A 144,179-nucleotide genomic window follows, 5' to 3' on the forward strand; every position below is an offset into this window, starting at 1 on the left:
TTTCTACTCCTTTCCCAGTCCAAATTTCTTACTTTTTCCATCACACTGGATGTCTGTCCTGAATAGGGTAACATTCTTTTTTCTACAGTCAAGTAGATATGTTCTAAAAGTTTTGAAATAAGGGTTACCCAAAATATAGGAAGAACAGTTCAGTCTGAACACTTCTGCAGATGGTGCACTGCTGGCAATCAAACTTACCAGACACAACAGACATATCTTAAAAGTGTTTTAAAGATTGCTCAAAGAACAAGAGGAAGATTCAGCCATGTAAAAAAAATGCAGTGAGGGAAGGCAGACAAAAGTTATCCTTGATAGTGTCTCAGCTGTGAGGTTATGTGTCTTTAGGTGCTTAGCAGACTTTCTGACGGAACCCATACTGTTTCTGTTTCAGTGCTATGCCCCATACACTCTTTGTCTGGTAAGCTCTTAAATTCCAGTTCGATGATGCTTTGTTTGTGTTCTGGCAGAACCTTCATTAATCCAATTATCTACATTATCTATATATGAAATACTGTACAGCATGTGGGTGCTGCAGTGAGTAAGTCCAACATTATTTTTGATACGCTTGTTAAATGTGGCGTGGGACAGGTGAACTGTTTGATGACGAGAGCAAGCATGTCTCCTATAAAGTGAAATGTATTTGCCTTGAAAGCTCTTTTTGAAGAGTAATTTAGCAGGAATTGACTAAGGCCCTTTGCAGCAGAGGGAAAGTAGTTTGTCTGCAGGTTTTTAGCATTGACTGCACTGGGAGGTAGAGAGGGAAGAAGATACTTTTTCTGGCTTTAGCGCTTATAGGATGCTGTCACATCTCCAGCTTCTCTTACTTAAAAGCTCAGCCTCGTTTCTTGGAACCACACGATATAATGGCCCCAGTACTGCCAATGCCAGTACTCCTATCAGACAGGATTTCTTCTCAGAAAGCCTCTTGTTTGTGTGATGGCCTCAACACAGTTTCCATTCCAATGTGCTGTTTCACTAAATTGACTGTTAACTCCCCATGTATCATTGCTCACTATCTTGTAGACTCTCGTCTAGTATGTCTGCTCCAAAGAGCGTGCTGCCCTCTGAGTAGACTACTTAAACACGGTTTGCAGGTACGTTTTGGTTGCTTTCAACTGCATTCAGTTTGGTCCTGCTACAGCTTCCTGAACAAGGATCTGATTTTTGAAAGAAGCAGACAGACTGCTTACTGGCTTTTTCAGGTCCTTCCTGGGTCAGATTTATGATTTTATTAAAAAAAAATCCTGCCTCAGCTGAACAGTACCCCAACTTTCCCTCTTTTCTTCCTCAGCTATTACCTAACGAGGTAACAGAATGGAGAACAAACAGCAAAGCAATGGTGAGATGAAAGAAAATAAGGCGGTGAAGAAAAAAGTGGTGAGTGAATTCCCCAAATCTTCTGTCAACACATTTGTTTGCTCTTTGGTGACTGGAGGCAGAAAATAACTATTTGGAACTTGTATGAATACTTGCAGGCACAGGCTCAGTGTCCTAAACAGAGGAACGCTGCTGTTTCCTTTCTGCCTTTGGTACCTGGATTGCTAATGGGCTTACTGCAAGACTGCACCACAGGCCTCTAATTTTTTTCCTGTGTTTGTCTTTATATGTATGTCTGGTTTTGAACCAGCCAAAAAAATAGTTTAGGGAAACCATTCTGGGATTACTTGACTTTAGGATAAGTTAAAGCCTCCCTTTTACGGGAGGGACTCTCATTGAGGACAGTGGTAACATTTTAGAGGAGAGTTTCTGGGACTTCAAAAGGAAATTTTAGAAAGATGTATTCTGTGGAAAAAAGCTTTGATTTTGTCTCTGACACCTTACACAAGAACCCACAAAGCTGTGTATCCTTTCCCTTTTTCCCCTTTCACTCTAACATGTAAGACAAGAGTAAAATGATCCTTCTTTCCATGGGAACACGGAGATTTGAGTAAGGGGAAGCCGCCAGGATCAAAATTTGGGGGGCACAGAGGGCAGCATGTGTTTAGGTTTTGTAACTTACGATGATTGTAAAAGGTCACAAAATGTGTGTTAATGAGAGAAATTATGTAGGTATTAATCACATGCAGGCATATTATTTGTATCTGACTACGAACTGAACTACTTGCATTATACTATTCAAAATGAAATGAAATAAAACACAGGTGTCTGATTCACCTCAAATACACTCTGTATTTTAGAGACTCAGTTCTCCTAACTTGACTCTCTTACTGCTTACGACCATTCAAAGAGATTGTACATGATGTCCAGGTCATCTACCTATGCTGACATTTCTCGAGATGCAGGATAACTTTACATATTACCAAGTAGCATCTGGCTTTTCTGTTCAAACACTGCTCAGCTTGATCTGAGCCAACAACACTTCAAAGTCACTGCATCATAAACTGCTTCCAAACCTGCAGTGCTTTATGGCATTACTTAGAGTGTCTTTGAGAGCTCTGAGCTAGCTGTGAGGTACACAGCATGTTAGAGGTGGAAACAGCACAGATCTACACCAATATCACCTGCAGTCAGCTGGGAATAGTTCCTAGATGCACTTAGTACTCATCCATTGCCAACTAGAAGGTGTAATTTAACTCTCAGCGGTTCGAAATCCCCGTTTGCAAATAGGTACTTTCAAAAACAACAGCTGAAAGCTGTCATCTTCCCCAGGCAGCGCGTCTAATCACCATCCGTTACGCAGCAGCAGCGTGGCGTGTCTGATCTAAACCTCCCCGGGCTGTGGGAACATCCACACGCCGTGCGGTTAACATCTTAATTGCCCACACGTCTTGCGGTATCCTCACTTCCCAACCTCGGCCGCACGGGAAAGCCCTTCTCCTCCTTACCCTGGCGTCGTGCTTACACCGAGGCAGCCCGGGTTTCCAGAGGGGAGCCGCGGCACCGCCTCCCCCTCCGCCAGCCGCGGGCCCCCGGCCCCTGGGCCACCCGGCGGGGGTCCGTGGCGAACGCCCACCCGTGACACCTCCCTGCTGGGCAAAGCCCTGCGGAGGGACGAGGCCCGCCGGGAAACCACCCGCGTTTCGCTCAAGCTGCCTACTGGCGCGCAGACAAATGAGCTCCTCGGGCTCTTCCACGCTCGGAGCCCTGCCTGCCGCCCCGGGCGGCGTGCGCCGGCCGCCGGCTCCCTCCCTCCCGGCAGCCATGGCCTCCCGTGGCCGCCGCTGCGACACCGGGCCAGCGCCGCCGGCACCGCCGCCGCCCGCGCGGGCACCCCCCGCCCGCCAGGCGCGGCCCCCCGCCCCCCCCCTCCCGCCGCCGCCTCCCGCGGCCGCGCCCCCGCTGCGCCCCGCGCGCTGCCCGGCGGAGATGCGCGGCCGCTGCGCACGTGCGGCAGCGGCATGGACCGTGCGGCGGGGCCCGAGGCGGCCACGCTGGTGGAGCGGGGAGAGGGGCGAGGCCGCCGCCGCGCAGGCGGGAGCGTAAGTAGCGCGGGGCAGCGCGGCGCCTCCCCGAGGGCGGTTTGGGCTGGAAACGCCCGCCGCTGTGGAAGCGGTGGGACACCGGCGGGGCGGGGAGCCCGGCCTGCGCTGCCCGCGCCTCGGGGACGGTTAACCGGAGAGGGGGTTGATTTCAGTCCTTCCCCCGCGCGGTGGGGAGCGAGCGAAAACGAGGGCGGTGGGCGGCGGCCGGGGGAGCCGGAGTGACTCCCCGCTGCTCCCCGCGGAGCGGGGCAGGCTCAGGTTGCGCGGCGGCGGCGCCGAGCCTTTCCCCGCTCGGAAAGTTGTTGGTGCCGGTGCAGGAGAGGCCGGCGGCGGGCAGGCGCGGGGGCAGAGCTAAAAATACCGCGGCCGCCGAGCCGGGACCCAGAGGACGGCCGGAGGGCAGCGCCGGGAGCCGGCGTGCGGCCGCACGGGAAGGGCAGCCCCGCCGCCGCTTCGCCGCCTCTTCCCGAGCCCACCCGTACCGGCAGGTCCTCGGGGCGAGGGCGATCCCGGGGAGAGAGGGCAGGAGGTTTGCCTTCGCCCCAAGGGCCGCCGTGGCAGCGGGAGCACCTGCCGGGAGCGCCCGGCTGGCGGCGGTGCTGAACGGGCACGGCCGCTCCCGGAGCTCGGGGTGCCCGGCGCTTCCTAGAGCTGGATCCCCTTGAGGGTGTCGGGCAAGGTGCCCCGAAATCCAGCTTCCCAATAGCAATAGAAAGCCTTAACAAGAGCCGGTTAAGAATATTAAAACTTACTTATGCACATGTGCACTGTTTACCACTTACAGTTGTGTTTACTTTTCAGCCGAGAGGGGGTTTATAGCTAACTAACCAAAGTACAATATTCTAAACCACCTTTTGAAAACAGAAGTGCAAACTGTCATGCATTCAAAGAAAAAGGCAATTTAAGAGTCATAGTAGCCGACACAGATGTTATGGCGCATACTGAACAAGGACTGGAGTCAGGAAAAGCATCTCCAAGCACAGTGCGCTGCGGCCCGTCACAAGGCCAAAAATGAGGACTTTCACAAGTAAGCAGTTCTCGGGTATCGTGAGGTCCTTCCTGTGAACTGCCATGCAACTTTCCTGAGCGAACACTTAACTGCTGTGGTGACGGTCACACCTACCTGCCCTTGTGCTGACGGCAGCGACGCATGAGCACACGGATGGCGCTGAAGTCAAGGAACACCTATGAGGGGGGCGTGGTCGCCGCCTTGTTTCCCAGTCACTGCAAAACATATTGGTTTGGTTTTGTTTCCTTTCCTTTTGTTAACGTTGCAGCAGGGTTAATATTTTTCTGAGCAACAGTTTGACTTTTTTTTTTTTTTTTTTTTTGCGTGCGTTCTTGCTTCATTGCGCTTTCCTCTTTCATCTGGCGTTGCTGAAGCCTGAGCAAATATTTAAAATGGTGTATGAAGAGGCAGATGATGGAGAAGTTGAAATTCATGTTCCAAGAAATGTAAAACTCTGAATCAATTAAGTCTGAGGTTTTCTGCCACAGGCTGTATACTTTAAAAATTCTTGGTATTGAAGTAGGCTCTGAAGCCAGCTATTTCCAATACTTGCAAATAAAGTGGATGTGGGGTTTTCTAATTTGGCAGCACTTCTGTGATTTGTCCTGCATTATCTTCCATTTAGCCTTGTGCATGTGATTTGCCTGTGAAGAAAGGTTTAAGCATTTGCTGGAGTTTTCAATAAACACTAGGCTATATGATCCAAATAATTTTGTTTGCAGGATTTTTATGGTGAGTCTAGTATCATTGGACTAGAGCCCTTTACCAGTATTGCATCAAGATTGCTGCATGGCTCTTGTGAACTCTCGCTTATCATCTGTGAACCCTTTAGGAGCAGGCTGGTAGACCTCCGGGAATATTCTCCTCAGTGCCATTAGTTCAGAGTGCAAAGCTGTGTGTCTGTGTCTGTGTGTGAGGTTCATTTTATGAAGCTGGCTAATAATAAGAAATTGTGTTTGGCTTAGGTAATGAACTCAATGGGATGTGTTTCTTACAGGAGGCTTTTTTCCCCTTGTATGCTTTCTCCTGACCTGACCGAAAACAGGCTGCTTAATGAACTGTGTAATCTCTGAAAAAATTCCCACATCATGTGGAAGATGTTAAAAACACTCAGCTGTCCCACAGGGTGCATTTTGAGCCCTCAGGAGTGGCAGCTACGGAGCATGGCAGACCCCACGTGTGCTGGGTTGTACGCTGTGATCCCTGTCATGGTGCCTGAGTATCTCATCCCTTCTTCATGGATCATAGGGAGTCTATGATGACAGTGTAGAATGTGAGCTCTGGCACATGTGAACCACCACGGTGTGCTCTCTTGCCCTGCTGTGCCTGTGAGGCTGGTGGAGCTCGTTCCAGTCCATCATCACTGTTGCTATGCTGTGTGCTAGCTACACAAACCTAGTTCACGCTCCAGATCTTCATTTTCCGAAGCGAACATACAGCTCTGTACAGTTGGCAGAATGTATTGACTCGATAACCTGTTGTGTCTGCTGTGGTATAACTGAAGCTGAGTTTATTAGGCCTGCGTAAGCAGGTCTTTCTCCTTTTGAAAGGATTGAGGCTTCAGGGAGTGATGAGGCTGGGCATAAAATGAACAGTAGCTGTGCCTGAAATTCTAGATTCTTAGCAGCATTTTCTTCTTTTTTTTTTTTTTTTTTAAAAAAAAATTCAAAACGCATTAAAAATGTCCACTTTAACATATTCAGAAGTCAAGGAAGGGGGCTTGCCTTGGGAATGGCAATGGTCACTTCTGCCACTGTCTGTAACCCAGCAGGAGAACTGAGTGGCAGAAAGTAATACTGGGGAGGGTGGAAAGGACCCTGAAATGCAGAATCTTTCAAATGAAAGCAGTCCTACCTCTTATTCAGCAGCTGATGTGGAAGTAGTAATTGTGAGCAGAGGTGGGCTAAGGACAGCATGAGGGGGGTGGAGGGAGGAGACCTGAGAAGGAAGAAGTACAGGTGTATGGCAAATGGCATCTCCATCAGAGAGCGTGTGTGTGTGTGTGTGTGTGTGTGTGTCAGCAAATTTCTGTTGGAGACTTGCATTTGGGTTACAAGACCTGCTTTGTAGTCATTGTTTTAATTTTTTTCGTCACGATTTCATTAATCCTTATACTCGTGGGAGTGGGGGCCGCACCATCTCACAGGTTTTCATCTCAAGTCAGGTCTGCCCACAGACCTGTCACATCAAATGTGCTGCTACTTCTTGTTCTGTTGTATTAGTGGTATGTCACCAATGGTTTCCTTTGCTAAGAATATGCTTCTCCAGCATTTTACTTTTTGGTGTGGGGGCTGTTGGGATCCTTACTGCAAAAATCTGTGAGGTTGAAAGAAATTCAAATGTTCAGTTATGCCCCAGTAAATGTTGTCTGAGATGTTGTCACTTCAAATTTGCTGTTCCTCAGATTGCAGCAAGGGGAAATGTTTCAGACCATTATTCTGCAGCAAGGACATCTGCCTGCAGGAGCTATGCAAGATCACGTAAGGAGTGTTTAAAACCTGAGGTACATCAATTTAAAGTGTACTAACAATGGCTGCATCTTTTCTTTGTTTTTCAGAATTGGTCTGGGAGTCTTATTGTAGCCTCTTTAACTGGTGCTTTTGGGTCGTCTTTTCTTTACGGTTACAATCTCTCCGTGGTGAATGCTCCTGCAGTGGTAAGTGACTGACAAAACTGGAATTTAATATCAGCAGAGGGCAGCCTTGTCCAGCTATTGTGCACTTCTCAACATCCTGCTTTTATAATCCTCCTGAGGTAGTAGAATTGGTTAAATCTCATATAGGAACTTCCGTTTGCCTGCAAGCTGCTTTCTGCTGTCTATGAGGTTTTCATATACATTCAGTAGCTGTCAGGAAACTAAACGCTGTTGTTGAGTTGAGTGGGTGCACGTGGTTTGCTTCTCGTTCTCCCTAAGCCGAGATTAATACTAAATCTTCTTGCACACTTTTGCATGATAAGGTATTCTTAATAGTTTGTCTTTCTGACTAGGGACTATTTGGCAGCTCTGTGCACATATTCGGCAGCTTCTGTTCACATCGTTCAGTTCTGGAGGGTTGCGCAACTTTTCATTCCCACAGTACTGATATAAATAATGCCTCTGGCTTCCTCTTAAATAATGGGCCTCCTCTTCTGCATTTTGTGGTGATGCCTTGTTTGGTTCTGAATTCAAAACTGCTGTGTTGACCATCTGTTGGCTGCAACATATGGAATAGATTCAATGAATAGAGCACTGTGAAATCAGTGTACAATATTTGGAGCAGTTTCATTAAAATATCAGTTATCACAAATGGAAATCTGAACATTTTGTTTTTACACTGACTGTCTAGAGATCCTCTTAATTCAGTGAAGCACAGCAATTCAGTGGAGCTGCAAGCAACCCTATTTTGAATAAGTAGCTAGTAAATTTTGGGAACTAGCTGTGGAAATGCAATTTCAAAATAGTTCCTTTCCAAAGCTAAGCTCCTTCTTTTATGGAATCTCTTACTAAAATGCGTAGCTAGGTTTCCACCTAAACAGATTGGTCACATTAAGGATGGATACAATATTTATGCAAATAATGAAAAAAGGAATTTTTTTTGTATATTTCATATGTGTATTTTGTTTGGTAAACTGACAATCCAGAGGACTAGGAAGAGATTCACCCTATAGGAAGTTTTAATTGCCCACTCCCTTCATAATTTCCAGGAATTTTCTTTAAGTTCTTGGTACTTTTTGTACCAGGAACTCAGGGTTGGACAAATTGGATGTTTATTCTAACGTGATGTGTCCAGGCATCACTCCACCTTGCAGTCATCAGAAGATAAACATGGCTTAGAAGAAATCAGCAGGAAGCTGAAATTCTGTGAGCAAAAGTATTGATTGTCCTGATGGTAGATGTCCTTCCTGCACTGCCTCAGTACTGTCAACAGAGCAGTGAGAATGATCCAATTTCTAAAATTTTAAGCACCGTTTAAAAAATGGGCTGTCCTGGCAATCAAAGCTCTCCTGTCACTTTCTGCAGGAGTGAAGGAGAGCAAGGATAATAGGACGTACTCTTTGACAACACTCAGAGGGCTAGGTTTGAACCATGGAATAGATTATAGTGGTGACCAGAGTGCAGGTGGGGAGGTTGAAGGTGCAACCATACCGTGACAAATGCTAACTTCCAGGTGCTGTGGTTAGTGACGCTTCCAGGATTGTCTATTTTTGCTTTACTGTTGCTTTTGGACTGACACTGGGCACCATGCTGATGGCTTTGGTATGCATGAAGTCTCCCTTTTTGCAGCGCGGTGTTTCAGTGATAGAGAATTCCGTGTCTTTCTTTCTCATGTTAAGCCATACATTAGCTAGGGCTAAGGAATAGTCCTACTGAAAAGGAATACATAGCTGTGTAGTTCAAGAATAAAATACCAATGTGGCCTGTGGTCCTCTCTCTAGCCCCAGGATTAATCTGTCATCCGTTTGCCTAAGACAGGTTGCCTTCCTGTCCCTGTTCCTGGAGCTGCAGTGACCAGGTTGAAGGGAAGAGTCTGGGCTCTGCTCATAGCCGGGGGAAGGAAGCAAGCCGTACCAAAGCTGTGCTTCTTGCAGCACAGGAAAAGGCACCTTTGCCCCATCTGTTTTCCCTGTGTCACCAAATCAGTCTGCTGCAAGGTGACCCTTTGGGAATGTTGATGTGAGGTGACTGAGGAAAACCAAAGGGGAGCAGCTGTAGATAACCTTGTAAGAGTTTATATTGGAAGTGCAGTCATTCCTAAAAGTTGTAAGCTGAATTTCATTTATAAACTTGGTAGAACAAATAACGTTCTGGTGACATGCAGCTTACAGCCTGCATTGTATGAGCATCTCTCCGTAGGCTGTTGGGTATCTTCTGCCCCTGTTGACTTTAGTACAATTCCTTTTGATGTCTAAAATCCTCCAACCTTAGAGAAGGACTGTACGATGCTTTGAGAGGTGTTGAAAAAAAATTACTGTTGACTAGAACATGGGATGTTTCTAAGATCCTGGAACTGAACACATCACGATGACTGAGCTGGGCGGGGGGAAGTTTGTTTAAGACTGAAGCGTTGAAGAACTGTTTGTAAATTCTTGTGTACATTTCCCTTCGGTGCTGCAAGCTGTGCCAGCTCATCAAACCCTAGGGGAATACCCCTGCAGCTCTCACTGGTGAACTTTACTGCAAGTCACCTCATAAGGTAGAGTCAGTCCAACTTCATTTTTTTTGCAAGAGGGGCATAAACTGCCCCATGTGTGCTCAGAGCAGAGATCACTTCCTACTCAGTCCCCTACCTTTCTGTGGGAAAGAACAGTGGCCCATCCCAGGTGTGCTTTCTCCCTGCACACAACACTTGACCACATGAGAAACCCAGAATTAGAAGTTTCCATGGGCTTGTTGAAAGAGTTACCAGAATTTATTAAAAACATGTGGGAGCATTTGGCAGTACGAAGACAAATGCTTTAATTGAATACAAGTTGAAGCTGTCTTTTTCTGACCTGAGTTCTACAATTTATTTTGTGGACCGATTCTGGGCCAGGTCTGCAGAACAATGATGTGCTTTGTCGGCGAGCAAAGTCTCTGCTACTTAGTGGGGGGCAGCACTTGCCCCCTCCCTGCGGGCAGTTGCAGCTCTGCATTCCTTTTAGAGCTGATTCCGGGAAAGTGAGACTATTGCAAAAATGTATAGCCTGCTGTGTCAGCCGGTTCAATAGTTGTCACTGTGTGTAAGTGGCCTTTGTAACTATGGGTAAGTTCATTTTTCTTCTCTAAAGACCAGCTCATCTCTTCCCTTGATGTAAGTTGTTTACAGTTAAAGAGACAAGGAAAATATTTCCCTTACTTTTAAAAATCCGTTGTATTTCCCATCCCATATATATATATAAAATTATATATATATATATCCCTTATATTTCCCACCCTATCACTACTGCCTTAATGAACTGAGGCAGCAGAATATGAGTTACTGATATCAGTCAGCAACCATTTCATATAGGCTTTAGTTAGGGCTGAAGTTTTTCTGTGCAGGTTTATGCCATTACCGTTGTTCAGACAGCTGATTAAAATCCCAAAGGAACCTTTCTACAGAATTCAGTGGATTTAAATCCAGTGGATTTGTTGGATCAGATTTGTTTTGTTTCATGTGTAACTCCTCAAAACCTGTATGTGTTTATTAGCTCCCCGTTTATCAGCAACGGGAATCCAGACACAGGTAACGTACATGGCAGCACATTTATCTGTTACTGTTGAGTGATGTAGTTAGTACTTTCTTTTCTTGAATATTTGTCGTTATTTGATATCTCCTGGTAAATAACAAAGCTGTGCTGAGAAAATTAGTCATAACACAAGGGGAGAAATGGCATACTATTTTTAGCCATTATCATTAGCAAGAAATGCTGATAGTGTTCTAAAAATGTTTTTTCTTAGTATTGATTACTATCAGAAATGCACTTCAAATAAACAAGAACATAACTAATCTAAATATAATCTGAGTATTGATGTTAAAGAGATAAGGTGTATTACTTGATTTAATGGCAAATTCACTTGAAGGTTTACTGTGAGATTCTTCTAAATGGACCAAACACCAAATTGACTTTTTTTTTCTTTTTTATGGTGGGTTTTTTTCTGTCTATATAGAAACATGTAAGATAGGATGAGAAAAGTATTCATTCAGGGCACTAGAAACTTGATAGAAGGAAGACAGTAAGTGGTACATTCTACCTCCACTTTTCTTAGGTAATTTGCAGGTGGAGAGGTGGTGTTTCAAACTAAATAAAGTCCTCAGATAAAGTAGTCCACGTGTCCAAGGCTGGAATACCTCAAGTCTGAAATTCCTAGTACGAACAGGGAAAATGTGGTGTTATACTTATGCTGCTGAGTCCAGTCCAAGGATAATTTAGTACCTATGACATGCTGGAGGAAGTCTGAGAATAAACAGGGGAAAAGTGCGAAGATTGAAGTTTGTGATACTGTAGAGCTTGTCGGGGAGCGGTGACACGGAATGGGTGAGAGCGTCCTGTGCCCTTCTGCAGTAGTGACCGCCTGGTACTGTATCTTCACCAGAGCATCAGACACCACAGGGGAATTGGAGCTTTGCTTGGCTTCGAAATGGGAACAGCATAAAAATGAGGAAGCTTGACTAAAAAGAGAGTAAATAGATGATATCTCTGCAGGTGATACAGAGACTATGTAAAAATATCATACTGGAGCTATGACATCTTTATCTTTTAGAAAGATAAAGAAACTTCAGTGTGATTAAACATCAAGGAAGGGAAGTTGTTAGAATGCGTCCTTCAAAAATCTGCAGTTGTGCTCATATGAGGAAAGCAGAAAAATAACATAAACTGGCACAATGAAGGCTAAAAAAGGGAGCTGGTCCTGGAGCTTGGGTGCTTTCAGCAGGCACAAAAGATGTCCAGGCAGAGGGCTTGGGGATAAGGCTGATAGATGAAGGTGGAAAAGGGTGTTCAGAAATGACAGAACAGAACAAGAAACCTGAATTAATGTTTTGAATTGGAAAAGTCTGGGAGGTCCCACACTGGAACCTTCTTTATAGGAGTTGTAATAGAGAAGCTGAAATGTTAGTAGACGTATGGAATAAAATTAGTGATAATTTTGTGTCACGTTGCCAAATTAACATTTGTTCAAGACTGAAAAAATAACTCAAAATACAGGCTTCGTATCACAATTCAGCTTCTTTTTAAATAGCCTCAGTAACAGAGAGACTGAGAGGGTTAATGTGAAAAAAGTGGGGTTTAGGGACAAAACTTGGAACATACATGCTAAGAATTAGTTATTTGTACCTCACAGACTAGCAGAAACTGTAGTAGAAAAGTGAGAATTTGGGGAAGAGCTGGCATTTTTTTTGCAAAGCAGAACCATGACTCAGGCATCTGTCAGAGTTCTCCAGAGATTCAAGAGGTGCTTGGACTTTCAAAAGATACCCTGGAAAGGCCGTTATGGGAGGCTTTTAAGAAAATTAAGCTGTCATGGGAGAAAAGTGTAGGTCTCGGGATAGCTGAAGAGTTAGAAGATAGGTCTCAGATTTTAATTTCTTAAGAGAACCAGTTTGTCTGGCAGATAGATTCGTATCAGGATCATAGGGGTCTGATTTCATGGTTGATACATCTTTCATTACTGAAAAGAAATTACCTTGTTTAGCAACCTGAAGTTCATTCAAAAAGCAGCTTATGTAAATTTGAAGGGGAGAACATACTTATAAAAGTGATTTGAGATTCTTAATTTTAACAATGTCAGACAACTAGCTCTTTTTAACTGATAATGTGGGCTTTTTTTCTCCCCGTTAGTATCAAACCAACATCTGTCAACTCTTGCCTTCCTCCTCTAACAGTTATTTGTCTTGGCTGTAAATTCTTTGGGAGAAAAATGTTATCTTCATTGCTTGGCTTAGTTGGTCCTTGATTTTGTATGGCTGCCAGATGTGGCAGTGTCATAAATACAATGCAAAAGTGGACACAGCCTCCCTTCTTCCATTAGTCCATGAATGCTAATTGTTTTCAGTTCACTCGTATCTTTTTTTTTTTTCTAGTGTTATGCTAAAGAATTTGTAGAATCACTCACTTTTACAATACTGGCCCTTTGGAAAAAATAGACTACTGAAAGGCTCTTAATTTTGAGCTAACGCGACATCTGCCTTCTGGGACTGAAATACGAAATAGAGATTCTAAATGTTGTTTTGTGGTGAGCACAGTGTGGGTTTTGCCAAAAGGATTCCTACTTCTGTAACTTTTAAAGTATCTTTAAAAATTTTGAAGGGAACTTCCTAAGTCACGTGTGAACCCACCCCCACCCCAAATCTATCAACATACGGCTTTTGGTGCTGTGTCCTGTAAGACCAGCCAAACTCTTCTCTTGATGTCAGTCGTGTTACCGTCTGGCAGGAATTGGTTGCAGCTCCCTTCTTTTCATTACCTTTGCATTTCTGCCAGTTCACCAACTTCTTCCAGACATTTTTGCCTCTACCTGCTATTAGAGCCTCCTTCCCCTTTCCCTTCCCCTTTCCCTTCCCCTTTCCCTTCCCCTTTCCCTTCCCCTTTCCCTTCCCCTTTCCCTTCCCCTTTCCCTTCCCCTTTCCCTTCCCCTTTCCCTTCCCCTTTCCCTTCCCCTTTCCCTTCCCCTTTCCCTTCCCCTTTCCCTTCCCCTTTCCCTTCCCCTTTCCCTTCCCCTTTCCCTTCCCCTTTCCCTTCCCCTTTCTCCCTTTCTCCCTTTCCCCCTTTCCCCCTTTCCCCCTTTCCCATTCCTTTTCCCTTTTCCTCTTTCCCTTTTCTTCTTTCGCTTTTCCCCTTTCCCTTTTCCTCTTTCCCTCTTTCCCTTTCCCTCTCTTTCCCCCAGTTATTGACGCTATAGATCCATGAAAAAGCAGCAAAACTATTCGCTCTTAACGTAAGACTGATTAATGATCATTGACTAACGGTAGTTGGCATTTAAGAATTTGTGCATGTTCTTTCTTTAAAAGTCATGGCAAATGCTAGACAGTGCAGTTTTCTTTGGCTTGTCCAAAAAACTGTTACGCTAGGATGTGATATGTCACCTGCCTGAGGTTAAGAGTATGTAGGTGAGCAGTGAGCGGAGCTCAGCTGATGTGCAGTACCTTGTCAAGTGCTGGTGGTGTGATTTTGTGGAGCCTCCCTCCTTGGAGATAGTAAAAAACCTCCAGGCGTCGTCCTGGGCAAATGGCTCTAGGTGGCCCTGCTTGAGCAGGGGGGTGGACAAGATGGCCTCCAGAGGCCCTTCCAGCTGCAACCATGCTGTGATTCTGTGTCTGAGTGAGCCCTTCGCCCCAGGTCAGGCTGAAATGTCTATATATGTGCACTCAGTAAGGCTACAAACTGTTGTTAATGCTGTACCAACAACCTAAATGGTAGCATCCTTGCTTTGTAGGAGTTTCTCTTTTATAAGCCTCTTCTACATTCATGTCTACCTGTGGGTTTTTTCCCCACCTTGTTTATGACCAGCATGCAGTTAAACATAGGTATGCTTTGACTGGTTCTGTTAGTCTGTATTGCAATTGCATCTATAAGTGAGGCCCCATTTTTTGGATGAGGGAGATAGAAGAGCAAGGGTGATACCTGCGAGTAAGCTATGGGTGTTTTTTATTCTGTTTCTCTTGGCTGTGTTCTTAAAGTGTGATTTTTTACATGTATTGTTATTATTATGTTTTCTTTCAGTATATCAAGAAGTTTTACAATGAAACTTGGGAAAGAAGATATGGCTTCTCAGTGGATGAAGGCACACTGACTCTCCTCTGGTCCATAACTGTTTCTATTTTTGCCATTGGTGGCCTTGTGGGTGCCATTATTGTTACCCCAATTGTGAAGTTCTTCGGACGGTAAGTGTAGTGGAAAACTTGTATTTTCTAAAGTAGTTTCTCACTTAGTCTCTCTAGAAGGCTTTACTTGTGGTTTTTTTTAAACCCCTCGTCCCCAGAATGCAAACTCAAATATCTTACAAAAGCTCATTCCTAAGATTTCTGAATTTCCAAGAGTAAAATTAGTACCTTTTTCTCTGGCCTTACTGTGCATCATTTGAGTCACAGAAGCCATTTGCTCTGAAAGGACAGTAAGTTGAGATGTTAAGGAGGCTGAATTGTTAAGAATGCAAAAAGAAAATACCGTAAAATAAGAAAGATTTCACAAAGGGTTGTCAGATTAGTGTTTTCACAAGTCTGCTGAGTATCTTACTGTACACAAATAAAGCTATCGACACATCTCCTTTGCTTCTCAACAAAATTTGTTGTCATGTGGTAATAAAAATTTACTCTGTGTTTTTTTTTCTTTCTTGTGTTGACTTAAAATACAGTTTGAAGAACTAAACTAGGATGAAGTTCGTGTTTGGTCTTCCTCAAGCTTGGGGAACACCTTCCCTGTTCTATACGATGCTGTATTTGATCAATTCTTGACCATAAGGGAATATGAATATTTTAGGAATGTTTGTGCTGCTGTGTGTTTGCATTTTTGCTGCAGGTACTAACTAGATAGTTCTGTCAAATTTTTGTTTCATACAGTCTTCCAAAGAGAATTTTAAAAGTAATTTGTAATTCACTTATATTTAGAAGGGTGTGCAAAAAAAAGGCATTATAGCATTCATCTTAACTGCTTACTTAGCTTTTCCTTAATTGTAAATTCTATATAATTTGATAATTTTTGGCTTGTTAAATCACTGGAGAAGGTCATTATGGAGGCTTAAATATAAGTATCCACCTCCACTATTCTTACTTTTCTGTTCTACATTTTGGCTATTTCCATCACTTTAGATTGTACTCTCATAGACTTGTTTGTCATTCCCCCAACTCTTCTACATCCCATTTCTCACCTCAAAGAGTACATTTTCAGGTTCTTCCATTTCATGCTTAGAGCAAGTCAGTATTCTCTGCTCTGTAAATCTGTTATTCATTCTTCCTTAATGTATTCTGTCCCTTCACATCACTGTTTGATTTTCAATTCTTAAATATTTTTCATAGTCACATTGGTTTTTTTAGGTTTGCAATTTCTTCTGCCAAATCATCAATTTGGCTTTACACCCTTCTTAAATATATGAAACTGTGCCTGACTCACACTGCATAGTTCCCAGAATTGTGACTGAGTCTTCTTTATTTTATTAAGAAACGAAGTAAAGAATGGGTTCATAGAAGGCCTGAATTTTTGGTAAAGAGTAGAACAGCTTTGTGTGCAGGTTTGTTAAAGTGATGGCTGATCTCAGTCATGTATATACCACTTTGATAGGAGCAGATCATCTTTTCATGGCAGAGCTTTAAATCTTGCAGACTATGCCCCTGGTTATTATGTTTATCCCTGTTAAACCATGAAAACAGCTCTCTTACAGATATAGTGTACAGGTACTTGATTAGAGATGGGAAGGGGTTGCATCTCTCAGGGACATAGGGTAAAGGCTGCTCATCAGTGTGGTTGTTGTACTTAGGGACAGGGTTTAGTGGGGTTGACAGAGCTAGGGCAAAGGTTGGACTCAATGATCTTGAAGGTCTCTTCCAATTGAAACTGTTCTATGATTCTATGATTGCAGTGTGTTCGTCTGGTCTAGGAAACCAGACTGACATATCGGTATGGTAATTGAGGAGCACATTATGAAACATTAACAGAACAATAAAATACTTCGCTGTTAAATTGTTCAGGTGTATGTTGGAGGGTTATATGTCTGATGAAGCTGAGCTCCATTTGCACTGACACAGAATAATGAACTAAGAGGGATCAAAAGCATTAGTCAGAAATAATGTATGACTTTAAAAAGAGCACTCTTGAGTCATATTGCTGTAAGTTTAATAACATAATTTCCAAATTACCAGACTCTAAGGCCCTGCTTACTTCAAGAGAGATGTAATTTTTTCAAAGAGAGCCTACATCCAGATGAGCGTAAGTCCCGTGTTCACATGTGGCTTTGACACTTCATCATTTAAATTCTTTCCTTCTGCCAAAGAGCAGCTGCTGTTGTGTATCCTGAATACCCAGAGTGTTACGCTCGGTATGTTGCTTAGGCCACTGCTAGGGAGGCATTTGCAGGAGAGGGACAAGGTCTTCCCTCAAAGCACAGTGAACAGTTTTGAGTATGAAGCAATTAAGGGAATTTGTCTGGTTATCTTAGTAATGCTATCACTTCGTTATTCTGAAGTCATCTACTGTAGTTGAAATGGTGATCCAGTATTCAGTCTGTTACTGGCTTTTGTTGAAACACCTAGTTTAAAGAACATGCATCTTGTTATTTAAACGCCTAGTTTCCTTATTATACGTTTTGTATAAGGTATCATATCTGCTCCTGAGTGGAGCTTGTGGAGTCTTTCTTATTACTGAATTTTGAAACAACAATACACTCTTGAGACAGAACTTTAATTCTACCATTTTCCTAGTTGTGAGTTTTAGCTAAAAAGATTATTAACTTTAATTAGGGATTTCAGTTATCACAGCCATGGAGGGCACATAGTCTCTAGGATTCTCTTCTGGCCTCTGGACCTATCAAATATCATGAGAGCAAATGACAACATTGAAATCACAAGAGGTTAATCTTATGTGATTTTGGAAAAAGCCAAGGACAGTTCTGAGGAAGAGATTCTCAAGTGTTTCCAATATCCAAAATACTGAAAATAAAAAAGGCAGAAAAAAATCTGTGAAGCTTAGCTCTCTTTGTGTCTAGCTGATGGGTGAACTGTCTGTCTTGGCTGGGATGCTTATAGAAACTGATTTGTACTGAGCAAATGGCTCTTCTCTTAGGACTACTTCAGATTGAGTACAGGAAGTTACATTCCTGCAGCAGTAGATAGTCAGTCTTAGAAACAGTTTTGGCACTAAGTTACAAAACTTACTGTTAGGCTTAGGATGTAGCTGCTTGTGACAAATACTCCGCTCAATCAGAAGTTTTTGAAAGCATCTTTCTTTTGGAATGTATAAATGCTTTATTTCTTCTGTCTGGAGAGAGTTATGAATTATTTGAATAGAAGGAACAAAAATCTTTGTATCTAAATGAATGCTAGCGTAGTATTTTAGTGCAGTAGCTGCAGCAGAGCCGTGTGAGGCTCTGGACTGGAACTTGAGTCCAGATTCCCTTTCACACTGTTTTGCATGTTAGCTTTAGGTTGAGTCCACTTAGCTATCTATTCCTCCGTTTACCCAGTTACAGAAATAGGGATAAGTGTGGTGAGCACAGTTATCTGACAAGATTGGTTGGACTTTCTGAAAGGAAAGTGTCTGCTGTGGTGCTCTATGAGGTGTGGTATCTTTATATCACTTAGATTAGAGCTGTACAAGCAGTGGATTTTGATTTGTTTCTTTTTCTTGTGTCTTGTTGCTAAGGTGATATACTTTTGGCCTGTGTGACCAGGAAAGCATAGGTGTTTTTTATGATTGTAGTAATTTTGAATATAATATGACCTGACTGGAGGTAAACTCAGACAGCATGGGAAGTTCGGAGGGGTTTGCTGATCTTTTTTCTTACGAGCTATGATGAGAAATTGTTCCTGTTGTATATGTTTCTGGTGGCTTGCCCCAGCTGGCAGCCAGGCACCCACCCAGCTGATCCTCACTCCCCACCCCCCCGGTGGGATGGAGGAGAAATAGGAGGAACAGGAGCGAGAAAACTCATGTGTTAAACTAAAGAAAGGAAAACACCAGTTACTGTCATGGGCAAAACAGACTCAACTTGGGGAATTTAACTTAATTTATTGCCAGCTAGCATAAATATTTTATTATTTATCCGGTATTGAGAAACTAGACAGACTTCAGGACACCTTTCATCCTGCTTTCCCTCCCAGGCTGAACATGACTCCAGGCTCCTCTCCTCGCTCTTGGAACCACGGCAGGTCATACTCAGTCCCTTCAGTGAGAGAATGGGCAGCACAGTGGGTCAGGGTCAGTGAGCAGTGACACTTCTCTCTGCTGCTCCTTGCATCTCTCTCTTTGGTGCTCCAGCCTGGATCCTCCATGTCCCTCTGAGGAAGTACCTGCTCAGCCCTGGAGCACCTTCTCCTCCACTGACCTTGTTCCTCCCTCATTCCGTCTCCTCACAGTCACACCTATAGCCCCTTCACTTTCAACACCTTGCCACAGACACCCAGCATAGTGTTCGCAGTACCAAAAATTTACATGCTTTTTAGAGTAACACTCTAAACAGCATGTTACTTTCTTGTTTTTATTTTTTTTTTCAATCTGGCAAAGACAAAATCCTTTGTTTTTATCTTGGTTAGTTAGGTTGCACCTTTCTGTTCTTTGCTGCATAGCATAAGGGGTTGCTGGCCAACTTTTTTCTAAAATGATATGTATTTTGTAGGTTTTATTTAAATTAAAGAAGAGGAAATTAATATCTTCAGATGAATGTATAGCACTTGTTTGATCTGAATGAACATTTTGTTTCCGTTTTTGGCATCACTGCAGCCCTCTCAAATTATATCCATTTGAAAAATCTGTTTCAGTTGGTAAAATCATCACTCTTTACAGCTATGTTACATGCTTTAAATGAGCTATGTCTCAGTTTTTGATCTTCAAACCATGTTATTCATTCAGTGTTTAAAAACCATTAGAAAGGAGGAAGTAATTAAAAATACAAGTATTAAAAATACAAGTATTAAAAATATTTCCTATCAAAAACATATTGATCTGTTGTAAGAAGTTGGATGACTTATTCAATGGGTGGGAGATTTCCAGTTGGTACCACCTATGTGTTGAACTTGAGAAGAATGAGGACTGCTGGGTCATTTGTTACCTGCTTTGAAAAAGGGTAGACAGCCTTTCTGGTCATTCCTCTTTTGCACAGAAATTTCAATATAGAGAGATTGAAAATCCATTGAGAATACTTAAAAATTTAATACCACTTCATTTTAAAATTAAAATCGATGTATTCTCAGCCCATGTCATTTACTGTCAAAGTTAATGGATTCCTCATCGTTTATATCATCAGTGATGTTTATCTCCAGGTAAATTTAATTTCAAATCAGTTGTTTCCTTCATATGTTGTAAGTAGGATTGAAGGCTTCAGTATTGAGTTGTACCTCTAGAGCCAAAACAAGACTATGCTTAATGATGTGACTGAAAAACCTGGTAAAGACAAAGCTCCATGGCTTTACCATATATAGCTAAGTGAGGTGACTCACAGATGGAGAACATGGGGATCATTCTCTTGCCACGTACTTGGCAAAATTGTGGTGGTTTGTCTTGTGTTAGATCATAAGCAATGCAAAGGAGCTGTCTTGTTGTGATGTGCTGTAAAGAGGCCACCACATCTCCAGCAGATGTCCCTGGGACTCTGCCTGGGAATCGTAAGAAACTTTTCAGTTACTTGCAAGGCTGAACCTGATGATAATGGCTTCTTCAGCCATTCACCTGCAGGCTGTAATTTAGCAAAAAGCTGCTTAAATCCACATTTGTGGAGAGGTGTTTATAAGGCAGCAGTGATTCTCTGAGATCTGGACGGGTTTGCTACTTCATCTTTCAATAGAGAATCGTTGCAGCACAGGTATTGATCTTATATCTTTAACCTCTCTTCTTCCATGTGTTCAGAAAATGAGACCTCGGATGTAAGTGTTTGAATCTGACTGTCAAAGGCCTCTGAAGTCCTGTGTATCATTTCTTGCAAAGTATTTCCTTCTTCAGAAGTTATGAGACTTACAAGTCACTTTTGAATTAATGAGTCCCTCAAACTTGAGCAGAAAGTTCTGAAAGAGGAAAACTGTAAGAAATACAGCTGTTGGTATAGTGTGAATGAGAAATTGAGATGTTTTGAAATTTCTAAAATATATTTTTTGTGATTTTGTTTATATTTTTTTAACAAAATAACATTTTTTCATAAAGAATATTTCTTTTCTTTGAAAGAAATATTTTTTTCCGTGTTTTATTTGACTACTATAGAAGGAAATAATTTAAAATTTGGGAGAAAAAGATATGTAAATCTGTATTTTGGTGAATTTCAGCAATTTTTGGAAAAGGCTTCATTTGTATCGCTCGTGTGAGCCCAAGTGTTTTTTCTAACTCTACAAGTAGTAAGTAGTTTTCCTCAGTGCAGTTTTTTAATATCGTGGATTTAAGGATGAATTATAATGATGTAAATATGTCAGTATTGGGAAGTTCTCAAAATGGCATGTAGCATAAAAATGCCTGTAGTTATATCAGCTTATTGCTATTTGAAGTATTTTCTCTGGTTCCTACATACATACATTTACCCAGAGTATGCTTGTTTATATTCATATACAGAGTCTTGGGCATGGCATTTGGGTTCTTAGGATGGGTAGGGTGGCTAATTGCCATGCCTTTCAAGTACAACTCTTTAGTTGACTATGATATGTTTTATTTTAAAGCTGTGGTATAGGTTTGGAGCTGTATCTATTTGTGTATAGTATTGTAATTTGGAACTCTACACAACATCTAAGAGGCAGTGTTTGTTAGGCACTTTTTGTTTTTATTTATGGATATTTCAGAATAATAGCCTAGTGTGCTTTGAGTATAACTAGATTTAACTGTCGTGATACCGGTATCTACATAAAATATCTTTTCCTTTTAGGAAGTGTACGTTGCTGCTCAATAATGTGTTTGCAGTGACAGCTGCATTGTTGATGTCCCTCTCCTTGTTGGCGGGGTCATTTGAAATGCTCATACTGGGCCGCATTATAATGGGTGTTGATGCAGGTAAGCTTTTATCGCACTGTACATATCTGAAATATTTGTGTGATGAATAGTCTTTCTCCTCTTACCCAGTTAGATCTTTCTTTACATTAAAGAAGCATTTCAGGGACTAGTCACACTGGTTTCACTGGGACAAGACAGCAGACTAAGGGTTGGAGGATCTGATGTTTGGAGAAGACACTGGAATGGATGCTAAGCAATGCTGTCCACCCTCGTTGTTCCTCCCCCTTTCCTCCTCCAGCCCTGTAGAGCATATCTGTCTTCATGCCATGAAGATCCTTTGGCTAGGAGGGTGTAGTCTCTTTATTAAAGCTGCTTAGAAGTTGTTGGGTCCCATGGTAATACCAGTAGGATTAAGTGGAATGCATGTACATCCTCATTTGCTCCTACCAACGTGGTCTTCCCGGTTTAAAAGTAAATCATGGAGGCACTGCTGCACTGGAATAATCTTGCAGCTAGCAGTGAGGGTCTCAGCAACTTCATAGATCACTGGATGGTGAGGAATATTTACCTCATGTGGAGACAGACTTGATGAATTAAGATGGTTTTACACTCTCAATGTAATTACATGATTAAACAAAGTGCTTTGAGTTTTGCATCACTAAGCCCTCTTTCTGGCAAACTGTGCCTCTGTTGTTAGTAAGAGCAAGCTATGGTTGAGAATGGATGTGTCTGTCACTTGCAATGTGAAGTTCATGAGTAATTTTGGTGCTGACTGTTAATTTTTGTCTCAGACTACATCAAACGACCAAACTTCTGGAGCTATGTAAATATCGTCAGTGTACTAACCAGGGTCATGCATTTGTTTTCTCCCGGCTTTGGGCGGCATTCTTGCCTTTTTTTTATGCCTCCCGTTAAGAGTTCATTGCAGCTATAAGCTTATATTGAGAGGAACATCTGCTAATACCATTTACAGTAAAAATATTTCATCTGACAGCGTCTGCTCTGTCTGCCAGACGCATTGGGGTTTTTTTCCTTACCTGCACCACTGCTAACATGATTTTGCTTGCTTTGCGATGAGCAAATTTAGAACATAAAATCCATTCTCCTGGTGATTCTCATCTCTGAGTAACCTTTGGTGCTTCTCATCTAATAGCAGCCTACACACATCACTCTAGATCTGTAGCAGATAATCAATCCCATGGTTATTAAATGGTGCAAGAGTAATTAGATATGCAGAGAAGATCATTCATATTATCTGTGGATAGAATTCTCTGTGGAATTCTCTGCATGTTTTTATGTCACTCTTGTGAACAGGTTAGCACTCAGACTCCTTTCAATAGATGTTTATTTCGTACCTGGCATGATGAAGAGGTGATTTGACTTAATATAGGGTTTTTCCTTCCTTTGTAGGCATTTCTCTGAGTGCTCTTCCCATGTATTTGAGTGAAATATCTCCTAAGGAAATCCGTGGTTCATTGGGTCAGGTCACAGCAATTTTCATCTGTATTGGTGTGTTCACTGGTCAAGTTTTGGGGCTGCCAGAAATATTTGGGCAAGTAAGTATTTAACAGGTGTTGTCTGTGGAAGAACACAAGCATGCTTGAAGTGTTATATTTCAGTATTTTGACTGAGTTCCTTACAAAAGCGGAAAACTGAAACATTGGGTTTTTGTTTTGAAGCATTTTGAAAAGTGGTTTCTTCCATGTCTTTTAAAAGCATGTATGTGTGACTAAGTTTGGTAGATGTGGCAAGCAGTTTTAACAGCTTGAGCGGCTTGTATGTGTGCGTATGCAGGTGTCCCAGCTCCCTTTCTTGATTTACTTTTATTTTTGCTGCTTTCCAGTTTCTTCCATGACTACCATGTAAGTGTTTAAGAGTTTTTGTGGTTTTCATTTGTAATTTTTCAATGTGAGGTAGAACTGAAAAAGGCTAGGTTAGAGTTTGTATGAGGACCTGAATAGGAAGACTCTCGCTAAATAATTACAGTACTCCTTGCAATGCACTCCTGCTTTTAGACTGCGAGGTGGAAGAGTGGAGTTAATACATACCTTTATGGAAAGAGATTATCTATTCTGATAGAAGAGGTTATCTTGCTGTAGTAGGCTGAGATTAACTTGGTGGCCACTGGATGTCGTCATTACTCTGAATAAATGAAGTCGAGGTTTATTCAGGTTGGCACTTGGAAATACTTAACATCCAGAGATGAATCTTCAAGGCGGTGTGGAGGAATTGTCTGCAGCAATTGTCTCGCAATGAAACCTGAACGAAGAATCCCTTCTGACGGGCAGCAAAAGTAGTAAACAGTTGAAAAGTGAGGAGAGCTTGTCCTCCTGTGTCCACCCAAATTCATCTCCTTTGTAAATACATGATACCATCCTCCCTGACACTTTTATTTTTGTCTGACTGGCTCTCCTATTCTGTCCCTTTATCCTTGGGCTCACTTATCCTGTTCAGATCTCCTGAAGGCAAATGGTTTGATTCAATTTACCCTTTATTGAAGGACAGGTTACTCCCCCTTCTGCTAAAGCAACAGATTTTAGGAAAAAGCTTAAAATGGCTTTCACTGACCTTCGTTGTGTGCCTTCTCCTTTCTCTTGCTTTGAAAGCTAGTCTGCCACGCACGAGTGTATTAAATGTCAAGAGGTCGATTCAACTAGTTAGAATATATGTCAGCCCTTATGTAGTAGGGTTTTTTTGGTTTTTTTATTTTTTTTTAAACATGTATACACTTTTAAAGGTGAGATGTCATGCAAATTCTTATTTCTCTGTTAGGTTTTTGGGATATTTTGAATAGGAAATACTTTCAGCTCACTCTTGCTGTTTTCATTTCTCTTCTCTCCTTCCCTTCCTCCCAGTTGTTGTTACTACCAAATTATGGATGTTGTGTTTTTGCTTCTACAACCTGCTTTAGTATGCAGTTAATTAATATTACACATTAAAGATAGCCATTAATTTATGTAAGAAGAAAGACACTTTATCTGTAGAATTAGTTCTTTTCAAGATGGGTAACATCAGCATGTAAAAGGAACAAAGTTTTGGCTGATGTGAATTAGCATATTTGCAGTGAGATTATTTGAGCCAGCTTGAATTTTCCAGTTGGGTATGTGGGTGTATTTTCCTTTTAATGTATTAATAAAATTTAGCACTGAGCGGAAACCTCAGGCTGATTGAAATACAATTCCTTAGTGCAAGGCTTTATCAAAATTTCTTTTGGTTTCAGTCAAGCCAGGATTTTCTTCCCTAGCTTTGTGTGGTTCCCATTGAAGTCAGTGGGAGGTTTGCACCAGGAACAGCAGTCATTGGCAGAGGATGTTCCTGCAGAGGGTGTGTGTGATGAGTTCACTTCTGTTGAAGCTAGGAGGTGGCAAACATGGTGTCCTTCTCCTGAGTTCTTCAGTCCTTGCAACACTTTCCCCTCTCCCCTCCTGAGCAAACACCTTGCTCAAATTTCTTTCACTTTGTTTGATCAAGTTCAAAAGTAGGTTTAGGCTTCTCTCTGATTAATGTCATGACTTATGTTCACTAATGATGTAAAAGCCTCATATCAAATAATTCCTTTTTTTTTTCCGCTCCCTTTTCTTCTGTTGGAAAAATCTTTGTTGCATTTGAAGCAAGGCCAGTATTCCAGATCCACAGCCACCATATTTTGGAGACAACTGTGCATTCGTGATGTCTTACTGATTTCAGCTATACCTGGAAAGCAAACTCTGCTTTCCTCAGAAACCTGAGGTCATTTGCCTTATACTTAAGCCATTCTGTAGTATGCCAATCTGTGGTATAATTCTACCTTTGTAAAAATTTGTGAATTGTTTAGAGCAAATAGACAGGAAAGTTGTGATCAGTAGGAGCTTGTTGCCAGTGATCACCGGTCTGTGCGACTGCTTGGACTAGTGTGTAGAAAAACACCTTTCTGAAGTCTTTCTAACAATGTCCAGCATTTTAATGACCATGGTGTAAAACCTCACAGGAGTATTTTTTTGTTGCTCTGTGGTTGGTTGGTTGCTTGTTTCTATCAGAGTTTGTTGTAAATAATGCTAGTTACAAATGCTAGTTACAAATGCTTGTCTTCTGTCATGGTTTCATAACAATTTTCTCCTGAGTTCTGTCATGTATCTATTACTTGTAATTTGAGCAAATATCTAAGAGGTTGTTAACCATAGTATCGAAGCAGTGATGGTTTTGAAGAAAGGAGGGACAAAGACCGAGTTGGGCTTCTTGCTGATAGAGACTCTGTGGAACAGGAATGCCAAGGTCCTGTCTTGTAAGAAGAGGTGACAGCAACATTGCTTGGCAAAGTAAATAGAGGGAAAGCAGAGGAACTGACTGCACCATGTTAACACAATGTCACGGTTTGAGGCTGGGTTGGCCACTAACGAATGACAGACGCTCTCTACTAACCCCTCTCCCCTCCCAAAAGGGAAAAGGAGAGAGAACAAGGGAGAGAGACTTTACGGTTTGGAAAAGAAAACTAAAACAGCTTTAATGGAACAATAACAATAAAAGAAAAGATAATAATAAGAATAAGGAAAAAATGAAATATATACAATATGTACAAATATATATACAAAACCAATACCAAACCCAACTCCCCCCACCCTGATGACAATACGTCACCACCACACCGCAGGGCTGGCACTGGGGCAGTCCCAGGCTGGACTCGGCAGCAGACAGGGATGGGATACAGGAGCTGGACTCAGGCACTGGATTCAGGGATGCACGGATCAGTCCTCCTCAGATGTCGGCCATCGAAGAAGAGAGGAAGAGACGAAGAGGCGAAGAGAGCGAGACCCTCGTGATCTCTCAGCTTTATACTGAATATGACGTCTATGGGATGGAATACTCTGTTGGTCAGGTTTGGGTCACCTGTCCAGTTCGCTCCTCCCTGTAGGTGCGACCCTTTTCACTCCTGGCACCCCAACATGGAGCAGAAGATTTAGCAGTGACCTTGGTCGCCATAAGAACAAGTATAAGCAAGGGCCTCTCTGCCTACCGTTCCTTGGTACGAACTATAAACACCAGGCCTTATCACTGCTAGGAGCAATCACTGTCTGGAAAAACAGGCTGCTGTTTCAGAAAGTGCTGGTAGTTAGAGGAGACTTAACTGAAAAGTTAAAGCACTAAAACAGAATTAGTTCTGATTTAGCCCAAACCAGGACATTCCACCCCTTATTCCATACCATTTACGTTATACTCATTACTAGCTTATAATTTGTCTTTTTACATGAAAGTTCATTAGGTTTGTTTAGTTCATGATTATGGGTTTCCATTCTTCCGTAGCAGTCTCTCAGGGCAGGAAAGATGTCATGAAGTTCGTTGTGGTTCGTGCCCAGGGTTTGCAAGTCCATCTCGAAGAAGTTGTTGGACGTCACTCGATGAGGCTAGCTCCGGTTATCCTGAAAGACACTTATTGAACACTGTTAGTATTATGTAGCAATTAACACTGTACAGGTCAGAATTAAGTGTTCTCACCCAGACTTAAATTCCCTTGAGGTACACATTGGACTTCACCATCCTTCATCATTACCCACCAAGTATGACCAGGTCCTTGAGCGAAAGCAACCCCATGAATGGGTTTGCCTTTGGCCGAAGCAGGAAATACCCACACAGTTTTTCCCAACAAATTCCTTTCACACACCACAGGGACTTTTTCCCCTTCAACTGTATGTAAAAGGTCAGATTGGGCAGGACCGGCTCGATTGATAGATCCTCTGGTGTTAACTAACCAGGTGGCTTGTGCTAAATGCTTGTCCCAGTTTTTGAAAGTTCCACCACCCATTGCTTTCAGAGTAGCTTTTAATAGTCCATTGTACCGTTCAATTTTCTCAGAGGCTGGAGCATGGTAGGGAATATGATATACCCACTCAATACCATGTTCCTTAGCCCAGTTGTCTATAAGACTGTTTTTGAAATGAGTCCCATTATCCGACTCAATTCTTTCTGGAGTACCATGTCGCCACAAAATTTGCTTTTCAAGGCCCAGGATGGTATTCCGGGCAGTGGCATGAGGTACTGGATATGTTTCCAGCCATCCGGTGGTCGCTTCCACCATTGTAAGCACGTAATGCTTACCCTGGCGGGTTTGAGGCAATGTGATATAATCAATCTGCCAGGTCTCTCCATACTTATATTTCAACCATCGTCCCCCATACCACAAAGGTTTTAACCGTTTAGCTTGCTTGATTGCGGCACATGTTTCACAGTCGTGGATAACCTGTGCAATAGCGTCCATAGTTAAATCCACCCCTCGGTCACGAGCCCACTTGTACGTTGCATCTCTTCCCTGATGTCCTGAAGTGTCATGGGCCCACCGAGCTAGAAACAGTTCACCTTTATGTTCCCAGTCTAGGTCTGTTTGGAACACTTTCGCAGCCTGATCCACTTGCTGATTGTTTCGATGTTCCTCAGTGGCCCGACTTTTAGGTACATGAGCGTCTACGTGACGTACCTTGACAATTAGTTTCTCCATCCGGGCAGCAATGTCTTGCCACAATGCAGCAGCCCAAATTGGTTTACCTCTGCGCTGCCAGTTATTCTGCTTCCACTGTTTCAGCCAACCCCACAAGGCATTAGCTACCATCCATGAGTCAGTGTAAAGATAGAGTACTGGCCACTTTTCCCGTTCAGCAATGTCCAAGGCCAACTGGATGGCTTTTACCTCAGCAAACTGACTCGATTCACCTTCTCCCTCAGCCGCTTCTGCGACTCGTCGTGTGGGACTCCACACAGCAGCTTTCCACTTCCGACGATTCCCTACAAGGCGGCAGGATCCATCAGTGAACAGAGCATATTGCTTTTCATTATCTGGCAACTGATTATATGGTGGGGCTTCTACAACACGTGTTACCCCTTCTTCTGGTGTCATTATAAAGTCTTTACCTTCTGGCCAATCAGTAATGACTTCTAAAATTCCTGGACGATTGGGGTTTCCTATCCGGGCCCTCTGTGTGATTAAGGCAACCCACTTACTCCAGGTAGCATCAGTGGCATGATGAGTAGAAGGAACCTCACCCTTGAACATCCAGCCTAGTACTGGCAACCGTGGTGCCAGGAGGAGCTGTACTTCAGTACCAATCACCTCCGAAGCAGCTCTGACTCCTTCATATGCTGCCAGTATTTCTTTTTCAGTCGGGGTGTAGTTGGCCTCAGAGCCTTTGTATCCTCAGCTCCAAAATCCTAGGGGTCGACCTCGAGTCTCCCCTGGTGCTCTCTGCCACAAACTCCAGGTTGGACCATTATCCTCGGCTGCAGTATAGAGTATATTTTTAATGTCCTGTCCCGTTCGGACTGGCCCAAGAGATACTGCATGTACAATCTCATGTTTGATTTGTTCAAAGGCTTGTTGCTGTTCAGGGCCCCAGTTGAAACTGTTTTTCTTTCAAGTCACTACATAGAGAGGTTTCACAATCTGACTGTAACCAGGAATATGCATTCGCCAGAAACCCACAACGCCTAAGAAGACTTGTGTTTCCTTTTTGTTAGTTGGTGGGGACATAGCAGAGATTTTATTAACCACGTCCATTGGGATCTGGCGGCGCCCATCTTGCCACTTGATTCCCAGAAGCTGGATCTCTTGTGCAGGTCCTTTGACCTTGCTCCTTTTTATGGCAAAACCGGCGTCTAAGAGAATTTCAATGATCTTCTTACCTTTCTCGAAGACTTATTCTGCTGAATTACCCCATATAATGATGTCATCAATATATTGCAGGTGTTCTGGAGCTCCACCCTTCTTCAGTGCAGAATGGATCAGTCCATGGCAGATGGTAGGGCTATGTTTCCACCCCTGGGGCAGTCGAGTCCAGGTGTACTGGATACCCCTCCAGGTGAAAGCAAACTGTGGCCTGCATTCCGGTGCTAGAGGAATAGAAAAGAATGCATTAGCAATGTCAATTGTAGCATACCACTTAGCTGCCTTTGACTCCAGTTCATACTGAAGTTCTAATATGTCCGGCACAGCAGCACTAAGCAGTGGTGTAACTTCATTCAGGCCATGATAGTCCACTGTTAATCTCCATTCTCCATTAGACTTCCGCACTGGCCATACAGGGCTGTTAAAGGGTGAATGAGTCTTGTAAATCACCTTTTTATGCTCAAGTTCATGAATGAGCTTAGAAATGGGAATCAGTGAGTCTTGGCTGGTACGATATTGTTGTCTATGCACTGTTTTGGTAGCAATTGGCACCTGTTGATCTTCAACCTTCATCTGTCCCACAGCAGTGGGCTCCTCTGAAAGTTTAGGCAATGAAGCTAATAGTTCTTTAGCCTCTATAGGTGCTATACCAAAAACCCACCGACGACCTTTTGGGTCTTTATAGTACCCTCTCTTTAAAAAGTCTATGCCAAGGATGCATGGAGCATCAGGACCAGTCACTATAGGGTGCTTCTCCCATTTGTCCCCAGTTAGGCTCACTTCGGCCTCCACAACAGTCAGTTCTTGAGATCCTCCCGTCACTCCAGCAATAGTAACAGTTTGTGTTCCTTTACGATTTGATGGCACTAGGGTGCATTGTGCACCAGTATCTACAAGGGCCTTATACTTCTGTGGTTTTAACGTGCCAGGCCATCGGATCCACACAGTCCAATAAATTCGGTTGTCCCTCTCCTCCACCTGGCTGGAGGCAGGGCTCCTCTAATTTTTAGCGCAATACCCATCAAGAAATGGGTTTGTATTTACTGGAGCAATCTCTCTGGTAGAAGAACTTTCTCTTTTGTTTGTTCTACCTTGTAACCTACGTACTTGAGCCCGCAAGACAAAAGTAGGTTTAACATCCCACTTACTCATGTCCTCTCCATGCTCACGCAGGAAAGACCACATGGAACCTCGGGACATGTACTGTTCCCTTCGGGCTGGCCTTGCAGGATAGCGTCTTCTCCTAATGGCTTCAACACGAGTCCATTTAGGGGAAGAATAGGATTTATCCTCTTTCTTAGACAATTTCTCATACATTTTTTCCATTTTCTTAGATATTTCATCAGCCATTTCCTTAGCTACAGCTGAGACACAGGCCTTCATGGGATCAGCAAGACTGTCCTCATATTGTCGCACTTTGTTAGCCACCTCATTCACAGTTGGTGTCTCGGCATCTCCTCCCCAGACCATTGTTGACAATGTATGGGAATACATTGATGGTGCACTCTGTACAAACTTCCTCAATATGGGTCGCTGACATGGCATTTCATCGGGATCTATAATTGCTTGCCAGTCACTATAGATCACCTCTCTCACAGCTAATTCCCTCAGGTACTTAATACCTTTTTCCATAGTGTTCCATTTGCTTGGGTGGCATTCAATATCTTCCTTAAAGGGATACCTGTACTTTACAGCTGCTAAGAGTCATTTCCAGAGGCTGGCATTGCCTTTCTTTCTTGCAAGTGCCTTGTCAATGCCTCCATTCTTAGCCAGGGATCCCAATTGCCTAGCTTCTTTGCCGTCCAGTTCTATGGTTTCAGACCCATTATCCGAGCATCGGAGCAACCAGCTGGTAATAGACTCTCCTTCATGATGACTAAAGTCCTTTCTTACATTACGCAGCTCTTTCCTAGAGAAGGGTGTACTTTCCTCTCTCTCTGACTCCCCCTCTGATGCTTTTGTTTTAGAAGGACCCTCGTCTGAATCTTCATCATCTGTAACTGGGTGATCTGTCTTTTTAAGGTGTTTTTTCCCAGTCACAGGGGCCTTATCCTCCTCTTCTGACACTGACTCCTCTACATGTGCTGGTGGGGCTTTAGAAGGACCCTCTCCTGGATCTTCCTCATCCCTCACTGGGCAATCTGATTTCTTTGTCTGTTTCCTTCTGGACACAGGGGCAACTTGTGCTGCTAGAGATTGAGTGGGAGCCTTAGTACTTATCAGTGCAGCTGCAGTGCTCGCCAGAGTTGGAGTAGTGCCAGTGCTCACTGTCGGAGCTGGAGCAGCGGCAGCGCTTGCTTTGGTAGCTGGAGCAGCAGCAGCGCTTAGCAGGGGGGCCTGCTGGGACTGAGTGGCTGTGGTGCATGTTACCCTAACTCGCTGTTTCCTTCGCGGGGTCTGAGTAGCTGCAGTGACTGTAGCTGAACAAGACCTATACCTACACCGAAATTTAACATACCACCACACCCCCTGAAACACATGTAAGAGAATTGATAGTAAAAGGACGATATATAAAATCATGATATTCGGATGGTGATGCTCACATCCAGGAGCCACATAATCTGATAGATTCCACTTGTTATAGAAGGGAGCAGTATAGTTTCCCCAGGTGTGACTGAAAGTGTAACTAATAAGAGAATCCACTATGTAACGCAAGATGTACCCGGGTAAATTTGCTAACCAATTTATCCCAGCACAAACCAGTGATAAGCACCATAGCATAGTGGTAAATTTCGCCCAGAGCCTATAAGGGATAATCCACAAGATAAGGCTAACAAAGAGTAAGCAATAATTCAATGCATACGGCAGATGAGGCGATATCATGGCACTTAATTTCAAACAAAACATTAGAAGAGAACCCCGTGGTATTAAACTTAAGAGGCTTATCATCTTGTGAGCTGTTTGTTTTAATTTCCAACCGTTCAAGAATCTCGGAAAAAAAAATTCCGCTCTTTTAAAAACAAGCGGGAGTTGTGCTATTCAGGTGATTTATCGGAGCTCTGGTCGTGCCCCACGTTGGGCGCCAATTGTATCTGTCACGGTTTGAGGCTTGGCCGGCCACTAACGAATGACAGACGCTCTCTACTAACCCCTCTCCCCTCCCAAAAGGGAAAAGGAGAGAGAACAAGGGAGAAAGACTTTACGGTTTGGAAAAGAAAACTAAAACAGCTTTAATGGAACAATAACAATAAAAGAAAAGATAATAATAAGAATAAGGAAAAAATGAAATATATACAATATGTACAAATAGATACAAAACCAATACCGAACCCAACTCCCCCCACCCTGATGACAATACGTCACCACCACACCACAGGGCTGGCACTGGGGCAGTCCCAGGCTGGACTCGGCAGCAGACAGGGATGGGATACAGGAGCTGGACTCAGGCACTGGATTCAGGGATGCACGGATCAGTCCTCCTCAGATGTCGGCCATCGAAGAAGAGAGGAAGAGACGAAGAGGCGAAGAGAGCGAGACCCTCGTGATCTCTCAGCTTTATACTGAATATGACATCTATGGGATGGAATACTCTGTTGGTCAGGTTTGGGTCACCTGTCCAGTTCGCTCCTCCCTGTAGGTGCGACCCTTTTCACTCCTGGCACCCCAACATGGAGTACAAGATTTAGCAGTGACCTTGGTCGCCGTAAGAACAAGTATAAGCAAGGGCCTCTCTACCTACCGTTCCTTGGTACGAACTATAAACACCAGGCCTTATCACTGCTAGGAGCAATCACTGTCTGGAAAAACAGGCTGCTGTTTCAGAAAGTGCTGGTAGTTAGAGGAGACTTAACTGAAAAGTTAAAAGCACTAAAACAGAATTAGTTCTGATTTAGCCCAAACCAGGACACACAAGAAAGAACTGCAGAAGGAATAGAGTGGCTTAATCTCAAGGACAGTATTGCTACAAGAATAACTTTTAATATATGTTCTGCAAGTAATTGCATGGTGAAATTCAGCAGAGTGATGTTTGGAACAGATTCCTGACTGAAGCAGCTTGAGCAGAAAATTTAACTTTTAAATTGGACCTTGATGCACTTATCTGGCTTATACAAGGTTGTAGCCTTCAATGGTCTGTTGAAGTCTTTCCACAGAAAAGGAAAGCAGTTACGTAGGCTGTGGGGCATAGCCTGACAAGCATTTATTAACAACGTAATTGATAACTTCCTCTGTTATTGAATGTAACAGTGTTCCTTTAAATGTGGAAGTGTGATAAAAATAGCTCTGAAGCACTGGGTATTACTTGAGGCAATTCAGAAAGTCCTTTACTGCTTTTTGTGTGAAGTAGGTTAAGCAGCCCCAAAGTGATTTTTTAGCAATCGCTTATTTATGAAACCAGCCCAGGTGAAGCAGGAGCCTGGAGGTCAATGGTCAGCTTTGGCTGTGTTACCGTCTTAAGGCTGGTTGGCTGTTTCCTATTCCTTCAGCCTTCCCAAACTTTCCTTCTAATACCTTCTTCATGCCAGTACTGTCAAATGACTCTCAGTATTCTTTTGATCAATTGTTATTTATCCCTTAATATCTTTTTTTTTTTTTCCTCAGCGGTGTGCTTCCTTTCTCCTCCCCCCATAACTTGTGAACTTTGCATTTTGGGTTAGCCTTCATATCTTCTAGTAAAACAGGCTCTTTAATCTCTTTCTCATCCTACGTGACTTTCTCTGTAATAATTCTGGTTTAAAATTTGAACCCAGGAGAATCAAATTATACAGATAACACAGATGAAATGATACTTTTAAAAACAGGATTATATTAAATACTTCCTTATTTCCTAGTTCTTCTAGAAATGTTTTGGCTGAAATATTACAGAAATGTATTTACTGTTTTTTTTTTTGTGTCATGCCATGTTGACACAAACTTGCCGAACACTACTACATCCAATTTTAAAATCACTGTATAAAAGAGCAGATGCAAAAGAAAAGAATTAATAGATTGTAAAACTTAAATATACAGGCATTCTTCTGGATTCTGAATATATAGTCTTTTATTCTATTTGTCTCCAAAGGTACTAATTTTAGAGTATTGAGTCTGAAGAAGGTGTTGCTTTTGTGTGCAATGCTTACCGAAGGACAAAAAGCTGCAGTCGTGATGACGGTCCTCTGCTGCTGTGGTTTGATATTCTTACTTTCATTCCTCTGTCTTAATTCCCTCCCATCCAACAAATCCAAGCATCACTTTTTATTCAAGATTCTGACTGTTGCAGGTCATAACCTATGGGAAAACACATCTACTATGTCTCCTTTGAGGTCTGGGAAGTTACACGATGGTAAAACTGGCTGGTGATCAGACTACAGAGCACAGCAACTTTACATGCTGGTCACTGCTTCTCTCCACCACCCTGACTGCTGGGAGTAGTGTGCTCATTTTCATGTACTAGTGTCTTGCTTTAGGCTTCTGTAAACCAGAGCCCTTAATTCTTCAGGAAGCCATGGCAACCATAGATGACAACTTGGTGCTGGCCCACAGGTGTGCAATCGTGTTATCTGCTGTAATGTGGGCACTGGATTATTGCTGTCGGCTACAAGATTATTTAATTTGGGGCATTTTTGGTTGTATAGCAAGTGCAGCTTTCCATATATCTGACTGAAGGGAAAAACAGATACTAAGATGAGGAGGAACTGTTTCAGACCTGTCACTTGTTCGAACACTGCCCTTCAGGTGTTTCCATTCTCTCTGTTTCTGTGATTCTGCAATTTAATCACCTGGCCCATTTTTCTGACAGATTGCTCCCTGCAAAGCGAAGACCTGTGCATTGTCAACTTCAGTTTTGAAAGTTCAAATTTACACTTACTGTCTTGAGGGAATATTGTCTGGCCTGGTTCTGGCATATACTGTGTATTCTTAGGTATCTCTCTGTAACTAACTCATCTAGTTGCTCCTGCATGTAATGTCCTGCTCCAGAGGTTTTCCTTAGGATGCTAACATCTTTTAAATGTTGTAGACCACCAGGCTGTCTCTTCTACAGCTTCAGCTTGTTTAATGAAGGTGGGCTTTAATCTTTCCTTAAACGATAGAGGCTTTAGTTTCTGAATACATTTGCTGTAGTTACTGTATTAATTTTTTTTTATATACATTGAGCCTCAGTATTTCTTTCATTTGTGAACAGATATGAGAAAGGGGAGAAAGAAGTGTTTCACAGTGTGTGTATGTATTCAGGACAGATAAAACTGGAATTGTTGCCCGTTGCCATGTTTTCCTCAGACTTGTACTTTGAGCCCCATTTCCCATGTGCAGTGTGTAAGGTTTTGCTGAGCTGTAGTTGTTTTTTCCCTGGAGTTGCCCCCACTGGCTGGCTGGCTGGCTCCGGCCACTTCTCTGACCAGAACAGCTGTTTGTCATAGGTAGACCAATGGAAAAACAGATTTTGTTTACTTAGGGAACCCTATTTTATACAATTCAAGTGTTTCTAGGTCATGCACCCACAAGCTTCTCTAACTGTATTGCACTTTTCATAGTGGATGGTATGTCGTCCTACAAACCTTGCTTTGCTTGCATCCTAAGACTTACTAGGGCAACACTTTCTGAATAATCCCTATTGCTGCTGTAGGTGTTTCCAGGAAAAAAAAAAAAAAAAAAGTAGAGCAAAGAGAAAAACTGTAACTTTCCTAATGTGTCCATCTCTTGAATGTTGCAGGTAGTTTTGGTCATCCTGCTTTAAAAATAGTTGAGCAATACAAAGTACAGGAGCAGCAGTGATCAGAGATGGGAAGTGGCTTCTGGAGGAGAAAAGGCTGGGTTAAGGCTCAGCAGCTCTTGTGGGTAACCCCATGCTGGGTAAAACCTTAAAGTAATACAAAACAAGGTACGTCAGGGAAGACTTAGAATTTGTCTTCAAGTGACACGCTGTCTTTGTCTAGATTTTCCTCAATCTTTCCTTAAATACATTTGGAATTCGTCACATTGCAAAACTGTTGTGTAAGTGGTTACAGTCACAAACTTTATTAATTGGATGTTGTCTTTGTCGTTGAAACAACATGAATTACAGTTTTACATTCCACTTTTTTGAGGAATTTGAGCGTCTTTAATGCATATCTGGCTAGAGATTACCTATTTTTAAAAAAGGAGTTAGCTGGAAATAAGTCCGTGACACATGGTGATACTGGCCAAACTGCCCTCCCCCCACAACTGATTATTTTAGCAAAGAAATTCTGTTGTTGATATAAATACCAATTTCTACAGCAAAATGAGCTAAATTTGGGAAAGGACTAATGGACTTCATAGACACTGTGCTATATGTCTAGTAAGGAAAGATCTTTGTGATGAGTCCATTTCAAGTTAGTTCTTCTTTATGCAAGTGGACCTTACTAAGGAATAGTTGTGATTTTTTTTTTTCTTTTTTTAAAGTCAAACTAAGAACTTCCATAGATGCCATGTCAAACTCTAATTTTCTTTACCAGTCCTCTTGAAAATGACATATTTGAAGTGACAGATAGTTGTGTGTTTAGGAGCATTTATATAGGATTTTTTCATTTTGCTTTACCCAGTTCTTTTAAAAGTACTCCTTCACTTGCACTAAAATAGACAGTGATGGGAATAGGTAGTTGTACAGCCTGTGCAGTTAAGACTGTTCTGAAAACTAAGCTTTGATTTTACTTGTCAAAGCTTCATTTTTAGTGTGTTTTTTCCCTTGTTTTTCTTTTTTTTCGATGGATCCTTCTTCTTAAGACTCTTGACTCAGATTCAAGGATTCCTTAAAAACTCTGAGTAAATTATGGATGAGAAAAGAAAGCAATTCAGAATTGCTCTGGGGACCTGCAGCCTGCAGGTGGACACCAATGACAAAATGGTCTGTTGGAGATGCTTTTGAAATGAATCTTACACATTAGCATGATAACACAAAGTATGAATCAGCCAGTTTCCTCATAGTTTCTGTGAGCTGTTTTGTTCTATACATTCATCTTCCCCTTGAGCCATGATAGTGACTATAGTAAAAGATATTTATCTTTCAAGAAACAAGTGGGAATTCATTTCAGAACAGATAACCGAGAGCTCTTGTGGCAGTAAGAGACAGGTGAACTGTTGCAACTGTGTGAAGTGTCTTGGAAACATAAGCAGCTTATGCCTCATGGATGCATTCTGTTTACAGATTATGAAAAGGTGTGTGTAGCTTCCATTGGAGTAGGACAAAAGCATCATAGCATTTTCCAGAATCACTTGAATTCCCAAGGTGTCCTACTTGTGATGATTTCAAACATCTGGCTGTGCAGAATAGAAAAACTTAACATCTTCATTCTGCCTAGTTACATTCTAGAAATATAAGAAAGTGAAGCAATGTCTAGTTGGAGGCCAGTAACTAATGGTGTACCCCAGGCGTCAATACTGTGTCCAGTCCTGATCAGTGTCTTCATTAATGACGTGGATGATGGCGCAGAGCGCACCCTCAGCAACTTTTCAGAGGATGCCAAACTAGGAGATGTAGCTGGTACACCAGAGGGTTGTGCTGCCATCCAGAGGGACATTGGCAGCCTGGAGAAGTGAGCTGACAGGAACTTCATGAAGTTCAACAAGAAGTGCAAAGTCCTGCAACTGAGGAGGAACAAGCACGGGCACCAGTATATGCTGGGGGCCACCCAGCTGGAAAGCAGCTTGATAGAAAAGGGCCTGGGGTCTTGGTGGACACCAAGTTGAATGTGAGCCAGTAATGTGCCCTCATGGCAAAGAAGGCAAATGGGTTCCTGGGCTGCATTAGGAGGAGTACTGGCAGCAGGCAGGTGATCCTTCCTGTCTACTTGGCACTGGTGAGGCCCCACCTGGAGTGCTGTGTCAAGTTCTGGTCTCCCCAGTGCAAGGGAGAAATGGACAGACTGGAGAGAGTCCAGAGAGGGACACTAAGATGATGAAGGGACTGGAGCACTGAAGAAAGGCTGAGAGAGCTGGGACTGTTCAACCTGGAGGAGGCTCAGCTCAGGAGGATCTTATCAATGTGTGTAAATACCTGAAGGGAGGGTGTAAAGAAGATGGAGCCAGGCTTTTTCCAGTGGTGGCCAGTGACAGGACCAGAGGCAATAGACACAGACAGATACACAGGACGTTCCCTCTGAATATCAGAAAACACTTTTTTTTTTTTTTTTTTTACTGTGAAGGTTACCAAGCACTGGCACAGGTTGCCCAGAGAATTCATGGAGTATATCCGTGGAGATATTCAAAAGCTGTCTGGACATGGTCCTGGGCAGCCGGCTCTAGGTGACCGTGCTTGAGCAGAGGGCGTTGGACCAGATGGCCTTCAGAGTTCTTTTCCAACCCCAACCGTTCTGTGATTCTGTGAACTACTAAGTGTACACAGAATTGTGTATAACAATTGACAATGCAAAGATCTCAGTGTATTCGTGTTGAACTTTTGAAGAGCGATTTCCTAAGGCTCTTAAACCTGAGCTCAAAGACTTTAACTAAACTGTATGCCCGAATATGTGGGTAGTCCTGTTAATTTCAGTGGGACAGTTTCTATCTTCAGAAACATGCTGCTTTGTGGAGCCTATTCTAATATATAAATTGCTAGTTCTGGGTAAGATCTGAAGAGGAGAAATTAGTGTAGGGCATGGGAAAAATAAACTAGGAATTTGGCTCATCAGTTCTGGTCCCCAATTGTTTTGGGGTTTTTTTTGATCAGGAGTCACCTGAGTTTGGAACAAGAGTTTAAGGAAGTGGTTTCAAATGCTCTGCCATTGAGACTGACTTGCAAAAGGTGACTTGAGGTTACCCTGGTCCCTGCCATTCCTCTAGACTGCTGAGCTTGTACAGTGTTTCTTCAAAGCACAGGAGCAAAGCTTCTTTATAGTCTTGTCTCAGTAAAATGCAAAACTCTGAATTAAAGGCCGGAACCTTCCCAGAAGAGTGTTTTAAAACTTCTGCTAGGGATACGGGAGACACATTGATGCTTGTAAATTGCTGCTCAAATCCATGGTATCTGCTAAGAATAGCTCAGAAAAACACCCTTCCAAAGAAAGGAACTTCTAAATATGATCTGGAAAAAAAAAAAAAAAAGAAAAAGAAAAAGAAAAAACAACTAATACAGAATAAGAAAATGTTTTAGCACTTATTCAGATAATTGCCAATTTCAGCAGGGGTTTGTATACCTTTCTAGCCTTGACTGATTATGTGTATCAGGATGGGAATCTGCCTGTGCTTCCTGCGAACTGGTGCTGGACATGCCACTTAAGAATTGTTTGAGGTAGTGATTTTGAAGGTGGCAATCCTTTTTAAAATATTCTCTGGTTCCTTTTTTTATCTAGCAATGGGAAATTTCCTTCACCTTTTCACAGTAACACCTAAGACACAGACTTTCTTATTGCTGAAGCAATTTCCATGTCGTTTATCAAAGCACTTGCACTTAATTGCAAGCCATGAATTGCTGATCAGGGACTTTGAGGTCAGCTCACCCAATAGTTGATGTAGCCAAGGGAAGCTGCTGAGCAGGCATCAGGCTAGAGATACATAGCCTTGGTGGTGCTCACGAGGGTACAGAAGCACTGCCAGGACCCTCTGGGTTGTTGCATTTTTGTAGTTCAGTAGTACCCAAGGGAAGGAAAGGTCTGCTCTGTTACATCAGCCCTGTTGGAGGGATTGGTGGTGATATTTGTTTATATCTATTGTGGACCAGCTGAGATTATGTATTTACTGGATATTATAAATCAACTTTTATTGGTTCCCCCAGACAGACACGAAGGTATTTATTCATCCCCTTTGCATACAGAACTCATTAAGTAATGCATGGGAAAACAGCTGTGAGTCTTCGTATTTGCAAATGAGTTTCAGTCCATTAAAGTTGTGTTGTGAAACTTAAATTCCTGAAGTACTAGGAACAACACGTGGCTGATTTGCCGTATGTAATATTCAGATGTTGCAGTTTTGCATTTGGGAAGGAGAACATCCTGCAGGAGAGGATTTGTCTGAATGTGGAAGTCTGGTTATAGTAGAAAGAGAACTAAGGAGTACATATATTTGTTTATTTTCAGCCTTACTGCTGAACAACATACTTAAAGGCAGAGCATCTAATGTTTGGATGAAAGTTTGTCAATCAGTAAGGACTACTTTCTCATAGACAGTTGAAACTGTGCCCACCTAACTCGAGAAGATAAAATTTCTGTGCAGCAGTATTCTGTTTAATTAGGTCAGTTGGAAAACCTTTCATGGAAAGATGTCCTTCAACAGGTCTGAAGTAAAGACTTCAAAATACCATGGAAGTTGAGAGCAGTTGCTTATAATTTGTCAGACTGCTTTCTCCTGATCCACTGAAACATAGTTAACACATGTAACTAAACGTAGAGCATTTGTTTATATTGTCTGTATATTTAAGGTGTGACTTTTTGCTTCATCATACTTAAAAAGGTGGGCTTTTTCACTTACTGTAGTTTACCTAATAATGGGCAGTATCCGTCTATGACCCTCATCTTATCCTGTGTTAGTTGGACTCTGCTTCAGAAGTTTATGAGCAAGTGAACGTTTTAGATTTGCCAGTCTCCTAAGTGCTTGAGTAGCTGATAATATTTAAAAATCTGTTATTAAGCAATAAATCTAAAATGATTTCACATGTGACTTCCTTCCCAGTGTGCTTCACACACTGGGGAGAAAATCAGTATGTAAACCTTTTAGAGGGTTCTGGATGATTAACATTTCAGTTTTAATTTCCATTATCCTTTGTAAAATCACCCATTATTGCAAATTCATGTCCTAATATGTAAATTTGTCCTTACAAATTGGATATTAATGCTGTGGTAAATTGGTCAAGCATCACAGGGTCACATGCAGTCATCATGTTGAGTAGTAGCATGTATTTTCTAGACTTGTGTTTCTTATTTTGCTTTTGAACCACTGGCAAAAACAAAAATCAGGAGGCATATTCTTGATTAGTATTTTGAGGGATTTTAAAAATTTAAAGTAAATGTCAAATTAAAATGATATTTTTTAAAAATCTGAAACAAATCTGACACCATTAAAAAAGTGTCAAGATTAAATATTCTGCTGTTTCGGTTGTTTTTAAAACAACGAATATGCTTTGGGGTTTTTTATGGTCTTATTTTTTCTTAATGTTGATATAACTTAGTCTAACCTTTATAACTTCAGTTCAGGAGAATATAATCACACAGAAAAGCAGTTGCATCTAGCGTAATTTCCAGATGCCTTGAAGCGTTTTGCTTCACCTTCTGCTGCAGCCCCAGGAGGATGCAGGTCTCTGGAGTTCTGTGTGTCTCATCTGCAAGTCTCACAGGGACACCTGAGGTACCCTAGGGCATCAAACTGATACTACATGCTTACGTTCAAGCAATTGAATCTTACCCTCTTTAGTAAGACTTCACACAAAAGCTTTGTATCGGAAATATTCTTTCTCACACGAAAAAAATCCCGTCCCTGCTCAGAACAGACTGAGTGGACTTACTTGGGTGTGCAAAGCTGAGAAGACTGCACAAGCCTGGCATTTCTCTGTTAATCTCTTACTGTGCCACATAAAACACACCTAGAGGTAAAGGACAACCTCAGTGGCCTGGGGCCAGGGACTGAAAAAGCGTTGAGATGGAATTAGTTTCTTAGCATTAGAACTGTCTTTTCTTCCTTGAGTTGAAGGTATGACGCAGTGGCGATGATCATGAGGCAGCTGAGAAATGAATAATTCTTCTGTATCTCAGGCTTCAGACCACCTACTCACATAAGGTGCAGGACAGCCACCGTCCTCTTCCCTTTCTTGTGCCGCTCCCAACACTGCGCTACAACCTCCCCTGGCTGCAGGGGGCGCTAATCTCATCATCTACCAGTTGCTTCCACCCTGGATGCCATTTTCTCTTTGCATGACCGTTCCTGTAACCCACTCCAGTCAAAATATGGTTTAATAAAGGCTATAAATTGCTTACCTTCTCGTTTACAACAGAGGCAACCCAGATATTTGTGTGTGTGATTATATTTTGTCAAACTAAAGTTTTAAATGCATTCCTGGTTTTTACAGGAACATGAAAAAGAAGAGACTGCAAAATCACCAGTTCCTGAACATTTTGAGTATCTTGCATTGGATGCAAGAGGCTTTTGTCTCTTTGCTCCTCATATATAAAATGGCTGAAATGTAATTTTACATGAGAAAGGTATTACACAAAAAAATCATTGCTGTTTCTAAAGTATTCAGCACTGTAGTAAACCCATCATAACGCCACCCCCCAAGAAATTGATTACAGTATTAGTATTTAAATAGTGGCTGTTTAATAGTGACTTGGTAAATAGTCCTGCTCACTGAGAAATCAAGTTCATCCTGTGCACTGAATGAGAAAAAGGGAGAGTATTTATTTTGATACAATCTCCTGCATGTTTCAAGCCGTAAAGCTGAACAAGCCCTCTATAGCTCCGTGAGGTGGCGTGACTGTTATACTGGGATGCAAATCAGGGCTGGACTCCTCTGGGCACTGCCCTGTGCTACCCTGTGTGCAGGCTGCTGCCTAGCGGGAGGTGTTTGGGGCTTGCGTTTGGGGTGCAGTAGTTTCCCTGTGGCTCTAGAATGGACAGGAGCCAGGGATGCGGGAAGCATGCCCTGGGGCAGCTGGGGTCAGGGGTGCTCAGCTGGACATGGGGGTCTCTACAGCACAGAAAACCAAAGTCAGGGCAGAGAGCAAACAAGGAGCCTGACTGTGCTGTAGTGGTTGATACTCACTTGGGCATGGGGAGTGGGATGCATGTCCAGGTTCTGGTTTATAAATAAATTATTTAGAGGGGGAGAGAGAGAGGGAGTAGAGCCTGTGGCAGTCATGTATTTCCTTACTCAAGTCTTTATGATCTTGTCATACATCTTGTACTGGATACTTAATTTGCCTCACCAGATCTTTCCAAAAATTAGTGCCCACATACGGTACAGTGCAGCACTTCTTCCCACCCTGTTGTATGACCCTGTCAGCGATTCAGTTCTCCCTTTTAAAATTGTTATATCCATGAATTGAACTCCATATGGATGAATAGTTCAGCTGTCAGCAGTTCCTGTTGACATTTCCCCATGCCAGTTTCTTTTCCACCTTTTAATTGTTACAGTAAGTTCCATTTTCTGCATTTTAGCTGATGATTCTCTGACATGGTGACATTTGCTTTACCGTATTCTGGTATAGTTTGATCTTGTCTCATTTGCAGTTGATAAATCCATGTTGTGCTTTATCCATTCCTCTCCACCTTGTATTTCTGCAGCTTTTCATTTTATTATGTCAACCTTTGAATGAGTCCATGGTTGTCAAACTTGCTCTACTATTTAACTGTCTTTTGTAAATAGATCAAAGCCAGGTTTTTCATGCTCCAGCTTAAGCAAATACCCATAATGTGACAGTTTAAAATTAAAATTTTACCATCTTGACATGTTATTTTTACCAGTTCTGAGCAGGTGATGTGTCAGGTCCCCTGTAATTAAAATATTTAATGCTCTTTTAATTTTTTCCTGAGATAAAATGGGATGTGGTTGTTTTAATTTCTCTCAGCAATGCCTATGTGCTTCTTCTTACTGATGACAACTGAGGCAAAGTGTTAATGTGTCTTCTAAGTCACACCTACGCTGTCTTTTGCCTTTACCTTATTATTGCTTCTGAGCGTTGTCCCTGTTTGTGTCCTGTCCTATTCCTTCTTAAAGAGGTTAGGGAAGCCTCCTTTCCCCTGCTTCTTTTAATCATCTTTATACGGTCCAATTCAGCTTGATTTTCAGCAATTTTTAATGATCTTTTAAGCTTATTTTAGTCCTATTTCTTTTCTGTAGTGGGATGAAGAATTTGAACATGGATAATGTAAATTAAGAGAAAAGCAAGTACAATACATGTTCTATAGCGTGAAATAGTCACCCGAAAACTTTTGAAATGGATGGATAAGTTTCCATTGACTTCAGTGACTTACTGATCAACTCATGCCAGCAATGGCAAGTGGGAGCATATTTATGACTGTTTACCTTAAGGTTTTAAAAATTAGCATAATGAAAAGTAAGACAGAAGTCTTTCATTGAGGAAATACTTGGAAGTATTTCAAGTATATATATATACAAAAGTCTTGTATATAGCTTTTTCAAAATGACACTTTCAGAAGAGTTATGTGAGAGAAAAGTGACCAACTGAAAAGACATTACACTATGGGAGACTTTAAAAGGGGTGGAAAGCTTATTCCAATTAAGTCTCCATACATTGGCAGAATGTTAATAACAATATACAGAGGATACTTTTTTCTTTTTTTTTTCTTTAAGAAGTGGGCTTGACATTGTGGAAGAAACCTACAGAAAATATGATGTGCCTATCAAGAGTAAGATTTTTATCTAGATGTATTCTAAAAAGTTCTAATGCCCTATAAACTTTTTTATATGCTACATAGCAAGCGTGTTTATGTTATAGGAAATAATTCCAGGCAGACACAGAATGAAACTGTTGGGTTATATTGCCTGTTTTCTTAAGTTATTCTTTACAAACAGGTACCTACTTTGTTTATGTGATTATTAACTGTTCTTAAAGTCACAACCTTAGTTTAATTTTCTGGTTTTTAAAATATGATTCAGGCTGATTTGTTCATAAACAGATTGTTAACCATTCTTGATTCTCCTATATTAGGTAAAGTTCTCCAACTGCAGTAAAAAAAAAATTAGGAATGAAGAAATGGTATTTTGAAGTCTTTATGGTAATGGAGTCTTTTAGGAAGACTGATAGCCTCAAGCTTTAAATTGTTTGAAAAAATCGCTTTCTCAAGTTGTTTTCCCATCCCAGGAGATTTAAAAAAAAAACCACAACAACCCACTCTGTCACTTAAAGGGCAAGTGAAAAATTTGATTAGGAGATACCCCACATATTCTGCCTGGGAGTTCTTCAGTTATCTCAGGCCCCAGTTCAGGTTTGGGGCTTGGATTACATCCCACACCATGCCATACATTCAGGCATTGCTGAAGTGGGAGAATATAAAATAAAAGCTATCAACAGAAAATAGTTTGGGGGCTTTTGACTTTTGATTTGACTGTGAAAAATTATATTGAAATAAAATTTATCCAGCTCTGTTTAGGGCTCTGAATAGATAGATTTACTCTGATGGAGGGAAGGGATCCAAACCCCTGGTGCCTCTCAGAGCTCAGTCAGCCAAGATGCAGTGCAATCTGCCTTTGATCTAGCCAAGCTTTTGAAAATGTGCTAGACGTGATGCCTGAACAGTAGGCCCACTGAAGTCTAAGCAGGCTTTTCAATTAAGAACCAAGTCTCAGATTAGAAAGCATTGAATTAAATAGATGAATGCTGAACTTGGAGAAAACGACTAAAAAATTTAATCTTTGCGTTCGATTGGAGCAGAAAGTATCTTAAGGACGTGGGCAGATTGAGGGCCATTTTGCAGGAGAAAATAATACTGCTTGCACTTTTCTTCTTCAGCTACTTGAAAGTATCCTGTCTTGAGAGTAAGCCCAGAGAGCTGGATGAGCTCTCAACTACCTTTGCCAGCCTTTTCCTGAAAGAGCTTTGCTCAGGTCACCCTCTATAGCTGGTTTTAAGTAATTAATGCATTTGAAGATGTTAACTTTGCTTCAGTTGATTTCAAAGAAACTTATCAAAGTCAAGTTGTGTCTGAAATCTGCTAGCAGTTGAGGATATTCATATAAATAGTGGGGGATAGTGCAGCTCCTTGTGCTCTTCACCTGCACCACAGTGGGGCTCTGGCAGGTTAAAACTTCCTCACTTCTGCATGGGAGACTTGCCAGTGAGGGGTCATTGGTGCTTTGCATTGGTGGGGATGCTGCAGATGGCTCTTGTGTTTCGGGTCCTTGCTGGAGACTTCCAGCGGGTCACTTGCAAGGCAATAGAAAAAGTTCTTTCTGTTTCATGGACTAGGGCTGTCAGAGTTCCATTTGAACACCTGAGCTAGGTTAGCTAATTCAGAGTGGGAAACAGTATAATGTGTTATTCTTAGTTGCACTACCATAAAACCAAAGGACTTCTTTAAGGTCCTGTGAGTTTGGGCAGAAATATAAGTGAAACCCATTTCTTATACTTAAATTAGCATGGAAGCCAGTTTAAGAGGTGGAATCATTGGCTGCAGGAGAAAACATTCATGAAGACAGCCTCACATCAGTTAGCCAGATATCTTCTTTTCTTGTTAAATTATATAGCTGTCTTTCACTCTAATTGCATTGAACTGTATATGTCTTCTTTTCTAAGGAAATGAAAACTGCCAAACTATGTGTTAGTTGTACCTGTAAGGCAAATGTGTTCTGCCAAGTAGAAGAGGCTTGTGGTGAGACCTCAGCCTGACTTGGTTCATTCCCAGCAGCTGTGAAATGCTGAACGATCACTGCCTGCATTACATCGAGAACCACAAAACTCTGCTAAACTGCAGTTTAGCTGAAACGTTATCAGGATTTTAGCCATACTATGACAATTAGAGCCAAATATATATATATATATATTTAGATCAATTAGATTAGACTAAGAGACAACACACAGATATATATATATAACTATATGAAAATAGTGTTGTACTGTTTCTTAAAGCTAATGAGTGATACTGCTGTGAGTGGGGATGACTTGTAGAATATATATTTGAGTATATATCGTATTTTTACATGTATAGTTGTTGATGCTGAAGGAAAGAAAAAACATGTTATGTATTGCTGTTTTCCAGCTTCCCTGTGTCTCTCTTCATTTTCAGTTGGTTGATGGCTTGAATTCTGTCTTCCTGGGCCCTTGAGTAAGGTGGTCTGAGGGGGAAGTGTTCAGACTGCTTACTAAGCTCAGGCAGAAGACATCACTCTGCTCACTAACACAGTGTGTTGGATGATGAAAGGTTACAGCGTTTCCCAGTTTTCCTCCTGGTATCACTGTGGGAGAGTGTTACTGACTTATATTTGTATCCATTTGCAGGAATCTTGGTGGCCTTACTTATTTGGAGCAATAATTGTTCCTTCATTGATACAAGTCGTGATTCTGCCTTTTCTTCCCGAAAGTCCTCGTTACCTCCTACTTGAAAAACATAACACAAGCAAAGCAGAAAAAGGTATGATGTGTTACTTTCTTGCAACAAAGGGTGTTTATTGTAGGGAGGCAGGCTGGAAAGTAATTCTGATATCACGGTAAAAGCAGACTATTCCAATAGGAGAGATTCTCCTGGAAATTATTTTCCCTCGCCTTTTTTGTTTGTCTGTGTAAGTATAACTGTTGCTTTGAATTTTTTATAAATTATATTCTCCAACAAGCTAAGCTATATAGCATTATGCATGGCGATACAAAACGAACCAAATCATCCTGCTGTTGAGCATCAGCCGCTATGTGCAGGTTTCATTTGGGAGTGAAAAGTGGTTTCAGTGTTCGTGACTCTCCCTTATCATAGTCTTCTGCAGTTGGCTAACAGCAACACTGATTCTGTTGCTGGGGTTTTGTCAGTAGTCGCTGTGTTTGACCTTGTCCCTCTGTTACTTAGTAACCTTTGTAGGTCTAATAAGAACCTTATACACCTATTTGACTGAAAATTTCCAGTGCTTCCATATAGCTTGCTTCAGTTTCACAGACAAAGACTAGAATATTTTGTTGTTACTTTAGGTTGTATGTATAAAGGAATTTGCTTGTTGTGATCACAGCTGCTGCATACTCTGCCCCAGTAAAATTACTGCAGTCGGTTGTAAGTTCCGATGTATCATCACATTATGGCTGAGAGGATGCTGAAAATTTGGGTTTGCTTATTATAGGGACACATTACAAATAAAAGTGTACAAAGAAGGAAGGAGTCTAATTATAATACCAAAATGTTTGCAGAACATAACTGCATTTTAAAAATTATTCCTAAAAACTTCATTTGAATATAACCCTTAACATTTTCAGCCACTAAGTAGTTGCTTGCAAAATTAGTTGCAAAGTGTGAATCAGACCCTGAAACAAATTTAGTAATCTTTTAGCATGAAATTAATGCAACTCAAAAACTGGCCTTTTTTGTTCTAATGAGCACTCTGAAACAGAACTGGCATGCTAATGAAGAGACTCCCATGTTGGCTCAGTTTGGTGTTGAATGAAGAGTTCTGTGAATGTTGGAGCCTCAGACATTTAGAGATACACTTCACTGTTTAAAAAAAAAAGCCCAAAAGCAACAAGGCTTCGGGGAGAGTCAGCAGAGATTTGGTGAGGCAGTGAACAGCTTTTCCAGGGACTGTGAAGGAGCGGGCTTGCCTGCCAGCTGAGGTCAGAGCACCCAGCAGGGACGCAGTGGTGAGCAGCTTGGGACTGGCTGTTGGGTAGTAACTTCTGCAGCACCACAGCTGGACTGGGAAGGAACGCCTTCGGGTGCCGAGTTTAAACTGGCTCATTTCTACTTGATAAAGCTGTACATGTATTTCCAAAGCTGTGGCTGGCAAAGAGTCCGCATCTGCAATGCTATTGCATAATGTCACACTTGTTATAGGGATCTGTTGGAATTCCTGCCACAGTACCTGGGAACCTCAGCACTGACAGTGAAGCTGGGCCTCTCATAGGTAGAGTTTAAAAATTGTAAAAAATTGGTAGTAAAATAACGCCAACTGCCTTGAAGTTCACACCATTTACTGTTGCTGGTAATGGGCCAGCTGCAGTCTGAGATGTGTTCAACATACATGTTCTGAAAATTATTTGAAAGCTAATCTAGAAGCATTGGAGGTGGATTTTGGAGTAGAAGACATCAGGAGAGCAAAGTTACCCACACCTTAGTTGGTCGTTGAAAGGAAATGAGCTTTAGCAATTGCCTTGCTGATTATGAGAAGGTGACTTTCATGAGCCACCTTAAAGACTATAAATTTAGATACTCTGAGAAAAAAAGAGGAGGCTGATATAAAAAACTTTTCAAAGTAACTGCTTATCAATAGGAGCTTTTGGACCTGATTAATTCTAAAAGAAGAAATTAATAATGGAATATGTCGTAGTACAGAGTGAAACTCATTTTGAGTGTAGTCTACAGAACTTTCAAGACAGCTAGGGACCAACGATTCTAGACAGAGGTTTGCAAAGGTCTGTAGGACAGTGAAGTGTATACATCCCCCTGAATTTCCATCCTGTTCCTTCCCTGTCAAGCAGCTACACTTCCAGAATTGGCCACCTTGTTGCACAGGCAAGGTATTCTGTAGGATATCAGGTGCAAAATAAGTAAGGATGATTCTTAGACATAATTTTGGAATATATATAATAATATGTGCTATATAATAACACAATACAATATAATAATAAAAACATAATATATAATAATAATAAGATATAATACCTGTAAGGCAGCATAGATCATAATCATCTTGTACTTCTTGTTATAAAGTACCTCCACGCCTTATTATGAAGCATGTTAGGAACACAAGCAATTTTCTGACCATTGCACATCCTTTGTAATTGTCTCCATCTTAATGTAGATTGGCAAGTAAGACTATCTTTGGATCTCTGTTCAGCACATGAATAGGTGGGGAAGGAGTTTGGTTGATTCATGGAATGACGGGCAGAGGACCCCTGTGGTGTTAGACCAGCATGGAGGGTTTGGAGCCATCCTCCTCACCTCAGGGCACATGGAGAAATACAGATTAGGCATGATCCAAGTTTTGGGTATCTATCTGGAGTAATGCAGTGGAATAAGGAAAGCGGGTAGGGAGGGCGATTCACAAGATAGGAGGGTGAATAACTGAATCAGAAATCAAGAAAAATCATCTGACTGTCAGCATTATCTGCAGAAATGGGACAGGAAAAGCCTGAGTATTAGGGAGACCAGAGGAGTTTGTGGGTTATTAAAAAAACCCTGCTGCTTGTAAGCCATATAATGCAATGTGGTTTTCTCTGTTTTGATGATGGCTACAGTAATTATTTGCCTCTTAGGTTAAATCTGTGTATTAATATCACAAATGTGCAAGTCTTTCTTCTGACTAAATCCTTTTTCTTTCCCCTAATGGATCAAGGTTATTCATGCAAATATGCGTTTCACTGTGGATTATATCTTGTTGGAGAAATATAAAACTGTTAGTTGTGAAAGGTCTGCTATATTTAAGGCAGATGACTACATTAGTCTTTATAAAATACTCTAAAATGTACGTGTATGTCAAAGCTTCTAAAATGGAGACAACAACATTAATCTTCCTAATTGTTTTAAAGCAATAAAAATCCAGTGGGATAATGTAGGTCATTGAGTTTCCACAAAGTTCTGCTCCTGCTTTCGTCCCCTCCTTTTCTTCTGTCCTCAGGAGATAACCAGACTATAACTACCAAAATACAAGTGGCCTCATTCTCTTTTTTGGCAGAGATCTAAAAGAGCATCATGTCTCTAAGTGGCAAATAAGAGACTGAAAGAGGGAGAAGGACCAAAATGTGTTGTGTAAGTGATGAAAAAAGAGAAGGGATGAGGTTAGAGCTGGCAGACATCATGTGCAAACATAAACCGCATGACCATGAGAGAAGCTACTCCATGAGCCCAGGAGTAGGAAGGCCTCAGATGAACAGTGTCTCCTGAGCTCCATTAATGGGAATCTACTCGGTTCCCTGCTTTCCCCTTTCTAGCAGTACGAATGGTGTGTGCTGTGGGTGGCTGAGCTGATGTCTGGCTATCAGCCGTATGGACACCGTGGCTGACTTGCAGTTGTCTGCTGCCAAAAGCAGTGCTAAGAGCTGAGCTCTGCTTCTCTTCCTGGAGGTCACCATGCCATATCTGAAGCCATGAGACCAACAGGAGCTGAACCATTTCCCGTATTCCTGTCTCGCTGCTGAAGTTGGGAGAGCTCATTTATGTGTTGAGGGGGAAAGAATGGTTAACTGGACCAGCAGTGCAATAAACCTGCTTTGCTCAAGAAGCTAAAAGTCTGGGGGAGAGGGTAGAACCACCCTGGCTCCCCTCCCCAGTCCCATAACTAGCATTCCCCTTTCTTGACAAGAACAGAAGAGAGAAAAATGCCTAGCATTTAACTGATGTGATCTTTCTTCATAATGCTTACCAGACAGTGGAGGAGAAATGCATGTTCAAATGGTTGAGGAGAAGGACTTCGGAAGGAGATTGTTCAGTTGCTAGAGAGCAGTGGGAATGAAGAGTAACAGGGACAGAAGCAGGAAGAAGAAGAAAAACCTGCTGCTATACTTACAACAGGCAGTTTACTGTCCAAGCTCTAGGACAGTAAGACAGGAATTTTACATTGTCTATTAGTTGCATGCCAGGTGGACCCCTGATCTGTGACTGTGGCAATGATGCAGTATAAATAAAACCAGTAGTAGTTGTGTGATAAAAGGTAGCACTTTTATAACTAACAACATTGGTTATAAACACTTTCAGTTGGAGAGTTGATATGTCTCTTTTGAGGAATACTGTTACAAGGAGGAAATGTGCGTTTTCGATACAGCTACAGTACCAGGCCATGTAAGTCAATGATGGAATTCAGATGGCACCCCAGCTTGCCAGAGAGCAAGAATATTGTTGTTAAGGGTCAAATAACTTAGATAAAATGTCACAGTAACATCTGTTGGTGACGTACAAAATCTGCGCATCTAGCATGTTCAGTCATACATTAAAACTCCCATGGTTATGAAAGAAGCATTACAACAGGTGTAAGGACAAGTGTAGATTTAAATTCTTAGAAAGATGTATTAGAGTTGATACCTTTTGATGTGATAAAAGAGGGAGGCCATTCCTGATTTTGAAAAAGTAGGTAGCTAATTTTTTTCAAACCCACTCATGGGGCACACATGGATAGGAGAGATGTTAAAACCAAAGTTACAGCAGGAACAGATTGCTGCAAATCCAGTCATTCAAATGAAGTTGTTATGACTGACAACAAGGACATGTATGATTTTTTTTTTCTTATATGTGTTTTTTGTATGTCTCTAAGCATTATAGGCTGTGCTTATTGGAGCAGAAGAGACAGCCATGACTACTACACTTGCTAGCTTATGGTCGAGGCTCCATCTCAGCAGATGGTTGCTGGCTGCCAAAAGCCAGAGTGCTCGTGGTGTGGCTATTTTGGTTTTAGGCTTTTCTTAAACCTCATGTCTTTTACAAAGGATATTTGGTTAACTGGACCTTTGATACAACTTGGTTTACCAATTCTTATGTTATTTTACGGTGCCATGTGGATGTTTTGTTTTACCTGTACATCTTGGCTAGTTTCAAGTGAGCTTGAACAGGCCTGTTTTGTATTGATGGTCTGTGAAACCAGACATAAGAACAGGTAAAGGTGTAATCTCAAGCTGTATGATAACTCACAGAAGATCTGTGTGTTCCTTTACCTAGAAGGAGAAGGAGGTGACACATGGGAAAAGCCTAAAGCCTTTTGCTTGAAGTTACAGTTACTGAATTGGAATAGCAAATTTGAGATTAATTCTTAAACTTCAATATTCTATGTGCTAGTAGTTAATTAATATTTTGCTAGGTTTAAATAGGTATTTAAATCTCTTCTGGCAAGGTACATCTAAATTACTTTTCTGACTGTTCAGTACTCTAATAAAATTGGTGGTATGTGAAAATAACTGTTTTCTCATTTTGGCAAATATTTTTATGTTGACATGAAGTTACTACAGGAAAATTACTACAATGTCCAATTGAAAAGCATTGAAGTTGGCTGAACTTTTTGCAAGCACGGAGGCAAACAGTGAGGTATCCCACATGTCTACTGCCACTCAGAACAGCAGCCAGCAGATGCCTGACTGAGTCCATCCAGCCCATTATTCTGTCTCCCACAGAGGCCAAAGAAGATGCTGTTTAAGCAGAGCTTAGACAAAGCTTTGTGTTAAAGACACTGGGTTTGATATTCATCAGTGAAGTGAAAGTGAACATGTCGCTGGTAAACAGATGACAACAATACTCATGCAGCTTCTTTTTTTTTTTTTTGAGTTTTTAAAGGCATAAGCACGAACTACTGCCTGTGACCACTCCTCTCTTTTTCTGCCTCCTTTTGCCTGGGGCTAGCTCTATTCTGTAAAACAAAACAGCATTTTGATCCTTTTAAATGTCTTCTCAAAGTTTACATGGTGGTTGGTCTGGAAGTCTATATGGTTACATGGTACTGGAAGTACTACAGTGGAAAAAGAGTAATTCCCCATGTAGTTGAGTTCTTCAGTGTCCATCTTCAGTTAATTTAAAGGCCTGATTGGTTTTAAAGACAGTACCGACTGATTTTGTTCAAACCTTTGAACAACTTTCAAATGTTTCACCTTCACTTAGCTGAGACAAATAAAAACTGGTGGTGTAAATGGAAGAATTTCCTAGCTCCTGTCCCCTTGACTGGAACCATCCACTTCTTTTGCTGTTTATAAAGGCAGTGTCCCAACATTTGAATGCTGAGCATTTAGGACCTTCTTATCCAAGGGAATTAAAAAGAAATCTGGGAAAGGTCTAAAAGTTGCCAGGGCTGTAACTTCTTAGGTCGTTTTGAGCGTGACATGAAAATAAGACCTCTCTATAGAGAGAAGCAGCCAGTCATGGAGGGAAGTGAGTCATTGCAGCAGGGAGAGGAACGACTGCTGTGCTTCTCAGTGCCAATAATGCAGGGGTTTGAAATGTAAAATGAATAGAACTGAACATCACACGTTTGAGTGTGATGAGACCTTTGAGCTTTCCCATTTCCCTGCTAATGCAGGATTTATTTCCACATTAATTACGTATAAAATTGTGGTTCTTACTGTACTGAAAAACTGTTAATGGAAGAAAATTGAAGATGTATTGAGTAGCAGGAAAATGTGTTTTTCCAGGAAGACTGAGTGTTGTCTACTTAAAACTATGCATGTATAGCATAGCATTTTCTTAATATTTCTTGACTTGTTGGTAATTTTAAGTATCCATCAAAGCTTCCTGGTGGCATTTACATCTCTGGTCCTAATACCAGGGAGGGAAGAAAAAGAAGGCAGGTGTCTATATTTTCCTTGCCTCATACTTGATAATTTTGGTAATTGCAGTTTTTCACTTCCTGGTCCCTCTAGAAATATAGCAAGCTCCCTTGTGCAGAAAAGACAGATTGCTTTCTTTTTACTTGACTGCATCTGTATTTTTGACTTGTGTGCCCTACAGTAATGCCAAGGATTGTAAGGACAGGAAAAATAAAGAAAATTGTGCGCTGACCTAATTTACACTGATAAACCAGATGCTTAAAAATCTGAGAGAATCTTTTGAAAGAAGAGTATGGTGAGATATGTCTGGTTGTTCTCATCTTTGTCTGACTTTTCTTTTAATCAGTGCTCCAATTTACTCTTTCCTCAGTATTTAATAACACTGAGGAAAGAGTAATTTAAGCGTGAAACGTTGACTTGAACATACCATAGGCACACAGTGTTCTAATTTTACTTCATTATCAGTGTCATTAAATACATTTCTTATCAGTGTCGTTAAATACATCACACTCATTTTAATGAGCATTTAGCATGTAATTTAATAATAAAGGCCAAAACTCAGCAGCTTAAATTCCAGGTTCTGAGGTCCAAATTTGTTAACACATTTCTGACTGTAAGACCTGTGTGAAAAGATACATCTCATGCTTTTCTGAGGGATTTAAAAATTCTGGCCTCTCCTTTCCCAAGAGAGAAACTGGATATCAGAATAAATGAGTACTGTGAATTGACTCAACACCCAGAGGTGGTCAATGTCCATCCCTTAAAAAAAATCATTCTCCTTGTTAAGCAGAGTGACATAGGGCCCATTAAAAGCAACAGAAGTGCTAACTGCCTCTGAAAATCTTGGCCTAGAGCTCTCATTAGTTCCCTGCACTGCAAGACTGGGAGCCAGGCAGAGTGTGCAGTGTTGCACATTTGCCAAAGGGATGGAGAGAAGTGCTCCAGGGAGGCCACTGGTTCATTTGTGTGACTTATCCCTCCCAACACTGAAATGCCACTGCTTGGCCTTTTCACCTACTGGGTAAAGTTAAAATTTTGTAAGTTCAAAACCTAAGTGGAGTCTGGACATTTTAACTATGCCTAGTCAGTGTCTCTGGCTTTCTTGACCATCCAAGTCCTTTCTGTGATCCAAAAGAATGTATACTTACTGAAAAATGTGAAGGTCATTTATTTATAGGCAGTACTATGCAAAGCTGTGGATAAGAAAAAAATTCGTTTGGCTCTTAGGAGAACTAAATCAACTTATTCATTTAATAAAAATAACAATTTTAAGTGACCTGCTGGGTAAAAGATTGCTTTTAGAGATAACATCCTACTGCTTCACAAAGCCTTGTTACAGGGGTATGTGTAGTGTAATTGTTTCTCTGCAATCACTCCAAGACGATGAGCATTTGAAACATCTCTTAAAAAGCCAACCCCTGGGGTATGTTCAAAAGATGGTGACAAAAGTATCATCAGTATATACAGCATCTGTAAAACAAGGTTAGTTGGAGATACACCACCTCCATTAGGAGGTATCTGTTTGTAGTACCTCTTGAAGAAGGTGTGAGGTGGAAAGCTTGTATTATTCACAGTGGAAGGATATCTCAGTAAGTCATTGATGTGCAATAATGTAATACTAAATGATATGTTGTTCTGGGGAGATGTGATTGTTTTCCTACATTTGCCAGGTAAATTCACTCCTGTGTCTCCAGTGTTGACTAACAGAAAGTCTTTAACAGCTCTGGGTAATTATTTCTAATATTAATCATCTTGACAAAGTGAATTCTTGTCTATATGCTAGTAAAAACAGGAAGTCATATGACGAGTAATTGCTATTCCTTTCAAATGTCTGTCTTTTCTTGGTTTACCAGACTTACATACTTTTTTACATCTTACTATTTCTCTATCCAGTCTATCTCCAGCAACAAAGTCTGCTATATCGTTAGGCTGCAAAAGTACCTAAGTCAAATAATGTTTGGAACTGCTTTGCTCTTAAACCCTTTTTTCAGATTACACAGGGGTTTGCCTCTGCACTGGACTGGCTATATTATACACAAAATAATATAAGGAGAGATATGGTAGGGTGCCAGATAGTTTATATTCTTGTTGCAGTTTCCAAGACCAGTTGCAGGGATGAGCCAGATCATACCCAGAGCAGAATGATATTGTTGGCAGAAGAATAATTAAGTTGTTGCCCATGTTTGTCTCCCATTTCTGTCACACATTACCATTTCTATGAAACGAGTCTATTATAAATACACATAGTGCCAAATGTCTGGCCTAAAGTACATGTCTTCTCTTTGTAGCATTTCAGACCTTCCTTGGGAAAGACGATGTGTCTCATGAAGTAGAAGAAGTTTTGGCAGAGTCTCGAGTCCAAAGAAACACCAAGTTAGTGTCAGTACTTCAGCTCCTGAGAACCAGCGCTGTGCGATGGCAGGTCATTACTGTGGTTGTCACCATGGGCTGCTACCAGCTTTGTGGCCTAAATGCTGTAAGTGTCCTTCTTCGGGATGTGCATCTCCTCCTGGGGTGCTTCTTTCTTTCTTTTTAGTACAAGGTTTGTGCTGTATCATTCGGCAGCCTCTGTGACTTTCATTTTTGGCTGTTTCTTATTAATGTAATGATTTGATTACACCAGCATGTGGGAAGGTCCATGGAGAGCTGTATTGTTTGGTGGTTGTTTTTTTTCCAAACAAAAAAAAAGGGAAAGAAGCCATGTTGTGTTAACTTTGAAGCAATATGTGAAAATGTAGAACAGATCAGCAAAGCAAGATTGTGTAGCTCCTGTTTCTGATACTCAGATTCTCTCTTTCTGGTCAGTTAAGATCTGGTCTTATATGCCCCATGTTTGTTCATGTTAGGTAAACTTGGTCTTTTCAGTAGCCATTTCTGCTTGGATTAATTCAGTTCTGTACTTATGGAAGTCAACAGAAGTTCCTATAAGTGATTTTAAGACATTGCACTGGATGCTTGATTTTTGTTGTTGTTTCATACAATTTGAAGAATAAGCTGTGCTTCAATGTGCCTTTCTTGGAAAGTGGAGCAAAAGAGGAAAAAAACACACAAAAGAGTCAATAGCGAGAAGTCCTGTTGACCATTAATGTGTCTGAGGCTAATGGATATCAAAGTCTCCTCTTCCATCTGTCTGAGCCTAATACATCAGCTAGGAGGGGATCATGGGACAATTTAGATTGGAAGGGATCTTTGGAGGTCATCTGGTCCAAGCCCCTGCCCAGAGCAGGACTGGCTTCAGGGTTGGCTTAGGCTACCGAGGGCTTTGTGCAGTTGAATAGTATGTTCGACTTTGAAGAGTCCACAGCCTCCCTGAGCGACCTCTGCCAGTTGTTTTCACCTCTTACACTGTGAAAAGTGTTTTCTGTATATCCAGCCACAACTTACCTTGCTGCAGCGTGTCGCATCTGTCTTAGATACTTTACGTTGCACAACACAAATGTTCTCATGAAGTACCTCAGAGTGAAAGGGGTTTTCGGCATAGCTCAAAGGTATTAATTGCTTATGTATATGAAAGGCAATATTACCGCTGCTGAAAGGAGCTCTCACTGTGGCTTTGTGCATTAGAGCATACTTCGGCTATTTTTTTTCCCCTAGGGCTAATCAGTGATAAGAAGTGTAAATGCTTCTGATACCCAAGACAACTAGTTCAGGCTTATTTCAGGTATCTCTACAGCTTTAAAACTCCTAATACAAAGTAATTCTTCGGAGAACGTTTGAAAGATTAATGCAATTACAACTCTGGTGTTTAAAAGCTTTTCACAAAATGCTGGGAGGAATTTTGTTCATATTGTGGCGTGAACTATAAAAATGTTTAGGTGATGTTTTCTTCTAACTGTAGGATTTCAGTGCTAATGACAGGCTATTTTGTTCCTCATTGTGGATAGTCTTTTAAGAAAAGAAATGGGATTATCTTGTCATCCAGTCTTTCTAAAATTTATCAGCCCCTAAGTGAAATAAAATGACATTTATAGTAAGAAACAGACTGTTCAAATAATGATGCACATTGCCTAAAAAAAAAAAAAAAAAAAAAAAAAAAAAAAAGAATGCCACAGCTAAATTTTCAGGGGAAATAGAAGAGTTTTGTGGCTTTGAGTGTATTTAATAGATGACAGAAATTGTCCAGTATTCTGTGGCAGAACAAAACCACACTCTCTCATAGCTTGAGTGGGGACATGGGGGGGATAGTGAGACATGGCTAGTCCAAAATGGATGCCAGAGTTCCTTTAAAGTGCCATTGACTGGCCACTTTCTGAAAATATGCTTCAGAAAAACGATCTTTGTCAGGAAACCAGTGTGTCGAATTGACTGTTTCAAGCCTTACTTTTTCTTGTTATTACTTTGTTGCTCCTCCCATGCAATACCACTAAACATGAAAAAAAAGTGTTCACAGAAAATTTACATTCTGAAATTGATTATTTAAATAGTTAATAGTAATAGTTAATAGTAAACCCAAGGAAATTATAAGAGAGCTCAAGAGAAATAGCTGGACCAGTTGATTAAGAGACCAGGTTTCAATTTCTTGTCTCTTTTGCATGGTTTTGCTGGCTGATCTTGCTCAAAAGAAGCTCAGAGATTAGAGGACAGGTACTGGTCTGACAGATTTTCCTGAGCCTGGGTCTTGATTTGCCTGACTGCATCTGAACCAACCTGCTGGGTGTGAGCCAGCGCTAGCAAGGTTTAACTGTCTGTGTTTGCTTTGTCTGTAGTGCCCTGTTAGTCAGTCTGGTCTTTTCCACAGCTACCATCTGGGCAGGGCATATGGGAAAGTTGGACTTCTTTCAGGCGAGAGTCTCAGGTCACTCTTTGGGGAATTTACCAACTGGCAGACTTCTGTAATCATCCTGCTGGTATCTGAGAACTCTTGCTTCCTTTTAAGGCTTTTATTTCACAATGGAAATGTGGTTTCCTTAAAAAATAGTAATTTGTTCATCTCCATGTGGAACAGAAATCATGGTGAAGCCCTGATCATATTAGTGTATCAAATTAGAGTGAAATACCAGACAGTCTGACCTAAATTGACATAAAGAAATTAATCTGTGTTAGTCTCTTCTCATCTGATAAAATTTATCCGTGATACATATCATCCATAATAAATTTATTTATCTTCCACCATTGTATCTTGTTTCTAAAGAAGACACAGAACTACAGTGAAGTTTTCATTGGTGAACTTTATCCTTTTTCATATCAAGAAATAAACTATACTGCATATTGCTTTAAGACTGTCATTTCCAAAGTGGGATCTCTAGGTTCTGTGGGGTCTGTCCTTAAGGCAGAGGGCTGTATTTCAAATGCCAAGAAATCATGCTGCGGATGGGGGCCTGTGGAGCAATGCATGTTTTCAGTATGCAAAAGATCTACCATGGTGTGCTCTTAACACTTGGTATGGAGAAGACCTGGCGTCAGGTAGTATAGGAAGGGGGGCATATGCAGTGTGCGACACAGTGTATGTCTGTGTTGTTGCCTGTCTTTTTCTTGTTGCCTTTTTTTTCCCTGTTGAAGAGTTGAATTTCTTAGGAAGAAGTGTATGTAGGGAGCTGGGTGAGAAACAAAAGGACTGGAAAACTGAGTCAGTGCTTGAGGGGTAAATGGTGTGAGACACTTTGGGAACACCACTGATAACATATACTGAATGCCACCCTAAGCTAAGAACTTATAGGAGTAAAAGCTTATGATAAGCAAAGAAAGTAACTTTCCTGCAGCTAACTGTAATCTGCAAGCAAGAATGTTAAAATGTTGCCTCCAAACTTGCAGAAATCGAACTGCAGAGATACAGCTGTTCCTCATGTTTAACTGACCGAAGTGGCAAAGTTTTACAGGCAAAGCCTGTGAAGCGACAGGAACCCACCATGGACGTAGGAAGCCAGATGTCCCTGTGTTGATTTGGACTCAAGACTAGTTGTTTCTTTGTGTTTGAACCTTCTGCCCCATTTTCCACAGTTCTTTCATTCCAGAACTTTTAGGCCAATCATTAGCTAATTTTGTTAGCTAATGAAACCATTAGCTAACAAACCATGCTAGAAAAATAACTTAAGTCAAAGTAGAGTAGTCATCATTAGCCTGGTAAGTTTGTCTCAGTAGTGTCCTAGAGCGGTATATTTCCCTATTTAATGATACACAGGCTGAAAAATATTCACTTTTGTTGTTTTGAAATGTGTACATCTTGTTTATTTTTACCTTAAGTTATTTTTGTGCTGCTACAGAGACTAGTAAGTCAGTGAACCTCATCCTCCTGTCTTTGCTCTGCCAGTTTCTTAATCTAGCTGTGGTACTACCACTCTTACAACCAATGGTCAGTCATGCTCTTCTGTAAAACCACTTGCAAAATGTCTGTGTTCTGGTTGTCACATTTTAGCAAATTGCGTTCAGGAGTTGCCTGCTTAAGTGACTGTTTGGCCTCTTTTTTTCTCTTTCAAGGTCTGCCTACCTGCAATATCGCCATCATTTTTAGAAGCCCTACCTGCTATGCAAAACTGGTATCAAGAATGAAATGCCTAAATTACATGGTTTCTAACTTTAATTGTATGAATTTTTCAATCTTGTAACTTGCAGTATGGAGAAAAAAATTACTGTTACCACGGTTTTGTACTACGTTGTTTTCCTTGTATACTACATAGGTGTATGGGAGGTGAATAGGCTGTCAGAGTACTGAGTTCCAAAAATTTACTCAGAGGGAATTGGTAGCTGATGCTTGATTTTGCTTCTGTCTGTGCTCTGTATCAGCAGGCCAATGAAATGCACGGTAACACCAATGCACAACACATGAAGGTAGATTACTTCGTATAGAGAAGTTTGCTGCTATCGCATATTGTCACTGCATCTATTCTGGTGAAAGCAGTAGGCATAAAAGTCTTCAGTCAGCTTCTCTTTATCTGTAAGGTGATGTAGGTGACTTTTTAGTCCTTGGTATTTTATTTTACTTTTGTCTTATGTAAGATAAGTAGGGTTTTCTTGCTTGGTCTGGGACAAGCAGCTTTGCTGAAGGGCTAAATGGGAATTTAGAATTACTGGGTTTTTTTTTACAAAGCTCCTGAGTTAGTAGCATGATGAACAGATGCAGCATGTGTATAATATGGTGGCAGGCAGCAGGGTTTTCCTCATGCCATCAAAACACTTCCATTCATCAGACAACCGTTTTCTTTATCAGTGCTTGCCCTGTTAGGGTTTGTCACAGGGGCAGCATATGGGAAAAAATTTCACTGCTACTTTTGTGTTTAGCACCATCATTATCAATGGCTTTCAGGTTTGTTGTCATAGATAATCAGCTGTGGTTTGGAACTTTATTTTCTTCTGATGATGAGTTGTTTCAATTGTTTTTAATCTTCTCTAGTAAACCAATTCTTTTCTCTCTCAAGGCAGTCTCTCCTTGTTGTATGCTTTTGGCAGCCAAAATCTTTGGCTAGTTCTTTGGTGTTACCTTGAGTCCAACATAAATATTATATGGATTTCAGACTTTATTTGTGATGTGAATGGGGCTCTAATACTTACCAGACTTGTTATTTTAGATTATCACCACTATATATTCTCTGTCTGGATGTTGTCACTGCTGGATATGGTTTTACTGACCAAACACAAATGATTTCCTCTAAGCTAATAACCCTATGCTCCCTGTGTTTCTGTCCATTAGTGACAGCTCCTTCTAGCCTATTGATTAATTTCATCCTAAAAGCAGCATTTTACTTTTCACTAAGCAATTCTCATTCTACAAGTAACTTCTCTTTCTGTTGATAATAAAGAGAGATTAGGGTGATGACTTGACTGCAGATGTCCACGCTGCAGTGAAGTTAAAGTGAGATAAATCTCATACCTTCTGTCCAAAAAGGACCAGTTTCTGCAATGCCTCTCAGCATCTTTTTCCTGTTCTTTCCCATGTTGTTATGTGCCATTGAAGTATTCCATAAAGCCACCCAAACCTGCTTTTTTAGCAGTGTGGCTCAGCCACATGAAATCTATTTGTATCCTTGTGTTCAAACTTAGAGTGAGGTTTTTTTATTTACTCCTAAAGTGAATTAAGCTAAATGGAGTTAAAGCTGCTTGGAATTCTGCCTGGGTCTGCAAGCAGAAGTACATTGGTGTTGTGACTAATCCACCTGAAATTTGCACCTTCCCTTCATTTTGTTGTCCTGCCCAGCCCTCGGTCATTTGGAAGTGTTCAGTGTTTTAACAGGTTTGGCCTCTGGCAGATCAAATGCTTGAGCTGAATACCAATATATTGTGGTTCAAGCCATAATAATAACTCTTTTTCTTCTTTCTGATACAGATCTGGTACTATACAAACAGCATCTTTAGTGAAGCTGGGATCAATCATGAAACAATCCCCTACGTTACTCTAAGTACTGGTGCTGTTGAGACTTTGGCTGCTGTTTTTTCTGTAAGTATGGTTTTAAAAATCCATTTACTGTTTTTATTTCATTATACAGGTTAAAATATAAACAGAATAGTATCTTGAGGATTAAGTGTAATGGTTGATAAAGCAATTGAAAATACTATTTCTAGGTTTAATCCTAAACCCAGTTTTGTGGCTCGGGATTTTTTTTTTAAGAAGATGCTCTCTAGTTTTAGTTGCATAGAAGGAGCAGAAAAAGTTGATATATCCTGAGGTGCTTTGTATGAGTGAAGAGGAAGAAGGCAGGAACAGCGAAGTCCAAAGTATATGAAGTGATAACACATAAATGCTTTCACCTGGTAGAATGACTTGACCTGGTAGCAGTTCGCTCACATCTCAGAATCTTCTCATGTGCCTGCTGGAGAAGGTGCAGGCATAGTACAGGTAGGTGTGTTCAGTGTGGATCGCAGAAACAGACAGCTACCTTACTGGGCATGTTTTAATGACACATTTTCTATAGCAGCTTGCAAACAGTGAGGAAAATTCTTCAGCCATTTAAAAATATGGGAGTAAATGTTTTTAACCTAGCTTGGTGGAAAGGTAAGCCAGCACGCTAGAACAGGGTTGTCCCACGTTGTGTTAAATTCTGCTAACATTCACCATGGACAAGCAGGTGTCCTTTCACAACACGTGAGCTCCTGAGTAGGTTGTGTGCCTTTGCTATGCACTGAACATAGAAGAAGATGTTAACAGAAAAAATTATCCATGCACATTTTTTTCTCTCCTATTTCAAAATGGAAAATTGACTAGGAAAAAAAAAACCAGTAAATGAGCAATCTAAACCTGAAAGTTTTAGTAGGTGAGTACACGATTAATTGCTAAAGGAGATACGTTTCTGTTTGCATGAAGATAAATAAGAAACAACGGGAGAGGTCTTTGGAATGGAAAGTTGCAAACAAGCAAATACTCCTCTCTTCGTTAGAATTTTTCCTTATCTTCATATGTTCTATACTGACTGTATTTGCACAATACGGGACACACCAGATAAGCATTTTTATGTCAGAAGAATGGTTTTGGCAAAAAACAATCCTTTCCAGTGGCAGAGCAACTCCTTATGACCTATAAAATGTTAAACTAAATTCAGCTCTCAAGTATATTTTCTTATAGTCTAGGACATAAGGACTCTCAAAGGTCGTAAAGATCTTCTTCTGATATTTGTGAATTTCCACAAACCTATTTTTGGGTAAACCATGTGGGTTGGTTTCTTTGTTTATTTATTTTTAATTAAAGAAACATTCTTTTTAATAAGTGGAAATAGTGAAGTATGTAAATTCCTGCCTCTTAGAATTTCTTCTTTCTGATACTGCAGAAGTGCTTCTTTGTTTAAGTTATATGTAAAAATAAGAATGATAATTCTGCCAGTGATTTAAGTGAAGAATACACCTCTTTTTTTTGTGGAAACAGATGAAGATTACATGGAGATGATTCCATGACATTAAAGCCATTCTATAAATAGGGTCTGTCATCTTTTCAGTTCCTTCTGTGCAATCAGTTTGTGGGGCTTATTCAGAGCACACTGTTCATACATAATGAGGTGGATGTGTCTGCTTTGGTTCCTGGTGTGTGTGGTAACTTTTTTTATGCCCAAGAGGAGTGTTTTTAATATTTCTTCTGTTTAAGCTACTTGCTGTGCCTCTGGAAATGCTGATGTATTGATATCTCTGCTCCCTTCAAATTTGCTCTTTCAATTCAAGAGAACTTTGGCTCCTTTGTAGCCTTAATTTTATTTCAGTTGTCTTCATAAATGTTTCATTGCTGCTGTTTAAAAGAACAGCAACATTAATTTGGTTTCTCAGTTTAAGGTTTTGCAGCTTCTAGTTTCTACAAGTAACTTCCTCTAAATTTTTTCCTGCCTAGAACTAAGGATGGGGGATTTCCTGCTGCTCTCAACCTCTCATCTGCTCATTTTTTTTTTTTTTTTAATTTTTTTTTAAATCTGTTTGACAGCATTAAGTCAGGTGCATATGTCTTATGTGCTCTTCAGAAGGAAGACAGGAAGAAACAGGAGAAAACAAGGGGAAAACTTAATTTCCCTAGTACCCTTTTGCATATTGTGCTTGCTAGCAGAAAACAGATTTTACTAACACTAAACTCCAGGATTTCAGTAGATACTTCTGTCAGGAATAGAAGCAGAGTTTTTGTTCTTGTAAATGAAATAGCTGTTGGAGAGGTCCACAAGGAAATCACGTACCTTCTCTGATCATTACGCTTATGTTAGGTGGTCATGAGACTCTGAGCCTCAGTAAGAATACTTAGGTATTGATAAGTGCCATTGATGAGCCCCATATGAATGCTAAAGGAAAATATATATTTCATAGAGAAACAAAATCATATTTAGGAGATAAAATTTCATTCAAACTGTGGGAAAATTTGGAAGTCTTCCTGTAACAGGTATCCTGGGAGCAGCAGCATAATAGTAATAATGTTGATGTGGTCCTTGAGGAAAGGCAAATAACATCCCATCCTCTTTATAGCTCTGCATTGCCTCAGATCACTTGATATGCCTGCTAGTAGCATGCTTTGCCTGCAGCTCCATTCCTCTTGAGCAAAACCCACATAAACAAGACATTGAAAAATGAAATATGTGCATCATCATTTTCCTTTCATTCATATAATTTGGCTGCAACTCCTGCTTACACCATCACTTCCTAGCTTACTTCATGAAGTACCTGTATTGTAGCATTGCATACTTGGTGCCCTGGCTTCTCTCTGGGGAAACAATATAAACTTTCTGTATGTTTTTCGGTTAAGTGTAGACTTCTCCACCCATTGTACTGAGCACAGATTTGGTTTAGAGGACTGGCTAGACAAGCTACTTTTTAATGAGAGAGACCATTAATTTCAGTTTGCTTCTGAAGAAGTTTTGTATTCTCTGGAATTAAATACTGAATAGATTTCCTACTCATAGACGTGTTACAGCAGTATGTTATCTAACCTGATGCCATGCTTTGAAGCAGGGTGGAATATACCTAGATAATTCCCTGGCAAGTACATGTTTATTAGAAGTCTGTTCTTTAAATTCTACTGTAAGGGTACTCCACAAACTTAGGTTATTCTTTAGTAATATTGGTTACTGTGGCTTTTCTGCAATTTGTAGTAGTTAAGGTTAATTTAATGTAGTTGTTTTCTTACTTGTGGTGGACAGAAAGCACAATTTGCCAGCGCCTTTCTTTGACAAGGCAACAGACTGAATGGAAAGGGACACAGAAGTAAATGTATGAAAAAATTCCTCCCCACCGCCCACCCCCATGAAACCAGCAGAGTATAAAAGGGAATGTTTTTGATGTTAAGCATCCCAAATCCAATTTTGCCATCTGTGGCATCACATTTGGTCTTCATATAATGTTCACAGAAAGTGATGAGCTATGAGTATATTGAGAAGATTATGCCTTAAGCATTTCCCATGAGGTGATGCATCAAGGTGTTTACTAATGTGCCTTCCAAAGCCTTTGACAGAGACAAGCCATGTGAAGCCTGGAGTGAGTTAAAATATAATTCAGTAGCAGACAATAAAAGAATATAGGAAATCCTTTGCAATATCATACAGAGGGAAGCTTTTTGAGGTGAGATGATGTTATTCTGCTTTGGGATGTCACAAGAAAGGGCTCTTAGACTTGTTCTATGTTTCTTTTAACGTTAATAGATCTTACATACAAGCAGGGATTCCCTGCTTAGGGCATGTCACATCTTAAATCAAGGGTACTCGAGAAACTTCAGTAGGTGTTCTCATCCCTAATACATTTCCTCCATGGTATCCAAAGGGTAATGCATGATATCTCCATTGAAACTCTGTGGCTACACTGGGGTCAGAACACAAAGAAATATGTTCCAGCGACAGGCAGTCATAGCAAATGGAAAAAAATGGGGTGACAAATACTTTAATATCAAGGGTTCTTGGGAAGTTTTGCTCTAATCTGATTTTTATTAAGACTTTTAATGCAGTCCCATGTGACGTTGTTCGCACTAGGTCGGAATCAACCTTCACACACCCATAATCCCCATTAGGCTGTAAGTAGAGGAGAGTGCAAGAATGGGGCAAACATGGCATTTTCCTCTTTTGCACCCATTACCCATACAAGCTGTTGCTCAAGGAGTACCAGAGTTAAACGTTAATATCTTGGCCTTTAATAGCCTGAATAGAATTTTTTTCTTTGGATTTGTCTAGTTACTTTTCAGCTTTTGTATGTCTTTAGAACCCACAGCACCCTAAAGCAGCGAATCGCACAGTTTTTAATACATATTGTATGAAAAAGTTCATCATGTTGAGATTAGAGAATATAAGATAAAGTAGGTGTGGGCTGGATGAAATTATAACAGAGTGGATGCTCAGCTAACTGCAAAACTATTCTTGGAGAGTGATTATTACCACTTCACTGTCATACAAAGAAATATCAAGTGGAATTCTGTGCTGGTTTGTCCTGGGTCAATTAATCATAAAAATATCCATTAATAAGATGGGAGAGGTAACAAAGAGCCTTTTCTAATCAACTATTTCATTCAAACTCTCCAAATGGAGAAACTCAAAAGTCAGTGTATTGGACAAAACATAATCAGAAAGAGTCATCAGTAGAAAAGAGATATTGACCAAGCAGCTTCCCAGACCATGATATATGTTGACGGCCAGAGTCCATGTTCGGACATTTTCACTGTAGGGTGAAGCGCAGAGTGTGACCATGTTAATGCATGCGACCTTAATCCACAAGTGGTCAATGGGATCACTTTTACACAAAAACATTATTCCTTCATAATCATTTTATTACACTTGGGTTTTTGGATAGACAAAGATTGCATTGTTGAAGTTACGGTGTAGTGTCTTCTGGAAGAAAAAGTCTCCTATTGGAGGTCTACCTTACAGTGCCACACCTGAAAACCAAGGTATAGTGGGTTAAAGAATGCATTTATGTAGTACGAATCCTTCTGCAGGATATATTCAGAAACTGAAAGTATTACAGATGTATCTCCGGCTGTTGAGTATTTAAAAAAAATTGGTTTTAAGTAATTTTTTTCCCAATCTATTCAAGATGATCTGTGTCAGGGCATTCAAATACCGTCATTAGAAAATAAAGCACCAGACACAATAATCTGTCATAGATCAAGGTCAAGATCTAGTCTAGCTTTTATAACGTGAATCTAGCACAAGACAAAACTTAGTGCTTTTAACAAATAAATCAGCAACAGAAGAAGTTTTGCTTCAAAAATATCTACAATTTACTGAAGGGACATAATAGGAATAAGGCAATGGTTTGGGGTTTTTTTGTGCTGCCCTAAAGGCTGTTCCAGGCACTGCTGAGGTGAAAGCGGCTGGCTAGAGGAAATCCCTGCACGGGCTACATCTTGGTCATGCTGGTCTGGCAGGCACTGAATATGGTGACCCTCTTTAGTGAATGGAAAATTTCACTACCAAATGAGGCTGATTAAGGATGCTTTACTGCAAAATAGCTTAGAAATTTAGCAGTCAATTACACTCTTTGCTGATAGTAATCTCTAGCCTTGTACCTACAGAAGATGTGTAGGATCTTATCTTGTCATGGGATTAACACAGATACAGGCAAACTGATTTGAGAGCCAGGATAGGCGCAGATTTATTTAAGGCTTGTGCTTACGTGGTCAAACCTGGTGGTAGGCCTCTAAATTCCAGTTTAGGTACCTAAATAAAATAACCCATTTCTTTGTTTTACAACTGTGTAATTCATACAGTAGAAAAATAGATATACCTAAAAATGTGAATCAGAAAAATAATTTATAATGCTTAGTCTTCTGTTCCTCTCCTTTTCCTGGATGCAAGATACTACACATTGTGTCATAAATAGACCTGACAGTGATTATCCATTTTAAATCCTGCTATTTAAAATGGAAATAACACAGTGATAGCTTGTCACATTAAGTCTGAAGCTAGACATGCAGTCTTACTCAGACCTATATCCAAAATACATGAGAAAAAAGTGTGGCTACTCTTGACATTAGCATATAGACCAAACTTCTTTACAGAGCTGAGACATCAAGAAAATCTAATAGAGTTTTCTTAGTATAATTTAGGGCCAGGAAGTAAGTAGGGAATGGTATTCAGTGACCTCCCATTTGGGCTGTAGAACTCGCTTACACATTCATTTTATTCAGAGAAACTTGTCTGATCTTTTTTAATGCACTCTGCTTTCATTATGTCAGCCCCAGTATCTGCCGCTGACTCAAGCGAAAAGATTGACATTTGCTTTTTAAACTTTATTCGCAAGTGTTTCCTGCCACACAGAAGTAAGTTGTGTGAACTGTTAACTTAGTTTGCATGTCAGTTGACTTATTATCACCAAACGCTTGTGTTGAGAGAATTTTGGTTACAATATTTTTTTACACGTTTTCAGTAATTTCAGCTGCGTTAATTACCATGGCTTGGTATAGACTTCTACAAATGCATGTTTACGATCACACATAAACAAGCATCAGCCTACACAATTTGACAAATATCTCAGTGTGCTGTCACAGAAGACAGTTGTAAGATTCTTTTTTTTTTGACTGTACTTGAGCATATACTGCATTTCTTGTTATTTCATTTACTCTACTATATAGGTCATTTTGACGTGTGATAGGTCTTCAATATGTAACAGTTACCAGCACATAGCAGTGGAGCATTCAAAACTATAAATACTTGAAAACTGGTGAATCATCTTCCACTTCTTATGACTCATCATAAGCATCTTAGTGGGTTTTGCAAGTTAACAAGTTTTGGATTCGGATAATCATAACTAAAAATGAAGTTGTTGTCTGTTTATTACCTCAAAACTACCATTTTTTTCACCAGGGAAACTTGCTGTTATAGAGGACATGGTAGACCTTTCTTTTCAAGTATTTTCTAGAACTTGAGAGTTTATCATCTGAGCTTTTTTTTTCCTATCAAGGAAAGGGGAACAAAAAATTCGGCAAGGAATTTTGAGGTACTGATATATTGTCATAGGTTTTCTTAAGAAATCCTCAAAAATAAATCAAATATTAGTTAGAAATACCTAAACAGCTTGGTGGACTGGCTGTTGAAGTGCCTGTGTGCTTAAACGATTCAACAAACCTTTTTGGCCTTGATGAAAGATGGTGCCTTCTGAGAGGCTTTTCTGTTGTGGGTTGTTGCCCAGTTGAACAACTCTGATTTGCCAGTAGGCCCTCGGATGTTTCTGACCAGCAAAGCCACAGACCCATGTTTTTTCAAACACACATGCTGCCTTTCACAAGACCACAACTTTGTAATTTGTAACCAGGTAGGGAGCAGGGGTTTGATTGTTGCACTTGGCTTTTCATGAGCTTGATTCTGTGTATTATCCCATTTCAGCAGAGACTGGTGTGCCTCACGTGAATCTGTGCCATAAGCAGAGTGTTTTGTTGGGGTGGACCTGGTGATACAAGACATCGGTCACGCATTTGAACAAATTAGAGGTGTCCCTAGCTTTAAAATGGAAGTAGGCATTTCTCTCCTCATAATTGTGCAAGTTAATCATGTCTAATTGAGAAGCCTTCCAAGCCTGTATTTCCTAGATGTGTTAGAGTTGTCAGTGTACTTAATATAAACTTTGGAAATTATTATAGCAGTGATTCCCAGCAATTCTGGTACATCATAGTGTCCCTGTGAATAAAGACAGAATTCCTGCTTTTTTTTTCCATTGAACAAAGTTGGTCCATTCCATAAACCACAAGAAACATCACCATGAATTAGAATTGTAAACTCTTTGGGGCAGAAACTGCAGGGAGTGCCCAGAAGCTGAAGCATTCAAGTTCCTCATTGCTACTGTAATAAATAAATAGCAATGATGAATGCTTGGGAAACCTGGCATCAGCTCTGGGAAAAGAATGACTGCACATGGATTTGCTCTAGTTCTTCCCAAATTGTCTCCAAGTAAAAAAGAATTTAAATAGATTAGAAACCACTATTCTTTTCTGTAAAAACGATATGGAGCCCACAGATCTGCTGTAACTGTATCTGTTCTTGGCTGGTCTCAGTTAAAACTGGGGGTGCCTCACCAACCCACCTAGACTTGCCCAAATATGCCCACACTACTTACTCTCAGCATATGTAGACACAAGTATGTACACACATATTTTTGGAGGGCTTAGTTAAACTGTCCTTCCTTGCTGGGATTTGCTTTGCTTTGAGCTGTCTGTCCAAAACCAATATATCACTTTTTTTCCCATGTTTTGCTCTGTATATGAGAGGCATCTATGAACCTTCTCCCCTCTAAAAGAAGCATTTGTCCCTTATCCTGTTTTAATACAAAACCCACCAGCTGGTGTAACACCAAGATTGTTTAATCATGACCACCAATCCAGAATTGAAAAAAATAAGGGAAATTCCCTGGTATGTCAAATTACATGTGCAGCATCTATTGCTGAATGTGTAATTCATATCCAATTACATGTGAAGCATCTGCTGCAGAAGCCTCGGCCTTTTTGTGGACCTATCGGATAATTTTCCATCACTCAGCGCCATAGAAAATGTCTCTTGGTTAAGTGTATGTGGGGCCACATGTGTTTGCAAGATGGATTCATTAATCATAGTGGAAAATACTTGTCATCTTGTAGAGGTTTTGATGGTGTAGCAGATGCAGTTTTGGAACGTTTGGACTCTGTGACCACAATGTGAAATGTTAATAACATCAGTGTGGGCCTATTTTAAACACAGCTCTGAAATAAATTCTGTTATGGAAGCTGTGGAAACTGTCAAAATGAGTATATTTCCTCATTTAAAGAAATAAAGAATGCTAAAGCTCCCCCCGTAGCTGCTTTCTGTTTTCTGCAGCATCACAGCCCGCTCCAGTATGGAAGTCCAGCTTGTCAGGGTGCAGGGTCGGTGTGTTTTGAGGCCTGTCCTAATGCTGGTGAGCCCAGCGCTGTGCGAGAAGCGCTCGCCACACAAGGTGTTTCTTCCCTGGGTGACTTTGTACTTTCATTTAATGAATTTCTTCTAGACACTCACAGTGGAACGGTGTGCATCGTCTCCCAGAATTAAGGGTATTACTCCAGATTGCATTTGTTGCTCATTTTATCTTTTGCTCAAAGGATGTGTGGAAGAGGGATTTCAGTAAATAACAACGTGGCAAAGAGTTGTTTGATTCTAACTTTAACTTATTTGAAGTGGTATGTTTTGGACTTTGTAAAATTGTTTTATCCTTCTCATAAGAAAGACAACTGTAATTAGTAATTATAGTAGTTGTCAATGAGAATAGTACATCAGATGTTATGACTTAAAATGGATATTAGCCTATTTTAACAAGTCAGATGAGCTTCATGTTACAGCTTTTCAGGAAACTCTTCATTGTGACATACAGGAAAAAATTCTTTACATTGAGGGTGACAGAGCACTGGAACAGGCTTGTAGAGTCTTTTACTCTGGAGATACTCAAAACCCGCCTGGACACAGTCCTGTGCAACCTGCTGTAGGCGAACCTGCTTTAGCAGAGGGGTTGGACTAGATGAACTCCAGAGGTCCCTTCCAACCGTTACTAGTCTGTGATTTTGTGTTCTTCTAGCAGAGAAGTACTCAGATTTTGTGATTGCTTTTAACAAAGTTTTGTCTTCAGGTGTTTGATTTATCTTCAGGTGTTAAATATAAATTCAAAATGTGCATGAGTGCACAAGTATCAGTGTTACAATCACTTGTCTGAGCAAAGTTTTCTGCTGTGTGGTTTCCTTTTATCTAGATATTCTAATTACATTAACTATCTGAAATCACGACTAAATGTTTCTTGTGTGTTTGGAGAAAAAAGAAATTAAAAATAAATTTTAGATCAATAAAAATTTAATCTATGCTAAAAAACTTTTAATCTTAAATTTTAAAGCTTGTAATTTCAGGTTTAAATTCAGAGAGATATTGAAATTAAGAAACAGTCAAAATGCAAAAGCAGGGGACTGGAATTTGTTTCAACATTTTGACATTTAAAATGTACATATTCTAACAACATTGTAGAAATTTGATACAAATTTGTAAGCCATTCAATCAATGTATAATTATTTATGCCCTGAAAAAATAGAATCAAACTTCATGTAGTTATCATCATATTAATTATTTTTATATAGCTAATGTACAGCACTTCTTATTAAATTGTTGCACAGGAAGTTAAATGTAGTAGTAACTCTGAAGTCTACCATGCTAATCGTATTAAACTTGAATTTACCAGTTGCACATTTTTCCTATATTTATGGTCATATTTATTCTGTAGTAGGAAATCCAGGCATAAATTTACTACCAAGTACTGCTTTGATGGTTTTGTAGGTTTTCTCGATGGTCTCAGATAAGGATGCTTTGCTGACTTGTTTTTCTCAAGAGATTAAATTGTGTAAACGTAATTGTGAACACAATTACGAACACATCATAGCTGATAAATAGTACAAAATCAACTCTCATGGTTTTATTTTTGAGTTCATATTTACTAGGAGAACATATTACATGGTCTGAGTTCCTCAGTGCTTTATCAAGAAAGTCAAATGCCACTTTTCGTTTTCCAGGGCTTGGTTATTGAACGGCTCGGACGCAGACCTCTTCTCATCGGAGGTTTTGGGTTGATGGTTGTCTTCTTCACAGTACTTACCGTCTCTCTGACTTTACAGGTAACACTACGGTCACTACACATTTTTACTCTTTCTTTTGCCTATTTTAAACACCAGGTGCTCGATACCGTTTTGCCTCAGCATTCCTACATAAGCCAATCCTTTTAATCAGTTTGGCATAGGAATTCAATGGTCTGTCTTTTGCATATTTACGAAATCTGTTGGTTTCAAAGTACTGTGGGTAGCCATAGCAGCTTCTGCATTAAAAAGCCATAGGGACTTGGTCACGTTCAGTCTTCTTAACTCAAAGATTCATGCATATCACAAACTATTATGACGACAGTTTTACTCATAGTTGGGTAAATAGTTTACCCGTATTCCATGTTTTTATCTTTGTTTGAAGTGCAGTGTTTTTAAGATTTCTTTCATACTTTATATGTCATCCTTTTTTTTAGGTTTGAATGTTTTTTTCCAGTAGTGAAAAATTTCCATGTTTGCTGTTTCTTTCAAGTTACATTTCTGATATTTTTATTGAAAATATAAAGACTTAGCCTTTGCAGAACATTTGCACTTAAGTTCTCAGATGTTATTAGCAGTCAGTTCCCCAGCTATTTCAAATGGTCAGAGGAGGATTATTAAACTAATCTAAATACTGATTCTGAGTCATTTTTCCTTGTTTAGCTGCCATTTGCATACCAATGCAGTTTCTTTCTCTTCCTGAGGACTGTAAAACTGACATCTGCAATGGCATGGGTTTGGGTGGTCTTTCATCAAGTTGCTTTCCTGCTGTCATTGATTCCTTGCCATTATACTGACTTTCAAACCTTGTTTCTTTGTTGAAGAGAGTCAATAAGTCAATCTGACTAGCAGGTATATGCCACACCATTGCAAAGTTTTATTCTACTTACCTGTATGTACAGCACAATAATGCTTTCCTTCACGTGCCTGTCATGCGAACTGTAAGACAGCTCTCTAGAAGAGAGATGTTATTGCAAGTGTTGTATGCTGAGCGAAAAATTCTTTTCAAATCTTTTTAAACCTAGTTTGATGCATGAGGACCTTCAGCTATTGTAAATATCTGAAATTTGAGTGCCTTTCAGTTTTATTTCCTTTCAGAAGTGTCTCAATCTGTTAAGTATTAGAGATTAGATATTGCTTTGAACAAAGGACCAGGGTGACAAATAGGCTTGATCTCAGAGGAATTTGTATCTACTCCGTATTTGCACTTTCTCTCTGTCAGTACCTTTAGAGACCTTGATCTGCATCCAGATGAGAACTCCAGAATGCGTAATTTTGATAAATCTACAAGTGTCTTGGTTAGTGTTAATGACTAGGAGACCGTGTTTTCCGCATAACTACAGGAATAACCCAGACTAAAAGAGAACGAGCATCAGAAAATGGAGGTCTTTATTTAACACTGAAATAATTACCTATTTTAGCAAGTATATTTTTACAGTGCCACTCAAGGTGATATTTTGTGATACTGCACTTATACATCTTAACCAGCTTGCAAAAATAGTAAAATTCTCATAAAAATGGCACTCATACTTTGCTGATGGAAGAAACCCCACTGAAGAAGAAAGGAATGGGAATCCATGGTGTTTTCCCATCTATTAGTATTATTGTCAAGCATTCACATACATGATTAAGAAACAGTGACCTGAAAATTCAGTATTAAGTATTTCTCAGTATTGCTCGTTATATTTCAAGTTCCTCTCATTTAGAGGTCTGAATAAAGAAAAATCTACTTAGAAGTAGAAAAAAGACTGCTTTGTGAGGAAAATAGGTGAGTGCATTTACAATTCCCTTAAAGAACCATTTATAGTTTGTTCTCTTTTCCCCTGTACCTGTTGTTTGGACACATGTCCCTCCTTGTCTGCAAAATCAGATTATGGGTAAAAATCCCTGGACTGTGGTTTTCACATGCTTTGCTAAGTATCAGATACAGCTGTCCTACCAAAAGGCAGCCTGTTGTGTCTAGACTGCAGCTCAGCTTCTAACTGGTGAACTTTTAAGCTCTATGGGCCATCATAGTTGCTCTTTTCAAACATGACTGAAATACCTGAGGAGGATGGAAGCACTGAATCTGTTCAATGACAAGAAAAACTCTTTTCCAGGTTGGCTTGAACTTAAGCACAAGAAGTTGTAAACTTTCAGAGTTGTGACTTCTGTGGTGCAAGAACTCGTCTAGGGTTTCTCTACAGGGATTCCATGGAGACCAACACCTTTAATACAAATCATCTAATAAGGTTCTACAGAAATGCTGTGATTTTCTGAAGTAATCCTAGACTAAATTCCGAAACAGATAGAGTCATGGAAAACTCTGTCTATTATCTCTGATTTTTTAAAATATTGGTTATAAATATAGTATAATTAACATGAATGTCTTTTATCTATCCAGAAAACCGTGCATTGGCTTCCTTACCTCAGTATATTTTGCATCCTTGCAATCATTGCATCGTTCTGCATTGGACCAGGTATGTCTATATTTTTCATGTTTCTTTGTACATCAAAGCACAGGTATTTTTGTACTGTTAACAAATTGCTTGTAGGAAACTTCTCTTTACACTTATCTGAAGACCACAAGGGGTCTAAGACAATCAAGGGTGATAGCAACACAAAGTGATAGTGATATTCTTGATAAGAACCCATGTACACATGCATTCCCCCTTAGGTGTCAGCATAGTTGAGAACTAGTGCCTAAATTGCAATCAGTACCATAGGAAAATGTTAGCTATTATTGTAGGATCACTATGATTTTGCAAATCTGTAAAAACCACTCAGGCTGCAAGCTGAGTGTTCTATTTATCAATGCTTGTATCAGCAGTTCGATGCTGGTAGGATGCAAATGGGACACTGGTGGAGGGGGAGGAAGAGGACAGAGTGGTTTCTTTCTTCTCTTCCTTTCCAAAGGCAGAGAAGCGTTGTGCAAGAGGGTTTACACATACTTTCTTTAGAAAGATGATAGAAAAGGTGTATGTCCTGGAGCTGCTTCTTGTCTGGCTGTTCTCTACTGATTCTTTGCATTTCAGATCTGGTGCCCTCACAGGTAACTGTTTCTGTAGGTTGAAATGAGTTTATTGTCAGAGCTATTTTCCCAGCCTAGTTTTGATTACTTAGAGATAGATAGAACTTTATAGACAATCCAGTATTCATAGGTTGTAATTTTTGTATTTCATTTTCTTTAACAAAGAACATGTTTAAGGTATAAGAAAAGTAACAAAGCCAGACCTTTCTCAGAACTGTAGAATGAAAAGACAAGAGCAACAGTCAAGTCTCAGCAAGGGCAATTCTGACTAGATGAAAAAAGAAAAAAATTTATACTAAGAGTGGTTAAGCACTGGAAGATGTTGCTCAAAGAGGCCATGAAATATCCATCTGTGGAGCTGTGCAAAACTCAGCTGAACAAGTGCCTGAGCAACTGGCCCTGATTTGACCAGAGTCTGAACTCCAGCAGTCCCTTCCAACCTAATTTATCCTGTGATTTTAATTGCATCATATCTTTGGAAAACATATGTTAATAGATATGCATGATTTGTAGATACTCACCTGAGTGTATAATTTCTCTAAACAGTATTGCTCTAGCCTTCAGATACTTGATCAGAATCAGATCCTGCAGTTATCAAATAATGAAATGTTAACAAAAATTATTTGCAGACTTATAAAGAAGTTTTAATCCACATTCAATTCACATACAGAATAAGATGTCAAAACAGCGCTTAAATTTTCAAAGATTCTCTTACAAACTGTTCTCCACAGAAAGGGTAAGAATCAGCTGCTTTTTAGGAGTTTTTTCACCGTTGTTCAGCTGTAAACCTAAAAGTAACAGACTTCTGTTCCCCTGAGTTACCAGGTTCTTTTCATGCACCATTTATTGTCTCTTTTTCTTTATAAAGAGTTTGACATTAAACATTAATCAACTGTTTAGTTTGTATGTCTTCACCACTGATGTGATCTAATTAATTGCTTGTGGTTTATTTGGGGAAAGAAGGAGTTGCTGTTGTTTCATGTGACTCTAATGAAACATTGCTGTGATTCTGTGGATCCTCTTTTGGAAAAGCTAGGAAAAATTATGCTGCTTTAGAGGAAAATGGGGAGAAGACCAAAACAATCATTTTTCCCTTGCTTCTGGGAAAACGGTTTGTCACTAGCCTCTGTACTTATTCGTTTGCACATGGTAGTCAAACAGGCTTGAGTAGGGTCATTAACGCACCTGATATTGGACTGTAGGTGGCCTGTGAAGACTTCCTCAGCTCTTCTTGCGAGGCAAATGCTGCAAAAAATCTTGCAATCCCTTTGTCCTTTTGCAAGATCAAATGTCAGGTTCATCTAGGTCCCTAGTATTGCTGATATATGTTTCTTAGACTGAGATTTTTCTTGAAAGAAAAATTCTGTGGAATAGAACTGCTCATGCATTTTGAATACCTAAGGAAAGTAAAATGTTGACTTGAGACTTCTTGAAAACTTCCCTTCCAGCACTTTAAGTAGCTCAAACAATTCAAGTGCAACTACTTGCAACATTTACCTCTGTTTTTTCAAATAAACTGCTGAAACAAATGGTGATTTTTTTCCATGTTACAGACATGTTCCACTGATTTTTAGAATTTCCAGATCAATATGTTCTTACATTTTCAGCATATTAAGATTAACCCTCTGCATTTCTCCTTCACCTAACCATTCTTCAGAATGGATTCTGGTTTTCTTCATTTAGCTTCTTCTCCTTAACTGATGCTATTCAGGATTTTCTGTTGTGCTTTGCACTCTATTTGGAGCAAAGTGTCTGCAGATGCATGCAAGAAAAACAGCTTTTGTTTCATGTTACTTACTTGCTTTCTACAGAAATTCTTAAAATTAAATCTTCTTTTGTGTTTTTCACTGTGCTCATTGCTTTTAAAGCCAAAGAACATTAATACTGGACCAGTAGCTGCCTAGTTGGCCTCTCCTCCTTCCCTGTGTATGTCCATACATTTGTAATACCTGACAATCGTGGGAATATCTCACCAGCGTTGAACATTGATTTGCTTTTTATGAAAATTTTGGTAATTGACACTTCAGCTGTTGTGTGAAGTCATGAAGGGTCACATTCTGATGCCTCTGTAAATGGATAGCAATATTTTAGCTGACTTTAATGGACCAAGATTTATCTTCAGTGAAACTTCTCTGTTCTCTTTAGTGGGGCTTAGGAGATCTGAACTACTTTGCCGCCTCTTAGCTAGGAGCAGTTCTCTTTCAGAATATGAAAGGAACCTCATTATTAGCCATGTTTTAAGATGCATGAAAGAGAAGAGAACATGCATATGTTTTTTCTGAACAAATATTACCAAACAGCAATACATCCACTTTGCATCCACTGCTTTTGTGCCCACACCCCCCCGCCCCCTTGCCTACCCCAGTACAGGAAAGACATCAATAAACTGGGACAAGTCCATTGGAGAATCACCAGGTCATAAACAGGAGCCCTGTGACAGCTTTGGGTGTTGCAGTGACAGAGCTAGGCTCCTGTTGGTGCAGCGTGGTGGAATGCTTGAGAGACAAAATGCGTATATTGAAACAAGAAAGATGCAGTGACTATAAGGAAAAGCTTTATAGGCGGTTGAGCAGGCTGCTAAGGATTTTGAGTCCTTAATTAGTACACAAAGATCAAAACTGAGTAGTTCGTGCTTCTGCTCTTTTGTTTCGGAACTCTGTAGTCCAGAGGAAATCTGTATTGCTGGATCTTCCTAGATAGGGCAAGTACTACTTATGAGCAATTATCAATTGATTTAAAATCAGCTTTGTTTTGTTCAGAAATATACTGTGACAGTTATACTAAGACACCTTATATGTGAGAGAGACAGCATATATATATCTCTCATACATATACTAAGGAACTAAGTTTTTTTCTCAGGGAAGTGTGCAATGCCAATGGAGTATCATGGTACACAAAACCATAATTTCTTTTAATGGAAGAGTCACTGCTGAAAATTAACCTTATCTTTCATTTCCTACTAATGTTAGAGTTTTAGCAAGAGGAGGTAAGTGGCTGTAAGAGAGTGTCTACAGAAAAGTATAAACAGGGCAAGCAGGTGAGACACTTTTCCAGAACCAGTACACATTTTTTTTTTCAGCTTAAGGTCTTCCTGAGACTTAGTTTCTAAGATTTTCATAGTTTTCCCATGTATTTGTTCATTCTCCATCTGAAACTGCAAAATTTTGGCGTCCTTTGGCAAAGAACACTACATGTCTACTGCCGCTCATAAACAATATGCTTTGTGTGATGCCCTTTAAGTCCTGCGTTGGAAGAAACGACCAACTGATCCCCTTCCTCCCTCTTCAAGTTTCTTGCAGTCTTGTAGACTTTCACCTTATCACCCCAGATTTTTCTGGGCTGAATGGCTATTTCTTGTTACCATCATTTCAGTGATATTTTATGACACCCCTTCAGCGGGAAAATTTCACACTTCAATACCTAGTATTCTTTTGTAGTGCTCTAGTAGTTTAATGAGACAAGACTGAAGTTTAGGAATATCTTTCCCACCTTTCTGGTCAGTAGAAGAGTTTTTCCTCAAGAAAATTAATGCATATACTTTATTATTAAGTTGCAGATTTTAAATTATTTTAGCCTTTTGTAGAAGTTGTGAGTGTCACTTGTTTGTATTGGTTAAACAGGTACTGTTGTCATGGTATTACTAACGCTTGGTATCTTATTTAATTCCTCCTGTAGTTATTTAGAGCATTTCAGGATTCTTCAGAGTAAATCCCACATGGTTTGTAATGATTCTATAACTACAGATCTTAATCTAGGATTAATTCAGTTTATGTTCATTGAGCTATTGGTACTTGGAGGAATTATCCCATCTGAAAATAGTAAATAACGTGAGAAATTGAGCTTATGAAAATACTGCTATAACTTTCTAGAGCATAAAGTTGCCTTTAAAAATACAGTATTTTCTCTCCTGTTACAACATCTGATACTTCTTGATAGCTTAGATGTTGTGTGGTCTCCCACTTTCTGATAGCATATGGATGAGTTCCATCTGCTCCTTCACAGCTAGGATCAGCTGTTACTATAAACGGTGGGGTTTTTTATTTGTTTCATTTTTCTGAGCTCGGCTTTTCAGCTTGCAGATGTTTTTTATGCAGATTGCTAGGGACTGAAACAGTAATGCTAACAACAGGTACGTTCAGGCATGCGTGCGATTTGGTACTTCATCATTTTTTATCAAAAGACAAATAGCAGAAAGCTTTCATTTACTAAAAATTAAAGGGACCCTTATGTTCAAGATAGTTAATCTATGATCTGAAAGAAAAATACCCTTCAAAAATTGCTTATTTTTGATAGGTTAGGGAGCCATGCTGTTCCAGACAGTTTCTTCATTGTGCCTATTTGATTAATTATACACAAGTGAAAGTATTTGGTTGCAGAGAAAGACACTGCTTTCCAGTATTACATTTGATTATGGGAACATGTTAGTAAATAATTTTCGTTTTTGTTTCAATAAAAAGGGAGAAGTTTCATGGAAGTATTTTTCTTGGTCACACATTTGACCTGAAATATATATAGGATATGTTTCAACTGAAGAATTGTCGTCCAGCAAAGAATAAATAAAAAGGACTGAGGGGATTCATTCTAGCTCCTGAGGAGACAACAATCAAAAAGCCAAAAATTGATAGAGAAAACAAATCAAAGAAAAATAGTAAGAGAGTGTTTTTAGTATCTCCATGAAGCATTTGTGCTGTTCACGTTAGGTGTCATGAGCAAATGCATTGATTTGGAACACCTTTACTGAGTGGGTAGATGATGTGCAGCTCCGTGGAAATTTGTGTAGTCATAGATGGGCTTAGGTACAAGCAAAATGTCTTCCTTCTTTAACTTTATCCTAGATATTATTTAAGGAAGAAGGAAAAGCTAAAAGCAGTTGTCTCCATGTTCTCAATTAAACCTGTGTGGCTGCCTCTTTGTGGACATTGAACTCTGGCCTGTTTTTGCAGCATTGATGTGTCTTTCTGCAAAACCATGCTAAAATCTGAGTCAAACAGAAAAAATGTAGGTTCTGCTTATTTCTATCTGTTTACTTGAATTCCCAGTCCACTCATTGTGCCTTTGTAACAGTTGCTGTGCAAACAAGTGATTTTTGATTTTGCTGGGTGAGTTGAAAAATATCTATATGCATGTGTGTGCATTGGGTGATTTGAGACAGTTTTATAAAGCTGCTGGGAGATTGGCCCCTTTTATCTACCAGCCAAATAGTTTGGAAAACAAAACAAAACAAAACCCAACAAAAACAACTGACCCAGAATGTGTGCCATCCAGTTTCCTTATTTGCTTGCAGGGATGTGACCTCCACTTGTCAGGGAGTCTATCGTGTGTTTTGGGATGAGGGTTTGCCGTCTTTGCTTTTGATGCTTTTCCAATTTGTATAAAACAATTACATGTTCATTCTCTCAACCAGAGAACGGCTTTTCTGCCATGTGTCAAGAGATTCACCCCAGATGGTGGAACATGTGGGGAAAAAACCTAATTAACTGATTAATTGAGGATTACAGCAATGTTGGCATGGACTTCCAGATAACCTTCCCAATGGAAATAAGCATGACAAAAATACAGTCAGACTTTGAGAACTTTGGAAACTTGGCATAAACCATTTCCATGCATTATCTTTCTATGAAGAGATTTATTGATACTTCTTCCTTAGAAGAATATTCTGTTTAGGTGTAACGCCTTTCTGTCCAGTTTTGATAAATGGAGAAGGCAATGCTGCAGAGGAGGGAAAGGAAACCGTGGTGGGGGGAGGTTAGGTGTGTTGCCTGTCTTTAAATGAAAGGGTGAGAGGAGGTGAACTGTTTTAATAATATACCTAGCTTTGAAGAAATCCTTCCTTTATCGCCTTCTTTCAGAAATTGAAAAAGTATTTTCTCTTTCAGATCAAATCTTTGCAAATTTGGTGTCTCTAGAAACACAGTGAACTGGAGTACTGGCCTTACTTTACCATTGGGAATAAATAGCAATAACCCAAGACCCTATTGTTGCAGTAAGATCTGTAAAAGGTGTTTGTGTAGCACAAGTGTGTGGTCCTTCCTTCGGCCACTGTAGCTGAAAGGGAGGTCAGCCACACACGTGCACAGGCAGGTGCACGGTAACATTCTTTCTTCCATTGGACATTTCCCAGAAGATCCTTGGAGTCCACTGCAAGAAAAAAGTCAGCTTTTATTACAACAAGCAGAAACACTAGGGGAAGTTCCAGAAATCTGAGGAGATGCTTTGATATCCATTGCCTGATTATGATTACTCAAGGCATCTTTGTGCTGGAAATTTACGTTATTTTAGTGGCACTTCAAATTTGAGATTAGCAATTTCATTGAAATCTCACTTTGTCTTTCACATTTTACCCATTTCTGGTAATAGGATGTATATTACTGCATGCAGTTGGAGAGAAAAAGAGTCTTAGAAATTCAGGAACAGGGTGAGGATTTGAGTATGTCTGAAAATGCCGGTTAGCTAAGGGAGAATATAAGAATGATATCTGTAAATACCACATGGAAGACTTCTCCACAGCTGTTTATATTTTAGCTAAGTCATTTGAAAGATTGTTTTATATTAACACTCTATATACACATTCTTTTACATATTTTCTTAGAGACCTAATGCATCATATTGTCATGCATTGTCTCTCTGTATTGTAATGTGAAAAATGCTCATTGTGTTATCACATGTCCTGTCATAATTTTTGAGATGATGACTTAAAGCTGAATGTTGCAGCACAAAACTGCTCATGCAGGAGTTTGCACAGGAAGGCTGCAAAGAAGGGCTACTGTGAAGGTGAAGAGATACTGAATAACTTTATAGTGTCTAACAAAGAAGACTGAGAATGTGTTTTCTGTTTCTAAATACATGGACAAAAGGGAAAATAACACTGAGAAAGGAGAATAAGCTGAAGGCAAATGTTACTGCAGAAAATAACAACAAAGACCCAAACTTAGGTGCTGGCTATCCATGAAGAAATTTAGAATAGAAGAAATTAGAATAGCATAGTTCTGTATCAGCTTTTCAACGGAAACTGCCTGAAACAGCTGAGGATAGGATTTGAACTGGATGATCCAATCTGATCCTGAGTTCCTTTTTCTCCAAGTCCTGTGTTCTTCCTTTGTCTCTAAATGAGATGCTTGATCCTCTGTATAAAGTCTTTCTTTGCTTCCATTTGTCAAAAAGCCCACACGTCTGCAAAGATGAGCACGTTCTAGCCGGTCATTATGTAAAGCATGCAGCCCCTGACTTAATTTACATCAATAGCTGCTGTTTTTAAATCAGTGGCGCTACAGTGAGAAGAAAGCAGGAATCTCTGGTTAGTCCTTATACAGTGGCGTCAGGGCATCTGACTTTACTGTCATATGTTGTGCCACATCTTAAAAGGAGTTACTCTGGTCCTAAATCATGTAGATATTTCTGTGGATAAGTAGCACATGCGTTCAGAAGTCCTGCTGACTTCAGCAGAGGTTGTGTAAGGCTGGATTTAGTGTCAACAGGATCAAACATGAATCTGTGTGATTTTGCTTGGATTCCTACTTTTAAATTAAGTTCCTATTCAGTATGCATAAGGATGACAAAATGAGATCAGTGGTGTATTTCCAGTCATGCTCTCATCACAGAAAAGGGAAATCAATAAAATTCACACTCTCATGGAATTTAAAAAATAGTAATTTTACAGTAGTGAAATCTTAATTTTTTTGGCTGTTGCTTTTTATAGTGATTGCATTTGCAGACACAGCTGAGAAACATAAACAAACCAGACCATTTCAAAAAAATGTTTCACTTTTTGTCTCTTTTTTGAGAGCTTTCTCATGTAATTGAGTTTTATAATACTTGTCATAAGTTTATGGAATGTGAGTGCAGTCTTTCCTGGCACAGCTGAACAGATAAAATAGAAACACAATAGTGGTATATTCAGCATGTGTTAAATTGACATTATGAAGAAAACAAAAGAAAACTTAGAGCAAATCATTGCTGTGCCCCGAGGTGTATTAAAGATACTTTGATATTTAAAGTTTAAATCAGTCTGTGCTCTTACTCTGAATGCCAACGTGCAGTTGTATTGACAGCAGAGCAGTCGTGATAAAGGGTCACTTTGAAAGTCATGAGGTTTGTTCCATCTGAAATGCCATCAGGGAAAAAGAATCTTCTCTTGGGTGTGGAACACAAAGGTGTGATAGCACACGTTAGACATAAAAGTACTGAAATGAAAAGCAGCGTCAGTATTATTGCCTGAAATAGGCATTTCCAGAAGGTTTGTGTGATGTTGCTTTAGCTCCTCCACTTAGAGTGGGTTGTAAGAATTTCTAACGCTCGTGGCCTCCCACAGAGGCATTATTTTAGTCCATTTTCTTTTAGACCACTTCGAGAAAGTTTAGAGCTTGCTTGAATGGAAAAAACCTTTTTATACTAGAAAGGTGTAATGAAATTAAAAAGAAACAAATAAACCCATGTTATTGTATATTTAATTAAAAAGTCGTAGATTTGAAAGTTGAGGTTAATTTTCAAAATTTCTTTTATTCGGTAAACTAGAAGCCTTCACAGTCTTTCCAGCAGATACACATCCTTTGATAACGTCAAATAGTTCCTGTATTAGGGGTGGAGAGTATTTGTGCAGAAATAACCTTTTGTTTTCCCAGGTATTTAAGAAAAGGTTTGGTTTGTTGATAGTTATAAGGCTTTTGTGGGCACAACAGTAGAATTAAAACGTTCTGCACTAGAAGCAGTTAAATATTCCAAATGTGAGTGACAGTTCAGTTCAGAAACTCCTAATAACCTGGAGATATGTAATTATTATGCAATACGTACCAATCTCAGTTGAAGATTTGCTGAGGGATCTCAGGGCCCATCCCCTGCCTCATTGTGCCACTCCATGGCTGCAGAGTGCCATCCATCCAACACAAGTAGCTTTAGGGCTGGCATTTTAGCCTCCCAGCTGCCAGCCATCGCAGCCTGCCATGTTAATGCCATTGCTGTAATTTATGTGGGCTGTGAAGCACAGCAGCAGCAGATCTGATTTACCTTTCCTTTTCTGGTTTTCTCTAGCAGTGGAAAAAGCTCCTGCCTACACTTGGGGGTGGGAGTGTTTTCAACTACTTCTATTAAGTCAGGAAGATGAAAGGGTGGGAAGTTTAAGGGCTTCACATGAGAATTTCTTTTCTGGTTGCCTTTCAGTGAACAAACTCAGTTTTGGGGATGTTAAGAAATAAAACCAGATTTATTTTCAATCTGGCTATGTCTTCATTGAATTTTTTGAGGGGAAGATATAATGCCCCTTGAATATATTAAATACAGTGTCACTCAGCATGTATTTTGGTATTAATACCTGTTTTATGTTTTGCTTGAATACTTCTCTCTTTAAAGAGCAGCATCGAGTAAATGTGCATCTTTTTAACAGTTCTGTTACAGAACTTATTTAAATTCTTTATAATTAGTGGAAGTTCTAAAGAAGAATGAACCCCTAGTATCTGAAAGTTAACCATATCTGATGGATAAAGGAATTGCTGGAGATGACACATGGAGTTCTTAACAGCAGGAAAACTTCTGAACTTTATCTCTTTTATTCTATTATCCTTTATCCTATTTTATTCCAAAATGTATTGATTTTGGAAATTATCTTAATCAAAGCTTTCAAAATGTGAAAGCTTTGGCACTTGAGAGCACTCCTCTTACTGAACTAGCATGTTTTCCTGAATGACCATTAGTTACTTGCTGATGGCTCACAACTCAAACACTTAAGAAATTTACTGCTGGAAAAATGCATGTGTCTAAAAACCCATGTGTTTTAGAGCTTGATGTACCTGTGAAAAATTGATTTATTCAAAAGCTGTGTAAGTGACTTAGGTACATTGTTCGGATTAATGGGGACTGGAGATAGAAAGCCCAGTAAAAACAATACTGTTTCTTCTGTTAATTGATATAAAATATTTTTACTTACAAAAGTGCAAACTAACAAATATATGGCACAGTAGATGTAGAACTAATGAATGTAAGACAATAAAAATATTTTATTTTCCTTGTGCCCAGGCACAATGCACAGCAAAGCAAAGTTCTAAGTTCATCTCATCTATTTTTGGCTAAGCTCCACTGCTAGCATTTAGATACAAATGTTTACTAGTTTTATGCTGCAATTAATGTTGCTCTAGGGTCTAGACTATGTTTCTTGATAGCCAGCCTACTACATAGAAAGCTAAAGAAACAGCAATAAGAAGCCTTCAGCAGAAAAAATAGGTCAGAAGGGCAGTTGCGTGTACAAGGGTAGGTGATGGTGTCAGTTTGACTGAGTAAGCAGTTGTTTCCTTTGAATCTCCGGATGTTATCTGCCCTGCTCTGGAAACTTCACTTTTTTGGGAACACTCAGTTGTGGCTTTGGTGACTTCTTTCTAAATTCATCAGAAAGAAGGTTTATATCTTTTATCACAGCAAGACTGTTACTATTTTTCTTCAAGCTGGTACTTCTAGTTAAAGGGCGCTTTCTGGCTCTCTCTTAATTTTCCTTTCTGTTTTGTAGCAAACAGGTACTGCTGCTTGCTGTATTGGTTTTGGTTTTCTGCCGCAGTAAGGAAAATAAAATATTTTTATTGTCCTACATTCATTAGTTCTATATCTATTGCTGTCCATACCCTGTCTGCTATCCTGGAGCAGCAGCCAAATTCTTTAATTACTGGTATTTGATGCCCCATGTCCTAAAGACTTCAGAAGTTTCCAGAAATCATAAACAGTGAAGATGTGGTCTGTTACCCATCTTAAACAGGAGAAGGGGGACAGGGAGAGACTCTTCTGTTCCAGCTTCTCTGAAAATTTGGTCCACTATTTTTACTCCTCGAGTCTTTCAGGATGAATGCAGCTATATAATGACATAATCGTGCACCACTACTATGATTAATTTGTTTCTTAAAGTATTTCATGAGGAAAGCCTGACGTGCCACACTGAGTTTTCACAACTGTTTTAGCTTGCATAGGTTCACAACCAGCAGCATTTTGTGCTAATGGGCTGTCAACCTGAATTCCTAACAGGGAAATCGTGTCTGATGACTTCATATTTCTCTCAGAAGATTACTGTAGAAGCAATAAGGCTAGACTAGATAGGGGTTGGGTTTTTTTCTGTTTTCAGTCCTGTCATAGTGATGTGACTGTATGAATATTTCACTTACCGAGGACTGTGAGTCTAATTCAGGTATTTCCACGATACTGCCATCTGTATAGTGGATGAAAATGTAAGGGACACTTCTGTTCTTTTATTAAAGTAAAAACTCTCTCATCATTGAGATAATTGGTTTTGATAATGTAATTTTAACAGAAGTGATGTTAATCAGTGTCTGATCATCACTGTTACTGAGAATAATTATAAAATTAATTGTATCATAAAGACTCTTAGTCATAGCTCAGTAAAGAAATTTTTTCTTCATGTTCAAATAGAAGAACAAAAAGTTGGGCTATAATTAGGGTTCTGATATGATAAAGTGAGTCTGAAAATATAGAAGAAATGTTAAAAAGACTATTTACATGTAGTTAAAACTTGAGTGTATTTTTTAGTTGTATTTTATTCTTCAGTAGTTATGCAGCATTATAATGGTGAAGCAAAAAGAAATATTGCTAAGTACCGCAGTAGAAATTTAAAGTTGATGTTCAGGGTTTTTTTAAAAAAAAAGCCAACACAAAAAAAAAATCAAACAGCAGTAACAAAAAAAAAAAAAAAAATCACAAAATACCCCAACAGATTGAAAGTGTTACCAAAACACCAAAAAAAGATGTGTCGGATTTGTACAGCAGTTGGCAGAATGGCCTGTGTCTGGACTGATGGTTTCTATTACAATAAATAAAGCAAAAAAGGACAAGCTGCTAAAAATAAAAGGTATTACTCAGTCTTTCAGGAAACAGCTGTATTTAAAAGGAGTTGTTATAACTGGTGTAAAGAATGGTACTTTAAAAGTACTGAAATTATTTGGGTTCATCAGTTATGTAGTAAGTATTTTGCCTTCATTAAACAAATTTTTGGAGAAAAATTATTCAGTCAGTAAATGACTGCTTATAAAATTCTGCTTGAGAGCACTGCCTTATGGAACTAAAAATTATAGGAAAATGCACTAATTATTATTCAAGAGGGGGAGAATTTCACTGAAAAAGAAATTATCAGATGGTTCAGAGAAGGGTATTATGTCTTTTGCATTAGAAAATTAGGTGGAATATCTGCTTTAGGAATAGTTACCTAAATGGATGTAGAAAGAATGTTGCATGGTTTCCTCATTAGCTAATAGCCTTGTTGTTTTACGTCAACCATTTTAGTGTAAATTACCCGAGAACAAAGAATTAACATTTTAACTAATGATGTTACAACAGAATATATCAATATTTTTGTTCTGCACCATTGCTTAGTTTATTTATGTACCCTGAATCATGTGGGTTACCTTGCACCAACAAAGTTCAGAATACCTCTAGAACTGGCTTTCTATATGCTGTTAGAGTAACAGTTAGAGGTTTATAAATGCTAAACCAAAGGCCACTTAATCAATGCAAAAACCCTTTCCATACAATGTGGTATTAAAAACTAGACTGTTAATAACTGTAGGTACCAATTACTGTATTATTGGGGTTTTGCCAGGTTTTGTATTATTTGTTTTCTAATTTGGTGTTAGGGTTTGCACTTTTGGTTTGCCATAGACTGACTTAGCTTTAAATGTTCTTTATTCAAATGACCTTTAAGGCAGAAAAGACCACGTTCTTCAAATGGTACAAATTAACATGCTTTATGAACTGTGCTGTTTTATACAAGCAAAGTGCGTGTTTTGTTTAATTCTGGGGTAGATGAGATCAACAGTTCTCCCACAGAGGAGAGCTGGAGACAGATAGCAGAGTTTGTACCATGAATCTGTGACTCAGTACACCCCTATTATACATTCTGCTCCCAGTTCCCTCAACAGGATTAGCTGGGCAACGCAGCCATCGTATCTGTCTATGTAATGTTGTTATTTGGTGGGTGTTATTCTATCAAATACGAAGAAAAAATTAAAATAATCTGACAGGTTACAGAACACCTCTTTGGAGATTGAGATATGTATTTTGCAAAATTCTTATTCTATCATCTGTAGACCCATAGAGATGGGAGAAACTCAGTAGTTGCATTGCATCCCTCACTGGCAGTACTCCTGCACTATATTTTCCCATGGGTTTTGGTGGGAACGTTTTTGGTTTTGATTTGTTGGTTGGGGTTTTTTGTTTGGGGTGGGTTTTGTGGGTTGTTTTTAATAGCTAAGGCGTGAGTAGAAACTAACAGCCTTTTGCTATCTCAGTGAAGAGTATTGGGTTGTTTTTCCAGGATCTTTGTCTCACTTCTACTGCATCTTTGCCATAGCTTCCCTCTAGAGTTGTCTTTTGTCCCTTGAATTGCAAATACTGAAGCCTTTCATTGAGACAGTGCTTTAGCTCCCAGCCCTAGTAGGATATATCGGTCTTCTCTACATGCCTTGCCTTGCACTCAAGAGCTGGTTTGCTTGATGTTGTCTAGAGCTGCACAGACTTTATTTTTCCAAAACCGAACATTGTTGCAAAGTACTTGTCTCTTTTCTCAGGGCACCTGACATTGAAGACTCTGTCTCTCAAAGCATGGAGTTGGAAAGTCTGGGAGCTCTTGCCCTAAGCATGGCTCTCAGGATTTCCAGACTCCCTCCTGTATGGGCAGAATTTGGAGTGCTGAGTCATGCAGGAGGCCACTGGTCTGTGTGGCCACTGGTGGTCCTTCTGGTGGGGCTGGAAACCCTATGGCTGGCTGTGGAGCCACTGCCTGAACACAGTTTTGTCTTAAGTGTGTTCTGCTGGCTCAGAGAGTTAGTTCCCTTCTCTTTACTGGTTCTTAGGGCACAAAGATTCCATCACCTTTAGAGGCAATTTACCAATGTAGTAAAGCTCCCTGATTTGTATTAGGCATTTATTCTTTTAACAGTCTCATTTCATAAATCATATATATAGCCATCACTTCAACTCCCAGTTAGACACTGGATAAAAACAGAATGAGGATCTTGGTATTTTCCTTCCTTTTTCATGTTTTCTGTATTCAGATTTTTGCACTGAATTGAGTAACTTCTGCTAAGCAGTATTTATTTGTAACTGCTTACTAAATGAAAGAGTAAATATGCGTATTTAATTTTTCATAAGAAAATGTGTTGATACTTGTGCAAATTTAAATATATATTTGAAAATCTGTAGCATGTATACCAAGGATATTATTTCTGTTCTAGCATTCCAGTTTCATGTATAAAAGACTATTGGTTTGAGATTCTGGATGTTTACCAGCAGGTGACATTGATTCTAAGTGTAACTGGAATAATTACAGAGGGAAATACACAGATACAGAAGTACTGTTGCATGTCTAATTGTGTCATTTGGGCTTAGTCTAGTTTCATTAAATAGCCCATTGATACACAAGTCCTGCAATAAGAGATTTGTAGTTTCCAGTAGATGTAGCATGCTAACAGGTATAACAGTCTTGCTTTAATGACACTACAGTATGTTAAGAGCGTCTTCCATTATGTTCACTGAAATGCTGAAAAGAACGAAGTATTAGAAATGAATCACTATAATTATTGTGGTCAGTGCATTACCTCTCTAAATTCATGTTCAGAAGCTACGTTGCTGAAAAACTCCTACAGGAAATCCTAATATACATTTTTGGTGTTATGATCAGAGCTAAAATAAAGCTGTTTCACTGGAAATTGTGTGGTAAGCCTTCCAGGGGAAATGCTAATGCCAGGTTCATCCCCCATGAGAAAGAGCATCAGTTGGCTTTTTGGTGAAATGATTTCACCCACATTCAAACACATATTAAAGTTTCAAAACCCATGACAAAATGTTTAAAGACCGTTTCAAAAAACGCAGTGGTTTGGTTGGGTTGCTTTTGGCTGTGGTTTCCAAGCATCCATGTTTGAACATAGGCCAGTATGACCCATGGTTGGTGAGATGCAATAATGTTATGATCTCTGCAGCCAGGATCCAGCTGTCCCAGTCAAAGCTTACTACAGCTTCCTTCAACCCCATGCACACAAATTTCTATCTCAAAGAAACCAAGTTCCAGGAGAAAAGGGGTCCTTGAGCGCACCCCTGACACCTTGAAATGACTGAGGATGAACTTCTGGGGCTATAGGTTCAGCTGATCTCAGTTGCCTTCACTGTTTATGTCTTAAGGCTTTACATTTTTCCTTCAGCTTGCCCAAATTTCTTTTTCACTTCACTCCGTTGTAGAGTCTGTTCTTTACAGTGGTATGGCGCTTGGCAGGCGTTCACATCCCCTGCTCTGCATCCTGGTAAGGTCAACTCTGCTCTTCCAGGTATATAGCCATATACAGCAATGACCTGGCTTAATTTGGTTTCACATGTTTCTAGACCTGACCTGTCTTTCACATAACTCACCTATTGCTTTTCAGGCTCCTTGATTCCTCCATGTAATTTCTCTTAAGTCATTCCTCTACAGAAACTGGTGTTTGTCTGTTTTCTGATGCTATGGAGATGCTTGTCTATGTGACGAGAAAGTCTGAAGGTCTATCTGTGCCACCTTTCCTATTCCTCTACAGAACATTTGAAAGAGCTCAGAGGAGCTGCTGATTTCGTGGAGTTTTTTTAGACTCTGCAAAATACTATTTTTACCATCACTAGATTAATTGATTATTTTCCAAATTAGACTGAAGAGCTTTCATGGCAAGTGTGACTAATAATAAATTTTAGTGATGATTAATATGTATCTAGAAATTACATTTGAATTTCAAGGAACATTTTTCCAAGATAGTGCCCATGCATTTTTATTTCCTAACATTTATGCATTCTGATATGTTTCTGTCCTTTTGTACTTTTTTTGGTCTTTTTTTTTGCCCCTGGCTTTTTTCCTCTCTTGTACAATGTGTATTTTCCCAAATGGGTCTCAAACAGCATTTTTTATTATACTGACAAGAACAGCAACACCTCTGTAGATTGTCCTACAGCAAAGGCATGACAGAATAAATGATCATAAATAAATCATCTTACATGATTTCTGTGTTTCCAGTCCTTCAGTTCCTCTCTCCAAGGTGCAAGTGCCCTGCAAACTGCTGCCTTGCGTAGCACTTGAGACCTAAAACAGATGCTGATAGAACAGATGTGATTGCTGTTTCACCTGCCATATCTTAGGATTTGAACCCAAGTCCCAAGTGTATGACAGAATAGGCACTGGAAGCCACCAAGGATTGACAGACCACGTTGCTTCAATTTTAAGTTACACATGTTCAGCTGCTTATTCTATATGTTCAAAGTGCTATTGGGAGAGGTCACTTTTTTTAGTCATAGAATTCAAATACTACATATGGCTTGTAGAAAGCCACTAAGCTGTGGTTTGGATGGCCTAAACTCTCCATATCTCAGTTTCCTATGTATAAACTAGGAGTAAATAAATTTATTTGCTCTGTACTTTTTTTGATGTAATTTATACTGGCAGTCTTTGGGATAGAAAGTTCAGTTGAAGCCTTTGCTACCATTGTAGATGTGTTCTCACAAAAAAGTCACATTAGTTGATGATGGAGAGTGATGCCTGCTAACGTATATCGCCATTTGCTGCATCATGTTGCCTTTCTTTTATGAACATATTCATGATCTCTGCATCGGAAAGATTGGAATGGAGGAGTGTCTGATGCTGTGTGTCATCTGCCTGTCCTATTATGTGTTTAGAAGTTCCTACCTCATACTGCTCATAGGACAGCTTCTGGTGCAGTTAAGTGCAGTACCCCTGAGCACAAGGGGCTCCATGGCAATGCATCGCTGTAAAGCATTTAGAGATGTATTCACAACTGTCCAAGAGTAAGATTTGTGCAAAAGATTAGCATGGAGATCAAGCAAAGATATGCAAAGAGATCTGGTGGATGGATAAGTCTTTGATGATGTCTTTATCGTAATTTATGTATATTTTGGAAGTCAGGATTTGTTACAGAGGTTTTTGAAAGGAAGTGTGTCTATTAATATGTTTTTGATTGTTCACACTAACTTGTTAAAATGCTTAAAACAGAGAAGGGACTTCCATAGTATGTGTGTACATGGATCTTGCCTGCAAAGCTAAGTGGTGAGGCAGATAATACTAGCATGCATGAGGACCCAGAGGTAGAAATTGGTAGCACCAGAATACCAAATACCTGGCTGATGTTTACTAGGTTTACAGTTCTCCAAACGGTGGTGCAATAATTCCGCAAGTAGGTGCATGTCTAATGTGCAACATTAACTGAAATATGTAGCCAATCAGCAAATGCAATCCATGGTTTAGTCTATAAAAATAGAAATATTTCTATTGAAATATCCTATTGGAATGAAGGAAGCCAAAGATCATAAATTGAGACTTTCAGCTACTAGACAGCTATTCCCTGGGGGCTATTGTCAGGCCAGCAATATGCCAGTGCTGTACAAAATAGTCCACTGCCTAAGTGGAAGGAAACACGAGTGACAAATGTGGTATTCAACTGAGGTTGTTATTATGGAGGTCAGAGTCCCTGGCTGATGGGGGAAATAGACCTTGCCAGAAGTGCCAGCAGAATGTTTACTAAGGGAATGTATTAAATAAGCATCAATGAAAAGTATACTCATAAAGAAGCAAATGTTTCGCCTTTTTTATTGCTAAAATGAAGTGGGTAATAACTATTAAAAAATACTCGTTAATCTCTTTGAGCCATCTTTCCAACTATAAAGGTCTAAAAGTATTTTGGAGTATTTCTGAATTTTCAGCATTTCACGTGTTTTGGTAGAAACAGGCAGTCTTCTTTTTAAGAAACAGCTTGTCACATGGTACTGTGGAAGTTGTTATGTGGATTCACTGCTCTGTTACCTGCTTGCCATCACTGTAAGGATGTAAAACAGGAGATGTGGTGGCACGAAACAGAGAATTGTCACTCTCTAAAGCATGATTTTGACAAATCACACCTTACTGGCTCAGAAGCCCCTGCATACACCTGAGCAGAGAGCTGTAGAGCTGTACTGGTCACTGAGGTGCACAACACAGAGTGTGTTCATCTCTGCAAGAGACACATCTGTTGGCAGAGGAAGTTTACTAAAACTGCTGATTTGTTGGACCGTTTCAGGTGGGATTCCGTTTGTCCTCACCGGAGAGTTTTTCCAGCAGTCGCAGAGGCCGGCCGCATTCATGATAGCTGGGACAGTCAACTGGCTCTCCAACTTTGCAGTCGGACTGCTCTTCCCTTTCATTCAGGTACTCAACATACTTGATAATTACTATGATGTAGTTGGTATAGTGTGGCATACGATGTCTGAATAAAATTTTCAAGTTGTAATGAATGTGTTTTTATTGAGGTGGATGAAACTCCCACTGTGTTTGTGATAAAGTTCAGTTGTGCTACCCTCATGTCTCCTTGTTTGAATGTTGTGGAGAAAATTATCCTGCAATAGAAAAATTATTGTAACTCTGGTCAACCCTATACGGCCAGTTTCCCAAGGGAGAGCTTTAGCAATGCAGTCTGATGGCTGTGTCTGGAGTTCACAGTCACTCATGGGGGTTGTCACTGCCTTTTTCTTCAAACGTTAGGCTACCCATCTTCTGGTTTGAGAATCCTTACTAGTCTCACTGGGGAATAGATGCTCTCTGCTCCTCCCTCTGTCTAAGCTTGGCTTTGTGGCTCTTTGGAGTTCACACAGGAGCTGATTCTCTGTCTCAGGAGCTGAAGGGCAGCTGATCAGTCCCCTGACTGACCACGTCCAATCTCTTTAAAGAGCCATCCTGCTCCACTGATAGCAGTTTAAGAGTGAAGCTCACAACTACAGGACAAATAAAGAAGTCCTAGTTGTTTTTTTAAAATACACAGAGGAAAATACTAGGGGCAGGGAAAGGGCACAGGGGAGAGCAAGCCCTCCAGGCTACTTGCAGAGGTCCTCACACCCGGGAGAAAGATTTTGGATTACTCTTCAAATCATCACAGAGTGAGAGATTTGAATAACAGACAAGGAGGTGTTACTGCCTTCTTTTTAGGTGCTACTGCACTGTTTGTGCCTTCTTACAACTGAAAATTATGTGATACTGCAGTATCATATGCATAACAGTATTTGCAGATACTGTAAAACTACACCCTAAGACTTTATATGTTCATTTTCATTTGCAAGTGGAACTGCTTTTACTGAGTAGTATTGTTTAAAAATTGTCTATATGAGATATGGGAGAACTTATAAGCCTTGTAAAGTCTGACCCTGGATCTAAGTTTGACAATTTAAAATTTCTTTTAAAAGGAAAGTCTCTAGTAGTTTTGATCACTTGGATCACCTTGAAAAGTCAACATAACTATAAAGGCTGTCATCCTTCCAAACTCTGTGCTCCTACTAACACTAACTTCCTTACTGAAATCGACTAGTGTTTTTCACCACTTTCACAGTGAAGGACTTGCCAGCTTAGACATTTAAGGTGAGATTCTCGAAAGGAGGTAGAGACATAATTGTTTTTTCACTGAGGTCGTTAGAACATCTACCAAGTGACAGAAAGAACTGGACAATTCCCTTGTGTTTTTGAAAAACCTAAGCTTAGTCATTAGCATCAGTATGGTCCAGAGGGCAGCCACAAGCTCATCCAACAAGTTGATACTTCTATGTCGTTTAATAGCTGTTTCCCCAAGAAGAAGGGGACTGGCTGCTTAAGCAGCGTTAAACGTTGCCTTCCACCCCAGCAGTCCCACCGCCTGCCTCCATGGCAGTTGGGCAGGTGACAGGGAACAAGATCTCAAATCTAGGGGTGTATAATCAGAATACTTTTTTTTTGTTAATTTTTTAAATTATCCAGACGTTTAAGGAATAGTCACGGTTCTCCAAACTTGTGGGGTTTGCCTCCAGCACAAAACTGCAGAGTTACCTGAGCTCTGGTTGTCTGTTGGATCTAAATTCATGCAACTCGGGGCTCTCCCTTCTTGTTCTGCTTATCCCAGATCACCTGGTGGGAACCATTTTAAAAGACCCTCAGTAAATTCAAATAAAAAGGCAAACCACATTCTCCAACTTCTCATATGCATATTAAAGCTTTTTGAGTGATTTAGCATGCATCCATGCAAAGTTTGCTATAGCCTTGGGGAATTTATCATTTTGTGTCATAAAAATTTCCCGTTGTGTGATTACAAAACTACCATTTTAATTTTAATGAAGGTAAATTATATTTCCACCTTGCAGGGGTTTTGGTTTTCTCTTCTTTAAAAAGTAATAAACAGAAAAAGCTTAGAGCTTGGACCTAAAGATGAAAGCAATGTTACTCAGACTTTGATTTTTAAAGCTTTTTCACAAGATCAAACTGCAACGTCTCCTGTTTCCCTAACTTTCACTTCTTTCCTATTTCAGTCAACCTTAGTCTCAAAATTGAGCTTGTGAGTCACCTGTTTCTTTACAGAAAGGCAATAGCCTTTTCTTAGCTCATTTTTGTAAGTCTAAAACGGGAAAAATACCTTTAAAATGCCTTCACAGAACAAATGCATAGGCTCTTCTGTGTATTTAAATACTAACCTGTTTGCTTGAGAAACAGCAGACACTTTTTTTGATCAGTGGTGTGCTTCTACAAAATTATCCCAAAGATTTGGAAACAAATATGTTAATTTTAGAGTTACTCAAGAAATCAGCCAGTAGTTAGTTCTCCAAATGTCACCAATTAACTAGTTTGAATGCCTAGATTTTCTCCCCTCAACCATCTGTAGATACATATAATAAAATAAAACACTGGCTTGAGTCATGCATTAAAATGCATGGATGAGATTGAAAAGCTAGTATACAAATCCATTTTTGACAGATTAAAAAAAAAATTTAAATGTGGCTACTGTTCCAGCCCTCATCACTGCCTATTTGAGAGATTTGTGTGAAGGATCAGAACTGAGGTTAAAATGACAACCAATACTATACTGAATTCACAAATACATTTGATATTGTATGATTGCTAGGAGGTGTCTGATAATAGGTGTCAAAAAATGTGCATTTTTTAAACGCTCTTTTTGGTACAAAATAGAATAATTGAAGAAGCATTATTGCATGTGATCTTGGAACATACAGAGAAATTATAAACGATCTGGTTTTATGTTTGAAGCCATTTCGGACTTGTGTTTAACATAGAACTTGACCTTGTGAAATGTCACACGTCACCTTGAGTGACGCTCAACAGCGTCTCTCTTCCATTGCCATCACTTGAGAATGAAGGCATCTCTCAGAATGCACTCTTATCTAATCATTCTATAATTTATTTTAGCCAATGGAAATTCAGGGGGGCAGAAGAACATACATATTTTAATTTTTTTTTTTTGTTTTTTGGTGAACATGTAAGTTTTAGTGAGTAGTTCCAGGTATTTCAATATGTATGATAAGTTCATCTGCGTGGTTAGACTGAAGCATTCTTTTCAATAATTACATTGTAGGTATTTTATAAACCCTTCAGGTTGCTAAGAAGCTTAATACATGACATCAATTAGTCTTTCACTAGAATTCACAAAGAGATTTTAAAAAAAGAAATGAGCTTTTTACAAGGGGAGCAAAAGCATACTTGTTTGTAGGCAGCATAAAGGAGAATTTTGAAGGTCTCTTCTTTGTGTTCTGTGTGCTTTCTTCCTAGCAATGTGTAGTTTTAATCTAGTCTTGTACTTGCAGGCCTTTTAAAATTAGTCTAATTATAGCAGTGATTATGTGGCTTCTGTTATTCCCAAGATAATCGATTATGTGGCTTAAGTTTGCTGAATGTTGTTCCAAAATGTAGAGCCTGACAGATAACAAATTTTAACTTACTTTCCTGGAAAGTGACTCCACACTATGAAAGCGTGAATATTTATATAATAGACATGAGAGTAAGAATTCTTTAAGGTCAAAGTCAGCTAAGAGGATCTCATCGCTGTCAGTGGGAAGGGTGTTAGTCTGGAAAATAACCAAAGCTATTTTCCTGCGCAGGGCTTCTTGATTACTAAGTGTGGATACATTAGGAACAATAGTAGTGCCTGGAGTTCCCTTTTGATATTAGCACTACACAATCTCCAGCAGTGATGCTTTTTATCTCTCCCTATTTACCCACACCCCAAAACAGACTGGGGTTGCATTTGCACCTATACCTCTTCTCAGAAGAGGGTCTTGAAATCTGAGAAACTGAGATTGGCTTCCCTGCTCATGTGGAAGCGGTATGTTTAACTTTCAACGGGGCACTTGGACCCAGCTTCACAGGTAGTAGTGTTTAACTGTTCTGTTAGTATGTCCTTAGGAACCTTTCTAATGTGATCAAGGGCAGAGGTGCCAGATGCCGATATCATGCCTTATCCTGCAAGACAGAGCAGGAAGTACTCAATGGTGGATGAGACCATACAAAGTCAGGTGATGGCAGTGGTGGTGGGGTACTCCTTTTAGTTGTGGTTATACAGAAAGAATAAGATTTAAGAGACTGTGGTATGTATTTTTAAAAAGAGGATGTTATTATTTTACTGCTGTCTGCACCATGTCCAGCAGCCAGCCCCTTTGGTCAGAGCAATCAGAGGCTCCAGCTCCTCAGCTGCACATGTCCCTGTCCCAGGTGGCTTTTGCTGCCTGTCAGATATGAGCGGGGCCTTGCTTTTCAGACTTCTGCAGCCCTCATGAAGCATAAACCTTTTTATCAGATTCCATTGGGATTAATTGGTTCTTTTGTTGATTGCTGCAGTGAATGTGAAGTTTACATTTAATGAGGTCCAGCACAAGGTCCTCTGCAGCAACTGAGCGTCACAAAGAGTTCGTTCAGATAACAGCTCTAGCAGGGAGGTGCTTTGATACCCAGCTTAGTTTAGAAAGTATCCAGGCACACCAGACCCGCTTGCAGTTGTTTCCCCATTCTTTATTATCCTCAGTCCAGGCCTGTTTCTGTTCACTGATTTCACCAGCAAGAAGGGTGATGAAGCAGAGAGAATGCATGTTATATTTTCAGATAACTGCATCAAGAAGGATATTGAGAAACCTTTTCATCATGAGAATAGTGTAACTGTGTAATGAGAGAAAATGTGTGGAGAAATTGTAGCTTGTCCGTTACTGGAGATCTATAAAAGGCAGGCGGACAGATGTTTGTCAAGAACTGAGGCTGCATTATAATGGGAATGGACTGGCTGGCATCTCTGTCCTTGGTTTTCTATGAGTTTATTCACATTTTGAAGCCTTCAGAGCAGGAATTGTCTCTCATTAAGTGTACACACAGCATGTGGCTCCTTTAAGGCTCCTTTGAGATTTTTTTTTTTCTTGTTACTGTGATACATCAGTGTCACTGCAAGAAGGGCTGCTGCAGCTTGTGGTGGCTGGAGAATCCAAACTCAAAAAAAAAGTAGAAGACAACTGCAATTACTGCGCCACTTGGAAATGGTGACAGCGTAGTAGGGTTACTGCTGCATAGTAGTGATGATGCTTTGGGCTAAATAATTGAATCTTGAAAAATGCAGAAAAATTAAGGGGAAGAAATGGCAAAAATTGCAATGAACTTGGAGTGAAAGAAAGCAAACCTGAAAGTATTCCATCTGAGAGAAGATTTGAGAAAGGAAAGGCTAACTGTGAACAACTGAGGAGGGAGAAAAAATTACTTATTTTCTTCAGCTCAAAAGGATCAGGAAGTGTTAAACTTCTCTGACACATCAGAGAAGTGAATTTCAGAACAACTTGTGAATTTCAGAACAACTTGGGAAGGAGTCAAGCCTCCGTGGAAATTAGAGGAAACTCTAACCTGAAGGCCTTCAAGGTTATATTAGTCATCCCTCTGTAAGCTTATTACTATTTCATGTATTCCTTCTTTTATGGATAATGAGAGGAAACAAATCATTTCCCCTTTGGCAGTAGTGACTCATTATCAAACAAACCCCAGAATGTGACCAGAGCAACCCATATATTGCCTGGTTTAAGGTACAAGCCATCAAATATCACTCACTCACTTCTGCTTTAGTATTTCATAATTGCACTAGCCTGTGTCTCAAATGTACAGTACTCAGTTATCACTGAAAGTTTCCAGTGGATTTCATACTTCTCAATAAGGTATTGATGAATTAAAAATTGCATCTATTTCTGTTTTAATTTTAACTAACTTCATCCTGCAGCTATCAGATACTTATTTCTTGCAAATTTTTGTTTGTTTAATCTTCCATTGAATGGAACAGACTGGGGATTTTGATATATTTTTAAATGTTGGCTGAAGAGATCATGTCAAAGTATTTCAGGCAGTGGAGTTTAAGTCACTTACAAACTGTAAGGAGCTCATCATCCCACTGGGTATTTATTCCAGTCCTTGATTTAATGAAGAACTTCTTAAATAGAAGAATAATATATGGCTAAATAACATATAAAACAAATATGCTTGCTTATCCATAAGCCTTCCTTCTCATGGGCATATGTATAAACAGAAAACTATTTCCAAAGCACTCAAATGAACAAAACCCAAATCTTATAAATATGTGCATACACAAATGGATACAGGCACACTCTATTAATTTCACCAGAGTTACTTGTGGATATTGTTTGGCATCACCTCCCTAGATTTTCTATTTTATATTATGTTGCTGGAAACAAAATCAGAGGCCATGCCTGACTTTGCTGGAGCTTGCAGTTCAAAAATCTGTTTTAAAGAGAAAGAGTGAGTGATAGCTGGTAGAAATCAATATGCTGAGGAGGTGCTGGAGTGCGGAGAACTTGATAAACCAGAAATTCGAGTGTACGTATATGTGGAAATAGGTGCAAATCTGAAGCAGGCAGAGGGGACAACAAATAGAGCAGCAGAAAAGCACAGTCTAAAAGGCTTGAAAACCTCTGGTGCAGTAGAATAGGCTTGTGTTAAACTCAGTAGAATAGGCTTCTGTTAAGCTGTTACTCTCCAGAAACAGTAAGTTTGCAGGGACAGACTTCTGTAATCAGATGGTGTAGTGGGACCTTAAATTACATGTTATCTAGAAAAAGGTGCTGTTTATTTTTTGTCATGTGTTGTGTAAATACAAATAATTACTGAGCATTGATAATTAGCAATTAATTTCATGACATTATTTTCATTACATGCTGATGCATTCTTACTTCGTATTTCAGTTTGTTTCATTAGATTGTTATCAGGCACTTAAAGACTACACAGTACATTAGTATTATACTGCAGGACAACAGCAGATTTCTCCAGGTTTCTGTCATAATAATTTCTCTTTCTAGAAGACTGAGCAGAGTCTTTTTTTGGTGTCAAAGTCATACTGTGTATTCAGTGCGTATTCAAGAAATTGCTATGTATTGTATTGAAATTGGAATCTCAGCATGGATATACATGACAGAACGCACATTCCTTTCCCAGTAACACGGAAGCTGATGTAAGCCAGAGAGGAAATAAGGGAATTAGTCATTTTTATCCACCGTGAGTGGTTTTGGGGTTTTGTAGTTGATTCTGTAAACATCTCTTGTGTTACCTTTGCCTGCTGCTCGCCCCGTTGGCCCCCACACATCCCCCCTCTCCCTGGGTGATGGTGATAGCAGCTGGCTGAGCTTACTTTTGTATCTGTTTTGTACCCTTCTTTGCTAGCCCCTGTGCCATCCTTATATTCAACTGGCCTTCAGTCTGATGAGTGTGCTTTAGCAGGGGGATACCTCTGCCTGTCTGCTCCATCTCAGCAACCAAAACTGACTGCCCAGAGCCCTCCTTTTCCACCTTTCTGCCCTGCAGAGACCAGGTGGATCTTTACTGCCCCTCTGATTCCCTCTCTATCCCATCAGTAATTTTCCAGAACAACTCATCTTCGGGCTTTCCTCCTAATACGAATGTTTCCAATAACGAGGGATCTCAGAGGAATACCCAGTTATGATTACAGGACCACTAAGTGGAAAGCTGATTTTGATCCCAGCTGGGGTTTGACTTTTACCTTTGGCACCATGGGGCTAGACGTCTACAGCAAAGAAAGAGAGAATTTTGAAACCATTAGAAGTGTTGGGAAGTGATCGATGGAAGTCTTCAAATCTCTCACATGGTTGTACTAGAAAATTATGCAGCTGCCTATCAAAATGACAAAGAACTGAATTGCTTCCTGGTTTCCTAGGAAAAAGAAGGGACTTAAATGAGGTTTGTTTAGAAATGGGAGGAACCTCTTTTTCATCTTGCCAGGCCTACATACAGTCCCTGAGGACTGCAGGGATTTTTCCCCTTTTACTTCTGCCACAGGAGAAACTCTGTTATCCCAAAATGGGATACAAAGGCATCATTCTCTTGCAACATTTTTGCAGCAAGACGGAGGCAATAATAATAATAAACTGCAAGATGTTTTGCAGGTCTCTGGCAGAGCAGTAGCACAAATCTCATTTTTGCAGGGACTAATAAATGTCACTGTGCAGTTTGAATGTTTTTTCCAGTTATAAAAAAAAAGCTTGATTTTAGAAAATTGTAATAATTGCATCTCTTCTCCGTCTTTTTTTTTTTCTTTTTTTTTTTTGCATTGTTTTCCTGTAATTGGAAATTGGGGCATGTTGATAAAGCAGGTATATATTGTGCTATAGGTTCCAGAGATGAATGTTCAGACCTTAGTGAAGACTTGCATGAAAAGCTTAACTTACAGATAGGTGCTTGCATCTTCAGGCTGGGGAACCGAGTAACTGACAGAAATGACCTCTGTAATTCCTGTCTGGTTCACTGGCAATGGAAAATGATCTGCTTTTTATGATGGAAAAGTAAGTCACTAGATTTGTGGCAGGCTTCAGTAATATCTGAGAAATTGGTGAAAAGCTTTGGGGCTGTCCTGCCACACCCTATCAATGTCCCTCCCATAACAGTGTGTGTTTTCACAGCAAGGTTCAGCCACCTAGGTGATAGCATGTTCTGAGCCATAGCAAACAGTAGGAAAACCTTTAAAATAACAAAAACAAATCCTATTGATATCTTTGTTCTCAGAAAATTAAAACAATGAACAGTGTAAGTGCGTGAACAAAGAAGGATATGAAGGAGATTATATAGTAAATAGAGAGTGTGTGACAAAAAATCAGTTTTAAATATTTATTATGAAGAACTGCCTATATCCTCTGTAGTTGTGGCTGGGAAACGCCTTTTCAGTGAAGAAATCCTTGTCATTGAGTGCTGATATTTGCCTAACCTTTCTGTGTAAGGGAATAAAATGAGGACATAGCTGTAGGTGTGCAGCTCATTGCAGCCCTTCCTAGTCAGATTGTGCCCACTTTCTGACCTGGTGGGTGGAGGTCTAATTCTTGTGCACTGGCGTAGGAGGACAGAGTTGGTGGTTTGGTTGCCAGATGCTGATGCTGCGAGGCAGATGCTGAGATGACAGGAAGGGAGGACAAACAGTTGAGTGGACATCGTGTCCCCCAGATAGTGAGTGGTTTTCCTAGCTGGGTTTTTAAGTGAGCAACTCAGAGACAGTGCTCTTTGAATTTCCATGTGTCTTCTTCATATAAGTTTTTTACTTACATTAGGGTGGAAGGCATCTTAAAGAAGTAAAGTACAAACTGTCAATAGCTAGAAGTTGGGTAAACTTCAATTTTCTTTTATTTTTAGATTATTTAAAGTGTCTTGTAAAATAACCTGCTTGGATCTGTGAACCAGATGGAGCTCAGTATCACATGGGATACAGGTGCTACAAGGCTTGTAGCCTTAGTTCAGATTGCTTACTAGTACAATGCGAAGACCTATATGTGTGCTTATTTTCCTCTTTTCAGAAACTAGATTATTTCTGCCTGTGAAGTCATACTTCTGAATCATTATACTTGTTACTGGAGGCTCTCCTGCGCTTTTGCTCTGTTTCTTCCTTATTTTTACACTTGAGGTTTTCCTTCTTCTGCATCAAGATTCATTTACCCAGCAAGGTTGTCTTTTGGTTTTCTTTATTATTTCCTTGCTGTGTAATATTATCCCTTGACTTTTTCTATTATGCAGTACAAGAATTTCAATAACAGACGCACACAGAAGCCTATGCATAGATTCCCTCAGGCAAGCTACTTTAAGCTTTTGCAAATATATCTGATGTTTAAAGTAACTACAGTGCACCTGTATTAAGGGAAATGCCTAAAGTTCCCCTCAATGATAAGAAATATAGGCTATCAGAAGGTTAGATATGAGAAAAAGATGCTCTTAATTAGAAGCAATCCACTTCAATTATAAAATATAAGTATCTGTTAACTTTTTTATGAGGAGGTAGTGAATGTGTGAGGGTTGAGGTTGAAACTGCAGTTCGTATCTGAAAATATCTCTATTTTTTACTGAGGAAATATGTTTCCTACATTATATTTTAGTGCTCTGTCCTTCTTCATTGTCCTGCACCTTCAGCAGAACCTTAAATTATGTCTGAAACTGAAGAAGGACAAAGGGGGTAAAGGACACGAACTCTCATCTTTTTGTTTCAGTGCGTTATATTAATTTGAAGCAAAGTAAGTAAAGCCAAACGTCTACATGAATAACTGTCTTGCTGCTGAACATTTTAGTAAGACATCTAATTGTTTTCATTTGACCTCATCACTTCAAAATCCCATTTGGCCCCCACCTCATGACTCTAATCTTCACGGCAACTGCCAAGTGCAAGCACCCATTGTCAGTACCAAGGGGTTGTGACACTGCGAGTTAAATGTAGAATCACATTTTGGCATATGCTGGGAAGAGCCAAAAGTTCTGTTTTAAAGATATTAATTTGTTAAGCTTGCAAAATCTGATTCAGAATTCATTCATATGCTCATTTATATTGTTGCATCTGCCCTAGAATATCTATTTTTGTGTTTTCATTATTGCAATCCTGCTTAGAATTTAACCTTTGCTACATAATGAGTTAAGCCAGTAAGCAGCCATCATTAAATAGCACGTGATGATGTTTTACTCAACTGCTTTTATATTTTTCCAGACCACCATGTTCACAGCGTGTAAGCTATTAGCAGGAAGATTGTTCTCAGCTAGCAGACTTTAGAAGTGGCAGATTGTTAATTTTTTTTTAATCAAAACCATAAATCTGATTTTTTCAGTGCCAGGGGTTTTGTTTGTTTCAGTTTACTTTTTAACGTGAAAAAATGAGCTCTTTTACTCATTCATTCTGGGCACTTTAAGTCTGTTCAAAATGATAAAAATTAAATATTCTTTACCATTTTATTTAAAGGGAGGTGGAGGAAATGCCTGTACATTCTGCCTAATGATTATAGCAGCCCTACACAAGCTGGGAATATGTTTGTTAACCTTTTTGCTTAAGAAAATGTGGCTGGGCTGCTCCTACTTATTCATACACATCGCCTATGCACTTACATCTCATCCTCAAAGTCAGGTTTGATTGCTTACCATGCCTGGGATCTGATTTGAGGGAATTACTCGAGTCCTTCGACTTTGATTCTTTTTTGTGGTAATTGCATGCAGGTCTTAGGTGAATTGTTTCCTGTTTTTCCTTTTTTTTGACAAATACAGAGCCTTGATCAGCTGCAGAAAAGAGAAGATAAAAACAAGTAGCTCGGAATTCAGCTGGCAGGACATTTTCAGAAATGCTGTGTTTTAAATAGCCTCCTTAGAAAGCTGGTATGAAAATAGAAGGTGATGCATTTAAAAGCTTGTGCTTAACTTTTAAATACTCCGTATAGCAATATCCCTCACCAGCCTTGAAAAATCCTGTGTAAATCCTGCTTTGTAGAGGTTTTATTAGCCTGCTGACTAACTAGGAACAGGCTGTGGGTAACCAAGGTGCTTTCCTTGGAAAATTGCATCAGTAAGTGTGTCTGCTGTTCTCTGGCCCTCCCCTGTGCACCTGGGAGGGCAGGTGACCTTCAGTAACCCACAGAAAGCCTGGGCTTGCAAGGACCTTTGCCTCTGTATGTGACCTTGACTCTGAACAAATATCTATGAGCCTATCAAGAGACGGAGCCGTTGTTATTTATGAAACCACCTGAAACTTTGGGCAACTTCGAACCTTGGATGTTCATGCAGGAGGGTGTACTGCAGAAATGTTAGGGGAAAACAGCTACAAAGCACGGAGTGTTGTAGTGCTTTGTTCTGTCTTCCTTCCAACCCTTTGGTTTATAACCTTATATGTAAAAGCCTGGCTTCAAGTATTGCTAAAGAAATGTGTTCCTAGCTCTGGCAAGCCCGTCTGATGTTGGAGAAGGAGAAGCACCTTGGTGAAGGTGGCAGCTTGTTCTGAACCTGAGCAGTACATGCAGGCAGTCTGAAGAGACTTGCCTGAGTGGATGTGGTAGGAGGGTATGGATGGGGCTGGCTTCGTGTCTCCTCTGTGGCCAGAGTTGCTGCTGCTGCTGCTAGGAGCTGAGTGTAAGGAAGTAACCCGTCCTTACATGGGAAAGCTGAGAAGCGACAGAAACCGCATACTTTCCTTGAATATATTCTGTATTTAATTAGAATTCGTATTCAGAATTGGCTTGCTTTTGCTTCTTACCGCACCTTTCCCTTCCTCATTTAATCCTCCCCTCCAGCTGTTTGGATATGGTATTTTTTATTAAGAGTCAAACTACTCTTCAGGTGGTTACACATATTTGGTTTTTGAGTACAGAGCCTCCTATGCCATGTAGTTAGTGAAACAATGTCACGAAGTACAGAAAAATATTTACCTTTTCAAATTTCATCATATATGTTGTCATTATTCTCATATCATTGAGAATGTACATGTCAGTAAAGGATCTTGAGACCATGTCTGTTGGTCCGAATGCACAGAGTTGCGGTGTATCTGAGCTTTGCCTTCGAAGACTTTAACTGAAGTTCTTCCTCAGTTTTTTACTCCCACTCCAGCCCAAGATAAGCAAAACTCTGGGGTTTTAGTTCTAGAGTGGCAGCTGCAGTCTCTATAGATGTCTTGTCTCTAGCAACTTGGAGGGACTAAAATAACAAAGAGAGACTATGGATTTGGAGATTGCACGTGTCAAAGAGTAAATGAGAGATACAGGCTTCATGGGCATAATATAAATAACGTAATATCTCATAATTAATACACAGAACATATAGTAATTTCATGGACAAAGACACAGATCCATTTTCCTGTCAGATCTGTCTGTCAGTACCTTTTCTGTAGTAGCAGTCATTCAGTAACTCAGCATTTACCCTTTTCCCAGCACATTATCCTACCTTCTGGATCCCTTGATGGCCACAGATATGCTGTGGCCAATCTATTAATTGTTCCACTCCTCAGATCTTCACTCCAGCACCAGGCAATTCAGAATACATTAGAAACAGATAAAAATTAATTAAACATCTAGGCTGAGCTGTATCCCACCCATGTCCCCCTAAGGGTTTCTATTTAGTTAGGATTTGGGATTTGGGATCCTGTAGTTATGTCCTTTATCAGTGTGTGGTGCAGGTAGAAGGTTTCATGCTTATAAAAAGTAATTTAATTCACTGATGACGTTCTGTGCCAAATGCAGGTTTCAGTGATAGGAGTTGAACTCTGAATAGTTACAAAAGGTTTATGAATATGAGTGTTTGTCTCCCCTCTGTGTGTAACGTAATAACCAGCTTTAAGGGAATATTGTGGCTGAAAACTAGCTGGTGAGAAAAGGGCATTTTGTGATCACCCTGCACTGTTCCTGTCTGGGAATTAGGGTTCCTTTGTGCTAATCCTGCTGAACACAAGGTGTGCAAAGTCTTGGTCCACATTTAGTTTTTATATTCTCTGTGGAACTTCAGTTGGAGATCCTTGGGGGCTACTTCTAAAGGGATCTGCAGAAATTAAGGAAGTTTATTACCAGTGAATGTAAATGCATTATGTAAAATAATTTCAAATAAAATGTGCAGTCATGAGGATGTTCAGTTCAATTAGAAAAGGTTTAAGGAGAGATGAATCAAAGAAGATAATAAACACTGATTTAGATCATGGACAACAAAGAAATAAACAGGAATAAGAAAGGTGGGACAAAGTTGTGGTTGCACCATCAAGAGATGCAGATAAGTTGTGGCATCTGATCGCTGGGCTTGTTCATACTAGGCATTAATGGTTCATTTTCATCACAGAGAAGATTTAGTTCAGTGAAGATTTTTAAAAAGGGGAAAATATGATTCCAAATCGGAGCTCTACCATTCGGCTGAATAACAATTTCAAATGCAGAAGATCCAGATGCAAAATCTGAATTATTAACTTGACAGGATGATTTATGAGGCACTGCGAAGTTACTTTTTCCTGTCTACTAAATCCGTTTGCTTCTGCCTACAGTGTATGAGCTTGAAAGTCACATCTGTTCCCATGCCAGAATATTCCCCCCCGCCCCCATCACCTGCGCTCTGCGGCTTGGGTTTGTCAGGTTGCTCAGGAGGTTGTGCTTCTAGGATTTAACAAAAAAAGCATTGATGATCTCAAGAGTCCATAGTCAATATCAGAGGATGCCTTTTCCAGTTTTTCCTATTACAGACAGGAATTGTAGGTCTGAACTAAGTAATGAATTATCCACAGAAAACATTGAACTAGCAATCAGCCATGGTGTTAAAAAGCAGCTGCAGAAAAGGGTTTTTTCTTTTTCTTGTTCCACACACAAATTCACATTCTTCTTCCACACCATATATGATGTATACTGAGCAAGTGAAACATAAAAATAGTCCTAGGAATTGTGTACACCCTGAGCCCCCAAAGCAGGGAGCTTAACCAGCCAGCAGTGTAGGACTGGTACAACTAACGACAATGGGGGTGTACTAGAAAAATGTGGGAAGTCAGGGTTACATCATTGTCTATCTCTGTCTTAATTGTTGTAGATACATACCTTTAATGGTGATTGTAAATATGTGTGTATAGGAAGCCATGTCTGCTTCCTCCGTCCTGAGTGATTTTCCCTGGGGTAACCTCTGCCTTGCAGCACCTGGGGTGATGTGTGAGGTGTCTGCTTCTCTTCTCATTCCCTCTTCATGACCTCATGCAAGGCACCACAGTAAGGTTGCCTTATTTTTGGAGCTGGAGATACCCCTTTTGGTTTAATTCAGCCTTGTTAATATCAAACGAGTTAAAAATATGGATTCACTGGATGTTTGATTTTGGGGGACAGAGTGAGGTAAATCAATAGAGGAGGAAGGGAGGTTTCCTCAAAGGCTGTCAGTGGCTTTACTGGAGCCACGATACCAAACCTTTTCCTAGTTCAACAAAGTGCAGCTAGCAATATTGTAGTTATCAAATGTTTTTCAAAACTGTACTATTGAAATGTAACTGAAAGCCATTAAATGATGTAATAATCACCAGGCAAAAAATACTTGCCATTTCAGTGAAGCACAACTTCTACTTGTTGGTTGGAGCCTTTATAATCAGTTTATAAATTAACTTATTTGTGTCTATACTTTTTTTTTTTTTTAGTGAAGTAAAGTCCAAAGCATTCAAATATGGCCTGTCATTTTCGGTTAATTCTTGCACTAGTTTCTAGCGTGAAAGAAGTGCGTTTTACGGACTTTTTCCTGCTTAGGTTCCTGTAACCTTAGAAATGATACAAATGTCTGCCATTTGGGTTTTTTCCCTTGTTTATTTTGCCAGTCTCAAAGCTTGTAACTACTGTGATGCAGATGGCCCTGGCTATGGCAGGTTTCCCATATGTTGTGCACGGTATTGCAAAAGCATGCCTCTTTTTTTGTAGCTAGAAATTGTGAGGCAGCGTGCAGAACAACCTGGTGGAACATCTGCCTCGTTTCCAGAAATACGGCGGCAGCGCAAGGCTCAGTGAAGCCGTGCACGTCGCAGGAGCCCTGCTGCCACCTGCTCTCCTCGCACCCGCGGTGCCTGAGCTCAGTCTGGTGTCTCCCAGCGTCGCCCAGATTGCCAATCTGCACTCCTCTGCCAGGAACCTGCTTTTCTGTCGGGGGCTGCAGGCAGTGTTGGGAGAAGTAACAATTCAGGCATTTTTATGAACTTGTAAGCACTCTGACTTGCAATGAATGCCAGGATTTACTGTACTTCGCTAAAAATTGCTCTGTACCACCCATTTTTTCTTTCAAACCATTCCGGATGTCGCTTTTCTTCTGAATTTTGTCCCTTTTAATGACCATCTCCTTTTTTTTCTATTCGCAGGGTGGTTTACAGACCTACTGCTTCCTAGTGTTTGCTGCCATCTGCTTTACGGGAGCTACCTACCTGTTTTTTGTCCTGCCTGAAACAAAAAATAAGACATTTCATGAGATCAGCCAGGCATTTGCAAAAAGGAATAAAGTATCTTTAGAAATGCAAGAAATGAACCACTACCCAGAGGAGAGGAAATCAAGTGCAGAACAAGAATCAAACTTCACATCTTCGGTGAACAATGGGGAAAGCAAAAAAGGGATTGTGTAAACCCAGGATGCTCTTTCGGAGGATGGGGGGAAACATGCTCTTTTCATTCAGTACGTTTATAGCAGTGCACGACTTGTATTTTTTGTGTGACAGCATGAACTGCTTCCTCCTTGAGTATGTTTTAAGTGAGTATGGGTGAATTTGTTAGCAGTTAGGGTGATGGTTGAGGAAATGAGAGACGGGTGATTAAATAAAACAGCCAGAGTTTTCTTGGGCACCTGTTGTGGTGAGTGGGGTGGGGAGTATAGACTTGGGGAAGTGAAGTAGCAGTGGGGAGCCGGGGTTGTGGGCAGCAGCTGGCTGAGCACCCCTGTTCACGCAGGGGGAGCTGTGCGTGCCCTCATCGGGGGGGGAGGAAGAGGAGCAGGGGGGAGGCAGGGAAAGGGGAAGAGATCCCACCAGGGGTCTACTAGAAATCAATGCAAGAGAACCTGAAATAGTACCGGCTCGCATTTCTCCACGTTTCCCAATATGTCAATCAAGTTGCACATGAAAACTGAGGACTTGAAAGGAGACTCATGACATTCCCCTGACCTCCTGTGCCTTTTCCAGCTATTTTGACTTTCAGTTGCTTTGTCTGAACCTTCCCAAAAATGGGGAGCTCCGGGTCCTGATGGGTTTCCTTGTCTCTCTTGCAAATCCTGATGGACTAGTAATAGAGTTGCCTCTAGTTTCTGGGTTTGCTGGCACTGCATTTCTGTGGATATATATTTTTTTATTTTTATTTTTTAAGAATAACTATAGAAGCTTTAATATGAAAAGAAAACTAAACCTCATGATGAAGTGAGAGAACTCTGATGGTACATGTAGGGTATAGCGTTAAAAAAAAATCAAAACCAAGTGTTCCAAGGGTTGGGGTTTTTTGATTGTTTTTTAGCTTTTCTATTCAAGTTCGTTTTAAAACAAGTCTTAGAAGCCAAAATTTCCCTGAGACCCAATAAGTGTCATTTCTTAACACTCAGATCTCTCCAGAGGAATTTGGGTGCCTATTTCTTACTTAAACGCTAATTTTCGTTTGGGCATTAGATTCTGAAGGTCCAGGCCTAGTTCACATTTATAAGATTCTAAGCTATTTAGTGCTTTGTAAAACTGTGCTCAGAGTCTGCTTAATTTCATGATAGAAAGACTCAGCAGGCTATCGGTGGTTAGGTGATCCATTTCCTTCCATGTTTTTTTTCTATGAACACCATCTTTCCAGTTTTTAGTTTTGATAATAATTTTTCTTGATCCTTCTGGGTACCTGGATGCTGAGGGGGTAATAAGCACTTTTAAATTAAATAGCTAGCTGTTTGTATGAAAAGTCGGTAAGTCTTAGAGCTGTTCTCAGTTAGGAGTAAGGCACAATAAGCAAGTGCAGCATGTAGGTAGAGCCAGCTGCTTCCACCAGTTATATTTACTAATCCAGAAGTTCATACATTTGGAGCATTTTGGGTAAAAAAATTATATATATATTCATATATATGTAAACATACATACCCATATGAATATATGCGTTCCAAATATAGAAATATGGAATAATATTTATATTCATATATATATATACAGTAGAGAATTGGTTTCCAATATTTCTTTTCTTTTCAGATTTCTCTGGGTGATAAGCTGTTTATTGTTTTGTTCTACACTGCAAAGCACACTGTAAATTAAAATCAGAGATCCAATGTTCAGCTATTACTACTAAATTATGTATATGGTTTTATACTGTGATTTATTTATATGTGACATATTTACTGCACACATTGTAAGCTGACCTAATAGGGCAATTTCACTACTGGGTAATAGAAGAAAAATTGATCTGAGCCTTTATGCCAGAATTTATGCTCTTTTACTGAAATAGAGGTACAGCAGCAAGTAAGAAAATGAAAATATATATGAGCAAGAGAATTAAGAATGAAAAATCAGATTTATAATATTGGTGCTACTGTTAAGAAACAGAGTGAATCAGGATTGTACCAACTGATAGTCATAGATAGAAGCTAATCAAGTACTGTGGAGAAAACTGAAGAAAAATGTTTTCTAATAGTCACTTGTAAAACTATATATATTGCAAATGAATGTCATCTTTCAGTGGCTTTAGTTGCCTATTCCAGGTGTTACATGAGGCTTGCTGAGTGAATGGCTATGTAAAAAATGAGTTTGAATGCCACCCCTCCAGACAATTTCAGAAAGAAATTCTTCCATTTGCCTGCAGGGCGAGACTGGCAAATTCAGACCCTCTCATTCAGATTGCGAATTACCTTACTTTGCAGTTAGGGCTACTAACATGGTATGATGGCAAGATGGCAAGATTGGAAACCATTGATATTAGAATTAGGAGAATCTAGCACTTAGTGCTGTTCATTAGTGTATATTACAGGCATTACTTGTTGATAATGTTGCCATTGGATAACTTCAATAAAATATCATGTTGGCCTGATACAGCAGTTGTATTGGATTTCTCCAACCATATAAAATCATCTTGCAGTTGCTTACAGTTGCATTTGGATCCCAGCTCTGAATGTGTTGGTAAAGAGATAGCTCAACAGAATTTCCTATCACAGCTCAGGGGCTGGTACAGCATTAAAAATAGGGGTTGTGTTTTTCTCTTCTGCAACCCCATTTGCCCATCTCTTGCCCTGCCTGAGATAGGGACTTTCTGTGTGGCTGCAGAGAGCTGCAACAGGCTGCATACGCCATGGGACAGTGGTCGCACATCTCGCCAGCCGGTACAGGTTAAAAGCAATTCCAGTCTCCAGACATGTATGTGTGCAGGTGCTTTGCTCTCTGGCTGGGGAAGGTAGCTGCAGTTTCCTCTGCCTTGGGTTGTGGAAATTTCTGAGGAAACTTCAGATGTGCCGGTACTGCATTAACTTTGTTATCTCTGACCCTAACAAGAGTTCTGTGGTGTTCTTCAAGTTGTTCATAATGGTTTTTTTCCGTTGTTATGCTGCTATAACTTCTCCAGCAATGAGAATACAAAATGGAAAATATCAGCAATTTTTCATTTGTTTTTTCTTGTTGAATGTATCAAAATGTCTACAGCCCGCGTGTTTGTCGGTGTGTGTTGTGTGGTGCCACGTTCTCTTTTCCTGTCTGTGACACTGGGATGAGGTACTGCGAGATGGTGTTTGTATGAGTACTGCAATGGGGTTACATGTGTGTGATCAACTATGTCCATGCACAGTGATTGCAAAATAAACCTTTGGAATTAAAATAAAATTGTGTGGATTTCGTTCTGGGTAAATCTGAATCTCTACAGCTGTACAAGTTTGATGGTACAATTCTCTGGGCTTTTGTATGTCCCAGTACACAACTGTACAGTCCTACATCTGGATGACCCAAGTCATTGTGAACTCTGTGGTTGGGAGTTATGGGGAAGAAAATCACCCCTGAAACTGTATGGGTTTTTAAACATTGTTTACATTTTGCTTCTCAAATCAGATTCCACGCTTCATTCTTTCATGTGTTTATATTGGGCTTTAGAAGTAAAAAACACAGACATCAGTAAGAGGCAAAGGATTAAAACTGGCTAGTAGTAGTAATTGTGTATAAGAATTGTGGAATGTGGTGAGGCTTTTTTGCAGAAAGTTGTCATTTGCAGTGGGATGACTGAGTTGCTAAAGCTCTACTTTCTGATGAGAAATTCAGTCAAATGACTATTTCTGCTACAAAGATATGCAAATCTGAGTTCTGAAATATGTATAAAAAACCTGAATTTCATACTTCAGGTTCTGAATCCAATTTTCACTCCACAAGAATCTGCTTTCTAGTGGGGGAAGATGTGAGTAGTTCAGCCATATGGGACAATTTTCAACTTCAGAGTAAAATGAAAAAAAAAAAAAAAAAGGACAAAAAAACCACAGCAAAACCAACTCTTTGAAATTTGCTTTCTTCCCTTTGACTCTTTTCTATGTGCTTTTCCTTACAGAAATCACCATATAAACTATTAGAGCTCCCATCACCTCACACAGCTGGGAGAACAAACCTGAGTAAAACATTCATAGGAAATGCTTGCGGTCTTTTCCTTTCAGCCTGACTCCAGAAAATAGAGTTCAGATATAATCTGAAAACCTGAACTATATACACCCAAACTGTGAAGAAGATTTGTTAATGCAAATATCCAAGCTGTCAAAAAATTCAGGTTTGGGTCCATACTGAATTCTCTCTGCAAATGATTTTATTTGGGAGTGAGCCCTCTGAAAAGGTGAATTTCATGACAAAAGCTTGGTAGTTGGACTCCTAATCAAGTTATCACAGCTGAATAAGCAATCGTGCATAACCTGAGTCACTACAACCTTCTTCCTTGCAAGATGAGCTGCATTAACCTTGCTTTTTCCATGACCCAAGAGAAACACAGGCAGTGGATGGTTGAGCTTTTTCTTAAAATGTTCCTGCTAAAGCTGCACTACCAATTCTTTTAAACCTAGGATTTTGATTTTTAAAACGGATAGAAAAGCTTTCAGAAGTCTGTTGTCCAGTGATCAGTGAAGTCAACAGAAATCTCCTCCAGTGGCTTCAACCGTACAAATGTACCCAAGAAAGACATGGTATACGTAAAGGAGTTCTAAGCTTAGGAAACACAGCACATATTAATCTTCTTTAGATAGTAAACCAATGGCTTGCTTTCTCAGTCTGGGAAAACAACATAATTATTCAGATGCTGCAAAAGCACTGATGTGTTGCTTCTCTTCTGAGTTTGGGGGCAGGGGGTGGGTTGGTTGGTTAGTGATTTGTTGGATTTTTTTATTTAAGTGGGAGCAGTAGTAGTCTGGTTCATACGCCAAAGAAGAGTACCAAGCATGAGACTGCTGGAGTTGCTGGTTGTCTTAAGGTCATTCTTAAAAGGTAAAAAGCAAAACAGAACTCTGTCAGACCCCTGAAACACAATACATTAAGACCATGATCTTGTAAGGGTAGGAGATAACGTATCTGCTGCCATGTAAGCTGCCACACAGAGAGTGATTTTTGTTTCATTTTCTCTTGTTTCACCCAGTTAAAAAAAATCACTCAAGCTAAATGCAATGCTCATCCTCTTTACATTTGTTCCACTTTTTGTTTCTGACTTGTTCCACCCGATTCTATAAATATTTTTACAGTTTGGATTTGAAAACAGGAAAGCAATAGTTACTTAGGAAAAGCAAACATGCCAAAGACTTATAAAAATGGTAAATACAATTTTCTCTAGAGGCTGACATTTTCAAAGATAAGTTCAAGAGGTAATCACTTAAATCCAAATTTCATATGCTTTCATCCTTTTGAATTAAACTCTACAGACTATATATATGCATATGTATATAGAGAGAGACTTTTAAGTTATCCCATGGAAAACGTTCAGCAGCTTTAATTCTCATACATAAAGTAGTTGGACCATGTGGATATTATGTCAAGTTGTGAACTAAACTCTGATGGTGCTCAGATACTTGCACTAACAAACTTAGCTAAATTTTGCATGATCTTAGGTTTGGAAAAGTTGTCTAGAAAGGCTCCTTTTGGCCAGCCTTAGATTTTTCTTTTTGCACTTTTCTAAACTGCTAGGTGGACACTACTGCGCTTATATATATGTATTAAAAAAAAAAAAAAAACCACATTTACCTAAATTCTATATATATAAAATTTATTTATATTTATGTGTATTATAATATATATTAAAATAGATAACATTTTAATATATAGATAGTATTATAATATATAATTTACTTACCTCAAAGGAAAAAGGACAGTGTTTTTTCTAATTTCTATGGAACTATATTTTGTTAAACAAATGTGAGGTAAATAACTAATAGAAGAAATTATATATTGCTTTGACGCAACACTGCAATAAACCAAGGTTAGACAATTTATATTCTGTTACCGACTGGCTGAAGCCTTATCCTCCTAATCGATACACTCACTGAGCTGTGATAGACTGATCATCTGAATAACTAACAGCCCACAAGAGATTTTCACGTGCTTTTGCACAGCACAGGAATCACCTTGATGCAAAGCTGGGGGAAATCCTTCTCAGGGTAGCTCCAGCTCTGGACATTGATGCTAAAATAATTGCCAACATGTAGTAAGAGAACCAATTTCCTTTCATTAAATAGGCTTCAAGAGGAATTTATGAATAGAAGAGGTATCCTTAATGGTAACTTTTGGGTTTTCTTTTGAGGTATCAAAGGAAAACACTGATAAAAACATTAATTCTCTTTTCATCCAACTAGAGAACAAACTTGGCTTGAAGACTCATGAGAAGCAGGATGTATTAGCATAGCGCTCAGCCTGAGCTAAACCAAATATACTCTTCCAGTGTCCAGTGAAACTCAGGTGTATTCTGTACACCAGAAGCTCTCAGCCTTTTGATAAAGAGGTCTCACTGCCACCCCCTCCTTTCCTTTCTATCTTCCATCCCCACCTTCCCCCACCACAGGCTTTGCCTCTCATGCCAGCACCCTCCAGGATGAGGTGTGCCAGCATGTCATTAGAAATGACATTTTCACCAACTGAGAAGTGAAAGAGTATTAAGAGGCAGAAAGAGGGTTCAACTCTCAGCAGGATGAAAGGATGATGCTGTGCAACCTGTGGCCCTCTTGCAGACAGGTATGGCTTCACTATTAAACTTTTGTAGGCTTTAGAGAGGACATGAATGCTGCAACCCCAACGAAGGTGGAAGAGACTCAGAGTTTGTGATTGAGCAGCTGCCAACAGATGAAACCCATGTCTGAGAAACTGTCTAAGTGGCTTAGACATTGCTGCTTTTGATTTAATTAGTATAAAACATACGGGAAGGCATCTCAGGTATGACTCTGAGCTAATGATAAAAGCACCACTGGCTTTGCAACAGTAATCAAAGAAAACAAAGGGCCAAAGGGATAGCAAAGGACATCACAGTAAAATGTACTTACAAGTCTGGTCCTCCTCTCTAAAAGGGTGCATAGGAGGAGTCAGGTTATAATTATTTTAAGTTTTCTAATGGAAAATGAGATTTTAAAAAGTTAAAAAGAAATATGGCTGAGGAAAACAGGATGCAACACAGATGGATGGCTTGATTTTACAATACATGACACAGGACCTATTCAACGAGCAATTTAAAACAAATTTAAAAGTAATAAGAAATTCAAAAATGCATAACTAAAGCTGTAGAATTCATTGGCACAAACTAGAGTGAATGAATTTTTATAGGCTCATTTAAATTTATGATAACTTTCAAATTTAAATTAGGCCACAGAAATAAAAAAGGGAAAAGCTACAGCTAATAGGAGATAAGAAATTTCTCTAAGGAGCTGAGTAGCCTATAATTGACCATTAGATCATTCTTTCACCTTCTTTTGAGATGTACAGAAAATTTATGGAGACAGGATGACACTCTATCTGGATCAGTGCTCAGGCATGCTGTCATAATTCTTACAGGTTGCAGTAAGCACTATGAGCTGACCCAGAATACAATAGAAGTGGGGAAATCCCAGCACTACCCAATAAATAAATAACTCAGACTCTAAGTCTTGTAATTGTTTCAAAAAAAAAAACAACCAAACCCTAAGTTTTCTTCATACAAAGGAGCTTTTCAGATTAAAATTGAACACTATGCGTAGTGTTAATCACTGGGAAATTGTGTGCTGAACTTTCTTTGCTCTTTTGAGAGCTTTGCTACATTTTCTTAACTCAATCTTGCAAAGCTGTTATATGGTATAAGTTTCAGCCTCTTCTGATTGATTGCTCACAGCCTTGGCTAATAAGCATTAGAAATGAGTGTTAGGAAAAAAAAAATCGTAAGAATTCAGCCATAGGAGGAGGAGAATCAACCTATCTGGCAAGCTTGTGTAATTTCTATGAACTAGGATAGCTGGCTTTGATTATTTAAAGTTAAAAAGCCTAATAAGCAGGTTTCTTAGATATTCTCAAACTATACTGCTAAATGGGGTCAGCTTTGCAGTCCGAACTAGCTGTTTGAAGAAATGGCGTCCAAATGAAGAGAGTGATGTTGGCATGCAGCTTGTAGGTGGTGCTGAAGAGATGATCACTCTGGAATGTAAAATCATTCACAGCTCTAAGACAATTTTTTTAAAAAAAAATTGAAATGTGACAGAAAATTGTAACAGTTCATACATGCTTTCACTGTCATCAAGTTACTCAAGACTACTTCAAAAGTAAGATTTTTGAAGGCAAAATTTGAAGGAATTTTCTTTCAAATGAAAGATGTTGACAATACTTCCATACACAGCATTAGAATATGGGTGCCTATTTGATGGCTACTTTTGATCAATTATACCATGAACAGCTCCACCAGACCAACCGTGGAAAGCTCTTTCCAGCCCCCCATGATGATGAGATGTCTTTTAGGTCGCTCTTACTTCGCGATCAAAACAAAAATGACAGAACAGCCATACAGCTCTGGAGTTCCAGACCATAGTTCCTGGACAGGTTTTACCATTAAATTGCAGATGGGATCTGAGGTGGGTAATGGTGGGCTGTATCCTGAAGGCAGCTAATTGGTATTTTACCCTTCCCTTCCATCACAGGTCAGGATTTCACTCAAAACTCTTATACAGCATTGAATATTCACATAAATGCTTGCGGCGGTGTGAAAGTGATGATTGCCAACACAAATGAGGGCTAGTCAAAAGGTTAAAAATTAGCAGGACTGGGTTCTTGTTCAGTAAACAGCAGATCCAGGAGGTATTACCAGTCTTCCCCTTCTGTGGTCCTATAGATTTATTATGGAGTTAACCAGTATACTACTGCTGCCACCTAAGAAGAGTGAAAAACCACCTCTACGATTTGCTTTCTGTTTTGAGAAACTGCTCTGTAGGAATTAGTACGATGAACAGATTTGCCCTGGGCATTTATCTATAATATTTTGTCTGACCTACGTATACAACTCGACCAGCACGCGATCTGCCCTCCTTAAAACAGATTGGGTTGGACCGAGTTCCTACACATTGTCACTGCTGGCAGGAGATATGAGATCCAGTCCGTCTCCCTCAGCCTGGCTTGGTTTAGTCCTTTAACAGTTACTTAAAAGGACAAAAACCTTACAGCTTACTGAGACAATACACAATAAATGCTTAATCTGCTCTGTGACCTTTCATGCTTCCTATTTATGAAACTCAAGAGTTGCTTTATTCTGTAGTTTTTGGCGGTGTCTTCATTTCATAGAATCATAGAATGCACTAAGCTGGAAGGGACCCTCGCAGGTCATCTAGTCCAACGCCCCTGCAGTGAACAGGGACATCTTTAGCTAGATCAGGTTGCCCAGAGCCTCATCAAGCCTGACATTGAATGTCTCCAGGGATGGGGCCTCCACCACCTCTCTGGGCAAACTGTTCCAGTGCTTTACCACCCTTGTGGTAAAGAACTTCTTCCTAATATCCAGTCTAAATCTACCCATTTCTAGTTTAAAACCGTTGCCCCTCATCCTATTGCTACATGCCCTTGTAAACAGTCCCTCCCCACCTTTCCTGTAGGCCCCCCTCAGGTACTAGTAGGCTGCTGCAACACATCCAGGCGGGTTTTGAATGTCTCCAGAGAAGGAGACTCCACAACCTCTCTGGGCAGCCTGTCCCAGTGCTCTGTCACCCTCACAGTGAAAAAGTCTTTCCTTATGTTAATGTGGAACCTCCAGTGCTCCAGCTTGCACCCGTTGCCCCTTGTTGTATCATTGGCCATCACCGAGAAGAGCCCGGCTCCATCCTCCTGACACCCGCCCTTTACATATTGATAGACATTGATGAGGTCACCCCTCAGACTTCTCTTCTCCAAGCTAAAGAGATCCAGCTCCCTCAGCCTTTCAACGTAGGGGAGGTGTTCCAACCCCTATGTCTTTCACAGCAAAAGAACTCCAGCCCTTTCCTCTTTCTAAGCCTCAGACACCTGGAAGATCAGATTCTCTTGCATTATAAAACCAAAAAATCAACCTTGCATTGTATTTATTTAATACCTCATCAAGTAACACCTTCACAACCCCTTTCAAAGACTATGTTTTTGTCAGCTGGATTTACCTGGGGGCTATAACAGAACAAGGACAAAGCGCACAAGAACAAATGTCATAAAGGTCCACGAGGGTGTTGAGGCTGGAAGAGTCCCTCTTCCCCCAGCTGCCTCTGTCCTGGAAGGAGTCAGCTCACTTCTCACCTGAAGGACAGCTTTGGGGACTGCGAAGATCTTACCACATGTCAGGAGGAGGAGCACCACTCTACCTCACTGAATTTTGCTTGTGCTTCCAACAGCTTCTCAGACAAAAAAAAAAAAAAAAAAAAACAAACTGTGAAGGAGCTGTGAGAAGCAGAAATAGCAGCTAAATGCCAAGCTCTGACCAGCCAGGCTCTGCCAGCTGACCCTCTGACCTAAGGTGCATCCTTAGCCCATTACACAACACATAGCGTAATCGCCTACAAGCATTTCCAGCTCCAGGAAACATCACTGCTTGAAAAAAACAACTATGTGTAATGGCCAAAGTTTGCTTATCTTCAGGTGTAATAGCCCACTGACAATGACACTGTGATCATATACCCATTTGGTTAGCCCTCATTTTTATTTGGTGGAGCAAGTACAGTTCTGTAGCGATTAATGGCACCGCATCAGACGTATTCCAGTGCAAAACAGATGGCAAAACATACATTAGACAGCTAGATATTAGTCAGTTATTCCTTGTACACATTCAGTAGAGTATGAAGAATGCTCGTGAATTTTAAATGCCTTCTGTTGTTATGACCGTAGTTGATTTTTTTAGTAGTTATTTTCAGATAATTGCTATTTCCAGATGTTCCTTCTAAAATATATTCAAATAACAGTTACGCACAGACAGACATGCACCTCAGACTCAAGAAAAGTCTTGTTCTTGGGTTAATAGTGCAGCTATGTGATTCATTTCCAAAATTACAAGTGCAGAGATCTTTTTATTCGAAATAGAGAATGTGTACAAAAATGGCCTGTCGTTGTAATAGTTGTATTTAGTTACCAGACCCATTCCCAGAATAATGGAAGTCATATACATACTAGAGGAACAATTATACATGTATTTTCATGTGCAGAGCTCTTTATACATATATAAATACAACTTCATGTGCCCTCTAAGATGCAAAAAAAAAAAAAATAAAAATTCCATATTCTAATAGCATCAATCCATAAAATCCAGTAAACTATCTTCTTGCACATGTTGGATTAAGTATGACTTTATTAAACTGCACAAACTGAAGCGCTTCTCCAGATCAGTTTGCAGATTTTTAAATTAAATTATTTATGTATCTGTGAAGGGTTTAGTGATTTGCTTTCTTTAGCTAGAACGGAGAAGTTCTACAAATTATCACTGGACTAGTTCTAATCCTTGAAATAAAAATGCAACTGTGCACAATTAGCGAAGAGGGATTGCAGCTCCCTGCTGGCTTGGATTTTTTGATGTTTATTCCCAGTTATTGATGCAAAGTTTGTAATAACTATCAGTGTACTTCCATGCAAGCTGCCTGTGCAAATCTAGGGCCAAATAATAATAGGCTGCAAATTATAGCTCTTGCTGAACTTGGAGCAGCTTAAAAAGCCACTGAAAATAAATTCTCATGAGTTAAATTTTTAGTCTACTCCTATATAAAGCATATTCAGAAATTCTCACACAGCTTAACTAGCAGCTTTGAATGCCTCATGAATTTTTATGATCTTGTTAATACTGAAATAGTGAAGTTCTTTCTATAATGCTTAGTTTATATTGGCAGTGGAATAGGGAGTTATATTAATCTATTGATGCCTGCATCTTTTTATATACTCTAGTACAATGTTTATAGAAAAAAAAATGTGTGTGACAACATAGGTTCAAAGTCTTTGGAGTCTGACATCTAAAGCCCAGGTTTACACATGACTAGATGGCTCAGGTACAGTAAAACAATTTATAATTCAGTTCTCCAAAGCAAAATCCACTTTTTTTTTTTTACACAAACTGGAACTGTTCTCCGTGTTTGAGCTGGCCAAATAGCTTTACAGCTGCTTGGAGGGTGCTTACAGCCTGCCTCACCAGGTCAAAATCCCTGCTCCTGACAGATGTTTTCAGGGGAACTGCTAAGGATATGGAGGGAAAACCACATTTGTCAGCCTACCTGTTGACTCCATTTCAAAACACCACCAACCCCTTGAGAACATCCTTTTCCTTAGTCTCAGCTTCTTCTTTCAAGCATGACTCCCACAGCACCTTCACTCCTCACACAGTTCCAGCCCTCTCCTCATGTGATTTACACATTTTTCACTCAGACTTCAAGCCCACCACATGTGTTTGAGCCACTACTCAGAGTTCACAACGAGACGCAGTTCAGTCTGGCAGGTCACAAAACAAAGCTGTGCTGATGTGAAACAAAACCGATATACAAGTTTTGAGGAAACAAGGTTTTGCGGTGCTGGCAGACATCAGCCTCTAAAGGAAGATTGAAAGAACCAGGGCTAGGCATAAGGAAATCCACCACACTGAGAAAACCCACATACGTAAGAGGCTGCTGCAAAAAGGGAAGGCAATCATTAGCTGTGCTCTTGCTGGGTGCAACAAGAAGTAGTGGGGTGCAATTGCGATTTGAATTTTTTTAATAGCAGTAAAGATAGCATGACAGTAGAGTAGATGGCTGTGCGAGCTGAGGAAGGTTCTCGGGGTTACGCTAAGGAATGAATTGTACAAAGGTGGTTTTGATGCAATTAATCCCTTTCTGATGAGGCACTAGTTGGCTGTCACGGATCTCCCACGTCCTTGTGCAACATTCTTCTGGGGCTCTCAGGTTCAAACTTCTGGAGTAAATCATTGGCAATATAGTACAAGGCAGGATAAAGCCCACAGTATCACAACAAGACTATGAACAGCCAGAAACCACGTGGTGAGCAGGAACACAATGACAATTTCTCTTACATTTTGAAGTGCCCCTAAGTCCCCACAGCCCTGGCAGGGAGACAACTGCAAACAGGCAACTCTCAAGCCACAGATCAGACACGGATGTTTTTAACTCTGTGTGGAATAACCTGTGTTTCAGCTTCTTTAATCTCTTCTCTTTTTCCACACTATAATCAAAACGTTTTAGCGCAATTTTCTTAACTGACAGGATGCAAAAGATAACTGTTGAATTTTTTGGTGACTTCACCCAGAAAAGCCTCTCTCCTGTTAATCCATATATTTCTGTCTCCAGCAGGAGCAGGCTGTAGTGGTGATAATTTTTTTTACTTGCTCGGAACTTATTTTACCCTGAAATTGTTTTACAGTGCATGAGAGGAAAAGTTAGCCATAGTCATACTGATTATATCACTTCTAGCTGATGCTGCTTCAAACACAGCTAGCTGCTCTTGTCCATATGTTATCCACGGAGACAGGGTTTGACTGTGTTCCTCCTGACTGTGATGGAAAAGGTCAAAAAAAGGAAATCAATGGGAATAGGAAAAACATTTTAATTAGCATCTAAAATTTAAAATGCTAAACATATTGATCTGGAAAGTCCCTAATAATTACTTCTGAACCTCACAACATAGAAATGCCACAACAGTCAACTATGCTGTGCTTTAAAGCCGTGTGGCAAAATAAAATAAAATTGTTGCTGAATAATTTTATTCTTTTGGCTGAGCTTTAGTGGCAGCAGGGATTTGTGCTGATATTCTGGAGTGGGAGACTCCAATCTGTGTCATCTGGACTGGACCAGTGGGTACTGTAATGTACTTCTCATTAAGGCAGTGTGGTTAAATGAAAGAGCAAACTCTACCATCAACCATCGAGAGATTTCAAGGCACCTTGCTGTGCACTAGGAACTTGGTAGGTGCAAGTTTAATCTTCCCAAATGAGTCACGATAATATACACTTAAACAACAGACAACATGCTGAAAATAAACAGAAAATGGAGTCCTTCAATATATATTCCAAATCCCAGCATCTACTCCACAATAAACACACGCTGCACAGTTGCAGAATATTAGTCCTTTCACTAGCAGAGATAATCAAACATATGGCTATCTGCTTCCAGTAGTTACATAGTGTGTTACCCTAAATAGCTATCTTTTGGAAGAGATACCCTGTAAAGTATGTTTTAAAGATTGCCTTTCAACAGCATGCTTACATCAACTTAGTAATAGTTATAACATCTATAACAGGGTCAGCTATGGCCCATGAGCTCTCTCAGCATCTCAGGCACCACTGGCTAACACCACAGGGAAAGCAGTGCAGGTACAAGAGCTGCAACAATGGAAAATGGTGAAACGTGCTGCAGGGAGTCCAGGAAAACTCAGGGACCCATCTGCAGATACTGCTCATCCTCCTCAGAGAGGAGAACAGCGGGACTCCCAAGGAGCTGCTGCCATCTCTGCTCGTCATGTTCTCAAGGTCTTTTTCTCCTGTCAGAGAGGGCATTTGGAGGCACAGGGGGATCTGATGACTCTTTCCCTTAAAAAGATTGTCAGATGAGGCTTACAGGAGGTGGGGAAGCTGGCCGTGCCTATCACAGCCAAAGTACATCTGAGTGCTTCTGAGCAGCAGGATAAAACTAAATGCAACACACTGTGCTCTGTGGCAGTAGCAGCTTGAGGCAGAAAGGACTACGCATGGTACTGCCCCTAGTCTTAACTGGGAGCATAGCACCTCACCAGGACACATAAACAGGAAGAGCGTAGACCTCTAACATCTCTAACCTACTTTTTGCCAGGTAAACCCCACTGTAATCTGCTCTCGGGCTCTAGAAACTGCTCAGCTGTCAATGGCAATCAGAGACAGACCCCACTGCAGTCCCAGTGACCCTGGGGATGGAAGGGGCCTTCTCTCTCCGTACTGTCATCTCTTTCCATTATTACTGTTATAAACAGCATTTTGCAGTGCAGCTGTAGCCAATCCACACTTCATGGCCTGTGTCTCACCCCTGGGCAGTTAAAACTTAGCTCCCGTCCTTGGGCTGTGTCACCTCACTGGCAGCAAAGCTGTGCTGGCTCAGGAGCTCACATGTATGTGACCAAGCCAGCCAGGCAACATCGCCTATGGGGTCACCATACCTAGCTCATCCTACAGCCAACCACATCACACACCAGACTCCTCCTCCACAGCAGCTGCAGGAGCCTTGGGTAGCTGCTATCACCTCTTGCTTGTTAAATATAGTACTCCTCCTGGATTATCTGATTTATGCCCATAGTCTTGACAATTTAGAAGCATTTATAATGTTGCTGAGGTCAATGGAGCTACTGACCCTTGCCACAGAGAATTTAGCTGGGGTTTAGGCATTCAGAAGCACTTGTGTAGCTCTGGATAAAGGTTTACAGCTAGAGGGAGGAAAGTGCCAAACACCCAGGCACCTGGCCATGCTGGCAGCATCCACAGCCCAGAGAAGGAGCTAGAGCCCTGGAAATACCAGTGAACACTGGGCATATTGGAGGGTGGAAAGGGGTGGTGGTGGGGTCAACTATCATAAGTATAGAACCTCCTACTACAGCACCTCTGTTATATACCAACCTACCAGCCAGTAAAATCATCTTTACCTATAAGAGAGCAGTCTAAAAAGCCCTCATGTTGATGAATGTGGTGAATAATTGGTGAATATTAAGAGATATCTTCACTCAGCAGTGTCACTTTGCCAGCTGATAAAATGTCTGAATGACCTAAGAACTTCAGAAAAAAAAATAACAAAACTTTGACAGCATAACAAAAACAGAGGAATGAAATACACCCCTAAACCTCGGGACCCCTAAAATTAGGGCAGGACCCTGAGTTTTACTAATTATAAAGTCTAAAGCCATTCTTCTGCCAGTATAAGAAAAATAATGGCTAGTTTTAAAACTATTCCCTCCCACCCAGAGCCCCAGTCGCACGGTGGGACACACACTTTGAGTGCCCACTTCATCCACTGCTCACAGACTGGCACTAGTGACTGGCAGTGTTTAATTTGTTGAATTTTTCTTTTTTAAAATACTAAGGATAAAGGACAGGCTTTTGAAGAGACCTTGAAATGCATTTGAGCAATAACAGAAGTGGCTAGATTCTGACATGAAATGAGTATGGTGAGTTGGGCCATGAGCATCTTTGAAAATGGCTCCCCTATCAGCACCCAAGCACTGGGAAAAGGTCTGGCCCCAGTGCTGCAAACAGAGAGATTTTGAAATTTATCTCTTTCAAATTATTCAAAATAATTTTAAAATGTTATGTTTTGAGCCAGTCTTTAAGGAAGTAAACTCAAGTGCCAGCTTTTTGCAACAAGATTCAGGCAGAGATTAAATTTGCCTCAGTCAAATTCCTGTCCAGCTGCTCAGTTATCTAATGATCACCTTCCTGTTTTAAAAGTTACACAAATTAATTTAAAATAGAAAGATATGACAGACAGGGGGAGAAATGAACCCATGAATTAACTAAATTGTGCTTTCCCTGTCTATCTTGACATTGCCTGTTTTGCCAGAGATACCAGGGTTGCTGGAGTCACACTTTTAATCAGTTTTCGCCAGGAATATCAGGCTGCATAGCTAAGAAATACGTGCAGTTTGCGGGAAGACTGAGAAAAAGAAGTAATACCTGGATACCATGGTGATAAGTGAATGATAGCATTACATTGCTTCCCACCAAAAGTATTGCCCCAGCTGTAACCAGGGCTGGATGCAGGGTTTTGTTTCCATGGTCACATAATTAAATTTTAGATCAACAAACTGAAAAAAATAGCATTTTCCTAAAGTAGAAATAATCCTCTACATTCTGGTGAGACTCTTGACAGCTATTGTGCCTATGTAAGTTTGCATACATTGTCCCTGGGTTTATGTCACTATAATGATGATAAAATCCTGGTCCTTTATACTCCCAAGAAGAAATGTAAATTTTATGCTAATATGAGATGCAAAATATTGAACCTCTCCTGATGATAAAGGATGATCATAGGAGCAAAAGACTCACAGGCTTGCCAAGGCACTGAGAGATCCACAAAGGCTGCCCTTAGTCCTGGGGCTGCCTGTCTACTGCCTACCACCCAAACCATGTCCTGGGGAGTCCTTCCCTTTCTTGACTATAGGCCAGCCAAGAAGATGAGCCCCACTAGGCAAAAGTGAGCCTTTTTTTTTTTTTCTAACACTGCCTTGCAAGTGGGTAGTCATTGTATAGTAAGCGTAAGTAACCATACAACTGAAGAGGCACAGCTCCTTTCCTGGGACTTGTATTGAAATGCATATTGGTGTCAAAAGATCAAACCTACACAGACCAACTCATTATTGCTCACTAGTTCCCGCATGAGCTACAGCTATTCCCAGGCTTGAACAGACCCTGTAGGAGCTCTCACACCATCCCAATCCAAGCGGGACCTTTCCCCATGACCTGACAGCTCCAGCCCAGCCACGGCAAGATGAACGGGGAGAGGGAAGTGTGACTCCAGCCCCTCCTCCTGTACCCTGGCAGCCCCCAGGCAAGGCCAGGCGGCCCCCAGGCAGACATAAGCAGAGGATGGAGGCAGAGGCACAGGAGCTGCACAGAGCACAGCAAAACATTTTAGCTGTCACAAACTGTCAGCAGTGCAGATTATCAGAAGTGCTCTTCATAAACATTTCTGTGTTGTTTTATATTACATACATGTAGAACCAATATACTGCACCTTCAGCGCATTGCCTAAGGCTACTCTAGGGGCAGCTAGCCTAAGTTTTCATTTTCAAACATAGCTAATAGTGTGAAAGGCTACGATGAAGAAAACAAGGCCATTACTCCATTTTTCTTCTTTGCAATTTAGTTTAATTAGTACTTGTTTCATGGCTAGAGAAGCTGTGTAAATGTGTTTGCTGCAATTTATGGCATGCAATCAATCTACATATATGGTTTCTTCTAATGGTAATGTACAAATAGTATGCCTTATGTTTTGAAAATCACTTGCCTTAATTTGTACAGTGTTTGCAGATCCTTCCAATCAGAAAAGATGGTATAAATATAAATTATTGTTTCCATGTGCTGTTTTCTTCAAATAAGTATAGACCTTATCTACACTGTGATTTTTTTTGTTCTTGGATCTTTATGTTGACTCTTTAACAAATCTCTGTTGATTCTGTCAAAGGCAGACCCTAAAGTGTAATGGTAATTATTGCCATTACAAGCATAGATGATCAGACTATTCAGTGCACAGGTTTTGTGCTTTTTAGAAAAAAATCCCACTCCTTCTACTTAAGACATTTATCTAAATGTGCTTTTAAAGCAATTTGACAATGAAATAGTGAGTATTGTTTTCATAGCTAGCAAAATCCATTTTCTACTATCACTGTGATTTTTAGTGAGCACTAATAAATAAGAATAAGTAAAATATTTGAGTGTAGTACGTTAGAATACGTGGACATGTCTAGCTAATAGAGTTGAAACTTGCGGGATCAGGCCCTATAAACCTGTGTTTGCTCAATCCCTTTTCCTTCCCTCTTCTATCTCTGCAGAAAATGACTTGTAAGTTTTTTCTAATAATCTCTTCAAACTTGAAAAAATCAAATGTGCTTAATCTATTTTAAGGTGATAAACCTAGAACAAAAGATAGCATTTTCTGGCAGAAGATGAATTTTCTTATTTGCGAGTGCTTTCAGTCATTGATGACGTCTTGGACTCTAGCCACAGAGAACTGGGTGCACTATTTAAACAGTTTATCTGGGATGATGGGAGCAGCAGAAGCTCTTTGTTTCACTGGTATTCCTGGGAGTAAGTCAACCTAAATCCTGACCCCTATATACATCCACACAGCACCGCACCAAACTCTGGGACCCTGGTCCTGAACGCTGGTACTGTGTTCCTGGAAAGCCAGCGTTCAAGTACTTCAGAGCTAGACCCTTTTTAAAAAGTAAGGTATGCATTTGATAAATGTACACCCAGGCACTGAACCCTCTGGAATAAAATGACATCCCTTTATTTGCAAGCTACTTCAGATGTAACAGCTGAGTATCTAAAACTGATTTAATTGTAATGACACAGTTGCCAGAGAAAAACATATTTTTCTATCAGGTCATAGGACATTTTATAGCATGTAATCAATGTGCATTAAATTCCACAATTTCGTACCTACAAAGGCTTGAATTCAACTTCCAAAGCACACCCTATTACTACATAATCTGGCACAAGTGATTTCTGGAATCTCTTTCCTATCCTTTAGGATTAAAATCAACGTTAGCACATTCCCCACATGCTTCAAAACAAAAACTGTGCAAAAGATGGTAAATGCTGCAGTTTGGCCCAAGACCACTATTAAAATAATAAACCAAAGCAAAATTTATTGTGTATTGGAAACTACCTTTCAGATCACTCCAGAGAGGATACGAGTCTGTTGTGCCAGCAAGGGTGATAAATGTCTCCCTTACTGTATATATCTCTTCACTCCAGCAGAGTAGCCCGTTCTATTTAAACTCTAGAGGACATCATCACCTTGTCCCTCTCGTTGATAAAGATTTTAGCCACTAAATTTGTTCTTAAACAAGTCAGTATTTATTAGGCTCTTGTCCAAAGCCTGACATTCATGAAGATCTACTTGCAAGTTCTGTATAATTCTGTCTAATTTGCACTCTTACTGCAGAGCCAGAATTTGTGTTTCAGCTGAAATTCTAATAGGTGATGTTCGTACCAGCTGCCTGGTCTCTCTCCTGCCATACATCACAGCAGACTGGCTGCTCCTCCACAGTTTCACAGCATAGCTGCCGGTGGGATCAAGGGAGCGACTACAGCTGCTCCCTCTGCCACCGCTGCCTGTGCACCTGGCCCGTGGCAGGGAAGCCTCCTGGCTGCACAGCTCCCATGCACGCACCCTGGGGCAAACAGCCTTGTGCCGCTGTTGGAGATGCTCCCCTCACAAATCCCACATGGGTAGGGGGGCCAGAAGTGGCAACAGAGTTGCAAAGATGAATGGCACCCATCTCGGTGAGACCAGAAGGTCCGAAAAATAATTATATTCCTCATGATCTCTGATGGCTAAGTCCGAGCCTGTAAATCAAAAGGGAACGTGCCCGGGCACTCTAACCTTACAGTTATCTCTAGTGTTAAATCACAATACAGGTCCCCGGCTTAGTGTTTCCCACGCCGACTGGCAGTCTCCCAACAACTTCCCAGGCAGAGTCTGTGAGTTGGGACAAGCCAAGGACTGCTCCTGATGAGCAGTTTCTCATTTCTCTGTCACTTCTTACTGCAGAGCACTGTGATGAGTGCACCCATCTTGGTAATATGTCTAATTTCCCCACTTTTTGGAGACAGTGCTTGTGAATAGCATCTCTATCTCTCAGTAGAATGTTATGCAAAAATTTCTGGTTATGTTTTTCTGAAATATGGAGTAGGAAAACAGAAAAAAAGTTTCCACGTTCACCCTTGTCAATGTTTTCTTATTCACTGGCCCCTAAAAAGTTTCCACTGGCTACACAGAGTCCTGTATGAGGCCAAACCTAGACAATAAAATCACTTTTCTTAAACACTTCCATGTACCTTCCAAAATAACAGCCAACACCCCAGTGACCAGCCACATGGTCCAGTGGCAAAACCATTTGTCCAAGCCCAGTGCTGCACTTTTAGGCTAAGGAGGGCCACCGTTCACCTCATCATGTTTTTCATACTGTACTGGAGCTCCCTAAAAGAAAACAGCTGCCTTAATTCTTTGTGATCATCATATGGCAGTAGATGACTCATTTTGAACTAGCAAAAAACAAAGAGAGAAAGAAAATGCCAAAGTTCCCAAGTTCAGCACTCCAAAAATGCCTTTCAATTTGACAAGCATGAGTGGAAAGACCTCTTCACCAGACTGAACTGCAGCTCTGCTTAGCTCAGGAGCTGCAAAGCACAGGTCAGGCCAGTGAGATATGCAATAGAGAGCAAAACAGAGAATACTGACAAGACATTTGCCTTCACAGAAGAAAAGGAGAGGAATCATTCTGACATAAATTTAAAAAGCCCAATGAGCATTTTGTTCTTGACTGGGATAAAAGAGGGTTGGATATAATTATAAAAATGTGCAGAGCCCCAGAAGGAATCTGGAAGACTCTTAGAGGACTTGTACATTGAAACAAGAAACACTAAAGCAACTACAATATTATTAAAGAATTTCCCAGGGGATTTCACAAATACACAATTCATGCTGCTCCCTAGGAATAAAGCTGTTGCCATTCTCCAAAGAATCTCCGATGGGGCATAAATCAAAAGCCTGAAAGCAAAAGGGGATGATTCACCTCTCAGATGAGCACCCATCTTGCCAAGAGCAACCTAGAGTAACCAGTTAAACCCCTGAAGAAGATGATCAGAGGAAACGGATTTCTAAGTAACTTATCACCAGCTAAAGTTACTGTCTTGTGACAGTAAAGTTTTGTACAGCTTGTAAGATTCAGTGTATGCTCAAGCCCTTAATCAAAATATTACATTCCTATATTTCTGAAAGCCATGACATGAACTCATCACAGTTCTCAGAACATTTGCCATTTGACTTCAAGACCTTGGTGAAGAAAAAGCAACTTTTCTAGAAAGGTCAGCCAGTTTGTGCTGTTGCGGGGGGGAGTTGCACTACTGCTGGGGTGTAGTAAAAAAAACAGTCACATTTTGGGCAGAAGCAACTGCATCTTTAGAACACAAACAGCAGCACGTAGCTCAGCTGCATACCACGGGTATGTACTTTCTGTATCAGATGTGGAAGAACTTAGGGAGTTATCTGTAATATCTTAAAAGAAGCTAACAGCATGCAGATAAAAAGCTGTAACTAGAATTATATAATAAATACAGTTTACTTGCTCTCTGGTATTTTCATCTTCACTTACTAATCTGTCTTCCAGTGGGACCATTACGAATATTTAAATATGTCAGCAGCTTTCAAAGAACCATAGCGTCTTTTAAAGCGAGTAGCTTCAAAAAAATAATTTCTTCCCTAAAGGTCATTAGTAATGCACTGCTATTGCAGTAGTTCATGCTTCATGCTGATGAGGTGGAGACATTTCATTTTATTTTATTTTATTTTATTTTAAATTAGAGGTACCATCTCAGGAAGGTTCACTGCAGATTAAGGATGGCTGAACAGGCTAGCAAAGTCAAGCTGAGGGATTTCCCTTCCTGCTAGAGCCATAGCGGTGAATAAAAGACCATGGCCAGAGAATTTGCAGAGATCTTCATTAAAGCTAATGAAAGTTTTGCATGAATGAGAACAGCTCCAGAGCAAATGAATATATGGCATGACAACTAGATGCACAGATGTACTTTTTCCCAAATACCAGCAAACCTCTGTGATATAGGGAAGACCAGCAAAACACACACAAACAGGAATTTGATGAGCTCTCCTTTTAGCTTCTACCACAGTCCTGAGCTGGGAATTCATGCAGTTGTATGCAGCCAAATGGTCTTTTGCAAAACAGGGTGGAGAAAGGAGGCTTACTAACCTCCCAGAGTACATGGGGTACGTGTTTCCAGCTGATTGCCTGTTGTGGAGCTGGTAAGGTAATGCATGGACCTGTGTTTTCCCTAGCCTTGGTAGAGCAGTCTGCACTGCAGGGACACTAGTAAGTGCCCATCCAGGCCTGCAAGAGAACGTAGGAGATTTGACCAAGGGCACTCGGGAGCACAAAGGCAGGAGGCTCCTTTCACCCTCTGTGCCCTTTCCAAGCAATGCCAGACTACACCTCAGCAGCACATTCCACACCTCTCAGCTGTGCTTTGCTTCATTCTGAGGATCAAAAATCCCAAACCCTGTTCAAAAACATTACATTGTATAGCCTAAATTCTCACTAAATGTCTTCACTGAAAAGATTGTCCTAATGGCCAGCACTTGAGTATAAAATATCCAGGCTAGCCAGAAGTGAGCATCCAGGCAGGAGTGCCACACCTGAGCTGCTGTGGTCTAAGGCCACTGAAGGACCTCAGTGCCCACAGGTGACGGGACACATCCTGGCCTCCAGGCTGATGTACAAAGGCACAGGCAGGTGTCCAGCTGTAGGAGTAAGTCAGAGGTGACCTTTGGAAGCCGGCCAGGCACTGTTGCATTGAGGAGGAACAAGGAGAGAAGGGATGGAAAGAGTTAACAGGATTCAGGCAGCTCCTGCCCTGAGCCTTGAACAAGAGTAAAGGAAGATAACAGGGAAGTAAACAGGCGCAGACCAGTTAGACACGAGAGGAGCGCCGGCCTGCAGGACAGCAGCCAATGGGGTTAGTGCAAGCCTGCAGGACAGCAGCCAATGGGGTTAGCGGTAGTGGTGTGTGGACAATGCCTGTGCACCAATCACAGCTTAATTAGTGGCGCGTGTACTAGTAGAGAAACATATATGTATGCTGTAGCAAACAATAAAGGTCCTCAATTCACCCTCGGAGTCCATGCCCCTAATCTCCACATCCAGTTTCCATATTGTGCGAGGACTCCTCAAAAGTATTACCCAAAAAGCCACCATCGCACTGGAGAGAGCTGTCTAGAGCTGGTGTCAAACATAAGGTCTTGGAGAGGAGCTTGGGCCTTGGCTCAGGACTGTAAGATGGGTGGATGAGCTTTCAACCCTTGGGGTTCAGAGACTGAGATCTGCTGGGAAGGTTTCAAAGAGCTCATTCCTTTCTCTGTTGCTCACCTGACATACAGTGGCCTGGTGGTTAAAGCACGGCAAGTAACAGACCTAGATTTGTTGCTTTAGTTCTGTCTGGGATGAGATGTTCAAACTCCGGCTTCCCACAACAAATTTAGACAAAGCAGATAAGCCTTTCTACAACATTGCTTAGGCTTCTAGGGACATGCCTCAGGTGTCTTTGTGATCTTTACCTCTTCAAATTAAAGGAAAAATTGTCTGTCTTTCTAGTCCTAACTAGGAATTGTGTTGCCAGTTCTGCAGTTCAGAACATGGCTCAAACGTGACAATCACAAGACAGAGAAATCACCTTCTGGTCTAGGGGTAGCTGGAAGGTGAAAAAAAAAAAAAAAAAAGAAATCAAATTTCGTCACTAGTCTTTTCAGTTTTCTACTTCACCTCTTCACCTCCCTTTCCCACGTAGCTGTGATAACTGTTAATGCATTTCCTTGCTAATTGCACAGAGAGAGAGTTTACTTTTATTCCCTTCAAAGGAAAATAATACTAATTCTCCATTAGTTACTTGACTAGTTTCTTTCTTAGTTTCTTACCTCCAGTGACTAAACATCCTCTCCAGATTTTCCCCTTTCTTCCTCTCTACTCTTCCTTGCCTGCAAGTGAGCCTCCTCTCAATGCCAATCCAAAGATGAGTCCTTCAGCTGAGGGCCATGCTCCACTCCTCTCTCACCCCTCCCTCCTGCCTCCAGCACTGCTTCACCAACCCTCACTGTCTATGGGTACATCACTAATTTACATTGAAGATACGTTAGGGAAGAAGAATCATACCGATCCCCCAAGCCACAGTGGGACAGCTGTCCCAAACAGCAGCTGTGCCTGCAGCCACAGGACCAAGGTCAGTGTGATGGCATTTATGTGAAATGACCAATGTTCAGGAGTATTCACAAACCTCAAGTTTAAGGCAACATCCTGCAATCACTTCCATTCTTTAGAAGCTCCTGACATGGAATGTGACCATTTTTTTTCTGTAAAATCCTGAAAAAGTTGACATGAATGAAAAATGAATCAGTTTTTCTAACCTGGCTTTCTCAGCGCTTTACTGAGAACTGTGGTGGAATTTACCAGATATACATAAGGTGTGTGCAGTCCACCCCCTGTTTGCACTTCACTGTGAAGCTGCGTGATTGCATAGGATGTCCAACCCTGCTCAGACCAGGTCACCTCTGTGCCTGGTACTACACTAAAACCCATGTGCTTTACCTCTTCTGCTGTTCTCTAAACTCACCCACTCTGATGGCTACAGAGTGACCAACAAGCAGGGGAACAACAAGAGTATCATCAGGGGATTAGTAAGAATACAAAGACAAATGTTACTTGGAAATTTGTCTGCTTTTGTCAGCTTGTGTCATTTTTAGATGAATTGTAAAGAAAATTGTGAAAAGAATTTTTGGCTTGGATTGAAAATGGGTATGTGAAAAATTGCTTCTAAATAAGAACAAATGTAGCTTAATAGAGTGGTGAGTCAAGTTACTGGAAGAAAAAGAGAAGATTTCTTTTTGTAACGGTAATGATAATTCCACTGGCATAAGTATCTCTCAATGCACGACTGAAGGTAATACTCAACAGCCAATTGTCTGCATCATTAGAGACATAATAATCACCCATAAATTTGGGGCGTATTCAAAAAATTGGATTTCATCAGATCTTCCATGCAAACAGCAAGTTCTTCAAATCAGTCTACCTTCATCTTGCTGTTTCCACCTACAGAAGGCACCAGGCAGGCATCAGCTCTTCTCCTTCTGAGATTTTTTTCTCTTTTTAAGGCAAGTTTACAGGCCTGGCAGGCCACTGGAATATGAAGGGAAGTGGTAGAGGCCACTATTGCCTAAAAAAACCACCACAGGGAACAAGTCCCAGCAGCTCATGGTAAGAGATCCTGCTCACCCCCACCCCAGCTGCCTGTGCCTGGGGATTAGGGTGGGGGGTGATTCTGCAAGCCCCACCGATATCACAGACCTCCCTAGGATTGGGACCATCCCACGCAGCTGCAATCACAGCTCCAACCCAGCCCTAATGGATTTTCTTTCAGCTTTCTTCTTTGGTTTATAAAAGACTGTGTCCGTCAGCAAAGGGGTACTGTAATTGCCTTCTGTTACTATTGCTTTCATTGTAGCTTTTTCTCAGTTTTGCAAGCAAGAACTTAACCTTTTCCTCTGCTAGGGTAGTTCCTCCCTTATATTTAAAAGTAGCCACAGTAAAAGGTTATGCTGGCCAGCGCAGTGAAGCAACAAGGTCCACCAGCATGGTGTTACTTTCAGTGACCTTACACTGAAGTGGACGAGGCACTGGGATGATTTTACACTAACAGGTCACACAATGATCTAGAAGCAGAAACAAAACTGTTCCCCAGTGGGATGGCAAAAGACAAAAGGAAGAGTACCAGTAGAGAAAACTCTTGGGTCAAGATAAAAATAGTTTAATAAGTGAAGGACGGAAGGAAGAAAAACCAAAACAAGTGATGCAAAGACAATCACTCATCACCTCCCTTGTATAGACTGATGTCCAGCCAGTTCCTGACCAAAAGATGACTAACCTACCTAACCTCACTCCTCTCTGTTTTGCTGCTGAGCACAACATTATACAGCATGGAATATCTCTTTGGTTAGCTCAGGTCATCTGCCTGGTTATGTCCCCTCAAAACTTTTGCACATCCCCAACCTACTCAGTGGCAGGCAGAGTGAGAAGCACAGAAGGCCTTGATCCTGTGCAAACACTTGTCAGCAAAAGCTAAAACGTGTGCGTCTGGTCACTCACATAAAACACAGGACCATATGGGCTGCTATGGAGAAAATTAACTTCATCCCAGCCAGAGCCAGTACTGAAGAGCTGATTTTTAGATGAGATGTGCAGTAATGGCTGTAAATAGCTACATTAACAATACAGAATTCATAGCCAGAAGCTGATCATATTTTTGTTATATTCTGCATTTTCAAAGGCAGATTTAATGTAGTTGGGTGAGCGGGCCACTGAAAATCTTATGAACAAAATTAATAAATTTGATGTCAGAATTGTTTATGTAGCACACACAAGTTGCAGAGTTTTAATATGGATGTGGGTTTGTTTGCTTTCTACAGAGAATGTAATAACACTTCTCTGAAATTGCACCTAGCAGCCTTGTCTTTAACTTGTCTTTTGTGGGGGAGGAAAAGAGCTAGGGGAAATAAAATATTGCTGATAGAATTTCCTAACAATTTGGCAATCAATTGGAGAAACAAATTATTTTAAATGCATCTAACTGAAATATTTTGACTTGAATCCACACGTTTCAATTTGTTATTTGGAGTTATGTTATGAGTTTTGTTTTAGGTTGTGAAGGGGGAAAATCAAACTTACTGAACTTCTAGACTCATCGTATCTTGGCTGTCAGCTGCACCTCAAAATCTGTTGACGCATGACATATCCACTTTCATTATACGTCATCAGCGTTTGAATCAGATTTGTCCTAAGAAGGATATGAAAATGACAAACCCACTCAGTTACAAAACTACTCAGTTACTCCTACTAGCACAGGATGCTGCAGTTGTTCTTCTGTTGTGGTAATTATGTTCAAATTTTAACACTGAAATAAACAGGCTTCCACATTTTAATTACAGGAAGGAAAACAACAGTTGGCCTTTGCATGCAGCCCCACTCCTTCGCTCCTGCCGTACACATACGGCTCCTGCCGTTACTGCCACTCACGCACCCACAAATGCAGGACTGGGGCTCCCATACGACGCTGTCTACAGCACATTCTGCCACTTAAAAGCATTTGATTTGCTTCCTCAGTCTAATACTTTTTTTTTTTCCCTACTAAACCCTGCATATGAAAGTAGCTATAATCCTCCAGGCAAGGAAAGAACACTGGCTGAAGATTTTTTCATGCCATGTTATCTGCACAGCACTGACTCAAATGGTTAATGATGTATGGAAATGTTAAGTAAAACTTGAGTCATTCTCTTTTATCAGGCCTGGCACTCCTTAGATGTATAATGTAAAAAATAACTTCAATGTTTTCCCAGGTCTGCATAGGGCAAGACAGTTACTCTCAAAACTTCTCTGTAAGATTGAAAATAGTTGGAAGAAAAAGATGATTCTGTCAAACGTCTCTTTGAGTTGCATCAGTGAGTCAAACTCTTCGTCTGAACCATGCTCCCTGCTTCACTTTTTCTAGTTTTGCTTTTCTTCCAGATGCTTTGTTATCAAATAATGATTCCTACCAATCTATTGCAAATTTATACCCGTGCTCTTACCAAGACAATGCATTAAGATGGTGGAAAGTGCCACAATTCAGTTCTGAATCAGGCCTACAGTGATTACAGGATAATTTACATAAACTAGGGAGGTGGAACTGTAGTAGGGCAGAGGTCTTGCACAAGAACTATAACGGTCATAAACAACTACCCTATAAAGTGTAACTGAAAAGTTTGGGACCATTTACCTTAAAAGTATATAAGGTCACAAATTAACTAGACTGGGAGTTTTTACTCTCTTTGCCATGTGATACAAGAAATAAGGAGGCATTAGATGACAGGCAGCAAATCAAAAGCTGATCACAGGAACCAATTTTTCAAACGCTGCCATCCTTAGATTTGGAAGTGAAACTGTATTGAACTTCATTAATACCTGAAGTTAGTTAAAATTGTAGAGGAATCACTGCTCAGCAAGGCTATAAGGATAGCACTATTTGTAGCAGGTGGTAATATCTTTTATTATCTTTTATGACAATGAGACTTTCAAGCACATGCACTTTGCTTCATTAGATATAGAGGCAAAATACTTCAGATCTGAAGAAGGGCTTTTTTTCCCAGAAGTCTGACTGTTAATATTTTAACAGTTAAATATAAGATATTATAGCTTTCTCAGGATTTATAGTAGTCAATGACAACAAAAATCAGGGACAGAGCACAAAACATCATGCCTCAGACACCAGTATTTTAAACACAATTTAACAAGGAATAGCTACAGAAAAGGAAATGTTTTCGAGCTGCAATATTCGAAAGGATTTAACAAATGATGCATACATCTTACCAGCTGTGACAGTCCATTTTTTCTGGGATTTCAGTGCAAGATCTTCCTGAAGACCTTAGCAACCTCTTTCTCTGCTCCAGGAAAGAGTTATTGGCTCATTTTCAAATACGTTCAATACCAGACTGGTAAACAGGAAATAAACTATCTTAACCGTGGAAGAAGTTACATCTAACACTTTGCCATGCCCACATTAGGCCTTATTAAAATTTTCTCAAGAGACATTTAAAAACCTTTTCAGTGCTTTTCCTCCACTTCTTCCTACAGGAAGAACTTTGTGCTGTTGGTAGTCCAACAGTTTGTCTTGCATAGGTCACTCAATGGACTTCATCGATCCTATACTAATCAAGTCTGGATTCCAACCAGAGGTTGAATACAGAGACATTTTGTATAATCTGCCTTCTAGGTATCCTCTGCTGCTGTATGAAATACTTGCTAATAGGTGGAAGTGGGAGGAAGTAACTGAGCCTGAAATGAAGCCAGAAAGCAATCCAGTTACTGCTTGCTAACCCTAGAAAGTTTCTGTTGGTTGTTTTTTTTTTTTCTCTAACTTTTTAAGTGTAGGTTTGTCAGGCATCTGGACATCTCATCTTTCCTTCCAATCAAATTCAGAGGTTTACCAGTGGGAATGCAAATTAATCCATTGGTGTGGCACAACATGGGCTACACAGCACAAAAGCCAAGAGGGTAGAAAAGCATTTCCAACTTCCTTTTAGCTCTCAGTTTTGGAAAATCCAAAATGAGTGGAAGCTATGGGATGGGAATACCAGCCAACTAATTTTATCAAGGACTTTTGATCTGGACTGAGCCTTTGAACAGGTGGTCACCACATCCGGGCTAAGCTTTCAAAAGCACATTATTTACACTAGGACCAGACCTTCTGAGCTCTTCCTGCTGGGAAAGAACTGGACTGAGAAATGCTGCCAATGTGAGCCTGGGCGTGAGCTGCCTCCAAATCTGTCCTTGCTGGAGGAAGAAGATACACATGTGTAGCCAGTTCATGAAGAGCCAGCCTTGCATGGGATGGCTGGGAGTGTGAGTCTTTGTGTAGCCATTCACTTTTTCTTTATTTCATCCTTCTTCTTTCCTGTATTAACTTCTCCTGTGTGGATATTCTAACTGAAAAAGATGGGGACTGGTCATAGTATGTTGCTCATCCTGTAGAGAAGGCAAGAAGGCGGCGCATGAGAAGACAACATTCCCACTGTTCAAAGCCTCAATAGATACAAGGTCAGTTCAAAGTGCTGGCAGCTAAGTTTGGTGCTTAGAACAGAGTCAGAGACTTAACTGAAAAGCTGAGAGTAGCAGGAACTTCATAACATGACACAAGAAACAAATGAGACCTCCAAGGACTTAGGAAAATGTGGCTCTCTTTTCTCAAAGGAGAGCAGGTTCTCAAAGGGAGATAGTCTGGCTCCAGTACTGGACAAAACTGAAGTCAATACACCACCCTCATGGACCTTGAATGGTCCATCCTCACTTCAGTCACAGGTCAGTTGCAGGCAAGCTAGAAGCCAAATTCCAGTCCAACCTGAGATCATCACCACTTGCAACTAGGAAGAATACACAGAGTCAAAGAGGTATTTTCATATGACCTGAAAGCTACTGACTTCTAACACAGAACAAGACATGCAGAAATGAGTGTCCTCTGAATTCAGAGTTCGCTTACAGGGAAAAAGAAAAGAGAGTTTGTGGAGGCCAATTTCTAGCATATAATCCTTTCTAGCTGTTGCAGGTGAAAGAAAGAGCTTAAATTGTGAACTGTAGGCTGCACATAACTGGTATGGAGGAGCAGTATCTGAAATAAAAACTTTTGAACCCTCGAGCAGAAGCCTGCTACTCCAACCAATACAGACAGGTAAATTTTGATAAAATCTGGACTGAACTGAAGTGGCACATCCTAAATCCTCCAGTAATAAAGAGGTGCAAGACAGTTACCAATTAGTAGGCTGATCACACAATGTGCTTCTGCACATAGACTGTGTGGTGCTTGGGGTCCTGGAAAGCAGAGGTGGTACAGAAAAGCAGAGCTCCCCAGAAGGAGAGGAGAGGAGAGGAGAGGAGAGGAGAGGAGAGGAGAGGAGAGGAGAGGAGAGGAGAGGAGAGGAGAGGAGAGGAGAGGAGAGGAGAGGAGAGGAGAGGAGAGGAGAGGAGAGGAGAGGAGAGGAGAGGAGAGGAGAGGAGAGGAGAGGAGAGGAGAGGAGAGGAGAGGAGAGGCAACAAAAAAGACAATTTTAGAATGGCAAAGTCATCTCTTCTAAATCATCTTCACCACTGAATGATCTGTCCTAGTAGATTAAAGTTATAAAGTTTGTATTGCTGCCATCACTGAATTAATCGCATTTGCTTTTATACACAAGGCAATGAAGCATACCATCTTTTAAAAAAAGCAACTGACAGTCCACTATGCCTCTTTGAGGCATAAAGTAAAGCTCTCAGCCCAGAAACATGAAGTTAAGGGCATCTTCTAGCTTCCCCAGGGCCTCCTGAACATGCAAAGAGGTACATATGTAGCACAAGCCATTCTCCAGCCAGCCCGAGCTGGGGGGCACATCACATAGGATGGTCCTCACTTTACATCCATTGGTCCCAGTGCTGCAAAATCCTTCTCCAGGGTGTTTTAATAGTCCCTGTACATGAATGGATGCAGTAATATGGTGGAGGCCAGTGGTTTGCTTCAGCTCACAGCAAGATGATATAAAGCAGATGCTGAACCAGGTGATGCTCACAAGCGAGAAGGGGTGATCCTTCTTAATCTGTGCTTGCAAAGTCATTCAGTTTACACACTTCTATGTTGCATTTCAAAGCCAGTCCAGCTGGGATCCAGATTAATTTGCAACATGTACAGACATACTTGAGTAAATACATCTGTAACCTAGAAGGTATTAAAATGCTTATGTTTCCATTTACATGGAATTTAGGTGCCTAAGTTTAGGACGACAGCCTTGAAAAAAATCCTACTTCCACACCCAGCTGATTTTTAAGGCAATATTGTCTCCAGGTGCCTAAAGCTGTACCATCACATACACCCCATTGGTCTTCCTTTTTGCTGAGACACCTTCCCATCAACTGTGGAGGGTTGGCACCCGGAGACTAAGTATTCCTGCATTGCTGCCACTTGCTTGATCTAGCGAGCACACTCAAAGCTTGCCATTTAGTTTGACTCAGAAACGTAACCAGTAAGGACAGTACTTGCAATGGGTATCATAGCCTAGTGGTTAGAGACGCTGCTGAAAACAGAGAGATTAAGCTTCTGCAGCCTCCAAGTCGAGCTGCTGAGCTGCAGAGTGAGCAGGGGCACTCTCTCCCTTTCTCAAACCTGGACCACTATTGGGCCAAGACTGCGGTGTGCACGGATCCAGAGGGAGTGCAGGTATGAGTTGCTGAGCTTTACTTTATGCAGGTCTTTGGCTAACAAGGTGAATACAACCAATCAGAGGTATTGTCACTTCTCATCCAAACAGTACATAAGCAAAACATTTAAATTTGGGAGTTTACTCTGCAGATCTCTGCAGGTTGTTACCATCATCCTGGTATCCTGACAGAAGCTATTAAAGGGTTAAAAAAAACCCTAAACCATTCTGCAAAGATGTAAACCAATGTGAGCCTTGAATAGTACAGAACTGAGAATTTTCCAGTTAGACATTACATGATATATAAATATTTATTTATGAAGTTATGCTTTCTGTCTCTTAAGCTTATTTCCAGCTGTCCCATACTGTACAAAAGTATCTGTACTCAAGAGGCAAACCAATAGTAGAAGCTGGTGCCTTTGTACTTGAAAATAATATTGCTAATACTTCTATCTAGCAGAAAGTAGAACCCCCACATCTTTTGTACTTGCACATTGGCAGTTTGGGGCTTGAGTCACTAACAGTCAACTCTATAACGTCATGTTACAAGTCACCACAGAAGATCAGCTTTTCACAATGAATATATTCATTCAATATATAGTAGCAGATTTTGACTATGCTTCACCTTATTTGCACAGATTAAAGAAATCATAGTACTGACATACTGAGGGCCTTTCTACCAGAGATTTCAAATGGGACTAGGCACCTTCAGAAAGTTTCTAGCAGACAGGCTTGCTTCTAGCAATCCAGCAGAACTAGGACAAATCTCTAAAATGCCCTACCATCGCACAGTGCAAACAGCACTATACAGCACAGTGGGAAGATGATCTCAAAGCCTTCTTGGCTCTCCACTCCTTGACTAAGTACTCCCTGCAGGATGATGTAGAGTGTTGCTGTGGAAGTTATTTTCCAAGCTTTAACACAATGGAATAAATATGACAGCTCTTAATCTGCTGCACAGTAGACTGACATTTGAGTTGTACCTGTTTAATGATAAAATGAAGTGGCAATGTTGAAGTTATTCAGAAGTGGTAGGAGGGGATTGCACACAGCAGGAGAGCTTGCAGATACTGGGAGGCGAAGGGGTGGGTGAGTTGTCCACTTCTCCACAGAAATTTCACCCATCCCTGTATGGCCTCCCAGAGCCCCATGAGCCCTTAGGTGTGCTCACTGCCCAGACACCATCCTGACCCTTCCAGTCCCCTTTCACCCATTCGCTCCAAAACCTACTGACCTCTGTTATCACCCCTGCCTCAGCCACCTGGGACCATATCAATTCCTCCTCGTCCCTCACCTTCTTCAAACCGCCACCAAATTTCTGGCTTCCTGGACCCTCAGCTGGTTTCTCTCATTCTTCCTTAAAATTCTCTCCCTGCCTCCTACCCAACTCTTTTCTTCCCTGTCCTCAGACATGGCTCTGTTATTGCCAGGACATTCGCTCCTGCCTACTTTGTTCAGTGCTGCTGAGCTGGTCCTTCAGTTCCCACTTTTCTATCCCATTTGACCTATGAAACCCTGACCCTTTGCAAATATTATTTTTAAGAGAAGGGCATTATTTGAATTACCAAAGTAGTTGTTTAATACAGAAAATACTTCTAAAATTTGGACACCATGTTACCTCAATTGGATGTTTTGAAAGGTTATGCAATACATTTTATCTTCTGATGAAACAGAACTCTGTACGCTGTCAAGAAGTTTGCACCTTTGTTTCACTGAATCAGCATTGTGAGCTGATTGTTTAATATCGGTCACTGACAGACATCCAAGAAGTACATCTAAATCATCTCATCTTCCTGCTATCTGTCTCAAAATGTTTATAGATAAAGAACAATTAGCAAATAATTATAAAAATGATTTGAATATAAAATAGTTGAGAGAAAGAATTTTGTATGCTTCCTCTCACCGCATAATTCAAGTTTGGATTTTCAAAGATTTGCAATGCTAAACAGCCAAAAAACCTTTTGAACATCTGGGAAGACTGTGTACTCTTATTTGATTATTGTGATGAAAGAATAATCATAAAATTTTAAGATCTGACTTGCTTCCTTCTGGATGAATTTTCACATTTTGTATTCACAGAGAGAGGAATATATTTAATTACCCTGTATATATGATGAAATATATTTTTGTGTGTGCATATATATATATATATAGAAAAAGAACATATGCATGCATGTAAGTGTATAAAATCAAATACATGTACTCTTCACAATGAAAACATCCAGCCTCTATTTCTATAAAAAGCCAAAAATTAAACCTCTCATAGAAAAAATTCTGTTTATGCCTAATACCGATCCATTCTCACTTCATATAATCAAGCAAAATCCTTAAGAGCTTCAAAAAAAAGTCTATTTATGCTTGCCCTCTAAATCATGTTTCTGGTGAATAATCTTGTGTTGAGGAGGGAAATGTCGCTT

General features: G+C 40.2%; 1 protein-coding gene across 2 annotated transcripts; it reads left to right on the plus strand.

Annotated features, from left to right (window-relative positions):
- The first annotated feature begins 3,338 nt into the window (after positions 1-3,338).
- On the plus strand, positions 3,339-109,954 carry SLC2A9 (solute carrier family 2 member 9). 2 transcript variants are annotated; one of them, XM_086463701.1, is made up of 13 exons: positions 3,339-3,396; positions 4,615-4,634; positions 6,989-7,087; positions 14,593-14,753; positions 21,419-21,543; positions 22,894-23,039; positions 46,927-47,059; positions 56,148-56,335; positions 62,117-62,227; positions 72,722-72,823; positions 75,165-75,240; positions 93,851-93,978; positions 109,697-109,954. In XM_086463701.1, the coding sequence occupies exons 1-13, from the start codon at positions 3,339-3,341 to the stop codon at positions 109,952-109,954; spliced, it is 1,605 nt and encodes a 534-aa protein (XP_086319827.1). The 2 variants fall into 2 exon arrangements, with proteins under 2 accessions (XP_086319827.1, XP_086319826.1); XM_086463700.1 differs by lacking the exon at positions 4,615-4,634 and having other exon boundaries at positions 3,339-3,419.
- Positions 109,955-144,179: the final 34,225 nt, after the last annotated feature.

This window comes from Leptosomus discolor, chromosome 4 (genome assembly GCF_034619465.1).
Source record: "Leptosomus discolor isolate bLepDis1 chromosome 4, bLepDis1.hap2, whole genome shotgun sequence".
Lineage (NCBI taxonomy): Eukaryota > Metazoa > Chordata > Aves > Leptosomiformes > Leptosomidae > Leptosomus > Leptosomus discolor.

Excerpts from the sequence above, each read along its gene's own strand:
- SLC2A9 (XM_086463700.1), top strand. The coding sequence starts at position 3,339 with ATGGACCGTGCGGCGGGGCCCGAGGCGGCCACGCTGGTGGAGCGGGGA. Across the intron at positions 21,544-22,893 it reads TATAATGGGTGTTGATGCAG|GCATTTCTCTGAGTGCTCTT; the intron begins GTAAGCTTTTAT and ends CTTCCTTTGTAG. Across the intron at positions 93,979-109,696 it reads TGCTCTTCCCTTTCATTCAG|GGTGGTTTACAGACCTACTG; the intron begins GTACTCAACATA and ends TTCTATTCGCAG.